At 41.0% G+C, this 144,179-nt stretch overlaps 1 protein-coding gene across 1 annotated transcript; it reads left to right on the plus strand.

The window, feature by feature from the left end:
• Positions 1 to 724: 724 nt before the first annotated feature.
• Positions 725 to 97,253, plus strand: LOC148509562 (vomeronasal type-2 receptor 26-like). The gene is made up of 3 exons (XM_088442963.1): positions 725 to 1,006; positions 52,973 to 53,096; positions 96,349 to 97,253. Exons 1-3 carry the CDS (start codon positions 818 to 820, stop codon positions 97,251 to 97,253), a joined length of 1,218 nt encoding a protein of 405 aa, XP_088299089.1. The 5' UTR covers positions 725 to 817.
• Positions 97,254 to 144,179: the final 46,926 nt, after the last annotated feature.

The following is a 144,179-nucleotide window of genomic DNA, read 5'->3' on the forward strand; positions in this document are numbered from 1 at the left end:
GTGATTTTTGCAGTTTTTATAAATTTTTGAAAAAAAAAAGATCCAAAACCAAAATGTGCAAGGGCAGTTTTGCAAAATCAAATCCAGATCCAAAACATTGAAGGAGATACAGATCCAAATCCAAAACAAGGAGTTTGGCCCCATTCTTAATAGTAATGCACTTACACAACGTGCAAAAATATAAGCCTATCATTAATAATCTTTAAAAGGTATGTCTTTGTCCCCCATGTCTAGAATCTATTCAATGTAGCCATAAACATAAAGTATTAATAGTGTAATACTATTTATTATAATGCACATAAACAATTAAAACACAGGAACAGTAGACATACATGTGTGTAATCCAGAATTAACAAGGTTCAAATTGTATCACCTGACAGATGAAAGAAGGAGTTGGATACATCACAAGTGTTTAGAGAATCCAAGGGGTCCACCTGATGCCGCTGGATAAATTAGCCAGATGGATCGAAGCAGCCGATGTCTGTCAGCTCTTTGGGATAATTTAACTCTAATTTATACTGATACAAAAAATAACTTTTTTGCGAATATTTCACCGACATGAGTTATGCTGATTTGCTTGTTCTTTCAACATTTCAGTGTTTGCTAACTTTTGTATGTTTGTTTATACTGTTCATTTATGAACCTTCTGTGCATTACATATATGCATATTGACAATATAATAATTTTTAATATGATGAAATACATTTTTCATAGTGCTTATAACAGAGAATATCAGCAGCTTCGAGCTTTTATATTTGCAATTGATGAAGTTAATAAGAACCCGGACATTCTGCCCAATGTTACTCTGGGATATCATATGTATGATTCTTGTGGATTTATAATGAAAGTTCTAAAAGATGTTTTACAGATACTGTCTGGGCCAAAGAAAACAGCTCCTAATTATTCATGCATGGAGCATGGTAAGCTGGCCGGTTTTATTGGAGATCTGCATTCTTTCACTACTTTTTCAATGGCACAATTCTTAAATCTCTATGGATATACACAGGTATTTGCTGTCTAAATTGTTTCAATAAAATACAGGAAATTAAAATAATATTTATATATTTAAGGAACTGAAATATTGGGGGACAAAAGGCTCATACAAAACCTCTAATCACAAAGGTAGTGTATATACAAGTCAGTGTTGGCCTAATAGTTTATTTTTAGAGGTACCAATGTATCTTCCTGTACACCCTGGTGACAGAGACATTGAAGCATCTGATAGAACCTGGGTGATACTAAAGGGGATGTGACAAAATTTGAAAGGCAAGGCCACGCTCCCTAAAAATCCACATGAAATACTATGTGTGCCTTTACAAAATAGCACAAGTCACTGCAATGTGAACCTGAGCCACCACTGAGCCCTTCCAACAGGCAAATACCCAGGTTATAGTACCAGTTCTCCCTCCTCTTGGTGCCCATGTCTGGCTCCGATGAAGACCACAAATGGGTAATTAAAAGGGGGAATTCTCTGAGTTGCTCATGTGCTATCTACAATGTGTTAGTGTTAGTAATGTCAGTAGTGACATATTGAAATTAGAAGCAGTAATCATCTGCCTACCACTCTACTGTTATCTTCATCTGTCATTTTCCATAAATATTAATTTTTAATTGACAAGTAAGTGTGATAATATCTGTTGTTTTAAACAAGTATTAACTAATTTTATGAAATATTCATCAGATTGTGCCAAATAGAAATTGTGTTTGACTTTAACTTATAAAAAAAATAAACTCACCAATAACTGGTACAATCACACTCCAAAGATTGAGCAGTTGCCTAGAGCTAATAAAAAGAGTTTAAAAGTTAAAAAGGAATGTTTTGGTGGTTTTAAAAATTTCTCAAATCTTTTAAATCAATTTACAGTAGATATTTCAAGAGAAGATTCTGTTTTTTAGAGGGAGTATGTATTACTATACTTGCTGGGTGTTGTGGCCTTGTCAGCTGAGCCACAAATCATGAAAGTTAAAAAATATATATTTTCTTATGATTAAGAAATAAATACCTAGGTTTTTAATTTAATTTAGATATTTCATAGAAATTTTGTGTGATTTTAAGTGGCATCATATAATATTACTGCACTTTCTGGCTTCAGTGGTCTCCTCATCTGCACCCCAAAATAAAATCTGAAGAAAGGAAATTTTGTGAGTCTAAAAAAAAATTCTCAATAGTTATAAAAGGAAAATTGTGAGCTTTTGAGATTCAGCCTACCTTACTATTCTTACTTGGTGTGGTGGTTTGGTCATCTGTTAAAAAAATGAATTTTTCATTAAATTTAGATATTCAATTCAAGTTAGATATTTGAAGCAGATATTGTATTTTTGAGAGGCAACATATATTACTAAAAGGTGGTGAACCGCGCTCACTAGTGTGTCTGTGGGGGTGGATTGAGGCAGGAGGGAGAGGGAAAGAACAATAGGGGGGGAGGGATTGTGGGGGGGGAGGGGAGGTGGGGGGAGGGGATGTGCGTGTATCTGGAGGTGGGGGGGAGGGGAGGTGGGGGGAGGGGATGTGCATGTATCTGGAGGTACGGGGGTAGGGGGTGTAAGAGTGCTGCGCCTGTGGTAGGAGTACCTGCTCCTACCTAGTTTGGAGACTGGAAAAAGCTGGGTAAGGCGCACTCTCTATTTGGTGGGGCAGTGTGTAAAGTGCTTTGGTATGGGTGAACTGTATGACAGAGAGACGTAGATGGTGGTGTTGGGTCAAGGTATTTTATTAGTTTAAATAGGCACAATGTTACTAGAGGGTGATTGACCCAGGGGCAATGGGGGGAAGAGCAGGATGGGTGCACGGGGGGGAAGGTGGGTAGACCCTTTTAGGGGGCTCCTTTTCCGTGCAGTTCTGGACCAGCACGTTGTCCCTGCTGGACCTTTGGTCGACAGTCTTAACGCCCGGCACAGTGTAGGTGGAAGTCTGGTAAGGATGGATGATGAGGCGGCGTCCCGCAATTGGTACAACTTACCTACCGGTAGGTGCCTGTGTAGGCATTGCGATTTGGGGGTGGTGGTCGGCAGTCTCTGATGGTATATGGCGGCAGGTTAGATGGCCGTTCTTGTTGTGCTGCAGCAGCTGGTGCGGCTGTGCCCCGTGGTGGTGGCACCGATGGTCTTGTTTGTGCTGGCAGAGTGGGTCAGTGTGGTGGATGGAGCCTGGCTGGATGAGCAGGCTGCGGCAGGCCGGCGTCTCCGTGTTGTGGGATGCGGGCCGGTACCTGCACGTGTGTAACGTCGTGCAGCGGGACAGCCGGGTGAGGCTGTTCAGATGAGGGATGCCGTGTGTGTGCAGTGAACGCCGGCTCCTCGTGGTTCCTGCGGCTGTTGGCGCCCAATGGGGTGGGGAGGCTGTGAGCCGGGCGTGTCGCGGTCACAAGGCGGGGCTGCCACTCGCCGGAGGTGCTGGCGGCTCCTTGTGATCAGGGGTCGCTGGGACGGCAAGGGGGGGTTGTTCTTCGGTGGGAAAGAAGGTTTCCAGGACGTGATGGTAGGTGTGTGTCTCCAACGCATTTCGGCTGTGCCTTAATCATGAGTGCTCACAAGCGGGTCGATGGTGCCCAAGTGCGCATGCGCGAGACTCGAATAACGACAGCCAAGCCGTTGCTATGGGTCTCGCACCAAAAGGGGCGTGCTGTCGATGGTGAGTGACAGCACGCCCCCTTTGGTGGGCGTGCCGGGGGCGTGGCTGCCCAGACGGAGGCGTTCCCATGGGAACGCCTACCATCTGGGTCCGGCTCCACTGACATCACTAGTGATGTCAATGGGAGTGTTTTTGCTCTGATAGAGCCAAAAGCACTCCGGGCTTGTGGCAGATGAGACCCTACCCCTACCACAAATGTCTCGTCGCAAGCCCAATGGTCACGATGGTCTTGACCATCATGACCATCTTTTTGGACGCTCGCATAAGCTGTGGGTGGTCACCCATAGCTATGCGAGCGGCCAGGAGGCCACTCCAATTTCAGCTAGGACGGCCCTGATTCAGAGTGAGCGCTCTTGTCAGAGCATCCGGCTCTGAATCAGGCCCAGAGTTCACAGGCTGGGTTCACCATCACAACCATCAGTGGTTGATGTTTGCAAAAATGGTTAGAACTGGGCCTCTGGTCAGCTAAGAAAGCCTAAGCTTACTCAGGCTGACCAGCTTGCAAGCCCTGGACCCATGTGACCATTGTCGCAGTCACTGGGCTTGCCAGACCCAGAAAATGGGGCGGACAAGTCCCCATTTCCGGGAACGGCACCTGAGCCTGCCCTGCACCACCCCTTAAATGTCTCTGCCTGTCAATAAATTAGGGGCTCTAATGGGTCTGCATGCGACTACATAGGACACATTCTGCACACTCACAGAATGGATCCTGCACATGCGCAGATACCCTATAGTCTGGAGTCAAAGTCAGCACTGCCTACAGCTGCAGTAATTTTGTGTCCCCCTCCACCCTCAGCATACCTCTCCTCCAACCCTGTAGTTACTGCCCGCTGCATCGCCTCCAGTTCCAGTGGCTGCTCTGACACGTGGTCTCCCAGCAGAACACAGTACAGTTTAGAAATAAAAACCATTTTTTTTCTAAACTCTATTGTGTTCTGCTGGAAGAACATGTGTCAGTCCAGCCATCGGAGCAAGAAGATGGACCAGAGCACTCGAGGAAGACACTGGGGGACCTGTCCATTGTGACACAGGTAAGTCTCACCTACTATTCGCCACCTCACTGTGGCGAATAGTAACTCAATCAAATTCCAAAATACATAAGTTTCGGAATTTGATGAATACCATAATTTCCATATCCCCATACTAATGTACTAATGTACTTATGTATGGGGAGTGTGGAAATTAACAAAGGCGGAATTAACCAGGAAATATCAGTGATATCTCCTGTGTTAAGTCTCTTCATGAATACTAAAATAACGTTAATTAAGGAAAATGTCCTTAAAAACTTTATTTTAGTGTTGATGAATAGGCCAGTTAGTGAAAGTAAGGGTAAATTAAATTAGAGTACAAATAATTATCAAATTATAATGCAACATTATACTGTTCATCCCAGATAATAAATAACTCATGATTACCTTATGACCTTAGTGAATCAGGATATCTCCATGTGGGCACTTAAAGTTGATGTCTTATTCTAAGTGCACAATATAGAGATTAGCAGAGATGGGAGCAAACCTGTTTCCCAAGGTGATTTTCAATGATGGTAACCAATAAGTAGAAACAAAAAGAGAATAATTGTGTGTAAAATAAACAAAATAGCATCCAAAATAATAGAATTGTGCCCATCTGAAATTGCATGCTCTTGAATGAGATACCGTAAATTAACTTTAACTTCCTCTGCAACATATTGGCATATAGAACTTGAATATGGAAGGTGAGGTATTGGCCAACTAATACTTCTGTTGTTTTGTAATATACAGTATGTGTGGTGTCTTAGTTATATGACTTTAGATTGGTGACGTGGCTCTGAAGGAGAGTGTCCACAAAGTGAGACAAGTTCCTGATGTAAAATGCAAACTGAGGATAATGATGGGTGGCTGAGTCTGATAGGCTTAGTACATCTCTATCCCTCCTACTTATACTAAAAATATTATTTGTAGGGCTGCTATGAAGACAATAAGGGGTATAATTACTAAAGTGAGAGTTTTTAGAAGTGGAGATGTTGCCCATAGCAACCAATTAGATTCTAGCTATTATCTTCTAGAAGGTGCTAATTAAATGTTAAGTAGAATCTGATTGGTGTCTATGGGTAATGTCTCCACTTCTAAATACTAGGGGTGTGCACCGGCCACTTTTCGTGTTTTGTGTTTTGGTTTTGGATCTGGATCTTTCTTCGTGTTTTGGATCTGGATTGGTTTTGCCAAAACCACCCTTGCGTGTTTTGGGTTCTGGGTTTTGTGTTTTGGATCTGTATTTTTTTGAAAAAAAGCATAAAAACAGCTAAAATCACAGAATTTGTAGGTTTTTCTGCTCCTATGCTATTATTAACCTCAATAACCTTAATTTCCACTCATTTCCAGTCTATTCTGAATACCTCACACCTCACAATAGTGTTTTTATGTCCAAAAGGTTGCACCGAGGTAGCTGGATGACTATGCTAAGCGACACAAGTGGGCGGCACAAACACGTGACCCATCTAGGCGTGAAACTGCAGTGGCAGACAGGATGGCATTGAAAAACTAGGCCCCAAACTGTACATAATGCAAAGAAAAAAAAGAGGTGCAAGATGGAATTGTCCTTGGGCCCTCCCACCCACCCTTATGTTGTATAAACAGGACATGCACACTTTAACAAACCAATCATTTCAGCGCCAGGGTCTGCCACACAACTGTGGCTGAAATGATTGCTTCGTTTGGGCCCCCACAAAACAAGCTGGCAATTTATCTGTCCCTGCACAAACTGGCTCTACGGAGGCAAGATGTCATCCTCATCCTCCTCATCCACCGATTCCTCACCCTCTTCAGTGTGTACATCCTCATCCTCACAGAGTATTAATTCGTCCCTGCTGGAACCACAGGTCCCTCTGTACGTTCTGGAGGCTGGTCTCCCTGGAAGAGTTGATAATTCATTTTATGAACATCATCTTCTCCACATTTTGTGGAAGCAACCTCCTACGCCTTTCGCTGACAAGGTTCCCGGCTGCACTAAACACTCTTTCGGAGTATACACTGGAGGGGGGGCAACTCAGGTAAAATAGAGCCAGTTTGTACAGGGACCTCCAAATTGCTTCTTTTTCCTGCCAGTACAGGTACGGACTGTCTGACATGCCTACTTGGATGCTGTCACCGATGTAATCCTTTAACAGACAGACGCACGCTTGTCGCTGCTGCTTTGAGGATTCAAGTGCAGCTACAGCCCACACAATTCACAAAGACAGAAAAAAAAAAGAATATTTTTATTGTTTGTGGAGCACACTTTGAGGGTTACACCACCCTTTAACAGACAGACGCACGCTTGTCGCTGCTGCTTTGAGGATGCAAGTGTGGCTACAGCCCACACAATTCACAAAGACAGAAAAAAGAAGAAGAATATTTTAATTGTTTGTGTAGAACACTTTGAGGTGTCACCACCCTTTAACAGACAGACGCACGCTTGTCGCTGCTGCTTTAAGGATGCAGGTGCGGCTACAGCCCACACATTTCACAAAGACAAAAAAAAAAGAACAATATTTTAATTGTTTGTGTAGCACACTTTGAGGGTGTCACCACCCTTTAACAGACAGATGCACGCTTGTCGCTGCTGCTTTAAGGATGCAGGTGCGGCTACAGCCCACACAATTCACAAAGACAGAAAAAAAAAGAACAATATTTTAATTGTTTGTGTAGCACACTTTGAGGGTGTCACCACCCTTTAACAGACAGACGCACGCTTGTCGCTGCTGCTTTAAGGATGCAGGTGCGGCTACAGCCCACACATTTCACAAAGACCAAAAAAAAATGAACAATATTTTAATTGTTTGTGTAGCACACTTTGAGGGTGTCACCACCCTTTAACAGACAGACGCACGCTTGTCGCTGCTGCTTTAAGGATGCAGGTGCGGCTACAGCCCACACAATTCACAAAGACAGAAAAAAATAGAACAATATTTTAATTGTTTGTGTAGCACACTTTGAGGGTGTCACCACCCTTTAACAGACAGACGCACGCTTGTCGCTGCTGCTTTAAGGATGCAGGTGCGGCTACAGCCCACACAATTCACAAAGACAGAAAAAAAAAGAACAATATTTTAATTGTTTGTGTAGCACACTTTGAGGGTGTCACCATCCTTTAACAGACAGACGCACGCTTGTCGCTGCTGCTTTGAGGATGCAGGTGGAATCTAGACAGGATTTGGAACCGAGGACACACTACCTCCATGGAGAGTAGTGCACTTTGTGGGTTACACCACCCTTTAAGAAATGAGCCAGCCGGCTCTTTACTTATGGGACACAGGCGCACGCTTGGCGCTGCTCCTTTGTTGATGCACGTGCAGCCACAGTGCACACAATTCACAAACACAGAAAATAATTTTTTTTTTGGTTTGGACTGGAGTGTACTTTCGGGGGTTACAGCACCCTTAACGGTCAAGCCAGCCGGCCCTTTACTTATGACACAGGCGCACGCTTGGCACTACTTTGTTGATGCACGTGCGGCTACTGCGCACACAATTCACAAACACAGAAAATAATTTTTTTTTTGGTTTGGACTGGAGTGTACTTTCGGGGGTTACAGCACCCTTAACGGTCAAGCCAGCCGGCCCTTTACTTATGACACAGGCGCACGCTTGGCACTACTTTGTTGATGCACGTGCGGCTACTGCACACACAATTCACAAACACAGAAAATAATTTTTTTTTTGGTTTGGACTGGAGTGTACTTTCGGGGGTTACAGCACCCTTAACGGTCAAGCCAGCCGGCCCTTTACTTATGACACAGGCGCACGCTTGGCACTACTTTGTTGATGCACGTGCGGCTACTGCGCACACAATTCACAAACACAGAAAATAATTTTTTTTTTGGTTTGGACTGGAGTGTACTTTCGGGGGTTACAGCACCCTTAACGGTCAAGCCAGCCGGCCCTTTACTTATGACACAGGCGCACGCTTGGCACTACTTTGTTGATGCACGTGCGGCTACTGCGCACACAATTCACAAACACAGAAAATAATTTCTTTTTTGGTTTGGACTGGAGTGTACTTTCGGGGGTTACAGCACCCTTAACGGTCAAGCCAGCCGGCCCTTTACTTATGACACAGGCGCACGCTTGGCACTACTTTGTTGATGCACGTGCGGCTACTGCGCACACAATTCACAAACACAGAAAATATATTATTTTTTTAGCACTTGGGGGGAGCACCCCTGATGGACAGAGCACCCCCTGGACAACACTGCAGCACTCCTTTAGGACTGGGACACTGCACAGGACTTTGGAGTGGACACAGCCCCTATGGAGAACTGACTGCACAACACAGTCCAGCCAGCCCCTATGGACTTTGAAGTAGTGGACACAGCCCCTATTAACAACAGCAGCACAGCACAACACAGCCAGCCCCTATGGACTTTGAAGTAGTGGACAACAGCAGCACTACACTACACTACACTACACAGCCCTAACTCCCACCCTCCCTCTTCACTGTCCACAGCCGAGTGAGAAAATGGCGCCGACGTGGGTACCTTATATAGGATCCAAAACCCGCAAGACTCGGAAGGCGGGATGATGACGTTTTGCCTCGATTTCAGATCCGAGTCAGGCGGGAAAAGTCGAGCCTGATTCGGATCGGACTCGGATCGGGGGGGCTCGGGGGGGTTCGGATTTCAGAAATCCGAACCCGCTCACCCCTACTAAATACTAGTAAATATACCCGTAAATGTTCAAATTTATTTTAACTTAATTAGTAAAAATAGACATTGATAGACTGTAATGTGCATGAGTTATATAATGTAATTTAACATTTACATTTGCCACTGCCAATAAACATGTTAATGAGTAAGTCAGGTGCACTTCTGACTACTCCTGAGCCTATACCATATGCATGTGCTACTCTTGCAAAGTTATGTACACATGTACCATAAATAGGGGCACATTTTATTTTTACAACATAGACACACAGGGCTAGGATTACTAAAGCTTCTAAATCAGACAAGTGGTGGTGTAGCCCATAGCAACCAATCAGATTATGTCTATCATTTTCTAGAATGCAATAGGGAAATGTTAGAGAGAATCTGATTGGCTGCGATGGGTAAAACCTCCACTTTTCATTTTTAGAAGCTTTATTAAAAATTACCTCAAAATTTCAGATTTACCATCAGACAAAGATTCTTTCATGGCTTCTAATAGTCATTCCTAGCGTACAGCAGATTTGCAGAAACTAAGTTACTCATTTTTTGGACAGTATCTCTGGTCGACTTTGTTTGTTGGCTCTTGGATGAATCTCGCTTTACATGAAATGGGCATTTTGTGGTGAGAAATGGGCAATGACCAGGCAATCACACTGAACGGTTTCCTATTTTGTGTCATGAGAGAATTATGGGATTGTTGTGGGCATATAAGTAGAGTTCTGTGTATTATGAGTCATATATAGTATATAGGGAGGGGAAGCCTGATTCTGACATATTTCTTGCACCGAGCATAGGGCTGGTGCATGAGCCAATACTGGGATATAATGATGATTACAGCTGTGGGCAGAAAAACAGTGGGCAGAGTGGCTTCCTGTTTAAAGCCACATGGATCCTCACATTAGCATAGGGTATTAAGAGGGAGATTTAATAAAGCTTGGAGAGAGATAAAATTTTAGATAAATAGCACCAACCAATCAGCTCCTGTCATTTTTCAAACACAGCCTGTAAAGTGACCAGTAGGAGTTGATTGGTTGGTGCTATTTATCTCCAATTTTATCTCTCTCCAAGCTTTATTAAATCTCCCCTTAAATCTGTACATGGCTCATGCAAAATAGAACAACAAACTCCTTCATACTCTGCATGGACCCCTGTATCGTATAACGGCCACTAGTATGCTCTATGTCAGTGTTGGCTAACCTTGACACTCCAGCTGTTATGGAACTACATAACCCAGCATGCACTGCTACAGTTTTGCTATTAGGGCATGCTAAAACTGTGGCAGGGCATGCTGGGATATATAGTTCCACAACAGCTGGAGTGTCAAGGTTAGCCAACACTGCTCTATGTAATGTACTGCTATTACAGAAATGCTTTGTTTTATTAATTCACTTTCTGTTGAACAGTATTTTGACAACTAGAATGCTTTCTATAGTATATTGTATGAAGACCACTAGAATGCTCTCTGTATGGTATTCCATTTTTCATATATTCCTTTGGCTAAAAAGATGCACACACCCATATTAGACAAACCATGTCTACACATTCCAATTATTATGTTGCTGGTACATTGATAGAAGGACTTAGGTCACAATCTATTATTGCCCCTTCTCAAGGATCAAAACTATCAGCTATTCCATAAAAGTCTCCCAAAAATCTCAGATCCGCCCTACAAGCTTACACAAAACGGTCATCAAGTAGCGTTGGACTCTTTTGCATGCCAAACTTATGTAAGAGAAATTGCATGCTATAAAAGTATATTTGCATAAATTTGTTGTTTCAGAAGCATTTCATGATGTATCTACTGTAAATTGAAAACAGTAGTATTTCTATCAGGTGCACATAAGGCATTATGTATTGTATGCCTCACAATAGTATATACAGTATATGCAGCACAACATTATAAAAGCACAACATATTATGAGGGCATAGTCGTGCCCTTATATTATGGCTGAATCTAAAAAATGGATTTCTCCCATAGAGAATTCTCAAGGGGGTCATGGTGTTTAAGGGGCTACACCTCAAAAGCTAATATATGTACTAAGCTGAAATGAAGCATTAGCGGGTAGAATTGTCGCTCAGTGCTCCATGCCAAATTGCAGGGCAAAGCATAAAAAATTAGGATTTGGGAGTAATCTAAAGTTTCAACTGTCAGTTTTTCTGACACTCTCAATTAGGCATCACCCCTTAATTCACATAGAATATTTTTATCACTTCTCTAATTGTTTGTTTATTCTTTATGTGATTTTAATTCTTTCACATTTCATTAATACTTATTGATTTATCCTTACACATATATCCTTTACACTTCAGTATCACCTTTTTTCCCCTTTTTGTGTTATACCCTGGGGATGGTCCTTGGCTGGAATTTTTGGGGAGCCTTGCTTCTTGTACGTGAACCCCTTAATGTTAGGGATGCCAGTATAGAGGAGCCTTGACAATTGGTCTGGCGCTTATTCATATATTTGCAAATGTATGTAACTAATACCTCTGAATCTCTATTATCATGTAGGATTTAAGTATTTTTGATTTTGCTACAGTGTGCTGGGGGTAAATCCCTTTTTTCTGTGCTCAGTGTAAACCCCGCCTTTTACAAGCACCTGTGGTATCATTAAGCTGATTTGAGCAACTACCATATTTTTTGTTTGCACTCTCAATTAGGACCTCTTTTCTGCTGTTCTCTATAGGGGAATTTTGGGAAGGCATAACTCAGGGTAGTGGCAAATTTAGACTTGGATTTTGTTTCATTAGGTATCTATTGTTCCAGGGTAGATGCTTTTGGGGTTCTGGTAACTTAGAAAGTTACAGTTTTTAAACTATTACCTCAAGAATGCACCATTGCAGAGATAGGAAGTTTCAACTTGTTGCACAGCCTCAATTGGTGCCTTCAGCAGGTGTACTCACTGTGACTTCACTTGGGTGCACCAATACGGCTGTCAATTGTGGACTTTTGCGGCACTGTGACCTGGCAATGGCAGCAGGTGATAACAGTGGTGTGGACCCGGCGGCGGTGTGGCCAACAGTGTGGCGGCGGTGCGGCTATTTGCAGTGTGGGTGTCAGCAGCTGCATGGGTGTCAGTGGCTGTGGTTTGGGTAACAGCAGTGGAGGTGTGGGCATCAGCGGGACCTAGCAGCAGTGAGGGAACTGGTGGCAGTGGGGGAACTCTGTGAGAGTGCGGAATCTGTAGTTAACCACAGAGTGTGATGGCATACCATATCTGTACTGCGCAAGGAACATGTCCATTAAGGAATCAGCCTTAATGATCATAATTTAATTGCTTTTTGGCGTTTGAGTGGCAGAAATTCAGTAGGTTTTGTGAAAATTCAGATCATGCCTAAGAAACCTTAATGGGACATGTGAAAGTGCAAGGTTTTTTGTCTATCGAATTTATATTAATACACATGGAAAAAATGTCTTCTCAGTTAAAACTAACAGTGAAAGTCACATATGATATAATAAGATTCAAGCACCTTAGTATCAGTTTTATACTATTTTAGAATCAAAGCTTGCATATAAATTATAATTCCTATCTTCTTTTATTTATTCTATCAGCATTTTCACATATTATTCATCCATCTCTACATGAGGTTTATATTGTGCAGTTAACTACTATTCCAAGGGTTGAGTTTAACGATCACATCATCTGTAATCTAATAACATGGTCAATATTTCAATTAAATAATAATTCATACGGAAGTTCTTACAATTTTTGCAAAATTTTTAATGGTAAACAAATATTTGTTTAACAAAAGATTAGAACTAAATTAATTTTGACCACTACTTATCCATGAAAGTAATTCAGTAACTGTTACTTTTAAGAATTGACACTATTGTCATTTCCAGATCAGCTATGGAGCGAGGGACCCACTGCTGAGTGATCGGATCCTGTATCCAAACTTCTTCCGCACAGTGCAAAACTACCAGATGGAACATGTGGCCACAGCAAAGTTGTTGAGAAGTTTCGGTTGGAACTGGGTCGGAATCATCAGAACAGATGATGATAATGGAGAACGGGAGATGGAGAATCTGAGCAGGGAATTTAATCATTATGGAATTTGTATTGAGAGCACCTTTAAACTTCCGCTATCAATGGGAAAACTTTTTAACGTTGTAATTCCAAAAGCTGATGTTATTGTTATTTGTGGGACAGTTCATTTTTTGTTATCTGAGATATTGCACATATTTACAAAAGATCTGTACAAAAAGACCTTTATTTTTCCATCCTCATGGTCACTTGCAACAGAGCTTCGTCAGATAAGAGAGATAGCTTTATACAGTTTACTATTTTCACCACCATTACATCATATATCTGCCTTACAGGAACATTTATTCAGATCACACAGTCAGAGCCCTATATTTATGGAACATATATTTATTCAGGACATATCAAGCTTGAGAGGACCTTTTACAAAGACTGATTTCTTTTTAGACAGTGCTCCTTTTCTTTGTAATAACTACACTGGGGGGATGAATTTCACGCAGCATTTTTATAATTTATCTGGAGACCCGGCCACCTACCAAGCATATATCGCAGTCCTCAGCATGGCGCAAGCTTTACATGATGTGAATGTAGCTTTAAAAATGCATGGAGAAAATAATGGTTTAAAAACATTTGCATTTGAACCTAAGGTGAGTGGAAATAATAAAATGATGTGGAATAAAAGATAAATTACTGCATTTTCAGCACAAATGAAAATAATTTAGTAGATCTAATTAGTTTCAGCAGTGGCGTAAGTTCATCCCAGATGCCCGGAGGCAAGTTATAATTTGGTGCCCCCCCTTTAAAAAAAAAAAGGAAAAATAAATGGTGCATATCTATCTTATATATATCTAACTGATTCATATCTATCTATCTACCTATCTATCTATCTCATATCTATCTTTCCATCTATTTCATAATACATGGTTATGGTGGCTTCTCAGGTGCCGGGAAGAGGTGTCATGTATTGGGCGGCCGTGACGGTACACTCCGGGTACATAGTTACAGTGCTAAGTGGGATGAATATATTGTGGGCAATGGAGGAGGTACCCCTTCAGTGCTGGAGCCCGGCGGCAGGCGCCTCCATTGTCTCCAAAAGTTCTGCCCCTGAGTTTCAGGTCATCATTGAATTTGAAAGCCAAACTGAACAATCTGTAAATTTTCTATATTTTACTCCCAATACTGGAGCCTACTTACTAGCTTATGCTTATGCCAGTATAACCATATCTAATTGACATTCCATGTGTCTACTAAAGATGTATTTTCTGAAAATGAAACCAATTTCCGAGTGGTTATGACTCGGATCTCTCCGCCATTTTTTGATTCCAAAACGTGGTGAAACGCCATCTAGCTGGCATTAGATCTCACATGTTTTGGATGCATTATAAGTCCCTCCCATGGCGACTCGTGAGCCATTTCACACAGGACAGAAGGAGACAGCTGTGTGCTGCTGACAGTGCTCAGTTCATCTGACCTATTTCACACAAGACCACTAGAGAGAGCTGGTTGCTTACTGAGCTCACCTCATTTAGTTCAGTTAAGATTGAAATATACATTTAGTCATATTCCTCCCTAAAAGGTTTATTTACCACTACCTTTGGGAATCCTCTCTAATTTTAGTTAAATAGTATGTTACTGTACTCCATTTTAAAGTTTTCCCTAGCTAGTGAATAAGTGGACACAGGTTATAAATATAAAAATTCACTCGCTGTGTATGGTGTGTGCAGACAAAAACACACACACACACCTACACAACCTTCCTCCTAAAATAAGACTTTATATCTTCAGCAGGGATATTACATTACTGTATACTGGGCACCACTGTGCCACCATTTTTATAGGGAGCCGCAGCAGTGTGTAAAAAACATAAATATAAACATAAATATAAACATTTTTAAAAAACAAGAAAAATGAAAAAAAAATGTTGTTTGTGTTCAAAAAACTTCAGGCAAACTGTGATACTGTCAGTAAAGAAAATTAAATCAATAAACGCTAATCTCATACAAATATTCTAAATAATTACCAGCTATATGTACAGGGGAAGGCTTGCAGCTTTCACTCTAGGAGCCATCTGTCTCATCACCAAATAAACCAATAGAACAAAAAAGAAAAAGTCAGGTAGCGCAAACCAGCTACTATAAGATTGATGGAGTCAAATGTACATAATTAAAAGATAAAACAACATTTATTGCTTACATACATACAGTACATACATACATATGTACATATTTGCATACATACAGTACATACATACAGCACTACTACAACATTAAAATAACTAGGGTGTTTGCATAACTATACAGAGTCACCATCAGTACTTATCATATTGCATCTTCTAAATCAGTAAAAAATGTTATATCTCCTGTGTTAGTAGCATATTATTGTATAGTCCAGCTGGTCAGATACCAGTAATTATGTGGATTCTGGTTTAAAATAGGATCCAGACTTAAAGATCACCTTTCGTGAAAGGATTAAGTTACTGTCTCTTTTATAATCCCCAATTCCCATATATCTGTACTGGGTCTATCAGGCTGAAAAAATCACCAGCCTGGCACTGTGTAAATCAGCCAGTGGATTTTAATTCATTAATAGCCAAACCTGCTTTCAGTGGTATTATATAGCTCCCACTTACTGAGTGCAAACATATGTTATAGTCTCATGGCAATCCTATGCAGCTCTCACCTGTCAGAGGCCAATTATCTCAGGCACCACATCCAATTAATGGTACATCCAGCAGGAGCACAAACTATATGCTGAGTTTGTGTTTGCTGAATCACTATTTTGTCTGGCTGTAATTCACTTTTGTTGTCAACCAGATTCAGTGGCAGCCCGTGTAAGTATGGTGTTCAGTTCTCTCACCTGCTGTAAGCTAGCCTTAGTGTCAGCAGGTCTAACTAGTATATCCACTAAATGGTCCAATAACTGTAGCCAGTTAGGGTGCTTTGAGGGGATATTTTCTGGAGGTCAGTAATCCAAACAGCTCACAAGTGCTAATGCATTTCTTGAAGTTGTGCAACAGTTCAAAAAACCTAAGGCCATGATACTGTGTTTATAAACACTAATGGTCAGTAGATCAAGGGATACAGACTTAATATCTGTACAGTGTTTGCAGTTAGTAGGTAGCTTTTTTATAAAAAATATATAATTTTTGTATGAGTTAAAAAAACTTCAGGCAGGCCGTGATACTGAATTTAATATCACTGACAGTCAGTAGGTCAAGGGCTGCTGCCTTATTATCTAAATAGCTAAATCCAAGGGTCACTACTCTCTAATCATTCTCCTTGACCTCTCTGCTGCTTTTGACACTGTGGACCACCCTCTACTGCTGCATATCCTTCGCTCCCTTGGTCTACGTGACACTGCTCTCTCCTGGCTGTCCTCCTACCTCTCTGACCGATCTTTCTCTGTTTCCTCCTCTTCTCCCCCACAGCATCTTTCAGTGGGTGTTCCCCAAGGTTCTGTTTTTGGACCTCTCCTTTTCTCACTCTATACGTCCTCACTAGGTGAACTCATCAGCTCTTTTGACCTCCAATATCATCTCTATGCTTATGATACTCAGATCTACCTTTCCTCCCCTGACCTCTCTCCCTCTCTCCTCACTCATGTCTCCAACTGTCTCTCTGCCATCTCTTCCTGATGTCCCAGCGATTTCTTAAACTTAATATGTCTAAGGCTGAGATAATCATCTTCCCACCCCCCTACATAACCACACTTCCCACCATTTTTTTATCTATTGATGGCACAGCTATCTTCTCTAGCCCCAAAGTGCTTGGAGTTATCCTGGACTCCTCCCTCTCCTTCAAACCACATATCCAGAATCTCTCACAGTCCTGTTGTTTTCATCTTAAAAATATTTCCAAGATCAGACCCTTTCTCACCCAGAATGCAACTAAAACCCTCATACACTCATTGGTCATCTCCAGATTGGACTACTGTAACCCCCTTTTATCTGGCCTTCCCAACTCCAGTCTGTCCACAATACTGCTTCTTGGATCATCTTCCTCTCAAAATGCTCTACATCTGCCACCCCTCTCCTACAAGCTCTCCACTGGCTCCCCAAACCTGTTAGAACCCAATTTAAGGTTCTGACACTCACTTACAAAGCCCTCAGCCATTCCTCTCTCATTTACATCTCTGATCTCATCTCCCTTCACTCTCCTGTCCACCCTCTTTGTTCAACAAATGCACGCCGCCTCTCATGCCAATTGGTTACGTCCCCCCACTCCTGCCTCCAAGATTTTGCTCGCGCTGCTCCCCACCTTTGGTACTCTCTCCTGCTTCCCATCAAACTCTCCACCTCTGTTCAATCCTTCAAATGGGCTCTCAAGACCCACTATTTCATTAAAGCCTTCCAGCTCTCATCGTAACGTGCTGCTACATACTCCTTCCTCCCTGCCCACCCCATCTGTGTCACCCCTGTTTGTCTGTCCCTCCCTTTAGAATGTAAGCTCCTATGAGCAGGGCCCTCTACCCTCTTGTGCTTCTCCTTACTCTACCTTCAACTACTTCTTACTCTCTACCAGGGCACCTAACACTTGGTTGCTTTGCATTGTTGCTTAGCTGGGTGTTACGGTCGCAAATGGAGCAATGTATATTATCCATGTCCTGTATTGTATTGTACTGTACTGTACTGTAAGTCACTGTAAATCAACCTATTTGTTTATGTACTTTGTAAGGTGCTGCAGAACACTTGTGATGCCATATAAATAAATAATAATAATAATAATAATAATAATAATAATAATAATAATAATAATAAAAAATAATAATCTTTGGAGTGAGTGTGCACTTGCCTAAATTTGTGTATATTCAGTGAACTTCAGGCAGGCAGTGATACAGTATTTAACAACACAAAGGCCCAGGGTCACAGTGTTAATAATTTCAGTGCAGTGAGTTGAAATGGATCATAACTATTAAATGATAGAATAGCAGGAGCAGCAACTACATACCAGTGCAGTTATCATGATATTAGTTCTTTAATATCTACTAAAGCTGGTGCTCAAGGACATAGTGGGTTTAAGTCAGGGCATCTGAAATCAAAACAATATTTTACATTGATAAAAAAAACCATCACCTCTGATAAAGGGAAAGTTTCCTGCAGAAAAACATAAAATTACCAACATGCCATACACCACACACATTATTTGAGTGGTGGTTCTGCAACTGCTGTCAGTCAGGTATTTTTCTGCCTCACATAATGATGCAAAACCTTCTCACTCAGAGTCTACGGGCTCTATTTACTACAATCCTCATTTGTAACACAGATTGTAGTGTGATATTACCGACTGAATTCGCATTGCAAATTCAGGCAATATCACAGTGATTTACTACAAATCCCATGCAGGGACAGAGCTTGCGATAAAGCTCTGTCCCTGCGAATCCCCTCAGCACACTTATCACGGTATTTTCGCAAAAAATACTGTGACAAGTGCCGATGCATGCGCCGACTGATCGTCGCTAAGCCACGCCCCCAACACTAAGCCCTGCCCCCCAGAAACTCCCCTCCATTAATTACACTTACCTGCAGTCATCGGTGCTCCGGTGATGTCCTCCTTGGCTCTGGTCAGCTGATATCCCATACTGCACAGGGACTCAGTCAGGTTATGACCGGGCAACATTGCAGGCTGGGAGACCAGCTGACCAGAGGGAGCACATCACAGGAGCCCCGATCACTGGTCCATGGACTCTGGTAAGTTTTTTTTTTTTAGCAGTGATCAGTGTGTGGTCTGTTTAGACCACACAGCTGAACACTGGGGCCAGCTCTGGGCTCTGCTCTGCCCATTAGAGTGGAGCAGGAGTCCGGTAACTGGGGGAGACCCTGGATAATGCCACAACCAGGTGGAGTTATTATCACAGGGCTTTCCCTGGTATTTTTTCACATTTTATTTTTAGTAACTTTGGCCAGATCATATATTCCATTACAATTATGGGACATGTGATCTGCTTACGAAAAATAAGTGATAATTAGGGGATGGAGTAGAATTTTATGAATTCTACTCCAACTGCCCTGCAGTAACTTTAGGTGATACTAAAATAATGTGAAAAGGGTGTGAAAACATCCTTTTTCACTTTATTTTAGTAAAAATAATGTTAATAAATAGAGCCCTATAAGAGGTGAAAATGAAAACAGGAAAATCAGTGCTAAAAAAAGCACTAAGGCAGTAGAACAAACTGTGTTCAGAAATTTCACAAATCCATGAGGAGAGTCTAAGAAGAAACTTTGTTAAGAATTGTGTAACCAATAATGGTTATCCCCCTCTCATGGGTACCCAAGGCTTGGGCTGAAGCCCAGGGCTATCCTCCACACACCTGGCTGGTGGGTAATGGTTTGATAAGGGTAATAATGTATGCAAAAATTAATATTGTCTTTTTCAGGGGGGTTGTGGTCTCACCAAGCCTCCTCTGCATGATGGTACATGTGTGAAAAACTACAAGTACCAACATGAAGGGCATTAATGTCCTGCTGGTGCCACTATTGCTCCGGTAAAAAAATAGTAAAAAAAACACACACACCATAGGTTTTAATGCTTCATTGCACATACACACACTGAATCACTCACTCACACCCACCCACACTCATACTACATATTTACCTTGTCCCTAGCACCAGTCTGCCGCCTTGTCCAATAGAAGCCACAATCTGGACCTTTAAAAAAAAATACTTACTTACCCACCCCTTGGGTCAGGTCCTCTTCTTTCCATGTAGGCATCTTTGGTCTTTTCACCGAAAAAAGGAATTTGCCCCCCAGCACACTGCAGCTAAATCAAAAATGCTTGAATCCTACATGATAATAGAAATTCAGAGGTATTGGTTAAATATATGAATAAGCGCTGGTCTGACATCAAGGCTCCTCTATACCAGCGTCCCTAACATTAAGGGGTTCATGTCCAAGAAGCAAGGCACCCCAAAAATTTCCTGCCAAGGACCATCCCCTGGGCATCACACAAAAAGTGGAAAAAAGTTGATAGTTAATTGTAAAAGGATAGATGTGTAAAGATAAACCAATAAGTGTTAATGAAATGTAAAAGAATTAAAATGACATAAATAATATACAAACGAATAGAGAAGTGAAAAAATAATCTATGTGAATTAAGTGGTGATGCCATGAGAAAGGTCCAGCCAGAACAACTCCGGGGGCCCCACTCCCAAACGCTCACCCCAAAATAATCATTGCAACATAATAGTAGCACCCACTCTTGGTCATATAATGACAAATTGGTGTACTGCATGATAACAGTTCATGTATGAGCTGAGAGCTAACTTACCTTGGAGGTACCCCAAAAAACCTCCACATGGCACTATAAGGATCCTTTCTCATGGCATAACCACTTAATTCACATAGAATATTTTTCACTTCTATCCTGTGCTGGTGGCAAATTCCTTTTTTCTGTGTTCAGTGTAAACCCCACCCTTTACAAGCACCTGTAGTATATCATTAAGCTGATTGAGCAACTACCATATTTTTTGCTTGATCTTTGGTCTTTTGTAAATAAAAAAACAAGAATGCAGACCCACCAGACAGAGTACCATCCGCTAAGGACAGTACTTCCTGAATGCTGCTCCAGCCACTGCATTTTCCATAAAAATGCATCATATGAATGTGTGTTGGCTGGAAGAGGCTAGCCCCCACATTTTCCCACCATTACTAACAATATTAGTTTTACATTCATTATTAACCCTATCAACTCTACACCCACTGGCCAGGGGTGCAGAGTTTATTCCCAGGCTTTAGCCTGGGGCACCCAGAATAGAATAGGGGGATTCCACTTTTCCTGGGATCCCCAGCTTGGGCTTACTAGTGTAGGGTAAAAATGCTATGGCCAGGGGACCCCATGAAGTAGGTTCACTGACTGTGACATTACAGGGGGCCCTATGCCATTTTCCCTGTATTTTTTTCAACCAGTGATGGGACCATGAGCCACTGTTGGTTCTTTGAATACAGAAGACCTCTACATTATTTGCCACCATATTTTTTGAACTGTCACTGACCTAAAGAGTCCAATGCTGGTTATGCTTGGTAGAGGGGACCCCACACTATTTTTTTTTATTTTAACCATGTATTTTCTTTCAAACAGGCAGAAACATATATGGATCACACTGGACTGTCTGTCCTTCTGAAGAGCATGCTGCTCAGGAGGAAAATTGTTATGATACTCCCGAATAATTTATAAAAATATCTGCCTATAATAACTGCCCGTTGTTCCCTTAGACTTAGATGCTTTCACCAGTACTTAGGATGCCAACAGGTCTTAACCTTCTGGACACTAGGGGCTTATATAAATGGTTATTGGAAGATCATAGGATAGGCTGCATAGGATAAATATAGGAAAATTATTCATGCAAAACCGAGACTTTAATAGTAAATAGTGGTAGTATGGCCACAGGGATTCATGACAAGGCCAGTCAAAGGTAAAATATAGCAAAATGTATGGTAATTGTAACATCCACTGAGCAGGGAAAAGCTGGAGTAGCCAGCAGTTGGTATATACAGCAGATGTGAATGGATTAGAGGCAGCTCAGACTGAAAAACTTGCATAATTACTATCTTTGACAAAGGCCTGTACAGGCTGAAACATGTTGGAGAGAGACAACACCAACACCCATTAACCTAACATCTTATTACCCAAGAACTCTAAGTCTACTTGGTGTCAGATAGAGTGGAGCCGCTGCTACTTTATTCTGAGCCCAGATGCTGCATGATCTCATGGGATTGTGACACCCAAAAGTCTTGCATTCAGGCAGCGTTGCTGACATCCCAGCCAGCGTGGCAGTGGAGGCACAGACGCCGGACATAATGGAGGACACCGGACACCAGGAGGGAACAGGAGGATGACACAGCACACCAGGAGGTGTGCACAGAAGATGTGGAGGGTAAGTTGGAGCACCTGGGGACACGGGATGCCACCTCACCAGAACACTGCTTGCATACCTCTTGCACAGGACACCACTCATTTACTTCAGCTTAGAGACAATTGATTCCCAGAGAGATGTTCATATGCCCACATTAACTATTAGCCACACATTCCCCAAATCCAGCTTTCTTCCCTTATATTTTCCCCATACCTATTATCAATGCACACACAAGAGGTATTACAACCGTGCACTAACTAATTCCAACAATATACACAAGAGGATATAACCTCTGTTTAAGACCTCAGGGTACTGACCCACAGTAATTTTTAAACCACTCTTTTCATATTGGAGCACTGTGACTCCGATTGTAATAATAAACATGCATTTATAAGAGTTATTCAATCTCAGTGTTTCACTTGCTTCATAACACATTGCCTATACTTGTTCTACAGGAGAAACCACCTATTGAAAGTAGAGATGAGCGATTCCGTGGAATCCAAACCACTCTGAACATTGGGGATCCGAGTCCACATGAATGCTGTTCGGGTGTTCCCCACCTGACTCAGATCCCACTTCAAGGCCGAACAGCGGCCTCCTGATGTCGGATTCTGGCAAGAATCTGTGTGGCTGAATTCCTATTAACAGGAGACTGTATGAATAGAATACATGCAGAGGAACCAGCCCCTAATTGTAAAGTTTGACAAAAGCTGTAGGACTGCATCATAGTTGCTTCTTCAGCCAGGTGGCCATAGGTAGGGTGGTGCTTCCTAATGCACTGGAATCCTCCAGTGTCACCAGTTACGAACTGCCCGACTTTGGAGGTCTGCAGGAAGAGACCTCCTGCAGTGCTGCATTGTACTCTAGTAACACCAAAGAAGATCCCCGCCCTCCAACCACTCCTTGGAGGAAAAGGTATGCACTCAGGAGGGGGGTGGGGGGGGAGTGAGAGGGGCAACATTGCAGTACAGGGTGCACTGCCATCCTGATACAGCACTGTCAGCTGGGACTAAAATTCCCTGTTGCCACCTGTAGTTCCAGTTGCCTACCAACCAGGAAACCATGCACCAGTGTGGCTGAGGAGACAGGGTGTACTGACCACCTAGCAATGGCCAGGATGAGCATGAGGGATGAGCAGTGATGGTGCCTCATAAAATCTATTTTAAACTTCTTTTTTGGACCAGGTTTGCTCAATTCTTAACTGTCATTGCAATCATGATTCTTTCTAAATTCCCATGATGTAGTTTTGTCTATAGAAAGAACTTATATGAAAGAAAAAAAAAAAAAGTTGGTCCCAGCACTAGATTGCAAATTGTATATGGAATAGTTTCCACCCCAAACACTAGTGGGTTTGCATGTTTTGGAAAGGTACTGCCAAAAGCAAAACATGGATTAAAAAAGGCAAAAAGCAAAAAGTACTTCCCTATTGGGCACACTAAATTCAGAAGCTATAAAAGGATCTTACCTAAATATAATTTATGGCTGGACTTACTTCCACAAATCACAAAAAAACACAAAGGGCATGTAAACCTAATTGGTTATGTATAATTTATATTTGAACCAGATTCAATTCTTCTTTTGATCAATTAGGGTCCATAATACCATATACAAGGAATTTAAAAAGCAAAAACATGGGGGTGTGGCCTAGCTACCAAATGATGAGGATGTGCACCCTGGGGGCTCCGCTATTACACTGCCTAGCTTTCAAGTTTTAAGGGTCTCTAAAAACTCACTGCTGTCCCAGGATTACCCCTTTTCCTCATCTGCACCAGGGGACCCCTCTGATGTGCTCCCTGACTGTCCCAGTGACTGCCCGAGGTTGAGGCCTAGAAAAGTCCCAGAAACCACGGCCTCAATTTTGACGCGAATGACATCACAGCCCAGTCTGTCACAGCCCGACTCCTTCTGCCTCCTGCTAACTGTGCCTGCACTCCCTGCTCAGCCGCTGACTCAGGGAACTGGGTGCTCTGCCTGTCTGGAGGAGCCTTTTGTTCCCTTGGGGGCCTGGAATTCCAGATAATTAATGGCTGCCATCTTGGATCAGGAGCCCCTCTCTGACTCAAAGGCTGTGGCTGCTGCAAATCCAGGGGAGGTCAGCTTCTGTTCTCATTGGGCTCCCATTCCCTATTTGGATACTTCTACAGTCAGGATCCCTCCCCACCTTGCATCCTCCTGCACACAGAATTGTAGCTTTTATTACTGCTAGCAGGGTATCTTTACAGACCTGCTGGTGACTGCAGAATAGGATATCCTACTGTGAGCGGCAATTATCTGGCAGTTTCACATTTTAGTACTGGATCTCTCTAATTTTTGCCCCATCTGGACTCTTACTGTTGTGCCTTCTTCAGATGTAGTACTTGTCCTTTCTGCACGCACTTGGGCTCTAAGTTTCAGATTATAATGTTGCAGTAAGGGTTGCATGCTACTCCTACTACCTTGCTTTGCCTAACTACCTTCATCCAAAGTTATATTCCTACATCTCTTTCTGCGCTATCATGCCTAAGGGTGGCCGGAAAAATAGTGGAATGGACTTGTCCCAAAGTCTCAAGAAGTTTGTCCCGTTGCTCTATTATCAGAACAGGCAATCTACTCCTTCCTACAACACTCACTCTAACTTGAAGGACTCTGACCACTCTCCTCTAACCTGCTAACATCTACAGTCTCTCTTTCATGTAAGCCAGGAAACAAGACAGTTTAAGTGGTCCAAGCTGAGGTTCACAATGTGGTTAATTCTCTCCAAGCAGAGATTAACGACCTTGGAGACATGACCGATCACCTGGAATCTGAGGTGGACGAGATGGTGACTTCCCAACAGGCAGCTACGAGGAGCTCCATCATTTGAGGTGGGATGTTCTTCTTCTTCAGTACCAACAAGAAGACCAGGAAAAAAGAGCTAAGCATAATAACCTGCACATTAGAGGCATCCCTGAGGAGGTCAAAATGTCTTCTTTGGATGAGTACCAAAAGCAGCTCTTTACCCACCTATCTCCTGCAACCCCTGAAGAAATTTTTTTCCTGGACAGGGCACATAGGGCCATTTGTCCTCGATCTCCGGACTCGTCCCAACCCAGAGATGTTATCCTTCAGTGCCACTACTATGCCGCTAAATAGGATATCTTGCAGGAGGCTAGAAAACTACCCACTGTGTCATTCAGAGGAGCTTCTCTACAGATCTAGCAAAATATTGCTCATGCTATGCTTCTAAAGAGGAAGGACTTTAAACCTATCACATCTCTATTCAGAGATAAAAACATACAGTATCAGTGCGGTTTTCCATTCGGTATTCTGATATGGCACCAAAACAGATTCCATCCTGCCAAGATCCCGAAGGAGGCTAACAGTCTACTTGAAACCTTGGGTTTTCCCTTACCAATCCCCTTGCTGAGCAATACGCCCTTAGATTATGCTGCTTGCCCTTCAGATGCCACCTCAATGCCTCGTTGAGCATTGGATTGGGACTGATCAAGGGTGTCTTTCTCAAAGAAATCTGCCACACCTGGCACTGTAACCTGATTCTATACCAGAAATTTAAGCCTACCGTCTGCTCAACATTTGAATTGGTTTCTCAGGAAAATGGTGACTATATCTTTGGTGTTTAATTATACTGTTGGGTATCTCCATCTTTATTGATTCAGTACCATATTATATGTTTATACTAGTTAGGAAATTTTGGTGCACCTGGTTTACTTTATATGTTTTTTTGTGTGATTTACTGTATATATTTGCTGTTTTATTCTTCTTTTTGAGAAGTAATTCCTTTCAACTCCCCTCCTGTATTACAATTGTATCTCCCATTTTTTTGCCTTGGGCCTTAGTTGGGGGAAACTTATTTTTTCCCCCACAACCTACAGTAACTTATGTTATTTAGTCCTGTTGGCAATGTCCCCCTAAGAGGTATAATTCCCCAGTCTGGCATTCGTCACTATCCTTTTCTTTCCTCAGACAAGATTTTGTATTTTATTCTGGTCTTTTTTTTGCCCTGTTTCCCTTCCTTCTACTTTTTTATTTTATGCCCCTTTCAGGTACCTAGTGATGTTTAGAACATTTATTGTATTCATTGTAATGCTTTGTTTTTATTTTGCTCCTTTATAGTTTCTGTATACCTCATAGGAGGACCCAAAGTGGCTCTTGTTGACATTCTCTATGACTCTTAGGATCATCTCGCAAAATGTCAAAGGTTTGACCAGGCCCCCCAAAGCACATCAAACTATTTCTGACACTTAAACAACATAGGGTAGACATCATATTCCTCCAGGAAACCCACTTAAAGAAACCTATTCCCCCAGAATTGAAATCTAGGTTATACCCCCTCACTTTCCATGCCTGCAATTCTAAGCAGAAAAAATGGGGGTTGCTATTCTTATAGCAACTCATTTGACTTTTGATATACTGGATTCCCATGCTGATAAGGAGGGCAGGTGACTGATCTTGATCTGTAAACTTAATAATACTCTATGTACTCTAGTAAATGTCTATGCCCCCAACCAAAACCAACATTTTTTTTTTAAACTGGACTCTCTTCTTTCCCAAGTTCATATAGGGGAATTAATTATGGCAGGAGATTTTAATGGAGTTGAGAATACCTCTTTAGTACCAAAGCATCCTCTGTACTCCGCTCATCCGCAGTCCTACTGACTTTTTTAAACACCACCTTCTATTTGAACTCTTTTTGGATGACCCTACAGCGAGGGACTACACTTTCTATTTAGCCTTTCATAAAACCTACTCATTTACATGATTCTACTCAGCTGGGATATGACTCTCAAACTTCAGGACGCATGTATACATCAATTGATTTGGTCAGACCACAGTCTGATCACTTCCAACCTTTTGACCCTTGCATCTTGCACCCCTCCGTCTAGTTGGGGGATAAATTAGTCTATTTTACATAATCCAGAATTTATCCAGCAAATTAAGAATCTCTTGACCGAATATTTTCAATTAAATAGTCATCCTGATGTTTCCCCTATGACCTTGTGGGAAGCCCATAAGGCTGTTTTATATGGGGTTATCTTATCATTATGGCCTTCCATCATAAGAAGTTTAGTGAGTCCCACTATCGCACCTTAACTATCAAACTTCAGGACCTAAAGCAGCAACACAAACTTTGTCCTGTTCAGGCGATTTTAAACCAACTTAACAAGGTCAAATCTGATTTGTCTCTACTCCTCTCTGAGCATATGGCTAGGGCACTGCAATGCTTGAAGCAGATGTTCTATGAGAAGGGTGAGAAGGCAGACAGACTTCTGACTTCTAAACTGAGAGAGACATGTTCACAAAATAATATGTTAGTAATTAAAACTCTATCGGGCACCCTTAATTTTACTCCTAAGATTATTAGTAGGGAATTCGACTTCTTCTATTCCAAGCTATATAATTTGAACAGCTCAGAAGGAGACCCTCACCCCTCAGTGGATACAATTGTTGAGTTTCTCCAATGTGCCCAGCTTCCTAAGCTTACCCAACAGGCAGCTGCTCAATGGAATTTAGATATAATGGACAAGGAAATCATTGAGGTCCTTAAGGCCCAGAAATTTTCTAAATACCCTGGTCCTGATGGATTCTTTGCAATGTATTAATAGAAATTGTCCGCTGTTCTGGTTCCCCACCTCCGATCTTTATTTAATGCTATCATACATGGGGCTTCTTTCCCTAAAACAATGTTGGAATTGAGAATCATAGTAATACATAAAGTGGGGAAGACTTAAATGATTGTGCCAGTTATAGCCCAATCTCACTGCTTAATTTTGATATTAAACCTTACCGCTAAGATTTTAGCAGCATGGCTGAATGGTGTCCTCCCTTACCTGAAACATTATGACCAGGTGGGTTTTATTCTAAGCTGACAGGCCAGATTGATCCCATCCAAATTATTAACCGTAGGCAGGCTCCCTCGCTTATGTTGTCAATAGATGCCGAAAAGGCATTCAACCGCAACTCATGATCTTTTTTACTTAATGCACTGAAGGCCTTTGGGCATTTAGCTGAATTTCTCATAAGTGTCTCTGGTTTATATTCATCTCCTATGGCCAGAGTTCATACTAACAGGTTCCTCTCTGAACCTATACCATTATCTAATGGTACTAGACAGGGGTGTCCATTGTCACCCATGGTTTTTGCCATAGTAATTGAACCATTAGCCGCTATGATACATAAGTCTACCTCTGTATGTTGAGTAGAAGTGGGATCTCATGAATTTAAGATCTCATTATTTGCAGACGATGTTCTGTTCTCCCTCATGCATCCTAAAACCTCTCTTCCGGCCCTCTTTAGTCCCATGTAAGAATATGGTATCCTCTCAGGTTACAAAATCATTTTTTCCAAGTCAGAAACTATGTTGCTACATGTCCCTTTCCAGGCGAAAGCTCTCCTAATTTCCACTTACACTTTTAAATGGCAGGACCACAGAATTAAGTAACTTGGAGTATACATCATGATTTCCTATACCTTGAAAATTTCCGACAGTTTCTGCCCAAGATTAATTGAGACCTTGTGGTTTGGCGGAGGGTTCTCATATGCTGGCTTGGGTGGATTATTGCTATCAAGATGAACCTGGTCCCTAGACTCCTTAATCTATTTCAAACACTTCCTGTCAAAATCCCAAACAGGATTTTTAGAGGCCTTCAATCCTCTTTTCTATGGTTTGTCTGGAGTGATAGGCCTCCTCGAGTTGCTCAGAATATTCTTGTTTCAAATCTGTTTTATTGAAATTATCACATAATAACAAAAATCAAAAGAGGGAGAATCACACGCAGGTCTTGTCATACATATGGTGTATAATATGAAAGACCTGGGAGCATCTCAGAATATTTACTAGGAAGTGTATAAAGGTAAGAATATACCCAAATCAGCAAATCTATCCAATTCAAGACAAAAAGATGTACAAACAATAACAGTTAGTAGAAACCTGACCAGTTAGACTTGACAAAACATACAAAACCAACATACAAACACACATATATACATATTTTAGGGAAAAGCACATGAGGGAAGAAATGGTGGGATTGGGGAAGTGGATATGAAGCAAGTATGTAATCCAAATATGTTCAGGTGAAGACTGTAGTAAAGGACATAGAAACAAGAGATCACATCCAAAGCCAGATTAATCAGGCGCCAATGTTTACCTCTAGACTTTTAATATCAAGCATTGAGTGAAATTTGTTTGTGGAGATACCATTCTGTGTTACTAAACAATCAAAAAATTTGCATTTGTTCTTCTGAAGGTAATACTTTTTTATATAAACCCCATTTCCTATAGAATTTATCAACACCATTATCTAAATCAGGGAGAGTAGCTATCCTATCAAAATACATAAGTTGTGTCATTTTCAATTTGACTTCATTCAATGAAGGGAAAGTTTTGGAGGTCCAGTGGATAAGAATTATTTTTTTTGATATAGTGACTATTGTAGTTAATAAAGGAATTCTAGATTTTTTTTCCCTTACCTAAAGACCAATTAGAAAAATTGGAACATAAACATGCTAGCAGGTCAGGAGAGAGTTGGATTAAAAAAATGTAGTTAATGAGATAATTTTATTCCAGAATCTTCTAATTTTCCATCAATCCCAGAAGCAATGGAAAAAACTTGGCATTAGAGACATGGCATTTGCAACAATTGCCCAATTCTGTAGCAACTAATTTTTTTCTTTGCGCAGGGGTAACATATGCTCTATGTATCATTCATATATATATATATATATATATATATATATATATATATCCAATTCTTTATTCCACACCAACTTCATAGTAAAACACTATCTTTATGTAAGCGATCACACCACCCGATGACATCATCGGGTGGTGTGATCGCTTTCATAAAGATCGTGTTTGCTATGAAGTTGGTGTCTTGGAGAAAGTCCTTTGGGAATAAAACGTCAACATTATATTTACCAGTGATGATTAAAATAGCGTGAACTTTTACCTCTGGTGAGTGCCCACTGTTATCTCCCATGTGTGGAAGAAACAATTGGATATACATTTGACCATTTTCAATGGTTTGAGGATTATAACCCGAATGTTGAACTTAAAAGTTATGATGAGAGTGCGGGCTATGGATTGATTTATATATATATATATATATATATATATATATATATTGTAAATATAGCCATGTTCAATCGGGTTATTCAGAAATGCATGTCACAGTTGTAGTATATGAAAAATACTTAACAATGCCTGGTGACCACATGTTAATCAGGAATCATCAGCCCCATATGCCCACAGCTGTTTCTTCATCAATCATGAGTATATATATATATTCTTCCTGTAGATAAGTGGACTGCAAAATTTTTAAGGTAGAACCATAATGTGTGATTAGGACTGAGGAATTTTGAATTGTGGGGATATCTTTTCGCCAGGCCACTACAAGTTTGTCAATTGTCAAAGAAGGCAATGTGTTCATGAGACCGGTATAAAGATGTCTTGTTTTATAGAGCAAGGAGGGAGAAAGTTTCAATAAAGATCCTATAAGATCTGGTGTAGAAGTATCTCGAAATGGGGTTGGAATGGAAATTTTAAAATGTCTAGCTTTTAGGAATATATAGAACTCATTATTAGGGAAGTGGTATTTTTGTTGCAATAAAGAAAAAGTTAACATTAAACCCCCCAGATTGAAGACCTTGGATGCCAAATGAAGTCCCCTTTCCCTCCAGGTGAGAAATTTTCTGTCGTCTTGTGACAGATGAAAGGATGGAGGGGACATAAGGAGTGTTAGAAGAAGATATAGAAAATTGTTTATTAAGTGTGACCCATGAAGCATATGTAGCTTTGAACATAATATGTTCTTCTAGATGAGAGGGGATATCAGAGGGTTTAGCATGCAATAGAGCCCCTGGAGAAAAAGGAGTGAATGAAGAGCAATCCAGAGTCCAGTCAGTATAAGAATACGTTTCAAGTAACCAATTTCTAATATAGCGAAAGAAAACAGGGAATAAGTTTTCAAGTCCTATACTCCTAAACCCACCTCCCCATGCACCACCAACAATCTAGAAAAAGCATTCTTAGTTTTTTTTGTTTTTCCATAAAAATGTAGATATCTTGTTAGTGAGATGTTTAATGTCTGAGTTGGATAGGGTAATAGGCAGCATCTGCATAAAGTAGAAGATTTTGGGGAAAATTATACTTTTAATTACTGCATTCCTGCCTAGTAATGAAAGGGGTAGATGCATCCAAACATCTAATAAAGAAATCATCTTATCAATAGTAGGGGAAAAGTTGAGATTGTAAAGTTGTGTAAGGTTGGAAGGTATATTGATCACTAAGTATTTAATGTGAGATGGGTCTAAAGCGAGTGAAGAAGGTAGCAGAGCAGTATCAGAATTAAGATTAGACAAGTGACCATCTACAGCTAAAAATTCGGACTTGTCAAAGTTGAACATATAACCAGAAAATTATCCAAAATCATTGATAATGGAGAAAATTTTTGTCAACAAAGAATGAGGATTAGATACAAATAGCAGCATATTGTCTGCAAAAAGGGTGACTTTAAGGTCAACTTTGTCAATGCAAATTCCGGTGACTACAGGGGAAGACCGTAAAACAATGGCCAGCGTCTCCAATGCTATTGCAAATAGAAGTGGGGATAATGGGCATCCCTGTCTGGTTCCCCTCTGTATTTCAAATGGATTAGATAAAATGCCATTACACAAGACTTGAGTGTTAGAATGATAATAAAGCATCTTCAAGATGTCAATAAAGAGCTCAGGTATTTCAAAACACAATAATGTTTTAAAGAGATGTTGCCACAAAATCATGTCAAATGCCTTTTCGGCATCAAACGTTATCACTATATTGGTGCTAAGAGACCTTGAGTCCATGACATGTTGAATTGCCAAAATCACATGTCAAACATTTACCATCAGAGCGCCTACCTTTTATGAAGCCCATTTGGTCTGGGTGGATGATATATGGCAAAACATTCTTCAGTTGCTCAGCTAGAATTTTTGTGAAATCTTGTAATCGAGGTTAAGTAGGGATATAGGTCGGTAGGACCCCGGTTTAGACAAATCTCTATCGGGTTTTGGTAAGACCTTAATGACAGCCGCATTAAAATAGAGAGGAATGGACCTGGTGGTTATAATAATATTATAGAGAACAACAAGTGTATCTCCTATTTGACTTTGACTTTGAACAATTTTGTAGAAATCACCACTCAGACCATCCTGGCCAGGGGCTTTTCCATTCTTTAAATGCTTTATTTCCTGTAAAACTTCATGTAAAGTTATAGGAGTGTGTAAAGCTGAGGACATGTCTAGAGACACAGTAGGGAATGGGAGAGAATCCCAAGCAACAAAGGAAGATGTAGAGGGGGAGCACCAAATACCTGTGTCCCCGGATGAGGTAGAAGGAGTGGAAAAGGCACCAGATATGTCACTAGAAAAGTTGGAGTCTGCATGAGTGTATAGCTTTGAATAAAATTTGTTCATAATCTTGGCAATCTGGGCAATAGATGAGGTAAGGGACCCATCCTGGGTAGTTAAGGGATGAACCAACATCGGACTGCGAGTGCCATTTAGAAGATTGGACAGTAGTCTACCCATCTTATTTCCAAACAAATGGAAATTAAAATTAATATTAAAAGACTGTCTATCTCCAATGCTTTGAAGAAACTCATCAAAGTGAGTCTTTTTGGATAAATAAACCTGTTTATAACTACGATTGGGGGCCTCCTTATACTTTTGGAAGGCTTCAGTTAGAGCAGTTTGCATGTCTATATAAGAGTTGGAATTTTTTTTGTTTTGAGCCAAAACATAAGAAAGTATGACACCACACAACACCACACTGGCTGTTTGCCAGGATATGGCAGGATCAGTTTCCAAATGATCAATGTTGTCATTCTTGAATTCCTCCCAACAAGACTCCAAGCTATTCCTGAATTTCAAAGATTGAGCGAGATGTGATGGAAATCACCACTGTTTAGGGCCACTCCTCTCTATCTGTATGTGGAGTGATAACCATATCAAAGTGTGGTCTGAAATTAGTATGGATTCAATACCAATTTTGGAGACATTAGGGAGCAAGCTAATTGAGGAAAGTAAGTAATCGATCCTAGATAGCATTTGATGAGCTTTTGAAAGGCATGTACTGTATAATCCCTCTCCAAGGGGTCCAATGCATGCCAAATGTCCACCATTTGTAAAGACTTAGCAAAGTGAGGAACTCCTAACTTAGGTAATGGAGGGGAGGAAGGGGAGGGTGAGGATCTATCTAGAATCTATGATGAGACTAGATTAAAATCTCCATTCACTATAAGCATTTCATTACCATAAATACTGATTTTGGCTATGAGACATTGAAAAAAGATCTAGAGTAGATGTTGGGAGCATAGACATTACATAATACAAACTTTATACCACATATATATACAGATTCTATAACATATCTCCCATCCTGATCAGTCACTTATGAACTGACTTCAATTCTAAATTGTTTCTGTGCTAGGATTACCACACCTTCAATTTTGAATTATAGGTGCAAGTTGCTATCATAGACCAATTCAACATTTGGAGTTTGGCGACTTCCATTGCAATGCAATATATCTCTCGCATAGAACACTAAATCCAACCCTTGCTTTTTGAAATAAAGAAGGACCTATCACCTTTTAGCTGGTGAATGAAAACCGACCACATTAAGTGAACCTATCATAATGTCCATCATAATCCCAGACGGATAAATAATAGAACATACATTGTAACTACAATCTTCTTTAGCAATGATGTGGCCATACAGATGCTATTAAGAGAGGGGGGATAGGCACAAGAGGAAAGTGACAAAACAGGGGTAAACAAACAAGCAAAGGATGGTGAGAAAAACACATCACATAAGTGAAAATCGAGGAAATGTGTTATAGGATCACCCGTTTGTGATGTAATGAGAAAATAAAAACAAAGAAAAAAATACATGAATCAAAATAACATGTAAATGAACATTCAATATAAACAACCAGTATTAGTTTCCAGAGAATTATATCGTATAACATAGATAACTTAATAAGGAACCAAATTGGACCCATGCTAACATGTTGCCCCTTCTAATGTAAGTAAAGCTAAATAGAGAATAATGAAACTAAGGTTCATAAACATTTTCATAATCTTGCAACCTATCTAGGCACAAACAAAATAAGCATTGTGTTCATGAAATGCACAAGACTATACTATGCATTCACATATCAAATTAAATGTCATGCTCTTAAAAGACATTAATCAATCATGAAAGATGGTTAGTAAAGCAATAATAACTTGAATTATTGAAAACCACATAAATGCGACCTCAGACCATAGATCAGTGTGCGTCAGCCAATATAATATATGTGGTATTAAGCAGGAGAGGAGAAGATTAATTACATCAATATCATAGCCAGAGCAGATGTGAAGTACAAATAAGTCTCAGTCAGCAATGTCTGTTGAATGTGATTGCGATTCTTCATGAAAGTATCCCGCAGCATCTGCTGGGTTACTGAAATCAACATGAGATGATCACACATAAAGCCGTAAGGTCGCCGGATACATCATGCTAAACTTTCACATGTTTATCACCAGCTAGGCTCATATATTAGAGAATGGTTTGCGCGCCCTTGATAATTTGATGGAATAATCTTGAAATAAGAATATTTTGTATTCTTCCCATGTTAGGTTCCGCACCTTATGAGAAGCTGCATATTTATACAAAAAAATGAGGCACTTGAAGAGTGGCACACGTGGGGTAGAAGGAGATGAGGTAGGTTGTGGACCTAACCTATGAACCCTTTCGATGACAAGGTCACGGCAAATATCCTCAATGCCTAATAAGGAGGGTAGGGTCTGCCTTACAAAGTGCGCCAGTGCAGCGCCTTTAACCATTTCTGGTAATCCCACTAACCGCAGATTATTCCGGTGAGACCAGTTTTCTAAATCATCCACTTTATTTAGTAAATACACGTGATCTTTGTGAAGACGTTTAACTTCATGTCTTACATCTGCAATATCATGATATGTGACCTTGAACTGAAGTTCCGTATCATTCACTCGCTGCGTTAACCCCTGGATCTGCATGGATATGTCTGCTACAGCCTATAGCAGGGCCATAGTAGATTTTATAGCCTCCACCAAGTCCCTGTTTGTTGCAGTGGAGTCAGGGGAAAGTCCTACCTGAGAAACAGAAGGTAGTGAGTCGGCTCCTGCTTTCTTGGGAGCTGGAGAAGGAGAATCTTTATAAGAGGCGGGCGCCATATTGGATTTGGTGCACCTCTTCTCCTGTCATGGCTGCAGGGATTTAGCCAGAATCTGTGATGGGAAATATTTATTCATCTCCTGCCAGGTAAGTGAGGGGGTAGAGTGGGTGGCAGGGAGCTCAATTGGATGCTTTGAAAAGCCAAGAGAAAGTGCAATAGGAGGCCAAATGTAGCAGAGCTCAGAGCACAGGTCCTCACGCCATTCAACTGGTACCAGAACGCTGCCCAGAGTATTCTTAAGCAGTCTAGATCTAAAGGTGGTAGTGGTTACCCACACATTAAATTCTATTATTTAGCTAGTCATCTAAGCCAGATAGTGGCTACCTTTGCCTCATCTAGTTCTATAGCTTGCGTAGATCTGGAGGCAAGTTATCTGGGTCTGCATTGTTTGGCATCTTTCTGGGATCTCGTAGTCATAGACCTTTTTCTCTAAGTTTTTTCCCTCCCTAAAATTATGTATGTCCAAATTGTCAACTCCCTATTGACCCTTAATGGAACAACCCTGATTTTCCTCCTGGGGTCTTCTTACACCATTTTAAACTATGGAAAAGGGCAGGGATTTGATTTGTATATGACCTTATTGTTTGTAAAATTTGGGGCTCTTTGGACAGTATTAAGCAGCGATTCCTATCCCTCCATTCTCCTATTTTCGAATTTTTCCAGATCCGTCATTTTCTTCTGCCTCTGCCCCAGTCAGATGTTTTGCAAGCCCCAACCCCTTTGGAGGTCCTCTGCCTTTCCTGCCCACTTTGTAGAGGATTGATTTCTTCTATCTATATTTTGCTGATTGATGTTACTTCTGCTAATCAGGGATGACATGAGCGGGAGTGTGAGGTCTAGGACCACCTCCAGATGACTTGCTGGGAGGTGAGTGAGGGGATAACTATGAGTTATATCTCCATGCAAATTAAGGAAACTGCATATAAACTTTACTATAGGTGGTAATATACTCCGGACAGATTTTCTAAAATGTTTCCTACCTCCGCTCCGGGTTGATGGCGGAACTGTGGCCACAAAGGAACTCTCCTCCACATTTGGTGGACATGCACTCATATTGTCACATTTTGGAAGGAGGTTCTCTCACTTATCAATTCCCACTCTGGACTCTCGCTCTCCTTGGATCGATGGGTATTTCTGTGCTCACGACCTTTTCGAGATCTAGATTTTTTCCTGAATAAATTGTTAGCCCATATTTTTGCCACATCTAAATCTTTAATAGCTTGAAATTGGAAGTCCCTTGACCCACCTGCCGTCTCTGCTCTTGGGAATTACATTTGTACATCACTAGCATGGAAAAGATTGCCTATTACTTACATAATTGCCCTCATAAATTTACCAAATTTGGGGCCCCTGGATATTGAGAGGGAACCATAGCTGGCCTACTTCCTCTGGTTTGGTGCTATCTTTGTGTGTCCAGGAATCTTAGTTTGACTGTCTGCCTCACCTTCCTTTGGTCCTCCTCATTGGTCTATTTGTTTGTGTTTTGGTAACCTGTATAACTTTACATTTGTGTATTTTGGAAATATGTCTTGTTTGATATGTTCCTGATTTATTTTGTTTTCCCCACTTGTCCCCCCTCTACCATAGGCTTTAAATTTTTGTTTTTGAAATCTAGAAAAAAACCTACAGAAACATTCCTGATATATATTTTCTATTTTTATTGAATGTCAATTTATCTTGTTTCCTCAAAAAACGAAAAAAATTAAAAAACCACCAACAAATACTAGACTAATAAGAAAAGTGCAAAATATGTGATATACATAAAAAATATGAAAAAAGACAACATATAAAGACAAAAATAAAATGAAACCACACCTCCTGAATAAATATATATTGGTCTATTGGTCAAATTGCATGTGTAGTATTCCTGTCGCTCCATATAATTACTTCACAATAGGGATACTGCAAGGTATAATGAGTAAGGAATAACATATTTCTATACATATAGCCTCTCCTCTTGATCCTAAAGGTCTGTTGGTCACTTAAAGTGTGTTTAGCAAAAAAATCATGTTGTCTAGCAGCTCTATATAGTCCTGCCTATTATTCAGTAATGAAAGATCAGCTCCTAATGTATATATGCTGTAAGCAGTAAAATCACAAGGTAATAAAAATATAAATGAGATGCATGCAAACATCTATAGTGTAACTTATAAAGAAAGAGGTCATTAATGACAATCAACTGTTTGCAATGATACCTCACAATTGGCAGTCCTTGTGAGGTAGGGGACCAAAAAGACTACTACAATGTAGAAGTAGTTTTAAAAAAAACCATTTGACTGTTAAACAATCCTTTGCAAGAGGAAGCAAGTATGACAGCTGTCAGCCAGCCCCCTGGACACATTGCCCCCTCCCCCTGGAGTGGAAGTAGGATAGTACTCCTGTAGATGTGGACAGATCACAGTGACAGCAGTGCACACCTCTGTATTGTACAATGTCCCCCTGAACACACTGTACCCCCCTGGAGTGGATGGAGCACAACACACCCCTGGATAGGGACAGAACACAGTGAAATCAGTGCACATACCTTTACTGGACAATAGCCCCTTGGACAGTGGACACACAGTCGCACCCTGACCAATGGATACACAGCCATCCCCTGTACAGTTGACACACAGCTGCCCCCTGGAGTGGATGGAGCAAAGCACAACACAGCATAACACAACCATACAACCAAGGACTCAGCAAAGAAATGGTGCATAAGAAATCAGACAGACCCTATCACATAATTGTCTATAGGAGACAGGGGGCTTGAAGCAGGGTGTATAGGGATTTAGAAACCAGTCAGCAGGTAACACAACATACATTCCTGCCATTGTCCATCCTAAAGGATATATATCCCATTGCCTGGCTTGTCCAGGTCTGACCATCTGAAAATTAAGGATTCATCTCTCCCCAAACTTTATGGCCTGTATAAAAAAGATATTGTTATCTGGAGATCTGGTTCCAGGAAGACAGAAATGTCTCCTTCTACCCCAAGCCTTGTAGGACTACAGGTCAAGTACAGGACACAGACTAGAAACCATTTTGACACACAGATTTATATATACAGGTTTACATGAAATCATTTCTAGTGATTATTCTTGAGATTAAACGCCACAGGAAGGTTGTTTGCGGAACTGGGTTCAGTGATGATGGAGTCATTGCTGAACACTGAGATGGACTCAGCGGTGCTGGAACTTAGACAAGGAAACAATGAAATATACACACAGGAATATATGCCTGCTTGTAGGAGATGGGGTTAATTGCATGCCAGGATACAGGAACACTGAAACATAATGAGGAGTGCACTAATCCAGCAACTGGTTAACAAATCTGAGATGAATTTAGTGCAGTTTGGAAATAGCAGGCAAAATACTCAGGTGAAACTCACAGGTGGATGATAAATCTGGAAAGAGACAGCAAACTGAGAAGCAGACACTTGTACAAGGTAACTGCTGACTATTGGAGGGTAACACAGTCTGATATTTGATGATATGAACGATAACGAGGGAAAAACTCATTACATCGTTCATATCATTGACATGTTTGGCATGCATCGACCAACGATGTGCGTGCCCGCATGTCATATAATGATATCTGAAGCCGTCTGTGTTTGCAGTCCAACTTGGATTACTTCATAATTTAAATACTGTCAGAAATCGTTCATTGATAGATAATGAGATCGTTGGTAAAATCATTTAAATCATTCATCATTGATCTAGCAAGTCTGTGTGTATGCACCATGTGAACTTAAATACACTGAATAGTTTATGAAATCAGTGGAATGAAGCTAAAGTCTGCACAGAGCAGAGAGGTTGGTGTCAGATATGTTGTAGCTTGAATTACAGGAATTTAGCTGACCAGAGACAAGGAAAAGGCTGTGGCTAGGAATTAGCAGACAGGAAATCCTCAAAGCAAAAATTGTGGAGAACTAAGAACTGTAGTATCACTAATAACTAGAGCCAGGAATAGTAGCAATGTGGCTTTCTGCAATCAGGAGCCTGAAAATTAAGGATGTGACTAATTGTTCTGGGAATGGATTAATGGAATGGTATAAATCCCCTTCATTAGCCGTACCCGGAAGTGACATAAGAGAGGGCGGAAGTGCATTTTTCTGCCCACACTTTCCATGAAAAAAAGAAAGTTGTCCCCTTGCTAGCCCACTTCGCTCACCACAAGAATATATTCCCCCTCTATGCCAACTTGGAAGGCAGGGAATGATGTTGGACACTGGCTGATGAAATCATTGTACAGAAACTGAAGGGGATCTAGCTCTTCCCATGGATTAATGGCCAGAGATGGCTAACATATGCTGGGCATACACTATATACAATTATCTGTCAGATATCTGTCCAATCTGGCTGGATGTAATGAAAATCTGGTAATGTATGGGAGAAAATGGCAATCAACCATTTGCTCACTAACACTGGAAAACACAAAAATGGTGGTTCAGATAAATTGATTAAACCACACAAATTAAACCAATTTGAACAATTATTTTTGTCTGTTTTCCAGTGCTTAAAACCATATGATTGACTGTCATTTGCTCCCATACATTACCATGTTTTCATTCCAACCAAAGAGATTGGAAAGATATCTGACAGATAATTGTATAGTGTATGCCCAGCATTAGGCATTTCAGGTCTCTGATTGGTTGTCAGCTGGGACAAGGTGCACTCTGACTTGAGGAATGAAAGCAGCTGACATGCGTCAACATTTTGATGTCTGTGCATCTGTACTCAAACAAGACCAGCAGAAACCCTGACCTGCGGGACTAGGTGGTGAATGTAAGTGACATGACAAGTTATTTAGAACATGAGTGTAATATGCTTAATAAGCATTTATTTCTAATTATACATCCTGATGAAGACACGACTATTCCCCAAAATGTAATTGCAGCTTACTGTACGATGATAATGTCATTAAAGCTTTAAATTCATATTTACAGAAATGTAGATAACACAAAGAGTTCAGCGGTTCCTTACCTTATAGGGCTCCCTATATATATTTCACTGTACAGCTTTGTTGCTATATGTATTATAGTACTATAATGCAAGATGCTTGTTAAACCTAAGTAACAATTTACACTATTTTGCAAATCAGAACAAATATACATAACTTTTGCAGTTGTTTAAAAAAACAATAATTCTGACATTTTATCTTTTTTAAGTTAAAATACTTTGTAAGGAAAGTCAATTACATCAGTCCATTTAATGAACAAATATTTTTTGATGAGAAAGGAGAATTACCTGAAACATTAGAAATTATTCATTGTATAAAGAATGATTCTGTATCTAAGGAGGTCCCCACTCGGATTTACGTGGGGAAATTTGATGTATCACTTCCAGAAGATCAGCAGCTGACCATGTTATCTTGGAAAGTAACATGGAGAGACGGAAAGGTACATTTTATAAATATATATTATATATATGTATATATATATATATATATATATATATATATATATATGTATATATATATATATATATATATATATATCCAGCAATAGAATGGCACTCCTACTAATAAAAGTTAAAGTCTCGGGTGCCCTCTGCAGCATGCTACCACGTAGCAGCATATATATATATTAGGGCTATTTTTCTGGAAAAATAAATTCAGGAACAAAGGGCGGAGCTATAGAAAAACAATTATATTTGAATGTTACAGATACACACATATATATATATATATATATATAGATATAGATATAGATATATATAGTATTTAAAAAAGAAGGCACTTTCAAGGATCTTTAAATTATCTAATGGCCCACGTCATTACATCATAGTTAATAAAGGTTCAAAAACTGAGTTCCTGCATGTTCCTGCTGTAAAATAGCACTGTATATATATATATATATATATATATATACTATATATCTACACAGATACCAAATAGTAGGCACTCACAAGACTTTTCAGCAATAGTTAAAACGGTCCTTTATTCCTACATTTCGGGTGCTTCAAACCATCATCAGGGACATACAGCAACAAATGAACAGACATAACCCACATATAAATACCCATATCACTTACCCAATCAACCTTGTAATGTAGCACACCCGGTGAGAGCTAGCTGGAATAATCCCAGATGACGCTGTCAGACAGCGCGTTGCCATCCGATGATGTCACCTGCACTCCTCTCCCCCATGTGAGCGCAACTAAGAGTTACTAGGTAACCCAAAAAAACAAATATTTAAAAATGAACAGCACATTAATATATAGGATATAATAGGCTGCACACAATCCAGTGCAGTCCCAGCAATACAAACACATCATCCTATAGTTAGAAGTTTAAACTTTAAAACAGAAATGACACAAAAATAAATATAAATGTGCATAACGATACCCCCTATATATACCCCCTGTATGCTGGCTTATAATAAACTATGTATAGTATGTTATGCGAACTGCTGCAAGCTATATCATATTCCTCACACCATTTAAGGATAAAATGTACTAGACAGTCCCTTATGATGTTCCAGAATGACCCGTTATTACACAATAGATCCACAACAAAATAATTTATATATTCTATATACCCCAACATTGTATTAAATATTTAGCAGCAACACAAATAAATAGAAAAACTTTTTCCCATGCATATACAGTCTATAACCAATTCTAACATGAACAGGCAGGGCGCAATTAGAGAAAACATCTCTAAACTAAAGTCTCATTAAGAACTTTAGGGACCATAGTTCCCAACATATAAATCCACTTTGATTCCTTCTGCAGCAACCTCTTTCCTCTATCACCCCCACGTCTGGATACTGGCTCATGATCAATTATAATGGCCATCAAACAGGCTACCCCATGCTTAGCCTGCACGAAGTGCCTGGCTACTGGCTGGTCACTATATCCAGACTCTAGGGCCTGATGGATAGCACTTCTGTGCAGAACCAGTCTCTCCTTAAATTTCCTCTCTGTCTTGCCCACGTAGTTTAACCCACATGGGCAAGACAAGAGATACACAAAATATGTTTTTAGTACAGGTTAGTGCATAACGAATATCATATTTCTTTCCTGTATGGGGATACAAAAATGTGCTGCCTACAGAAAGAGTCCTGCAGGTAACATACCCCATACATCGGAAGCATCCGGCTTTTTGACTGAGAAAGTGAGAGGTATTTACTTTATTCATGTCAGCAATGTCCAATTTTACCACTTTGTCTCTTAAATTCTGACCTCTCGTCTGACACGGCATCAGTCTAGATCCATAGAGTGCCAGTAAGACCTTGTCAGAGTTGACGATTGGCCACCTGTTTTTTGCTCTATTATTAATTCTCTGGCTACTAGTTGTAAATCTATTAACCCATGGGATTATCTGTTTTAAACTATTCACCCCTGGTGTTTTTGGAGTTAGGGTTACTTCCCTCAGAACTGGGCGTAAGGCAAACCCCTACGTAGAGATTTAGGGTGAAAACTATCAAATTTAAGCAGGGTATTCCTATCCGTCTTCTTAGAAAATAGCGTAGTGACTATCATGTTGTTCTGAAAAGAGTTATTGACATCCAAGAATTGGATATTTGCCCGACTAATGTTGTACGTGAATTTCACTGCACTGGAGGACTGGTTAAGTTGGTCTAATAAAGCTCTTAAGCCCTCTTCTGTACCCTGCCAAAGAATGAGCAAGTTGTCTATGTACCTATAGTACAAGGCTATGTCTTTAAATATGCTGCCCTCACTGAAAAATAGATGATGTTCCATATTATGCATATAGGCATTGGTGTACGATGGGGCCACATTTGACCCCATCGCATAGCCTGCCCCCTGCAGGTAGTATTTACCTTCAAAAAGAAAGGAGTTTCTCTCAAAAGTAAGTTGCAACAGTTGTAAAAACAGCTCTATGGGTGGACCCTCATAGTGCACATTATCAGTAATTAGTTGTCTAATTGCCTCCACACCTGCATTATTTGGTATGCAGGTGTAGAGGCTCATGTATCAGCACTACACAAGATTAAGTTAGGTGGCATAACCCCCAAGTCCCTAATGATACAAAGAGTGTTGTGGTATCCTTCAAATATGAAGGTATTGATTGTATCACAGGGTTCAATAAAGAGTCTAGGTATACCGATACAGGTTGGTAAAGGGACCCCCGGTCGGATATAATTGGCCACCCTGGTGGGTCCCTTAGCCGCTTTTGTGGCAAAGTGTAATATAGGGGGTCCCTAGGATGTGCCACAGTTAAAGCCACTTGCAATTCTTTTGTAATGGTTTTGATGTAACCCTGGTTAGGATTATGGAGATATATTACATATAAATATAATTCATATATACAGTTGAAACAGGTATATATTTTCATTCATCTATTTACAGCAAAATGCCATTTATGAGGTAAATGGTAAATATACTGTAGGGATATATGTGATGTGATGTAAATATGTGGAAATGTATGTACCCTGTGCATGTTAGATATCTATGATGTCAGTGGACTTTAGTGCTTAATGCTGCAGATATACATTTCACAGACATTGGTGATAGTTGCAGAAGGGGGTGGAGTAATATAGATGGGAGCGAATCAGTTCCTGTCAGGAAAATAGGATCCAGTGAGAGGGAGGAGATATCACAGCTGTTAGCAGCAGTTGAGAGGCAGTCTGCTGATCCATCCCTCCAGTGCCTGCCCTCCTGTGACCCGGGCAGCCAGTGAGCGGCTATATGCTGCCGGGCGCAGGGGGCAGAGCTGGAGATGGGGCCCAGCTGGAGCTTTGGAAGAAGGTGGGACAGTGGCACCCACCCTGTCTACCTGATGATGCCAGAGAGGCAGCATCGTGGGAGGTGGACCTGGCAGCGTGAGTGGAAGTGGCTAGGAGCAGCGCAGGAAGTCCCAGCGTCAGCCGCCATGTCAGTGGTGAGGCAGCTCCGGAAGTTCTGGCTACTGTCCAGTGACAGTAGGGCTGCCTGCTTGGTGGCAGGCTATGACAGAGCCGAGGGAGAGGGAGACACTGCAGCGGCGGGGGTGAGGCTATCTGCAGTCATCCCTGCACAAGCAGCTGGAGAGCCTGTGTACACACAGCCCCTGTCAGTGAAGCAGACTAGTGTCCTGCTGGGGCAGGCACTGAACGCTGACATGTGGTCATAAAGCCGTCTATCTCCCTGGAAAGCACCAGTCATCTGCTGTGAGTAAACATAACTTGTGCACTTACAGGACACAGGACAGCTGATAGGCAGGCCAGTGTTAACTTGATATAAGTGGGGGAAGGAGCCAGGTAGTGTATTTACAACAGCAAGACATCAGTTTAGGAGGAATCAGAAGTAATTGAAAGAGAGAGTAGCTGTACCTTGTATTAATTACCCAGGGATGCATACTGTATCCTTCTACATAAACTTGTGTCTGGAATAAAAAGTAACTAAAACAGCATATACCAAGTCCTACTCTGGATTCTGCTGTGTGAATTGGCTGTAAAATATTAACCCATGAAGTACTTAAAGTGACAGCTTACATGCAAGTTTTGTTAGAAATGATATTGCCTTGGCAAACTCTAGGCTAAAAGTTACCTCTGATATCCAAATATCTATTTATTGGTAATAACCTGCATTGAAGGAAATATCAGACCAGGAGATACTTCTAAAAAGTGGTATACAACTCTAATTATAATACAAACTGGAGGTCACCACTGGACAGCAACTAATAAACTTTATATCAGCCTGAAGGCATAGGAACTTGGACATTTCATCTTAGGACATACTACTTTCAGTAGGTGATATATAGTAGCATATATAAGAACAGGTTATACCAGTTAATTGCATTATTTCATGTACATGTATGTAATGCATTGTATTGTGTGATCTGTAAGTGTTATGTATGTAATTTAACTGCAACTTTGCAGGATAAAATAAGAAAATATATGTGTACTGTATGTGACTTGACTTTACTTATCAGGAGGAATGTCAATAGAAATCCTGAGCTGACTGGACCTGTGGAGAGGAGGAAAGTTGGTATACCATTATAAGGTGTATAGTAGATATGTATGCATTGGGAGTTGAGTTGTAAAACAATTAAATCATACATACCACCTATTTTAGAAACCGCACTAATTTTAGGATTACCCAAGCAAGCCTACCTACACAATAGCATAATTCATCATAATATAAGCTTGGGTGGAGGCACTGACAATGGAAAGGTACACCACCAAGAGAGGTTAAGGTTGGGTACATTAGGAGTAACAAAGGAGTTAGTAACCTGGTGACCCTTTAGTGGTAAAAAGGGGGGTTACATTGAGTTGGACTGCTTCCAATAGTATAAGATCTAACCCTCGTTTATACAACATGGTAGGATCTCTATGCAACAATGTATAAACCGTAGTGTCCTGTAATTGGCGTAGACATTCATTTTTATAATCCAAAAAGTTCTACACCACCACAGCACCCCCTTATCTGACAAATGAATAATGATATCCTCCCTTTTGGCTAAGCCATTTAATGCAGTTCTCTCTTCCCTGGACAAGTTCCCTTTAATTAAATGTCCAGTTTACTTGCAACCACTCTCTTCCTCCAATAAGCGAGTGTAAGTTATGATAGAGGCATTTTGTGTGATGCAGGAGATGCTGCAGAAATCAGTGGTGCGTGGGTACAAAAGACATGATCTGGAAAAAATAAAAAGTATGGTGATGGGTATTCCGAGGGAAATAACCCTAACTCCAAAAACACCAGGGCTGAATAGTTTAAAACAGATAATCCCATGGGTTAATAGATTTACAACTAGTAGCCAGTGAATTAATAATAGAGCAAAAAACTGGTGGCCAAACGTCAACTCTGACAAAGACTTACCGGCACCCTATGGATCTAGACTGATGCCGTGTCGGACGAGAGGTCGGAATTTAAGAGACAAAGTGGTAAAATTGGACATTGCTGACATGAATAAAGTAAATACCTCTCACTTTCTCAGTCAAAAAGCCGGATGCTTCCGATGTATGGGGTATGTTACCTGCAGGTCTCTTTCTGTAGGCAGCACATTTTTGCATCCCCATACAGGAAAGAAATATGATATTCATTATGCACTAACCTGTACTAAAAACATATGTTGTGTATCTCCTATCTTACCCATGTGGGTTAAACTACGTGGGCAAGACAGAAAGGAAATTTAAGGAGAGACTGGCTCTGCACAGAAGTGCTATCCATCAGCCCCTAGAGTCTGGATATAGTGACCAGCCAGTAGCCAGGCACTTCGTGCAGGCTAAGCATGGGGTAGCCTATTTGAGGGCCATTATAAATGATCATGAGCCAGTATCCAGACGTGGGGGTGATAGAGGAAAGAGGTTGTTGCAGAAGGAATCAAAGTGGATTTAAATGTTGGGAACTATGGTCCCTAAAGTTCTCAATGAGACTTTTCGTTAGAGATGTTTTCTCTAAAGGTGCCCAGCCTGTTCATGTTAGAATCGGTTATAGACTGTACATGCATGGGAAAAAGGTTTCCTATTATTTGTGTTGCTGCTTAATATTTAATACAAGGTTGGGGTATATAGAATATATAAATTATTTTGTTGTGGATCTATTGTGTAATAACGGGTCGTTCTGGAACATCATATGGGACTGTCTAGTATATTTGTATCCTTAAATGGTGCGAGGATTATGATATAGCTTGCAGCTGTTTGCATAACATACTATACATAGTTTATTATAAACTAGCATACAGGGGGTATATATAGGGGGTATCGTTATGCACATTTATATTTATTTTTGTGTAATTTCTGTTTTAAAGTTTAAACTTCTAACTATAGCGTGGTGTGTTTGTACTGCTGGGACTGCACTGGATTGAGTGCAGCCTATTATATCCTATATATTAATGTGCTGTTCATTTTAAAATATTTGTTTTTATGGGTTACATAGTAACTCTTAGTTGCGCTCACATGGGGGAGAGGAGAGCAGGTGGCGTCGTCGGACGGCGACGCGCTGTCTGACAGCGTCATCCGGGATTATTTCAGCTAGCTCTCACCGGGTGTGCTACATTACAAGGTTGATTGGGTAAGTGATGTGGGTATTTATATGTGGGTTATATCTGTTCATTTGTTGTTCTATGTCCCTGATGATGGGTTGAAGTTCCCGAAATGTAGGAATAAAGGACCGTTTTAACTATTGCTGAAAAGTCTTGTGAGTGCCTCCTATTTGGTATCTGTGTGAATTGGGCTGCTTAAACCCTGGAGGGCACTGGAGCCATTGCATTTAGATATCTGGAGTGCTGGGCGTGTGGCTATATATATATATATATATATATATATATATAAACGACAGGCTTAATCCACGGCACTCAACCATCTGGGGTGCCCTTGGCATGTGACCACACCATCTACATAAAAAATATCCCTATGTTCAAAGGAGTTGCAGTTTGAAAAGCATGTGAGTGCCGAGTTTGTATGATATTTTTTATATAAATATATATATATATATATATATATATATATATATATATAATATATATATATATATATATTATATATAACCCCCTTGATTTAGATTCTGGTTCTAGCAACATAATGATAAAGTAAATTGTTTGAGAAAAACAATAAATAGAAAAGACTTTATTAAGTTCAGATTCTGCTACCAGCAATGTATAGATAATTAATTACTATGTATTAGGTAAAAAATATATACTGTATATTGTCTTTCCTTCATTTAGCTCAGAGTCTGGTGATTGTAATCTAATGATAATTGCAAAACAGTAGTCTTGAATTTTCAGAAGTGCCTAATTTCCATTGAGTTTATGGCAAAATTTTATTTGTCCTATGCAAACTTACCACAATTGTGCTGCAAAAAATTTCAGTGTGAAACAACATTCTATCCAGATGTTTTTAACATTGAACATACAATTACACAGAAATAGGGAATGCCCATCGATTTGTAGAATCTAGCCAGAATAATTTGCTAAAAAAGATCTTTGCCAGATGACAGTACGATAACTTCTAGCAACTGTCTCCATGTGCTCCGCCTTTTTATTACAGGTTGAGTCTCCCATATCCAAAATGTTTGGGACAAGGGGTATTTTAGATATAGGAATATTCCGCATTTTGGAATATTTGCTTACCATAATGAAATTTCTTGGGAATGGAACCCAAATCTAAAAACAGAATGCGTTTATGTTTTATATATACCTTATACAAACAACCTGCAGGTCATTTTATACAATCTTTTTAAATAATTTTGTGCATCAAAAGATGTTTGTGTACATACATGAAATTAATTTATGTTTCATATACACCTTATACACACAGCCTGAAGGTTACTTTATACTATATTTGTAATAACTGTGTTCCATAAACAAAGTTTGTGTACATTGAACCATCAGAAAGCAAAGGTTTCACTATCTCAGTCATGCTAAAAATATTCCGTATTTTGGAATATTCCATATTTCGGAATATTTGGATATGGGAGACTCAACCTGCATAATTTTTTTATTTAAGCAATATTTAATCTTAGTTTACTCCTGTCTAAACATACATAGCAAAAGGGTGCTGGGGATAGCCATGGCAACTTAGCCTAGGCCTGGGTTGCCCTGGAGAGGGGAACCTGTTTATTGGGGTGGTCATTAGCTCCCCAGCGATCCCCAGCCTGGGCTGACTAGCAGTCATGGTAATGCCTTGGCTGGGGATCCAGTGAAAAAGTTTGGTGCTGGCTCTGGAATTTATTGGGAAACCCTACGCATTTTTATTCCCCTGTATTTCCAGGACTGGATCAGAGCCCAGTGCAGGTTGTGCTAAATACAGGGATTCCCTACGTTTTTTGTCCCCTGTATTTTGGCAACCAGGGCTGGTTCTGAATGTGCTGGTTGTGCTTAATACAACCAGAATGTGCTGGTTGTGCCCCTTTATCATTTGTCCCCTGTATGTAGCACAACCAGTACTGGGTCTCCAAAGCCCGGGGCTGGTTGTTCTTTTGTGGGAGGCACACCATTTTTTTTTTTTTACAATTTTTACAATATTATGTTTTTTTTAATTACACACAGATGCATGTACAGTACTACAGATCTCCCTGATCTGTGCATGCATCTGTGATTATTTTACACACAGATGCATGTATCATGGATCTCCCTGATCTGTGTATGCATCTGTTTGCTCGAGTTAATCAAAGTAAATTTACCTCTTAGTGTTTCCAGTGCCAGTCTGGCTAGACTTGTAATGGAATCTTTAATTGTAAAAATAGTGTGTATCCTCTCAATTTTTCCATTACCAGCACAAAAATATACCAGCAAGGGCTAGTGGCAACATAGAGGGGAAACATGCAGTGTGGGGTCCACCAATTACAGTCCAGTTGCACTAGAAATAATGTGTGGGCCCTTCCTTGTGGATACAACCATCCCTAGTGACAATAGCACTAGGGCTTATGGGTAATATGTATTATAAATAATATTTTTTATAGGTAAATTACTGCTCTCAGCAAGGCTGCTAGGACATTGTGTATTTAGAATAAACCAAAATAATAATTTAATAACCCCCCACCTTGGTTTCTCTTATTATCCTTTAGTATTTCTATGTGATTTAACTTCAGATTCCTTTCTCCTTTTCTTTGTCTTAAATGATTGGCAGGTCCATTGGAGATCAAACTGTTCCCCACACATTTTTTTCATCTAGAATTACCTTCGAACTTAGAGTTTCCCAAATTCTGCCATTATAGTACATGTTTTAAGGATATCCATTGCATTATCACAGGTGACTTAATAAGTACCTATGTCAATTTAATTTAACCATCTGGACTCAAGAATGTACAGTACATCCTTAAAACTTTGACTGTTATGGCACAGTTTGGGTACCTCAACTCTAACCCATTAGTGACATATACAACTCCACAAAACAGTACTTTGCTTATATATACAGTGTACTAGCTGTTCCCTGCGGCTTTGCCCACGATTAAATAATTTCTGATCTATTTAAGGTGTTCTAGTTGTATTTCTTTGTATAGGGAGTTACCCAAGGGACCAGCAGTGCTATACAGACTGGTGGCACAGTGCTTTCACCAACCACTCACACCAATGTTACTGTAGCCCTGTGCACAGACTGTTATGTAGTCTATTCATGTGATGACATGCCGAAAACATATATACAATATGAATGGTCCACAAGCACAAAGTCCCTGTAAAAGCTCCGGTCCTTAGTCTTGATATTCCTCTTGTCTGGGATCTCTCACCATCTCAGAAAGAAGAAAAAGAGCAAGGCAATCTATTATATTCATATATCACCATAATGTATTCAGTTTATGAAGGTATCTTCTTCCCTCTGAACTCACCTCACACCAATGAGATGAGTACCTATAAAGGATTCTTTTGTATTCTCTCTGGTCTGATAAATATGGGTATTTACTGTAAACACCAATAACCCTCTTATACAAAGGCTCACCTGGGAACAGGTTCATGTTAATGTTAAAGACACAGGCACCTAGGGGCTTGAATGTAGATTTCGAAATGAAATGGTTTAGTGATCAGTGGTATTATTTATAAACGTAATATAAAGGTAAGTTTTACCTTATGTATACCTTTGTATTATTATTAAAGTTGTATGGTTTATTAATTACACCTATTGGGATATATGGATTTATAGTAACTGGATATAAGATTTGTTTTATAGGGTATGATATAGCTGTATATACTAACTGATTGGTTTTTTATATTTTTTCACATAATATACCTCATGGCATGGGGAATAATGTTGATGGAGCTATATCCGAAAAAGGAATGACCAAGAACTGACTCTCTGGGATTGCACTATCTATATGAATATATCCTGTGTGGAGGTTCCTGTGATTTCCTGATATGCGTTCCACCTCGGAGTAATCCATTTCCGGCTTGCATTCCACATACCGGAAGTTGTCGTCATCTCACTTCCGGTCAACGGGGTCGGAGCGGAGACCGCAGGGAACACTAAGAATAGGACACACTGGGCTTCCTATCTGGAGAATGGGGGCCAAACAAGCATCCAGAGACACAAGGAGATAGAACAAATATGGACTGGATCACATATATATGCCTCTTTTATCTTCAATGTTTTATGTATTTTATGTATTGGTATGTCCTTATTACTATTTGCTGGTGGGATATTGAATATATTTATATGTTAGGGAGTATATATATATATTTATATTTGTTATTAATTATATTTATAATTGGTGTATTTTTATTGTCTACCAGAGTTTATGGTATACTCGATAATGACGATTGGAAAGTTTATTTGTTGTCATTAGTTAGGGTATATAAAGTAGGGGTGAGTGGGTTCAGTTTTACTCGATTTACTCGGATCTTTAAACGGCATTTTATTGGCTATCGCCTATCATGTGTTTTGGATTGCCAATATAATAAATCCGAATTTGCGGTAAAGTGGCGATAAGAACCGAGTAAATCCGAGTAAAACCGAACCCGCTCACCCCTAATATAAAGCCCAACTAGAGTTACCCCAGACACACCCTGAGGAAGGACCATTGTCAGAAATGCATTGGTGTATACAGAGGACCCTTATGCAGCTATAGAATTTTGACATTTACATCTACTTTGGAAAACTTTACCCCACTCAGACCAGGTGAGAGGTGGCACTCTTTGTCATAGTTCTAATCTGCAGACAGGCTCTCTGTGGGGAAGGATTCTCTGTCATTATAGTGGAAAATCCTTTTTTTTTGCTACATTGGATGTTTTTATATTTTTTATCTGTACCATTGGATTTTGTTTTACTGCTGACTTGGAATAAATATCCCTTTGGGATAAGTGGTTCCTTGGACATCTTTTGTGTTTCACTATAGTGGATTAAGGAGGATGTAACTCGATCTGATATAAAGATACCTTTATGTGAACATTCATACCTGTTCCCAGGTGAGCCTTTGTATAAGAGGGTTATTGGTGTTTGAAGTAAATACCCATGTTGATCAGACCAGAGAGAATACAAAAGAAACCTTTATAGGTACTCATCTCATTGGTGTGAGGTGAGTTCAGAGGGAAGAAGATACCTTCATAAACTGAATACATTATCGTGATATATTAATATAATAGGTTGCCTTGACATTTTCTTCTTTCTGAGATGGTGAGAGATCCCAGACAAGAGGAATATCAAGACTAATGACCGGAGCTTTTACAGGGTCTTTGCGCTTGTGGACCACTCATATTGTATATATGTGATTGTAAAGGATTGGTGACCTAGAGTGTGGACAAAGCAGCAGTCCAGTGTGACACATTTTTTGATTTACATGCCCAAAACACCTCTTCCCCAACCCTTTACAAGCCACCTGCAGGGTGCTCAGCTTTAACTTGGCAGATGGAGATGAAACAAAGTGCATGTTATGTCTAGTAGTTTCCATTACACAATGATACAGTTTTTATGAAAATCGGTTCAGTACTTACTGCACCAAAAACAGACGTACACAACATTTTTATAATATTTATATACTGTATATTATCTATATTTTGTTCACTTTATTATTATGTTTTGAGCCTTTTAAAATGTATACTTACAGATGCAGCTTTGTGGACAATATTTCCCTTTTTGTGTGACACTGTGGCAACTCATATATGTTTTTGTATACACATATTCATGTTGATAGATCTTAGGCAATATAGTTCTTATGGTTTTTATTTTGTAATGTGTTTTTTATTTGTATGCATTGTCAGAAATAAAGTTATTTGGAAAACATACTAATGGCATCTCCACATATTTGAAGAGCATGTGTGTAATAACTCTAATATCTGTATTTCCTAGGCTCCACAAGGTTTGTGTTCTCCACACTGTCTTCCAGGAACCAGAAAAGCACTAAAGAAAGGTCATCCCATCTGCTGCCATGACTGTATTCCATGTTCAGAAGGAGAGATTTCCAATACAACAAGTACTGCATCTTATTCTTTGCCACTTTCAACTCCCTCCTCTGCCTTTCCCCTCCTCACCTCCACTACTAGCTCTCTGCCCATCCCCTCATCACCTCCCCTAATCCCTCCACTGCCCTTCCCCTCCTCACCTCCCCTACTGACTCTCTGCACTTCCCCTCCTCACCTCCCCTCCTTGCTCTCTGCCCTTCCCCTCCTCACCTCCCCTCCTCCCTCCTCTGCCCTTCCCCTGCTCACCACCCTCCTCCATCCTCTGCCCTTCCCCTCCTCACCTCCCCTCCTCACTCTCTGCCCTTTCCCTCCTCACCTCCCCTCCTCCCTCCTCTGCCCTTCCCCTGCTCTCCACCCTCCTCCCTCTCTGCCCTTCCCCTCCTCACCTCCCCTCCTCCCTCCTCTGCCCTTCCCCTGCTCACCACCCTCCTCCATCCTCTGCCCTTCCCCTACTCACCTCCCCTCCTCCCTCTCTGCCCTTTCCATCCTCATCTCCCCTCCTCCCTCTCTGCCCTTTCCCTCCTCTCCTCCCTCTCTGCCCTTCCCCTCCTCACCTCCCCACCTTGCACTCTGCCCTTCCCCTCCACACCTCCCCTCCTCCCTCCTCTGCCCTTCCCCTGCTCATCCCACTCCTCCCTACTCTGCCTTTCCCCTCCTCACCTCCCCTGCTCGCTCTCTGCCCCTCCTCCCTCCTCTGCCCTTCCCCTCCTCACCTCCCCCTCTCACTCTCTGCCCTTCCCCTCCTCACCTCCATCCTCTGCCTTTCCCCTCCTCACCTCCCTTCCTCGCTCTCTGCCATTCCCCTCCTCACCTCCCCTCCTCACTCTCTGCCTTTCCCCTCCTCACCTTCCCTCCTCACTCTCTGCCCTTCCCATCCTCACCTCCCTCCTCACTCTGCATTTCCCCTCCTCCCCTCCCCTCCTCAATCTCTGTCCTTGACTTTGCCACCTACATTATATCTAAAACTGATTCAGTATGTGTGGACATCTTATCCCATAAGACCCTCAGCACTCCTGCCCCTCCTTTCCCTGACCACTCCTCCCCATCTGTCTCACCAACTCTGACATCCTTCTCCCCTGTTTCTGTAAAGGAAGTCATGGCCCTCATTATGTTCTCCCCTAATTCTACACCCCAGTTGACCATATAGCTTCCCGTCTCCTCTGCTACCTGCCTCCTTCTGCCTATTCCCATCTTGCCCACCTCCTAAATCTCTCCCTATCATCTGGCCCTGTCCCTTCTGCATTCAAACATGCCCTTGTCTCCCCTATTTTTAAATACCTACTCCAACTACCGACCCATCATTCTACTTCCTTTTGTCTCCAAGCTCCTTGAGCATATTACTTACAACCGCCTTTCTTTCTTCTCACTCCCTACTTGATCCATTTTAGTCTGGCTTATACACTATCTACTTCACTGAAACTCTCCTCACAAAACTCAGCAATGCCAAAACCAAAAGACCACTACTCTATGCTCATTCTACTTTCCCTTTGACTTTATGGTACTGCCCTCTCTTGGCTGTCCACCTCCCTCTATTACTGTTCCTTCTCTGTCACCTCTAATGACTCTTCTTCCCCCTCACTTTCACTAATGGTAGGAGTCAGGACTGTTCTTGGATGGCTTCTATTCATTTTCACACTCTAAGCACCCATTAACATCCCACCACCTGGAACCCATTTATCCATTCACAGCCAGCACTCATTAATCTATTTGCCCAACACCCTGTACCCATTTCCTTTAAGAACCCAATAAATTATTCACCTACTCAGCACTCATTGGGCAAAATTTACTAAGCGGCGGGTTCTATTCTATTCTAAACCCCAGGGGTTTGGTGGCGGTTTTGCAGCAGTTTCTAAATGACAGCCCTGTTCTATTATTAATTTTGCCCTGTGTTTCCATAACGTGTGTGAGAAAAGAGACAGAAGACTCTTTGGGCAAAATTTACTAAGCATTGGGTTCTACTCCCCGGCGGTTTGGTGGCGGTTTGACGGCGGGTTCTAAACCTTCTAAACCCCATGGGTTTGGCAGCGATTTTGCGGTGGGTTCTAAATGACAGCCCTGTTCTATTCTATTCTAAAATGTGTTTTGATGGCAGTTTTGTGGTGGTTTTGCAGCGGTTTTGGCCTTAGTAAACCTGCGGGTATCAAAACCGCAACCAAACTGCCAGGGTTTAGAACCCACCACTTAGTAAATTTTAACCCTTGAGTCAATTGTTCACTTTGCAGCAACTTAATGACCCAAAATATACATCCAGGAAATTGCAAAAGTACCTTAGAGAAAAAGAACAAGATGAAAAGCTTCAATACATGAAATGTAAACCATGATTTCCAGAATGAAGGCTCTTTTTATTAATCTTTATATAATAAAATAATGTGCAAAAGGGTGTTTGCACAAAAATTTCTCATTATTTTACTTTATTGAAATGCATTAAAGGGCATTTGGAGATGTCCAATTAGTCTACTCTAAGCCCTTTAATTCACATTTCTTTAGCAAGCAGATCACATTTCCAATACTTGTAATGGGAAATGCAATCTTCTTGAAATTTACTAAGGGGGACTTGTGAAAAAATACCAGGGGGGAAGCCCTGCAAAAACATTGCCATCTGGAGATGGTGTTATGCAGGGTTCCCCGACTCCTGCTTTGCTCCGACAGACAGAACAGAGCCAGGAGCCTGCCCCTAAATAGGCCACAATCTGATTACTGTAAAAAAATAGTTAAATTAAAAACCAAAGCAAACACTTACCTACAGCCGGGGATCTGCTGATTGGTGAGCTCTCTCCTCTTGTCAACTGGTGGCCCGGGTATCTGCACTGTGACCCCAAAATGCTGTGTTTTAAACCAGCATCTCATTTTACAGCACAGCTGACCAGGGTCACAGACCAGGTATCCCAGCGACCACCTGACTGGATGAGAGAGCTCACCAATCACTGAAGTAAGTGTCAGTTGGGGAGGGGGGGTCGTGCGGGAGCATGATCACATGGGGCACAAATGTGCAGTGGGCAGCCATAGGGGGAGTGGGGTTGTAGCACTTGCCAGCTTTGGTGCATGCACAGAGACACTCTCACAGTATTTTTTGCGAATAATACAGTGAGTATTCATAGGAACAGATCTTTCTCACACGCTCGGTAACTGCTTGAGAATGTTGATACATTCTCATGAAATTATCACACTACAATCTGCATTTAAAATGTGTATTGTAGTAAATAGGGACCTTAAACTCTGTTGAGGTGGTTTGGTATCAATTGGACAGAAGGGTAAAATCAAAGCAACTTACAGTACAAGTGCTATACATTTGTGGGAATAGTTGAATTAAAAAATGCTGGGAAGAACTTTCAAACAATATGTGATTTCCATTGTAAAAAGAATGCCTCAAGTATGTACACAAACATAGTAACAATTTGTTTAAAAAAAACATCTAAAATAATTTTGATTAACTAATCACAACCAAAGTGCTATGGTGGCCCTCAATGACTTCAGTGACGTTTCAGTAATGGAATGTCACTTTCATCAGAGTATATTATATATACTGTGTAAAGTCCAAAACAAAAGGGCCAATCACCAATCCAATAGTAGGATGCATGTGATGTACAGTACTTGTCTTTATAAAGGTTCACTAATAATAATTATAATGTTTCTGTTGAACACTATTTGAAATGCTGTTGGGGTTATACATTTTCCTTCACACTTTTATGGGATTGGCAAGTGCCCTTCTTTTTCTGGACAATACATGTTCAGGAAGCATTTTTTCCCCACATTCAATAAATGAACAGTGTATGGCAGCAACCAAGCAGCGATTATCCAAAACACGAAAACAAAACACGGAGGTGAGATTTTGGAAAAACAAATCCAGATCCAAAACCATGGGAGATCCAGGTCCAAAACCAAAACCAAAACACGAGGGTCGGCGCACATCTCTAGTTAATAGGTGCTGATAGTGAATGAATAGGTGCTGGGTTGGGAAGGTTAATGGTTGCTGAGAGTGAATGTATTAATAGTCGCTGGGTGAGAGGGAAGTTATTGAGTGCTGGGGGGTGAATGGCTTAATGGGTGGTGTGTGAGGAAGTTTATATGGTGCTGTGAGGGGAATAAACAATATCTGGGGATGAACGGGTGCTGTCTGTGGACAAATGTGTTAATGACTGCTATGAAGGTGGATTGATAAATGGATTCTTAAAGAAAAATAGGTTGATGGGCAAAATTTGCTAAGCAGTAAATTCTAAAGCACTGCGGTTTGATGGCGGGTTCTATTCTGTTCTAAACCCCGGGGGTTTGGTGGTGCTTTTGAAGCGATTTCTAAATGACAGCCCTGTTCTATTCTATTCTAAAATGTGTGGTTTGGCCTTAGTAAATCTGCAGATAGCAAAAACCACCACCAAACTGCCGTGGTTTAGAACCAGCCACTTAGTAAATTTTACCCTTAGGATCCATCCTTTCGCCTTCTCTATTGCATATAAATACCCTGCATAATGAACCAAAGTTTTACATTTGTTATCCATTCATCCATAAGCCCTTGTTCCCGTCTTTAGTATTCCACTGAAGGTAATTTGTGATCCAGGCAAGCCTCTTATGTTGCCATTTTGGGGAGAGAGTGTACATTATGTACAGCAATGAGCTTAAACGTCTAGGTAATTTGGAGCACAGACAGGATTCAGTGTAGTAGACTTGATTGGGTTAAAAAAGATTTTTGTTTTATGTTAGCCTATTAGAATCAAGTGGGTCATATCTGGTGGGAAGAGTTTGTTTTACTTAGTCCAGGGTTAGGAAGGCCTCTGCCTCTCTTTTTCTTGGACTTTGTTCAGCCAAGTACGAGACTATTTTGTGTGCTCTATGCTACTCATTCTTCCCCATTTATACATACCTGTCTTCCTATCTTACTCACTCTCATTCTTTTTACTGTTCATTTCTACTTTCTATTTACCCTGCATTTTTTACTATGTCCAGGCCCCAGCAGTCAGCCTTATGCCAGGACAATACACCAAGTCCCTGGGTGCCTTCCCCCACAGACATGCCTCTTCCTGTCTGATGGGGGAGAGGGCTAGTAGAGTGTCCTTTGACCTCCCCCTGGCCATTGTTGTGTTTTCTTCCCCGCCGGGCGCACTTCTTCATGACTCAGCATCTGTTACTGATACCGTGGTTTTTGGCAGACACCGGTGTGCTCTTGCCTCCTCCCAAGACAGTAACAGGAGTCTAGGTGTGGTGGTTCATGGGCACGGGAGGCACAGGCATGCTTAGGCCTCCTCGCCCAAAAGTATGTGTGAGTTTAGCAACCGGGGGGAACCGGCAACCCATGGGACTGCGTTTGCGGGTGCCTAGGAATACCAGGCAGGCCTATGGGATGGCACAGGGGTCCATCAGAAATTCTAGTGCTATCTTGGATACGGGTGGCCGTGGGTATTTTGATTCCCCAGTTATATCTAAAGGATCTCCTGATCCTCCTAGGTAAATGGGGATAGTGATTCCCACACTGCACCTATTCTGCATAGGGGTGGTGGGTCATCTCAGGCATCTGCTAGGTCTGCCTGTCGACAGGGTGCTATATGCCCATGTACTGCGGGGGATTGGGGGTCTCCCTGTCCCCATGCCAGGCCCGCATAGTGCCAGGCCTCCTGCTGTCACTTGCCTGCAGAGAAGATAGTGAAGCTTTGGGACACTATCAGACTTGATTTGTCGCTGGGTAAGGTTACCTTGTGTCAAAGGCAATCATTATTAGGGATTTTCAATTTTGCATGCAAAGTCATACCAATGGGCCATATTGTTTACGTAAGCTGGAGAGCGATGACAGGTGTTCGCAAACCACATAATTTCATAAGGTTGTCATCGGTACATAGGAGGGACCTCTGGGTTTGGGATTCCTTTCTGTAAGACTATAATGGTTTTAGCTTTTGAATGGGCCCCCATCGGCAACTGTGCAGCTATAGCTCTTCACTGGAGCTTACTACGAGGGTTCTTGGTCTGCTTCATTTGTCCTTCTTCCTGGGTTATGGGAGGTGTGACCAATAATGTTCTGTTGCTGGAACTTTTTCCCATAGTTGTTGTTCTAGAGTTGTGGGGTGATCAGCTTAGTAACCAGCATGTCATTTTTTGTGTGATAACTTGGGGGTAGTTCTTGCCATTAACTGGGAGCAATCTACTTCATTGCCGGTCCTTAGGCTCCTTGTGCAGCTGGTTATGCACTGTCTAGCATGCAATATTCGCTTCGAGGAGCGGCATGTCCCAGGGGGGGATAAATCTATAATGGATGCGCTCTCTCTTTTTCAGTGGGATAGATTTAGAGAGCTTGCACTGTCTGCTGATCTTTGCCCCCTCACTGTTGGCAGGTTATTAGTCTGGATTGGAGGGCTCCTGGTATATTGAGATCTTACCGGTCTGCGTGGAACCAGTGGGATTCTTTTTTGTCACGTAAGCATGACAGAGGTATGCATGATTACCAGATGTTTGTCCTTCATCCGGGGTGTCTATTTCTCTGGTAAGTCCAGGGCAGTTGTGTCTCAAGTTATTTTAGGCATTTTATTTTTCTAGCGCTTGCACGGTTGTCAGGATTTTGGCAGGGGTTTCTTGGTCCAAAGGGCTGTTAAAGTCTGCACCCCTGCTCTGGATTACCACTTACAATTTCAATGCTTGTTAAGTTTGTTTTTGTTTTGTCTTGTGATTCTCATTATTAAACTGTCCGATTCTGGCTCGCTTTTGCAATCACCTTTCATGGGGATTTTTCGCATCATGGAGTTGGCATCAGCATCTTATCGCATGCCTCTTCACTGCTTTTGGCACACATTATTATTTCTTGGTCACTACTCTGTAAGCTTCAGCGATCCAAAATGGAGCATCTGGGTTGGGGTAGTTGGATGTCGTTAGCATCCTGTGCTGATGTACATATTTGGCCAGTAGTGTTGTCCAGAGAGTACATGGGCCTGAGACCAAAGGTCCCCAATGCTTGGTTGATGCATGGTGATGGTTCTCCACTGACCATGCATCAATTCTGGGCCTTGCTGTAGAGTTGCATTCATTCCCTGTTTGCCTCGCAGCATTTATGATTCATATTCCTTCAGGATTGGGGCTGCTACTGCCTCAGCTCATGACATATGGTCAATGTCAGAGATTAAAGCTCTGGGGCACTGGATATCCAATGCTTATAAGCGCTCCCTCCAGTATTAGATGTTTATTATTTTAAATTTATGCACTTTATACAATTTCTTGTTATGTCTATTATTTCTTTAACTTGGATTTTTCTTTTTCCCACTCGTCACCATTATTGTTGGGGGCCCTGAGGGATTTTGCCCTGAACCTGGGTAACTGGCTATTGATATACGGGCAGGTTTTTTCAGGTTTTCACCTTGGGCCAAGTTAGTCCCCCCTCCTTTTTCTTCTTTTCTCATTTTCATTCTTTCTGCTTCAATTAACCATGTTGATGTTGGTTCTACTAGTGATAGGTTTTTTATTTGGTTTAATGCTTATATATTTAGTTTTTTCAGAAGTCCATTTGGATCCTAGCCTTATATGGATTGTGGGTCACTCCTATAACCATTGGGCATCTAAATCACCATTTGTTAGTGACCCCCATTTATTTATATAAGTGGACAACATTAGGTGGCTGGGTAGGAGGGCATGTTATTGGGTTCCCTTTTGAGTTTGCTGGTAGATGTGGCTTCATGTTTTGGGGCTCCTGGAGTTTTATTTTTGCACTTAGAGGTTCAACCAAAAACTCCCAGTGAACTGCGCAAAAAAACATATATTGCATGTATAAATATGTTGGATTGACACAAGGCTTCCTTTATATAAAAGATTTATTAAATAAATAAATAGATATGACACATACACATACAATATCTCAATGGCTAATTCACCCTAAATAGCATATTCCTCTGGAAAATTGGTATTTGCTTGGCCGCTAGCATGTCCCGATTGTCTCCTCCCGTCAGAGTGGGGAGAGATGTACACGCTGTGGTGGCTGGTTTTACACGTGCAGCTCAAGTTGTTTAAGCTCGTACAGCCGGAAGAAGCTCCCCCGTGTGTAGTATGGGAACTCACGTGCTTACACGCTGGAAAAGAATCCCCATAAATTGGGACAAAAGCACAGTGTTGCTTAAGCAATTGGGAAGTGCCACATCTGTAGGTAACAGGAATAGACAGTCCTTAATCGACGCATTTCGCTCTCATCCAATGGCTTTTTCAAGATAGAGGATACCCCTTCCAGATCTTCTTTTAAAGCTCAGCCATCATTGTTTAATTGATTGATTAATTGTTTTATAAATCACAGTTGTTAACATTCATTCTAAAAAAGGAAGCCTTTCAAATTAACTCTACCTGGCAGTATCAGACCTGAAGTAAATGATTCATATAGTCTAAGTACTAACTAAAGTTATATGCGGAGCATAATGAAATGCTTTAAGTCTCCAATAATTACTCAACACAAGTATATATATATTACAAAACCACAACATAAATTCCTATCAAATATATCCACATATTAAAATAAATAAAATATATAGCACAGTAAATATATAACAAATAACTTCAAATACATGAGTAAGAATAAAATTGTGTATAAACCAATCATCATAAATGTGTTAGCCAATACACACATAGGTACACACACATATATATATAAACATACATATCTACACATATATATGAATAATGTTATCCATATTCATACTACCTTAAGTTGAAATCTAAACATACAATTCTACAAATACATATCATCCACACAAAGATAAATATATAAACGTATGTTGATATATGTGCTGAGATACATGTACACAGATTGGGAAACATAGATACATGCCCACATATGTACACACAGATACCATATCTGTGCAGATACTATCTAATCTTACATTGATCTAACTACATAATTATCTAATATTAAAGTACTGGAATTCATGTTATAAAAAGGATAGAATTCATAAATGGACAGGGGAGATGGATAGCTGATAGAAAATGGGTATTAATAAATAAATCTCCTCTTATTTTAAACCCCAATAACCCATAATGATCTGTATCTTTATTCATCACTACAAACTAGTGTTACAGCCTTATATTTGTATGACTTTTTCATTAATAATATAGATATTACAATCTACTGGTATATCTTCTGAGTTTTTATAAGTTTTTATAAGTTTTTTTTATATATAAACCTCTGATATATGTTTCATCCAGAGGCATTAAGGCGAGATCTAACATCAGGACATATAACAGAACAGAGGGGAGGAAAGGGATAAGACCAAAATAAGAAAAATAATAAAAAAAATAGTAATAAAAAATAAAAATAATAATTAAAAAATTAAAATAGAATTGATAAAAGTTATTATATATAGAGTAAACCATAATAAATGAACAATAAACCAATATAAATTGTATTATCGTATGAGGCTAGGGGGCAACCATAGACCAATAGCAGGGAAGAAGATAATTATTGGCTAAATGAAAATACTAGTGCCACTAAGTGGATGAAATTGGTATAAGCAGCAATGGACCTCAACTTACCTAAACCTCAAAAATCCACCCAATGTGTCAAGGTTTGTGGCCATACCTACTAGGTTTCAGTTTCTAGTTTTTACTTGAAGCTGTTCTTTCTTTGTGTTGGTATATCCATGTACTCTTATCCTGTAGTTGCTAAGAAATTGGATTAGTGTTGTATTGAACAACCTTATGATATATGTTGGATTGATTTAATTATAGAAGATAATTAATACCTTGAAAATATACTAATTATTGGTTAATTGCTTGATATTTTAGGTACTGATTTATCCATATCTGTCTATTAAGAATACTATGCAGAAAGCGATATTTTGCTAGTAAATCTTTAAGGCATACTGATAATCAGTTTCCTATCATACTAGATGGAGATGACTGTGTTAGTCTAATTGCTTTAAAATAATTGCAATCTGAAACGGAAGGAGCTGTGTTAAGTGAAACACTTATTTTTGATATTCAAAACAGTTTTGAAGAAAATAAAAGAAGACGCACTAATGTATTAAAAAATAAATCACAGTTTTTCCCACTGGAGCATAAGAGCGCCGCTATCACTGTATTTTATAACAAAACTTTGGATGACCTAAAAAGTTTGTGCCATGAAAATGATACAAAACAAAAATTAAAAAAGGAATTAACTGAAAAATGTAATTCTACTCTGGATTCTTGCTCTGTATCTCTTATGAGATTACTGATAGACTATAGAAACACCAAGGTCAAGGAGATCACAAAAGAAATAGAAAAAACTAATGAGGAACTTTTAAAGTTCACTGATAAGGGGTACTTTAGAAAGAAGGACTCCCATACTAATGAAAAAGTAATCAAATATGAGAAAGAATTGTTGAACATGAAATATCATAAAAAATAAAAGAAGACGCACTAATGTATTAAAAAATAAATCACAGTTTTTCCCACTGGAGCATAAGAGCACTGCTATCACTGTATTTTTTAACAAAACTTTGGATGACCTAAAAAGTTTGTGCCATGAAAATGATACAAAACAAAAATTAAAAAAGGAATTAACTGAAAAATGTAATTCTACTCTGGATTCTTGCTCTGTATCTCTTATGAGATTACTGATAGACTATAGAAACACCAAGGTCAAGGAGATCACAAAAGAAATAGAAAAAACTAAAGAGGAACTTTTAAAGTTCACTGATAAGGGGTACTTTAGAAAGAAGGACTCCCATACTAATGAAAAAGTAATCAAATATGAGAAAGAATTGTTGAACATGAAATATCATAAAATCTCACAAGATGTAAAGGATTACGAGAATGACAGATTTAGGACCTATAATAGAAAAAATAGGGATATTCCATACAAACCCAAAAGGGATCTAACACCTTTAACATCAGAATATAGAGATACTAAAAGAACATATATACCAGGAAAATCCAATTACAATGGAAGAAATAGATTAAGATCTACTAATTATGGGAGCGAACTATCTGCTCAAAGAAATCCCAGACCCATAACTAGATCATCTCCTACTAAAAGCAAAAGGGATTTTTTATTAAGAGAAGAGGTACTGAAACAGTATTATCACATCAATCCATTCAGTCCCCTGAACTCACACACTCCAAAAGGACAAAGAGACAAAGAGGGAGAAGAGAAAAGGGGAAGACCAATAGAAGGGAGAAGGAGGATATGAAAACTAATAAAGAAGGCATCTTCAATCTGTCCGATAGGAAACTAACTGAGAAAGAGGAAGAGGTTTTACAAAAGGGTTTAAGCTATGCACCCAATAGAGAACCAAATAATTTCGAACTTTTTTTGGATCTAAATAAATATATTATAACACTATGCAGAAAGCGATATTTTGCTAGTAAATCTTTAAGGCATACTGATAATCAATTTCCTATCATACTAGATGGAGATGACTGGGTTAGTCTAATTGCTTTAGAATAATTGCAATCTGAAAGGAAAGGAGCTGTGTTAAGTGAAACACTTATTTTTGATATTCAAAATAGTTTTGAAGAAAATAAAAGAAGACGCACTAATGTATTAAAAAATAAATCACAGTTTTCCCACTGGAGCATAAGAGCGCCGCTATCACTGTACTTTGGATGACCTAAAAAGTTTGTGCCATGAAAATGATACAAAACAAAAATTAAAAAAGGAAATTTAAGCAAATGGGAGTATAAAGCTTTGATGGATCTGAAAGATGACCTATCAATAGTTATCAAGTCTGCTGACAAGGGTGGTGGGATTGTCATTCAGAACAGGGCAGACTACGTTAAAGAGGCCCACAGACAACTGCAGGATGAGGAGTTTTATGTTGTTCTGGATGGCAATCCCACCTCCACATATCAGCTTCAACTTAAGACAATTTTGGATGAGGCAGTAGAAGAGGGAGGCATCATGAAGGAGGAGGCCTTATTTTTATTTTCATCACACCCGGTCACACCCATTTTTTATCACCTTCCTAAAATTCATAAATCACTTATTGCACCTCCTTGGAGACCTATTATTTCTGGTATAGGGTCACTCACATCTAGTCTTTCACACTTTGTAGACATTCATTTACAGGATCACGTCATGAAGTTGAAATCTCATATCAGGAATACTACGCATATTTTACAGAAGATGTTTGGGATGCAATGGACTCCAGGGTGGGGATTCCTCACCCTGGATGTCCAATCCCTATATACAAATATTCCACACTCAGGAAATGTGGAGGCAATACACTTTTATCTAAATCAAGATGCTAAATTATCAATGGAATGACATGATGCTGTTTTGAATGCTATACTATTTATCTTAACGCACAATTATTTTCTTTTTGAATAGACTAATTATTTACAGACACTTCGGATGGCCATGGGGACAAGGTTTGTACCTAGTTATGCTAATCTCTATATGGGCCGCTTCAAAGATGAATACATCTGGGGCGGCCCGTATAGAGATAACCTGGTCCTCTATGGCCATTATATCGATGATTTATTTATTATTTGGAATGGGGGTTATGATATAGCACTTCAATTTGTTGAATTTTTGAATCAAAACACACATATAATTTAAAATTCACTCACAAGTTTAATTTTGAACACATTGACTTTTTAGATGTCTCCTTTTTCGTTGATGAATGTGGTACAGTGAGGGCGGCAAATTATGTCAAACCAGTTGGAGTAGGAAACTATTTACATTTCAAAGTGGACACCATCGTCCTTGGGTAAATAATATACCCAAAAACCAACTCATCTACTTGAGATGCAACTGTGAGTTAGATGGGGAATTTAATAGACAAATGTATCTGATGCTTATAGATTTTAGAAGACAAGGCTATTCTGAAACCTTATTAGAAGAAGCAAAATCTTATGCTATGTCATTGTCTAGATCAAAACTATTAAAAGTACAAGGCCCAGAATTATAAGATGATGCAAATCTTGATGAAATAAAAAGACCTGTATATAGTAAGGGTGAATTTATTCCCTTTAAATCAAAATTCAATTGGAAGTCAAGACAAATTAAAAGGATAATCAAATCCAATTATGATATAATGAAACAGGATCCTATTTTATCAAGGTGCCTTCAAGACAGTCCTAATATCATCTTTAAGAAAAATTTGAATATTAAGAACATATTGGCCCCAAGTGAACTAAGACAACCGAAAGTACTCACTACTGATTCTAATAGGTGGTTGGCTCCAAGACCATTTGGGTGTTACAAATGTAACAAAAAAGTATGCCTAACATGTCAATTTATTTGAAATAAACAAATGAATATTATCTCGTCTTCTACTGGTCTCTCATTCCCCATTAAACAATTTGTGAACTGTGACTCCAAATACTGTGCTTATGTTTTGGAATGTCCGTGTTTACTACAATATGTGGAAAGAACAATTAGACCAGTAAAGACAAGATTTAGAGAGCATAGAACGAACATCAAGAAAAAGTTACACAACCACAGTGTTTCTAGACACTTTTCTTTAGTTCATAATGGGGACCCCAAAGGATTGTCTCTGACAATAGTAGAACATTTTGAGGGAACAAGAAGAGCTGGAGATAGGTTCCAAAGACTATTTAGATCATGGATTTTTACATTCGATACCTTACATCCTAAAGGCCTAAATATAGCGCTTGATTAAACATGTATGGAATGACAGAACTGATAGTTAGTTTAGGGAGAACCAGCCTAATATATATTTCTGGAACATCAGCTACCTAGTAGGTATGGCTACAAACCTTGACACATTGGGTGGATTTTTGAGGTTTAGGTAAGTTGAGGTCCATCGCTGCTTATACCAATTTCATCTGCTTAGTGGCACTAGTATTTTCATTTAGCCAAGAATTATTTTCTTCCTTGCTATCGGTCTATGGTTGCCCCCTAGCCTCATACGATAATACAAGTTTTGTTGGTTTATTGTTCATTTATTATGGTTTACTCTATATATAATAACTTTTATCAATTCTATTTTTATTTTTTAATTATTATTTTTAGTTTTTATTATTTTTTTATTAATTTTATTATTTTGGTCTTATCCCTTTCCTCCCCTCTGTTCCGTTATATGTCCTGATATTAGATCTCCACTTAATGCCTCTGGATGAAACATATATCAGAGGTTTATATATAAAAAACGTATAAAAACTTATAAAAACTCAGAAGATATACCAGTAGATTGTAATATCTATTTTTATTAATGATAAAGTCATACAAATATAAGGCTGTAACACTAGTTTGTAGTGATGAATAAAGATACAGATCATTATGGGTTATTGGGGTTTAAAATAGATTTATTTATTTAATACCCATTTTCTACCAGCTATCCATCTCCCCTGTCAATGTGTGAATTCTCTCCTTTTGATAACATGAATTCCAGTACATTAATATTAGATAATTATGTAGTTAGATCAATGTAAGATTAGATAGTATCTGCACAGATATGGTATCCATGTGTACATATGTGGGCATGTATCTATGTTTCCCACTGTGCGCACATGTATCTGAGCACATATATCTATACGTTAATATATTTATCTTTGTGTGGATGAATTGTATTTGTAGAATTGTATGTTTAGATTTCAACTTAAGGTAGTATGAATATGGATAATCTTATGCATATATATGTGTAGATATGTATGTTTATATATATATGTGTGTGTACCTATGTGAGTATCGGCTAACACATTTATGATGATTGGTTTATACACAATTTTATTCTTACTCATGTATTTGAAGTTATTTGTTATATATTTACTGTGCTATATATTTTATTTATTTTAATATGTGGATATATTTGATAGGAATTTATGTTGTGGTTTTGTAATATATATATACTTGTGTTGAGTAATTATTGGAGACTATAAAGCATTTCATTATGCTCCGCATATAACTTTAGTTAGTACTTAGACTATATGAATCATTTACTTCAGGTCTGATACTGCCAGGTAGAGTTAATTTGAAAGGCTTCCTTTGTTAGAATGAATGTTAACAACTGTGATTTATAAAACAATTAATCAATCAATTAAACAATGATGGTTGAGCTTTAAAAGAAGATCTGGAAGGGGTATCCTCTATCTTGAAAAAGCCATTGGATGAGAGCGAAATGCATCGATTTAAGGACTGTCTATTCCTGTTACCTACAGAGGCGGCACTTCCCAATTGCTTCCACAACACTGTGCTTTTGTCCCAATTTATGGGGATTCTTTTCCAGCGTGTAAGCACGTGAGTTCCCATACTACACACGGGGGAGCTCCTTCCGGCTATACGAGCTTAAACAACTTGAGCTGCACGTGTAAAACCAGCCACCACAGCGTGTACATCTCTCCCCACTCTGATGGGAGGAGACAAGCGGGACACACTAGCGGCCGAGCATATACCGGAGGTACGAGTGGGTGCAGATCCAGCGTGTACACCAACTCTGTGATGGACAGTACTGAGAGGAACACGGGTAGTGTGAGTACTGGATGCCAATTTATGCTACACAGAGTACTACACATTCCCGTAATTGTCCACTTGGACCCACAGAGGTAAGAGGTACTGCAGGCCTCTTACATAACAGCATGTTTAGCACTCTGATTGTTACGAGTATACAAAGATACTAAATTGCTATTGGGAACTCTGTGTTCTATTTACATCAAGCCGGTGAACATAAGTTATTAAATCTGCCTATGGAAGACATTTAAAGAGACATTGTTTCACTTACAATTGTAATTAATCAGCTGGTGAACAATAGTATTATTTCTGTTACCGTGGATGCAATCATTCTTATTCCCCAGGTGACACTGGCTGGATATTGTTGAAGCTGGATAATTGCCTGAGACAAGATCAGCTTAAAATTAGTTCGTAACAATGCCATCTTGCGATTGGCCGCAAGACGCCATTTTAAAAAATGAGATCGCAAGACGCCATTTTGCGAATGGCCGCCCAAGCACCATTTTAGATAAACTCACACTTAAGTACTTATGATGATGTTACTATTAGCATCATGCGACTGCATCTTTCACCATTTCTCATTCACACAAAAATATGCACAATTGCTCTGTTAACTAGTCGCATATTAGCGAATGCATAAGATCCTGTATGAAAACGCTGTTTATTAGCTTCATGCGCACACATCTGCCCCAAGTTAACTAGCGTCTTTATATCAAACCCCAAATACCTACTCATTACATACTCACATAAAAGGTTCCATAAGCTTTAAAGTATAAGATTCAAGTTTGTTAATTTATTATAATTGCTGTGAAATAAAGGTTATTGGTAGCTAAGGTTTAATACATGATAATTAAGCCATGTTTGGTATTATACTGATCTGCACTCGACCAACAGCATTCCGGTATCATCGGTGTGAAGATCGCAACATGCATTCTCAACTTATGGACCGCAGAGACTTAAAGCACCGAAATGTACACTGTATGACCAACTGTTTGCATGAGGGGAAACCAGAGACAACCAGTTGTTAGAGGCTGGACTGTGTCTATTTGAATCAACCTGTTAAATGCTCTGCAACAGAAGCATCCTCCTTGGGAACCAGTGGCATCAGCAACAAGCCTTTCTATTGTGTTGTCTGTTTCTGTGAGAGTATAAATGTGTGTTGTGACCCCAGTCTGGAGTCTTCTTTCTGAATGCTGATTGACAGAGGTTTTCTTTCTGAATGCCGGGATCTGGTCCAGAGCGCTTGCGTATGTATAACTGTACTTGGGTCTGTATAATTTCTTTACGCTGAATTGTACTTAGATCATAGCATGTAACTGACTGTACTTTTACCTGAATAATACTTTGTGCTTTGGAAACACATGTTCCAGGTCTAAGGTTTTTATTTACTGTATGACTGCGTACGCAAATAAGCATAAATCTTAGAGGTTTATAGGCTGTCTTTAGAAGGTATAGGTAGGGGCGTATAGAGGTTCAAATTCAGTATCGTTAGTTGGGGGCTCATAGTGTGAGGTCACTTACCTACTCACACGGTAAATACGGTTATTGATATCTCACCAAAGGGTGGAGTGGCCACATGCAGGGTTTACCTGCAATCGCTCGGTGCTGAGAGATTGCTACCCGTTATCGTGTGAGCAAGGGACGCTGACTAGAATCCAGGGACAAGAGAGGAAAAAGTTTGTTTTCCTTTGTTGATAGAACCTTACGTTTAAAGGGGTGCCGCAGTATTGCGCACGTGGCTGAGTCGCAATTTTGCGCGCATAATAAAGATGCACTCTTGCGTATGCAGGTAAAGGTTAAGTCATACGGTTGTGTGGTAGTCGCATTATTGTGTATGCGACTAGTCGCACAATAGCGTATACGTACTTCCGGTTGTGCAGCCACGTGTTTAAACAAAGCCATTGAGGTTTACATTCTTTTCAATAATTTCCAATAACTGGGTTAACATGTATTTTTCTGCACAGGAAAAAAGTGTGTAACTGTGAGTGTTCGTTTAGGGCGTAACTCGGGACCTAAATGTTGAGGGTATCGTAAGATCCTTAAGTGCTAGGTGCAGGAAGTCAGCCTAGTGAGTCGGTAGCAGCTTACCGTTTACTTTTACACAGAGCAGGTGTATGGTTTGTTATTTTTGTTAGGGTTTGGCTCCCAGCATGATTATAGTGTTCAGTAATCAATATGTGTTATCTATTAGGCTTATTTGAACATTATAATTGAACTGCATAGTCTTGGTTAGATTGTGATTGTGAGCTGGTGAGAGGGTGGACGAAATCAACTGGAACAAAAAGGGTACTTTGCTGCCCCCTAGCAGTTGAAACGTAGTCAAAAAGGGATATATTGTATGGGAGCATCTTCCTTCCATAGGTGAGTGAAGGCACCTAGAGGTCCTTCATAGGGTTTGTGGACACACCCTTTTTCAAAGTCATCCGCAGGTAAGTGAAAGTATCTTGACTATCTTTCACCAGTTTAAATTTTTATTGAAAAATGTAGGAGTTGTCTCAAGATGTGAGCCACGCAAACAATAGAGATGTTAGACAATGATGTGCTGCTAATGGAAGCGCCGTTTGGATCGGCCCATCATATTATGCATACTAAGTACGGTACTTATGCAATAAGGTATTGTGATGTATGGTTTAAAATTACGATGAAGAGTGTCAGACCGTTTCCCAGGATTGGTAGTTTTGATAAAGATCTATTGGTTAATGTCAGGGATCACATCAGTCTGATGCGCTCCCGAGAGAAAAAGGTAAATTATTATGAATGTTTAAAATTGTGGCAGCATGGAGGGGATGCGTGGTTTAAAAATGTGCAAGCGATGCAAACTAGCGTTGCGAATGCATTGCCAGAAAATACACCCGCGGCGCTAAATTTCAATGAGTGCGAGCCCCAAAATGGCGCGCACGTGCGGCAAGGTAGTATTGTGGAAGGTATTGCCAGCAGTTCACGCGCACCACCTCCTCCTTATGTGGATGGGAATGCAAGTACAGTTATCAAAAATACCCATAAAAATGTAACAAGCAATTTGTACCCTCTCTTAAGCAACCATAAAGAAAATGTTTATGATGTGGATGATGAGCCTATTGTAATGTCTGCCATTTCCCATGCTGTACAGATGATAGATGCTGCACCACAACAATCACAAGTGGTGCCACCATCTCCATTGGTAACAGCAAGGGAAGTGATAACATCCTCTGCACCCATAGAGGAAGTTGTTAATACCATACGTAGCAGCAACAGATTAAACCCCCAGCCAGGTAACAAGGTCAAAGGTAGCAGCGCTGCCGATCAGCATGCCATTCAGACAATAACTGTTCCAAATGGAAATGCAGATGCGAATGGTGTAGTGCCCACAAGGGAAGTGGTAATGCATTGTCCTTGGACAAGAGCAGAACTAAATTCCATCATAAATGATTTCCCTGATCCCAAAAAGGAACAAGCCAAATGTCAAAAAGATTTTTGAGGAATTTGGGTAGTTCTCATGAGCCAACTAATAAAGATTGGCGGGTGGTGTTAAGGGCCTGTCTACCACACAAGATCGCAACATGCATTCTCAACTTATGGACCGCAGAGACTTGAAGCACCGAAATGTACACTGTATGACCAACTGTTTGCATGAGGGGAAACTAGAAACAACCAGTTGTTAGAGGCTGGACTGTGTCTATTTGAATCAACCTGTTAAATGCTCTGCAACAGATGCATCCTCCTTGGGAACCAGTGGCATCAGCAACAAGCCTTTCTATTGTGTTGTTTCTGTGAGAGTATAAATGTGTGTTGTGACCCCAGTCTGGAGTCTTCTTGCTGAATGCTAATTGACGGAGGTTTTCTCTCTGAATGTCGGGATCTGGTCCAGAGCACTTGCGTATGTATAACTGTACTTGGGTCTGTATAATTTCTTTGCGCTGAATTGTACTTAGATCATAGCGTGTAACTGACTGTACTTTTACTTGAATAATACTTTGTGCTTTGGAAACACATGTTCCAGGTCTAAGGTTTTTATTTACTGTATGACTGCGTACGCAAATAAGTGTCAATCTTAGAGGTTTATAGGCAGGCTTTAGAAGGTATAGGTAGGAGCATATAGAGGTTCAAATTCAGTATCGTTAATATTCACTCAATTTTCCAGAGGAGTATGCTATTTATGGTGAATTAGCCATTTAGATATTGTATGGGTATGTGTCATATCTATGTATTTATTTAATAAATCTTTTATATAAAGATAGCCTTGTGTCAATCCAACATATTTATACATGCAATACATGTTTTTTTGCATAATTCACTGGGAGTTTTTGTTTGAATCGATATTGTTGCCAGAAGAGTACTGGCTATATGAACTTGCAGCATTACTATAACCATTATATATCTATATATATATATATGTATATATATATATATAAATATATATATATATATAAATATATATCACAATTTGTATCCAAATAGGATTTCAGTTTTTAGTTTTTACTTGAAGCTGTTCTTTCTCTGTGTTTGCACTTAGAGGGCAATGACTTGGGCTCTAATCATCTCTGGAGCTGAGGTATGAGATGGTGAGGGACATTGAGACTATCTGTACTTGGTATCCCTGGTGCAATGTGGTGTGGTCATCTATCATTCCCTGGCAGTATTGAAGGAGTGTAATGCCGGGGGTGGTAAGGTGAGGCATAAGGTCAATTCCCTTGTGGCTAAACGTGTGTTAGATTTAAGTGGTTTGGTTGTAGTTCACCCTTTGATAAGGTTTAGAGAAGCTCACCTGTTTCATTCTGATAGGGTTCACCTTATAGAGGAAGGGATTTATCTTTCTTAGCATTTTTATGGGTTTGGTCAGTCATTGGGTGTGGCGGGAAAGAGCGTCAGGGCAGTGGTTATTTTCACTGCAATTAATTATGGTGCAAACTGCATCAATACATGGCTGATTTTCTGATTTTATCCTACTGGTGTCATCTGCACTGGCTACTGGATGGCCTTTTTCGAGTGTATGGAGCAAGATTTGGAGAGACTAAAATGTTACTTGCTTAAAGGGCAATTGGCCCTGCAAGTATGGTGGAGGATAGTGGAATTACTTTAAGTGGATTTGGCCATTTGTCTGATGCCGCTCTTTCTTTCCAAAACCAGCATTTTGAGATTTTGAATTTTAAATTATTTTTTATTAAAAATAAAGTTGTGTGTGTCTTTATTTTAGATAACTTAAAGCAAATGGTTGTTGTTATGCTACACTGGGTTAAGGTTCGGGCTCACATATACCGATAGGGCATTTATTGCTTATATCCTTATTGATTTCATTCTGCTACTGATCCTGTGAAAATTGCCTCTTGAAATCTCATTTTTCCAGTTAAGCTGTGCTTGAAGTTGTTGTCCTTTAGGACACCTATCACACAACCTACTGACTCTCAAAAAATTGTTTTCTGATTCTGTTCTGGCATTAAGGGGCTTATTTACTAAACAGTGTTTGGAGACAGAGTGAAAAGTGATAAAGTGCCAGTCAATCAGCTCCTTACTGCCATCTCATAGGCTGTGTTTGAAAAAGGACAGTTGGGAGCTGATTAAGTTGCACCTTATCACTCTGTCTCCTAACTCTGCTTAGTAAATAGAGCCCTAAGGCTCCAAGTGACTGAATGTCATCCAGTTTCCAAGTGATGGTGCAGAAAACTATACACATTGACATCTTAGCTTTATTTGTAATGTCTCTACTTTAAAGGTTATAATGATATGTATGTAATAATTTGTTTGTTGCCCTTTTATCTCAGTTATGATAGCAATACAATGCATAATGTTGCTCTCAGGAAGTAATGAATGAATCAGATGGTACAATAAATCTGGTCAGACATTGTTATTATACAGATAGGGCTTCATTCAGAGCCGCTCGTAAGCGGCCGCTCGTTCATTCCGAGCGATGTTCGCACATCTGCGCATGCGTACAGGTTGTAATACGCATGCGCGAACCAGTCAGTGCGGCCAAAAATCGTGTGCTCGCAAAATAGCGAATGCCTGCTAATTTGAGTGACAGGATGAGGCGTTTAAGGTGGTAACAGGGGAAGGTGCTTGAAAACGGGGAGTGGAGATTAGAACGCAGGCGTGCCTAAAGGTCAAAACGGGCGTTTTAAGGGTGTGCATAATTAACAAAGCAGCGTCATCGACCACGTCACTTGGTTGTTTTTTAGCCAGAACTGTTCGCATGATTGCGGTAGGAAAAACCAACCACAAGAATAGCGAGCAGTTCATACGCTGTTCGATGTACTCAATTAATCTAATAAATAGCGGACATGACGTATGATGCGAGCGGCCAGGGGGCGTATTTTACAAAATAACGACAGCATGTTTTGTTCGCTCGTTCAGACATAGAGGCGTCAACAGACCGCAAAGAGCGAACGGTTAATTTAAATATCCGGCCCTTTTTCTAAACGAGCGAGCGCAAATAGCGTCCGGCTCTGAATCAGGCCCATAGTTTGTAATCAAATTACAGTGGGAGCTGATGGGGTATATGTCCTGTGTTCGACTGCATGTACATTGAGGAGATGGGATAGACCTTCTGCAATGTTATATAAGTACAGTATTAGAGATGAGCAGTGCGGTTTTGCAGAGAACTGAACATATCCAAACTTGGGCTTTTTGAGCAGAACTCAAGCTTGTGTCTTCCTGATGAGTTTGGATCTCAAACATAATTTTCCTTGCAATCGCAGCTCTAGCGCATTTTTTATCAAATATACATCATCTCAAGATTACATTTTGCACAGCTGAGTGTATGGAGAGAGTGTGCACTGTAGTTGTGCTTCAAATAGACACCATTAGATTGCCACTAAAATGCCAATAAATTAAGTTGTAGTAGGTAGATACAGTGAGATATAGTCAGCATCCCAAAGTCCAGGATGCTGATGGTCTAAATACCGGTACCGAAATCCCAACAGGTTGGTAAGTATCAGGGTGCAGGGGGTGGGTAGCATTAGCTAGTGGGGTTAGGGTTATGCACCAGGGAGGGAGGGTTAGGATTAGGGTGCGGGGAGGGGGAGGTTAGGCTTAGGCAATACAGAGGTTAGGGTTTTGCACCGGGAAGGGGGAGATAGGTTTAGGGTGCATGTAAGGCAAGGTTAATCTTAGGTACTAAGTGGGGAGGTTTGGGTTAGGCACTAGGGGGGAGGTTAGGGTTAGGCACTGGGTATGGAGGGTTAGAATAAGGCATGACAAAATACTTACCATGCATTCCTAAGGGTATCGGGATTCTGGCTGTCGGTATTCTGATCAGTGGCATCCCGTCAGCTGGGATTCCATACCCAAACCAGATGCAGTAGGTGGGAAGGGTGGCTGCAGACATCTTTGTCACTGTATGTGTGTTTGCAGGTCAGTCAGTTATGAAACCCCTCTATATGTAGACGACCCCTAGAGCCTCCTACTGAGATCTTCTGTCGATATAAGCAACCAGTTATTCTCATAGGGTTGAACACACTCATCTGTACTTATGTGCCTGCCAGTTCTTAAGCTCAGGCAGTTAGGGGGCTTATACCAGAGATTCCCAAACTCAGGACCTGATTCAGACCCATTCGCTAAGGCACGATCACTCACTGTCGGGCAATTTTTGCTCAGTGCGCATGAGAATAATTTGCAGTGTGTGTGCGTAAGCCAGTCTCAGCGATGGGAAATTATGCACTCGTAGTACACAGACTGCCCGTTACTTTGAGTGACAGATAGTGCCGTTTGTGGGTGGTAACAGGGGAAGGTGCTTGTAAACGGGGGAGTGGTGTTGCACATGCAGGCTTGTCAGGCCAACAAAACGCTGTTTAAAGGGCGTACATAATTAGCAAAGTAGCGTCATTGTACACATCACCTGCATGTATTTCAGCCAGCACTGATCGCAGTGCTTGCGGCAGGGTAAGGTTACCTCAAGGGCTGCGAGCAGCTCCAATGGCTCTCGATGTTACTGATTAATCCAATAATTCCAAGAGATGACGTGTGTTGTGAGGGGAAAGGGGGCGTCTTTATACACTTGAGAGCGCTCAGTGCCATAGCTCGCTAAGACATAGATTACATCCTTACGCCATGCAGGGTGAGCATGGAATTTAAATATCCGGCCTCTTTTTGCCAGCGAGTGACCGCATCTTGCGAGCAGCTCTAAAAGAGCTCCTCAGTCCTCAAGGCACCCTATCAGTCCAGGTTTTATGGATATCCATGCTTGACCACAGGTGACTTAATTAGTACCTCAGTCAATTTGATTACCATCTGTGCTCAACCACGGATATCTCTAAAACCTGAACTGTTGGGGTGCCTTGAGGACTGCGTTTGGAAACCTCTGCCTTATACAATACAAGGGTGATTGCAGGTTATTGGCTGGAGTAGATACAGAAATATTAAAGGGTTAGGGTAATTCCAGAACCAGCATCAACATGATTAATTGAAGGACAGATTGTTTGGATAGCAAGCAGATGAATAGCAGACAGCAACAGTTATCCAAAACAGCAAGACTTGCAGGTGTAAATGCAACACAGAATGCAACACCTTATATATAATGTATGGCATGTAGATATAGCAGCAGCACAGAATCAAACACAACATATATATTGATTGGCAAAAGTACTACAGCTCAAAGTTAGTAATTAGCAGAGTAGCATTCACTGAGGCTTTGTACTTGCAGAGATAAGCAGTGTGATTATATTTACCCTTGTGTACGGCAGATATTTGTATTTGCAGAAACACAACAGCAGAGATGATAGTCACTGTGTGGGTATACTGTAGGTATATATAACTTGCAGATGGAAAACAGCAGAGATTGGGGACCCGGTTGCTAAGATGTATTAGTTCGTAGCTAGCCGATGTTCGCATTCTGCGCATGCATATACATCACTGTGCGCGAACCAGAGCTAGAGATCGGGAAGCGATCGCTCATTGCACATAGACTTCCCAGTAGAGTGAGTGACAGGAGAGGCCATTTCTGGGTGGTGATGGGGCAGACTACTATAAACGGGGGAGTGAAGATGTGTACGCAGACGTGTCTCAGCATCTCTATGTCATTTAAGGGGCATGCGTAAATAAATGGAAGCGTCACTTTACATGTCACCTGGCTGTTTTTTACACACAAGTGATTGCAGTGCTTGAGATAGGGTATAGTGTACCTCAAGCGCTTCATTGGCTTCAGATGCCACCCGATGTACCGATGCTTGATACTCTAATGGGAGGTGATGTGCACTAGTGAACGTCTTAAGACTGGCTGGTGGGCGTCTGCATATACAAAGTGATCGCATGCAAAGACATAGTGGGCAGACTTATCGCTTGCCGTGCGATTGCCTGCAATGCCATCACTTTGCCAAATTTGCATACTCTGGGTGCAAGCATACGCATCTAGCGATTGGGTTTGAATGAGCTCCTAAATTCACTTTGTAGATTTGGTAGTACTTGCAGTTGGTAGAAACAATAATTAAAGTTCCACAAGAAGGTAGAAAACTGGAAACAGACACGGCTGGGCATATGCAGAGCAGGAGACCAGTACAACAATACACATAGAATGGACCAGGTAGTAACACTGAGGTATAAGCTATCAGCTGCATGGAAGTACAGCACTATCTGGGTAATAACGAGAGTAAGAACCAATTGCCAGCTGAGGAGAGGACCAGCACCTCTAATGATATGTCAATAGCATCTGTGCAAAGGCACATACAGCCAGGCCCTGGCTATCAAGTTTATTCAGACCCAGAGTGCCCTGCGGCCTCCCTATGTCCCAGTCACTCGGCAACTGGCGGGACCAGCGGCCCAAGCAGCCGCGTGATGTGGCAAACCGGTTGCCCAGCCAGAACCCACTGAAGTGTTGAGTCATTCTGGTGACTCATAACATAGATACACCAGCTAGCAACAACTAAATACAGGCTACTGAGTGTTTCTTTGTCAGACATTGTAGCACCTGCAATTTAGTGCTGCAAACAGGCTATTGTATATGTTTGTTAAAGAAATTTCTTGCACTTCTAACTTATGTACACTGCAGAATACATTATATTGCCACTTGTGTATGAGGGCAGACAGTGTCATTTCAATATTTTTTAGCCAAAAAATAGTATAATGTACTGTATTGTGTCAGATTGAGCTGCACCTCAAAGAAAACCTTTTACTGTAATAAAATAACAATAATTGCAAAAAATATTAGTTTTTCTCCAGTCAAGAGTGATTGTCTTGGTGACAATCATTTATTACAGTACTTTTTGGGTGTTGTCATGTAATCGTTAAATGCTCCTCAAACTAATTAAAGTGGAAATGCAAAACATTGTTTATGTTGTCAAAAAATCTGCAGTCTTGGTAAATGTAACAATCCCTCATTTCCTTATTTCTGTGTACAATCACCTGGTGTGGTGGGCGTTAAGTTCAACTGCAATAACTAGCTTTACTTCTATCCTGGTGTAAAAATTAAAATCAATCATTTGATAGAAGAAGAGCAACCTGGTACTAGTGCTGGCAGTCATAGTACTTCAACATCTAATTATAAAGGTGGTCAAGGGGAATGAAGGTGGAAAAAAGGGCATCTCAAATCTAAGAAGTATTTTCAAATCTTAGACAACATCAAAACTATTTATGAAGGGTAAAGTTATAGGCAAAAATGATTTAATTGCCAACATGCTATACACCAGAGGTCACCAAACGCAGTCCTCAAAGCACCCTAATACAGTCAAAGTTTTTAAGATGTCAATGCTTAAGATGTTAAATAGTAACTCAGCCAATTTGATTAATCCACCTGTGCTCAAACATGGATATCTCTAAAACCTGTTCTGTTGAAGTGCCTTCAGGACTGCATTCAGACCATGGTAAGTGGTGGTCCTGCTACTGCACTTTCATGCATTAGAATACCTATTGCCAAAGCCAGGGCCAACACAGTGAGGCAATTTCTCGATCTGAGTTTACAGTAGATGTTCCAATTCTAAAACAAGCAAATCAGTGCACAAAAAGAACACTAAGTCTCAAGGACAAATTATGTCTTTACCAATTTCACAGAACCCTTAGGAGAGTCTAAGGAGTATATTTACTAAAGTGAGAGTTTTTACAAGTGGAGATGTTGCCCATAGCATCCAATCAGATTCGACTTAGCATTTAACTAGCACATTCTAGAAGAAAATAGTTAGAATCTGACTGGTTGTTATGGGCAACACCTCCATTTCTAAAAACTCTCACTTTAGTACATTCACCTTTAAGGGTGTCATTGAGTGCTATTTGTGAGGCTGACATTCCTGTTTCGGAAACTTTAATCTTAGAGAAGCCTCCTTCCACCATTTTTGCACCCTCTGCAAATGTAAGGATGGGTATTAGTAACAATGATAATGATGATGGTTTAGACATAAACATTAAGGATGTTACATTGGAAGTGCAACATGATGAGGGTGATAAATGTCTATCTAACACTAATGAGTTTGTTGATAAAATTCATGTTGTTTGATTTCAAAGTAAGTCAGACACCAACGTCAGTGAAAAGAAGAAGGCCATTGTCATGCCTGGGCAAAAGACCAAAAAATCCACCTATTCCATGTGGAATATTTTTTACTGAAATCCTAACAACATTGAACAAGGCACCTGCATCATTTGTAGTGCCAAAGTTAGTTGAGGTAGGAACATTAACCATAAAGACCCCTCTTCCATGTTACATCTTTTGTAGTGAGATCATGCAAATTCCAAAAAATAATTTATAAAAATCTGGAAAATCATATAAATTAATAACATGAAATCCAGCATCAGCTATTAGCAGCATGAATAGATTCCAGCAGATCCAATCTCCAGCCAGCACCTTCATTATCAACCTTCTCATTAATTATCGGAGGTAGTCTTGCATTTAATTTGCAAAATAAAACTGACTCATCACCTATCCTGGATTCAACACCAACCAACCCTCATGCAATACACATCAATGCAAGAGATAGGAAGAGGAGGGTCATGTTACCTTTTTCTAAGGTTTCTACTCCTCGGTCAGAGTTGTATGCTTAGTAGATGTTTCAGGAACCTGTCACATCCTGCATCTGTGATCCCGCTCTAATAATACAGGACTTTGGCATAACCATTACAGCGGCCAATCTGAGTGACTATAGACTCACAATGTTTGCCTGATCTGCATCCCATGCCACATTGTGTGTGTAGTTGAGGACAGCTATGGTGGGCATCTCAGTACAACTTTCGGGGACTGTTCTATCATCATGTTTATTTAACTCCTCATCTTATTACAGCTGCAGCAGCAATAGCGTACATGTCTGAATCAGGACTGATGTTCATGAAAATTAAAACAAATTCTTTGAGGCCACCAAGAAAACAGATTCTTTTATAATGGTGGATTCCAGTGGGGATGAGCCTGAATTGTGTTGTGATGATGACACTAACAACAGTGATGAGAGTGATGATGAGGATTAAGACATCCTTCAACTGTGAGGATGATTAGCAACACTTATAGATGCTTTAAGCACATTGGTTGTTTGGGTTAATCAAACCACCAGGAGGTAGAAAAAAAATTCCCACCAATTCCAATACAACTTATGTTTTTCTTCCCTGATCAAAGAGAAATAAAACAAACAAAACAATTTGGTCTAAATGAACAGACTGATGAGAGATACAGTGGTCTACACTTTCCAAACAGTAGATGCAACTGGTCAAACATTACCAATTATACAGGGCTCTCAGGGTGAGGAACTGGATGGTCTAAGTAATTAAAGGTGATTATATGTCTAATAACTATAGAATTCTGGGTCTGTTTCAGTATAGATCGCAAGTGCTAAAGTGGAAGCCATCACGCATGCAGCTCTGCTATGAAATTATACAAATGACTGTGAATACAATGCCGCCATAGAACAATATAAAGATGTCCCTTTACACACATCCGTAATACCTTGCAAGACTGCAAAAACATTGGTATCATCGATACCATTGGAACCTCACCCACAGTTACACAAGGTCAGAAATTGCTAAACTTCGTGCACGCAGCTAAAGTTCAGGCTGTGTACGCCATCGCAGTGGCTAAATTATGCATGCCCCTGTAATGGCATCAGAACGTACAGGCACACCTGCATTTCATCGACCACCCCCCATCACCACCAACAAACGGTCACTTCCTGTCAATCAAACAGTGATGACACTGCGCGGTGTCTGTGATCCCTTTGTGACCATTGAGCTGCCTTGGCGCACGACCACTGCAATGCATATGTATTCACAGAAAGCAACAATCGGCCGACTGCATGCGCAGTGATCCATGCTGAACCAGACCCTCTGTTCTTTTTTCTTACTATTTTCTACAATTATAAATTTTTATTGGCTTGTGATTTGCTGGTTGGATTCAGTGTTTTTGTAAATTCACATTTGGATGCTTGTTTTTTCATATTTTCTTCCATGCCTCTGATGCATTTTTCTTTATAATAATCAATAATCAATCAAAGCTTTACCTGGAATCCACTAAATATTAATACTCAACTTCCATTTACCTGTATTGGTGTGTTGCATTATGTCAGATTTTTCATTCTCTAGGGCACAGGTTCTCAAACTCAGTCCTCAGGACCCCAAACAGTGGATGTTTTCCAGGTCTCCTCACAGAATCACAAATAAAATAATTAGCTCCACCTGTAGATCTTTTAAAATATATTAGTGATTAATGAGTACAACTGTGCAGCTGATAGGTGACATGGAAAACTTGAACTGTGTGGGGTCCTGAGGACCGAGTTTGAGAACCACTGCTCTAAAGGCATGTCTGATGCTCCCAAGATGCTAGGCTGCCCCCAGGCTCTCCCCCCGCACTATTTAGATTGTGCATATCTCTGGTAAAAATTTGAATTTTAATACACTATATTGTTGGATGAACCTCCTGCATTAGATTATTTCTTGACAAGAGTGCTTCTACTTTGTTGATTTATTTATTTGCACTTTTGGGGCTTTGGAAAAAAATGAGCACAATATTTTTATAGTATAGCCGAGAGTGCTTCCTAAAACAGTGATAACAATGATTAAATCACTTTGGAATTTAATGACAGTTAATCTGAACTTTGACCTCTCCAACCTATGTCAGCAATGTCAGTTTAGCCTAACACACATCCAGTTTCCAAACACTTATGTTATTCTCCATACTTTTTCATCATTTTCCATCTCATGATGAAAATGAAGAAACAACTGTAAAATAACCAATACCAGCATCACAACATTAACAACTACCAAAAATGTTTATCAGTATACAGTAGTAGATAGTAAAGAGACACTCACGTATACACAGGTTACATACAGAAAGAAAAAAATATTATGCTGGGGGTGAAATCATCCCAAAAACTACAATAGTAAAGATGAAAATCAGTATAGTTAAGGATAATCTTTATATGAAAAGCAAATGCTGATACCAGTATAAGATAGATAAGAAGGACAAGAGAGATAGACCAAGAAGTGGAGAAAAAATAGGAGAAATAGTGAGGGAGCACAGAAATGAAAAAGGGGGAAGGAGAGAGAGCGAGAAAGACCCAGGTAGTATCCAGTATGTATGTGCAATTGGTCAGGGCCAGCTCCAGGGAGTCCTGGCCAGTGATGTTTGGCAGCATTTAGGGTGGCAGTTGTGGCTCCCCTATTTGAATTTTAGAACTTGCTTCAACCCCACCTCTGGAGCTACCACTCTATATAACATACATACTTAGATATATAAATACATACATACAGATATATTTAAGATACATTAGCATTGATCCATTGCAATCTACCACTATGTGGTGCAAGATAATTGTTTTAACAAAAGAATCATAGAAACTCTCAGTTTTGTTATATTAGATTGATAGTTACCAGGTTAACATGAAATTGTTGACCTGGTGATAATGTTGACAGACAACATGTTTGCATATTTAACATTTCTATATATAGCATATCATCACCAATGAAATTTATAACAATGTCAGTAGTCCATTTTTAAGGTAATGCTAACCATAATGCTAATGTAATTTTATTCATTCAAGTCAACACTTTCCAGAAGTCAACATGTTAAATGAAGGGATGTGTGGACCCCTGTGTTTTGGTTTTGCCAAAACCACTATGAAATGTTTTGGTTTTGCCAAACCACTGTCAAGTTTTTGATCTGGATTTCTTTAACAATTTAATAAAACCACATAATTTCAGCCTGTTCTTGTTCCTATAGTATTATTAGCCCCCATGACATTAATTTCCAATAGCCACCTCACAGCTCACCATATTGTTTTCAGTTTTCATCCATATTGACCAAAGGTCAAAGTTGACTTGTTAAACTAAGTGACAAACACATGGCAGTTTAAAAAGTAATTTTTAAAGAACATTTAGAAAACATAGTGGTGATGCAGTGGCAGAGAGGATGACAGTTTAATATAAACTATATTATGTTATAGAAAGTTTTCATTTATCAAAAAGGACTATAGATCAGAGGCCAGCACAGGTAAATAGAGGTGGAATACTATTTATTGGAAGCCAAGTAAAACATTGATTGATTAATTGATTGATTTATTCATTGCTGTTCTCGGTGGAACAAAATAAGGTTCTTGGATACAGAAGGTTAATTAAGCCACACAAACCAGTATCTTGAAGAAAGATTAAATTTATTACAACAAATAACAAGATATAAAAGAATAATAGTTACTTAGCTTCGGAATATAAATGTTTACACGATCCAGGAGCCTCAACTCTCAGAATAGAGCTGGAACAAACAATTTCCTGGCCACCAACTGCAGTCTGGTCCAAGCACAGGGCAGGCCACTGGAATCTCCTTTGTCTCCTTTTTATATAGTATCCTACTTGTCATACCCATCTAACTCTACTAATACGGACATAAACCTACTTCAAACTACTTTATTGGTTAACTACTGATAAGAACTTTCCAAAACTTAATGTAGGCATAAATTGCAGTAGACATCACCTAAAGGATTTATGGCTTGTCTGCCTACCACATTCCTGTACCACTTCATGCCTGATACCACTTTATGTCTGATACACACATAAGAACCATGAATAGAAATGGCTGTCAGTAGCCATTTTGCTATCCAAGTACAATTGCTTAGTGTTAATAATGTAACTATAAAACTTTAATAAGAGAAATGGAAAGCACTATTACAAAACAAGCATCCAAAATCCCAATGAGGTTGATTGATTAATTGATTTATTATAGAAAATAACATTAAATAAAAAAATAATTTGATAAATGGAACACATCATTAAAAATCAAGAATCCATTATAGATCAATTAAATGCTTACAGAATATAACTGAAAATAAATAAAAATAAATACAACCATTAAGAAATAACAATACAGGGGGGATGGCCTGGCAGCCATTCAATGAGGTTGTGTGGTATCAGTGCTCTTGGCCTTTCTGAATTATATCCTCTATATTCCTCCCTTGCCGGGCCCCTGAGACTTTTCCAGTGCCCTCCCTGAGTTTCTCATCAGGCACATAGTAGAAAGTAGTGGTTACAGGGACTGTGGCCTACTGTCCTCATTGGAGCCAAGACCTGGATTTTTGCAGAGACCCCTGTACCCTTTGCTGTGATTCCTGGCTCCCCAGCTTCCTGGAGTCACTCAGGAGTGAAAACCCTGCATTTACCTTGCAGCTACTGGCACTGTCGCTCCTCTGGATCCTGTGTCCTGATTCTAGAGGTGCCAATCTCTGGAGACAGTGGGCATGACCATCTTTAAATTATTCACTGCACTTCATGCTGCAGCAGAGTCCTAACAGTACTTGTTTTTGTCACTTGAGAGACCTCTTGAGGATTTTTGCTGTAATTGCGGGACATATTAAAAACCTTAGCGCCCTTGCTGATCTCTCTTAGGAACTGAGGACAGTTACATGGTATGAGAGCAATCAGGGTCCTCTGATTTACCCCAAGAAGAGGATAGCTCTTATGCTCTAACACTGGCCAGGGAAATGGTGGCCTTAGCCACTTTTCACTGGGGAATGTGACCAGCAGTCGCATCACCACTGTCTAAGCAAACTTCTCCTCATTTTAAGGAAAGTGTATTTTTTTTTGTCCTAACATTTAATTTTCTGTGAGCTATGGGAAGATTAAAAAGTAAAATGCCAAAAAGGACACCTGTCCTCCTTCTACTCCTTCTAGAACAGACATGTAACAATTCCTTAAGCTGACAGTCCTGTAACCACTTAGTGATGACTCCTGCTCCTTGCCTTCACCAATTCATGAACCTGCAACTGAATTTGACCCTCCTGCTGCTTCCTCCCAATCCATCCAGACCTCTGATAAAAGTGATCTTTCACAAATACTCTGACTCTTGCAATCTATGCCTACCTGTCAAGAATTTACCTCTCTATAGCATAATCTTTGTGCCACTATCTGTTCAGAACTAGCAAAAATTAAAGTGGAAATTTCACACCTAGGTGAGAGGGTCTCTCAATGTGAGGATTTTCAGGACACCTCAATAGATGTTTATAATGGCTAATGAAGATATCCCTGTGAATAGTCTAACTGACTATCTCACCAGAAACTTTAACAATATACTGGGTAGGTATGCAGAATCTTCAATTGCCTTTGATAGGGCTCATAGGGTGCTAAGGCCCCGAAGTGCAGTGAGTGACCAGCCTAGAGACATAGGCCCTCATTCAGAGCCGGACGCTCTGAGCAGAGCGCTCGCTGTGAATGAGGGCCGTCCTCCTTAAAAATGGAGCGTCCTCTTGGACGCTCGTATAGCTGTGGGTCACCACCCACAGCACATACGAGCGTGCAGGATGATTGTCGCGATGGTCTTGACCATCGCGACCATCGCCAGTGTGACCAGAAGCCTGTGGTCGGGGTTTTCGACCACAAGCCCAGGAGTGATTTTGGCTCTATCAGAGCCAAAATCACTCCCACTGACATCACTAGTGATGTCAGTGGGGCCGGCTTCTGACGGTAGGCGTTCCCTTGGGAATGCCTCCGTCTGGCTTGCACGCCCCCGGCACGCCCACCGAAGGGGGCATGCTATCAATCAACATCGACAGCACGCCCCCTTTGATAAGACACAGCGAGCAAAGGAAAGTCCTTCGCTCATCGCGTCTGGCGCATGCGCACGAAGGAGCTCTCTCCATCGTGCGCATGCGCAGTGCACACCATCGACCAACTTGCGAGCGGACAGCCGCTTGCGAGTGGGTCTGAATGAGGCCCATTATATGTAGCCTACACTATTTTCAACAGGAGAAGATTGTATGCAAGGTAATCAAGACTCCATCGTGATAGATGTACAGAGGATCAATATTTTCCAAGATCTGTCATGGTCTACTCTCCAGAACTGCAGAGCCCTTAGACCTCTTATGGTGGAACTATGTAATCTCTATTTTCGCTATAGATGGGGCTTCCCTTTTAGCCTATGTGTAATGCATCAGGGGAAACAGCTTGTCCTTAAAGATCCTTCGGAATTGTCTTTCGTTTGTGCCGCTTTGGGTATTACTCCTCCCCTGTTCCCAGATTGGCAAGATTGCACAATGGGCCCTTTTTCACCAGCCCTTAAGATGGATGATGACAGATGGCAAGTTGTTGAATACCCAGCAAAAAGTCCTAAGAATCGTAGAAGACCATCCAATAGTCAGGTGGCATGAACTTCTTTTGGTCTGCTTTGCCTTGTTAATCCCATGGCCCTTGGTTTAGCCAGGTGTGGTATAAGAGGAAGACAGTAATTAGTTAGACAATGTCTAGATAGACACCAGATGTTAGACAGTAAATAGTTGGATAGGGAAAAAAGTTAGACACAAACAAAAGTCAGACACACTAAAGTTCAACATGTAAAAAGTTCGACAGGTACAAAAGGTCGACGGGTCAAAAGTTTGACATGAAAATGGTCGAGACACAAAAATGGTTGACAATTATTATTTTTTTTCTAGCCCTAATCTTCACCCTAACTCTCCCCTTGGTGCCTAACCCTAACCCTCCCTCCCTCCTGGTGCCTAACCATTACCGTCTGGGTAAGTGCCTAACCCTAACTGTGGGGATAAGTACCTAACCCTAACCCTAAACCTAACACTAATCCTTAAAAAAAAAAAATGTGTCAACCATTTTTTTGTCTGACTTTTTCATATTGAACTTTTGTCCCTGACGATCTTTTGTACCTGTCAAACTTTTACATGTATTACTTTAGTGTGTCTGACTTTTGTCTGTGTTGAACTTTTATCCTTGTCTAACTAATAACTGTCTAACATCTGTTGTCTATCTAGACACTGTCTAACTAATTACTGTCTGTCTATAGTCCGGAACCTGGTTTAGCCGGCCTACATATTACAGGGCCTTTTTTTTCTTTTTGGATAGTCATCTGTTTCTCGGAATTATCATACTGTTTGCAATTTATTATTATTTATTTATTAACAGTTTCTTATATAGTGCAGCATATTCTGTTGCGCTTTATAATTTGAATCAACATTAACAGAACAAGACTGGGTTGTAAAAGACAGACATAAAGGTAAGAGGGCCCTGCTTGCAATCTTACAATCTATAGATCTGCCTTCTTTCCGGTTGGAGATTGTTATATGTCCCCTTTCAACTGTCAACTTTTTGCCTAGACTCGTGCTATCCCAGAGGTTTTGTGAGTTTGGCTCACTTTTGTGCCTTACATGTTTGATATGTTTTCCCCATGTTCTCTCAGTCTATATATTTTGACGGATTCTCTGCACTCATTTTATTTTCAATGTTTTGATGTTTTATTGACGTGTTTTTGGAAGTACTATGAATTAGATCTACCTTAGATTTTATGATGTTTTGAGACTGTGAATGTAGAAGTAGATTTGTGCACTGTTATTTTACTGTGTTTTTATTTGTTTTGGTGGCTGCTGTCACTAACCCCCTGTGTCATCCCACACCCCATATGCTTGTCCTTAGGCAAGGTTGTGTATGTCACACCCGTGCAGCTAAGGAGTGGTTTTTCAATGTTCTCCATTATTGTGGTTACCTGTATGTGTTTTTTTTTTTTTTCCCTTTTCTTTCTTTTGTTTTCCCTTCTTCTTTCTTTTCCCTTCCTATGCACCTTCCCCCCACCTGAGATCATTATTAGCATCTGATGGTGGACAGTTCTAAGAATACACCCCTTAGGGTTGTTTCAATAAATGCAAAAGGGCTATATATCCCTGAAAAACGATCCAGGGCACTGTATAAATTATATCCCCTTAATGCTGATGTGGCATTTATTCAGGATACACATTTTAAAGCTGGTGCTGCTCCTTCTTTGAATGGATGCAATTTTCCTAATACTTTTTATAGTAACAATAGGGTCGGTAAACCCCTAGGAGTAGCAATTTTATTCTCTCATAATCTCCCTTTCACAGCCCAAGAAAGCTATTCCATGGTTGATGGTCAGGCTTTATTAGTTAAGGGCACTCTCCATGGTCAGATTTATACTCTTGCATGTCTCTACATGCTTAATGCCAACCAGCCATCATTCCTAAAAAAGTGTTAGACAGTATTGATGCCTTGACAGAGGGGATCCTCATTCTAGGGGGTGATTTAAATTGGACACTCCATCCTGATGTGGATACTTCCATTTCCTCCCGTAGCTGCCCCTCAAAACCATAGACATAAGCTACATGAACAACAGATGATTGATGATTGATGCATGGCGTTTACAATACCCTACTGACCAATACTATACATTTTTCTCTTCTCCCCACAACTCTTTTTCTAGACTGGACTATTTTTTTTGCCCCATAGGTTTTACATCTCTTACAACATTCCTCTATTGAACCAATGAGACCTGGTCTGACCATGCCCTTATCACTCTCATACTCTACCAGTCTTCTTTCTCCTATACCTTGCACTTGAATGAAAGCTTTTCTTTCGGATGCTTATAGCAAACCTCAGTTGGACCAAACTCTCAGTTTTGAACTAAATGACTGAGGTTTCCAACCTTACTATCTTTGAGCCACACAAATGTGTATTGAGAGGGAAATGATCCAACTGGGTTCTTATCTTAAAAAAATAACAAGAGGGTTGTAAACTACATTTCCTCCAGAAAATTAGATTATCTGAATTGAAACACAAAGCATCTTTGTCAGCGGCAGACTGGACAGCTGTATCATGATCTGAACTCAATAAATTATTGAATGAAGGGGTGGAAATAGATTTTTGTTTATGTAAAAATCATTATTTTTAATGGGGCAATAAACCAGGTAAATTATGGTATGGGCCTTGCAGGCTCAGAGATAAGAATCTTTTATAGAGGAGGTCAAGGATGAGACTGGTGAGACTGGTAGAGATTGTAGATTGAAACCTGATATTGCCTCAGCATTTCATTCTTACTATTCAAAGCTGTATATCCTTTCATCCTTGGGCTTTCTCTCAGAGGTTGCTGCTTTTCAGGAGACTTTATCTAATTAACTCTGGAAGGTTAGTTTCCCCTCTATTTTTGACAAGGACAGGGACTGGTTGGACAGCCCATTAACATTAGAGGAAGTGGAAGAAGCTCTAAAAACACCCGTCCTGGTAAGAGCCCAGGCACTGATGGCTATATGTTTTTGTATTATAAAATGTTTAAGACCACTCTTTTACCCAATATGTTATTGACTTTTAACTCTGTATCCGATAAGATAGGTTTTTAATCCCAGTCCCTTGAAGCTCATGTTGCAGTTATCCATAAGGATGGTAAGGACCCAGTCCTATGCTCCAGCTATATGCCTATCTCCCTACTAAACAGAGATATTAAAATATTTGCCAAACGTATTGCAAACAGACTTAAGATTCTTCTTCCTGCATTACTGTAGTTCATTCAGACTAGGTTGGTTTTGTCATGGGCCAGGAGGCATGAGACAACACCGCCAAGGTAATTGACCTGATGTATCTTCCTGAATCGGGAGAGTCCACAGCTCTTCTGTTACCCAATGATGCAAAGAAGGCCTTCGATGGGATAAATTGGCTGTTCATGAGTGGTTTGTTGACACACATGGGGTTGGGTCCTGCCTCCTTGCATAGGATCCTGGCTTTATATTCCACACCTAAGGCATGTATTAAGATAAACAGTTCCCTTTCCAACCCAGTGCAGATTTTTAATGGCACTAGACAGGGATGTCGCCTATTCCCCATTATTTTTGTATTGTGTATGGAGGCATTGGCTAGGGCTAACAGGTTAAACCCCAACATATCTAGGTTATTTGTAGATGGGTATGAATATACACTGACCTTGTTTGTTGACAACCTTCTGGCTGTCCTTACCAACCCCACTATTTTGGTACTTAATTTAGTTTAGGAGTTCTGGGACTTTGGTGCTCTCTCTAATTTCAAAATAAACTACTCTAAATCTATAGCAGTTAACCTTACACTCCCCCACAGTGGTGGAAGGTTTACAAGCCTCTTTCCCCTTCTCCTGACATCCTTCAAAACTTGGAGATTTGTTTGAACCGTGACCTGTCCAGGTTGTATTCAGAAAACTTTTTACTGCTTTTGACAAAGGTCAGAATTGAACTTTGGGACTGGCATCAAGGAACATTCTTGTGGATGGGTAGGGCAAGTATAATCAAAATTAATATACTTCCTATAATAATTTATCTGCTACAGACCCTACCGATTTATGTCCCTAAGAGCTGGCTTCTAAACATTCACCACTTGGTGAGAGACTTTGTGTGGGCTGGAAGATAGCCTTGCTTCAGAAATGACATTCTTTTCAGACATAGACACTTGGGGGGGTTTCATTTGCCCAATTTCTTACTTACTATGAAGCGGTGGCCCTCAGTAGAGTCATCGAGTGGATCCATCCAGATTCTGACAGACAGTGAGTGAGGCTTGAGAGTCACGGTCTCCCAGCATGCATTGGACTGACAGCATGGCTACCGGCCCTTCCCTCTGTTACCCACCCCACTGTAGGCCCGACTCTTACTCTGTGGAAATCATTAAGGAAAGGACCATGTGTTTCCTCCACAATCTCTCCTTTGACCCCACACCATGTGTTTCCTCCACAATCTCTCCTTTGACCCCACTTTTCATAATCTACAATTCCCCCAGGGATGATTTTCTCCACCTATCAATTTGGATACAGGTTGGGGTAATGCATGTCAGTCAGCTAGTGTCCTCATCTGGTGTGCTTTCTTTTAACCAAGTTCAGGAGACTTGAGATGTACCAGCCTCCGAGATTTGGAGATATCTCCCTATTCAAAAAATTTTTTCTAGTAAATCAATCAGAGAAGTTGCCCGTAGACTCCCGACTTTTTTTGAATCGGTGTGTCTGTCTCAATCTCATCCTCAACATTTTCTCTCTACTGGACAGAAATTACTTATTGAAGACACACTTTCCATATTGCCATGCTTCACAGTTTATGGGAAAGGGAAATGGGAATACAATTAAACCATAAAAATTGGGACAAGATTTTTCAGACCACTTCTTATAAATTTAAATTTAATGTGTTGGCCCGCTGGTACAGATGTCCCTCTGTTCTCGCTAAAATGTACCCTGGTACTTCCGGTTTGTGTTGGAGATGTGCCTTAGCTGTTGGTTTCCTTCTCCTTATATGGTGGGAATGTACTTCTTTACACCCTTTCTGGAACGCTGTGATATCTTTATCTAAATAAATTGTAGGCCAGAACGTTAGCTCAGAACCTAATTTTTGGCTCCTTATTAAGATTGAGGGCCCTGTGTCTTTGTATAAAAAAATGATTATGAAACACCTCAACAGTGCAGCCAAGGCTATAATTCCAGTCCACTGGAGATCTCTGAACCCCCGTACCATAGTAGAGTGGCTCTCCAGGTTGGATTTCTATATTTCAGTGTATGATTTTATGATGTCTGACACTACTAGATATAGAGAGTTCAATGACATATGGGGAGCTCGGTTTCTGTTTAAAGATTATCATTCCTATTCAGGCCATATTAGTGGACCTTGATGACTCACGTCATATTTAAATTTTTTATTTAGGATATTATCTTGGGTGGTCCCCCTCTCATTCCCCCCTCCCCTCTTTCTCCCTTCTCACTCTCTGTTTATGTTCTGTTAAAGGTTTTGTAGTATATTTTTTATTTGTTTTATTTTATCTGATTTATTTTATGTTGCATTAAAAATTTGATTTTGTAAAATACTGTGGATATTTTTATCATTTTTTATTGATTTAAATAAAAACCTTTACTGCAAAAAATATTAACAATCCAAAATGAGATTAATTGATTAATCAGTGTTAATATTTTAATTCTAAAACAAATACATTGAAAAAAGGAAAATAAACCACTACCAAAATACAAACCAAAATCCCAAATGAGGTTGGTTGATTGATTGATTAATTAAATTATTTATTATAGAATATAACTATAAATTTAAATAATTTGATAAATGGTACAAACTATTAAAAAACAAGAATCCAAATGAGTTTGATTGATTTATTGATTGATTAGCAATAATAATTTCACTATAAAAAAAATTGAAGAAATTGAAAAGAAAACACGACCAAAAAACAAGCATTCAAAATAAAAAAGACTGATTTCTTAGGTTTTATGGCAGCCTAGTCAAATTAAAAAAATAATATATGAAATTGATTATACAAGTCTGTATCTGCTTAGAAGATGCAAAAAAATGGCCTGGATGAGAAGTTGGTGATAAGTGGTATTGCAAGATACAGTAGAACATGAATGCCAAAGTAAAGTACATTACAGTTCACTGCCTGTCAAACACACATCTTGTCAAAGCCTAAAATGAAAAGTGGTGCACTTTGGAATTGTCCTTGTGCCGTCCCATCCACCCTTATGTTGTATATTAAAAAGGGACATGCACAGTTTAACAAACCAAGCAATTCATTGACATTTACAGCCACTTTTGTGGCTGAAGTGCTTGGTTTGTTTGGAGCTCCACAAAACAAGCTATCAATGGTCTTAAGATTGGTAACAGTGTGGTTATTAATCAAGTCTACAGCAGGAAGATGTCATTATCATCCTCATACTCATGCTCACACTCATCCCTGATGTTAATATCAGCAGACAATATTTGCTAATCCCCACTGGAAACCAGAGTTTTAGAAGTCTCTGTACATTTTTGTGATAGGTAACAAGAGTATTCGTCATAGAATTTGTAGTTCATTTTTATAAATATATTTTTTTCCAAATTTTTAGAACATAACTTCCTACACTTTTTGCTCTCAAGGTTTCATGCTGCTATAAACACTAGGGGGTGGGCAGCTTAAGTAATGTAAAGCTAGATTGTATAAGGCTCTCCAAATTGCATGTTTTTCCTCCCAGTATTCAAAAGAACCATGTAACATGCTAATTTGTATATTGTCATTAAAATAATCATCCACCATGCTTTTTATTGTTACAAAATCAGATTTAGTCATTTTCCAGAGAAAGTTAAGCAGGAGACATTGTCATGTCAGCTGTGTGAGAAATGTTTTGAGGTGCAGATGATGGGATGACACCACCGGACATAACATCTCTTACACTGGAAGCAAAACATACTATACCAGAGGTTTCCAAAAAGAGTCATCAAGGCACCCTAGCAGTCCAGGTTTAAGGATATTCATGTGACTTAGGTGACTAAATTAGTATTTCAGTCAATTTGATTTAACCACCTGTATTCAACCATGGATATCTCCTGAACTACAAACAAATACTGGGTGACAATCAGAGTGCTTCAAAAGGTGGGCAATGCTACAAAGGGTTATGATGTACACTCTGTGAGAAACACCAAATTATAAACTGGAGAAACAAAGAAAAAACCCTGAGCTAAACCTTTGGTTGGGGGTACAGTCTTAGTACAGTCAATAATTATGTCCACTTATACAAAATACAGGGACTAGGTCAATCCACTGTTCTTAAATGTGATGTAAAAAAAGAACCTTCAAAAATTCCAAAATATGGGTAAATAGATGAATAGATAAAAATTCTGATAGTCCAGTCTGCCCAATGAAATTGCCACTTTCTCCTCTTCACACCTCACGCATTTCTGCTTTAGAAAGCCTTTGTCAAGGTGTATCACACCTTGACAAATGCTTTCTAAAGCAGAAACGCGTTGGTGGACTTGTGAAGGGGTGGCCATTCAGACTAGGATGGAGCAGGTGGATTCTTCGTCCCAGGAGGTACCCTGTTAATGTAATACTCTATGCTTGATGGTGTTTGTATACACCTGGTCTTCTGGTATGCAGCCTCACAATTGTTTTTAAACAGAATTCTGTCACTAATAAAGATTGTACCACACTATTTGCGACCTGTTTTGTTCCCTTCTATCATTTGAGGAACAAGATATGTTACTCTGGTGTGTGAAAAGGAGAAAGTGGCAATTTCATTGGGCAGACTGTCTGGACTCTGAGAAGTTTTATCTATTCATCTATTTACCCATATTTTGGAATTTTTGAAGGTTCTTTTTTACATCACATTTAAGAACAGTGGATTGATGTAGTCCCTGTATTTTGTAAGTGGACACAATTATCTCCTGAACTGTTGGGTTGGCTTGAGGTCTGCATTTGGGAATCTCTGCACTATGCTAATATTTTTGCAATAATGGCTTTGTTTTCTAGACACAGAGAACACTGGCAATTGTGACTTCATGCACTTGGAAGAAAACATTTATGTGAGAATTGTTTTGGGGTGCAGACTAAGGGTGGGACACCACTGCACACTGTCTTTTAAATTTTAAAAATAGCACAATGTGCAATTTTTTGGGAAATAATGTCTTTGTTTTTTTTAGACACAGACAACACTGGGAGTCTTTTTACACACACTTGGAGGAACAAGACTTCATGAGAATTATTTTGAGGGGCAATGATGGGGTCACACCACTGTACACATGCAATTAATATATGTTGTGTCACTCATCTGAACAAACTTCTCAAAATACACAATATAATTGTTACATTTTATTAGAAAATATTTGAGGAATATGTTTTTGAAACAGGAAAATATATTATATTATAACTTAGAAAAAATCAAAAGAAAGAGGTCTTTTTTATGGGCAGCAGCCTCAAACACAGTAGAATATTTTTTGGACAGATACACAATATAGTATACTGCAGAAAAAAGTTGCAGGTTCACTTTAAGAAACAATAAACAAACAATGAACAGCAACACAAATAATGTCCTGTTTGTTATCACTGCATCATGTGTTAGTGTGCAGTGTGTGACAAACACAAATACACTTAGTGACAAATGACCATGGTGTCTGCACTATAGTCATAGTTCCCCAACACCTATTTATGTCTCCTGATCTACCTAACACTGTTTAATGTACATTTAACTAACTCCTCCTAACTTAATGTTGCCTGGATTGCTTGCTAAAGCATTTTTAATACAGTGCCTCAAGGTGTTCCAGCCCATAGTACCACACCCTCTCCCTCTGCTATCTTGTGTGAAATGGTGCCCAATCACGAGGAAGGGTCTATTATATATGCAATCCAAAATATGCAAGGTCTGACTCCAGGAATATGACATTTTGCCTCCTTTTGGGATATGATAATGGTGGGAAGAGTCAAACCAGGATTTGGATCTATTTGTTTTCTCTGAGTTTGAGAGTATTCAGTTTCTAGGAATACCAAACCGCTCATCTCTATTTAGAAGTAGTCATTTTAAGAATGTAACAATCATAACTGTCATAAAGTTAAGAATTTATTGGTTTAATGAATTCAACAATTTTTTCCACTTATTAAGTAAACTATTGTCATTCCAAGTACTATTGTATTAAATAGGGAATGTTAGTTCTACATATTGCTTTATGTTTTCAGCCGACCAACTATTCCAAAAGTATTTCTACTCCGGCTAATCTCACACTATCATTCAGACGTTTGAACATGCAATTGCTATAGATGACCTATGCTTTCTTCTGTGATACGTGTCTGTAAACAGGCTTTTAAACTCAAACCTACTTAAAGCACAGCAGATTATATTAATTTAAGGAATAACCTTCTACATGTTAGATTAAATAAGCTAAAATTGGGGTGCTAGAAAAATGTTCACACAAAATATAATCTTACTCAAAATCATTCTATGATGTTTACTAGATAATACAATTACATTGTAAGATGTGGCAATATTACGTAATAACATAACATTTTTTGATAATTCCCTTCTTTAGACAGTGAAAACTGCCAGAAATGTCCTGATGATGAATGGCCTAATTCAAGAAAAGATGCATGTATTCCAAGAATAGTAGAATTTCTATCATACAAGGATGACACAATTGCTATAGTTTTTTCTGCAATATCTGGGCTATATTTTATCTTAACTGTTTCTATTATGGGGATTTTTATTTTATTCCGGGATACTCCCATAGTAAAAGCCAATAACAGAAACCTGAGCTTCATTCTTCTCACATCACTCAAACTCAGTTTACTCTGTGTGTATATGTTCATCGGTCGTCCAGTGGACATCACCTGCATGCTACGCCAAGTTTCCTTTGGAATACTTTTCACTGTAACTTTATCTTCTATCCTGGGCAAGACTGTCATGGTTTGCATCGCTTTCAAAGCCACCAGACCTGGAAGTTCCTGGAGAAAATGGCTGGGTGTCAAATTACCGAATTCTTTACTGTTAATCTGCTCATCTGTTCAAGTCCTCAACATTTCTATTTGGTTGTCAGTTTCTCCTCCTTTTCAACAGTTTGACACAGAAACTTATCCTGGATTGAAAATCATCCAATGTAATGAGGGTTCTGACTCTGCCTTTTATTTCATGTTGGGTTATATGGGGTTTCTGGTGGCTCTGAGCTTTGGTCTAGCTTTCATGGTGAGGAAATTACCTGACATCTTTAATGAAGCAAAATACATCACCTTCAGCATGCTGGTGTTCTGCAGTGTTTGGGTATGTGCCATCCCAGCCTATCTGAGCAGTAAGGGGAAAACTATGGTCACTGTAGAAATTTTTGCAATTTTGGCCTCAGTTATTGTAATACTGAGCTGTATATATTTTCCTAAATGCTACAATATTCTCCTGAGACCTGAAATGAATAGAAAAAGGTACTTGCTAGAGAAAACTTTATGAACTTTCATTGGAAAACCATTTACTGTTTTAGAAAATACATAATTGCCTGCAATAGAGAATGTAAAACAAAGCATAATAAGTACATGGTTTTGTATTTTCATGTTACTAACACTACATTTAGTGTTAAATTGCATTTTAAATTAATATTTTTTACTTTTCTTTTTCATGCTCTATTACTGTTGGTCATGCTCTATTACTGTTAGTCCTAAATAATCATTCTACTGGTTGTTTGATTTTATAGAAATGTAAATGTTTCCAGATAGGGGGAAATATTAAGTATTAAAAAGTTTATCAAATTGCTTCTTTGAGACGGAAATTTTGTTATTATTCACTTAACTTGTGTGGTCGCAGCATTTGTGACTGTGCCAGGCTGTGCATTATATGACTGGTCATAAACAATGTGGGCAGTCAGGAACACACAGTTGGCAGCCACCAGAAGATAATCTTAAAGCAGTCACCAGTGGCAGAGGGACTGATCAGCACCTCTGCAACCCCACTCCCTCCCCCAGTGTCTGCCTTGCTGCTGTTCACTGTAGGGTGAAGCAGCCTCCAGTGAAATACAAGTGAGCACCCTTCAGCCCTCCAGTGTGTATGCCTGGTAGCTGCTCAGAGCAGAAATCAAAATTGTGATGGTCATCATGTTCCGATAATTGATAGTACAATATTTTGATGACCAATAAAAGAATGTAAGTAAATGAGTATGTGTGTGTGTATATATATATGAGAAAATCATGTTAGATAAATACATGTTCTTGACTAATACAATAATAAAACCTCCAAAAATGTCTTAGATTTTTTTGGAAAAAGATAACCACTGACATGTTTAAGGAAAAGAAAGGTTAAGGTTTATTGTGGTACATTGTTTAACAAACTATAGTGGCAAAATTGTTTTATTCTTCATAAACATTGTTATTCTTTTGAAAAAAATTTCCATATTAGTATACACTTTCCATATGACACTGCTCACAGGACAAGCCCTTGCTTGTACATCACCAGTATGGGAAAGGTCTGATCCCATATTAATGGACTATCCTCATTTTGGGATCTATTTACTACAATCTGCATTTGTAATGCAGATTGTGGTGTGATATTATTGACTGAATTTGCATTGCAAATTCAGTCAATATCCCAGGGATTTGCTACAAATCCCTTGCAGGGACAGAGCTTGCGATAAAGCTCTGTCCCTGCAAATCCCCTCCGCACACTAGTGATCAAAGTGATCGCGCATGCGCCGACCGGCCACCGCTGCTACCCCCCGGCTCTAGGCCCCGCCCCATCATTAACCTCCACCTGCCATGATTGCGGACCCCCCCCATGACCCCCCCTCCTTTAATAGTACTTATCTGCATCATCAGTGCTCCGGTGATGTCTTCCATGCCTCCGGTCAGCTGATATCCCATACTGCACTGGGACCCGATCACCTGATGACCGGGCCCCAGTGCACCATGGGAGACCAGCTGACTGGAGGGGAGTCATCACCGGAGCCCCAAACACCGGTCCATGGAGTCAGATAAGTAATTTTTTTATTTATTTTTTTTAGCAGAGATCAGCTTGCGGTCTGTTTAGACTACACAGCTGATCACTGTGACTGGCTCCAGGCTCTGCTCTCCCTGTTAGAGCAGGGCAAGAGTCTGGTAACCGGGGGAGACCCTGGATAACGCCACCTCCAGGTGGCGTTATTATCACAGGGCTTTCCCCGATATTTTTTTCACATTTATTTTTAGTAACTTTGGTCGGATTACATTTCCCATTACAATTATGGGAAATGCGATCTGCTTTACTAAAAATAAGTGATAATTAGGGGTTGGAGTAGAATTTTACAAATTCTACTCCAATTGCCCTATAGTAACTATAGGTGATACTAAAATAATGTGAAAAGGGTGTGAAAACACCCTTTTTCACTTTATTTTAGTAAAAATAATGTTGATAAATAGAGCCCACAGTCACAAAATAATCATACCAATGTTGGATTGAAAATATACTAATACAGATTATATAAGTAAACACATCTAAAAGGAATCACCACTCGAATGTATATTATTAGACTATGTGTTCTGGCCGGTGACAGAAAGGATTTTTAATTCACATATTTCTATACAGTATATCTGCACTATTTCTGTCTAATAAGACTATACTTTATTTTATTCAATATTTCGCCTGATGTTACTGGACAATAAGTTTTAATGATAAAGAAATAAATAATTTATTTTATTATTTTTCCAGAGTTTCATACTGAATAAATATTTATTGACCTCCACGAAAAAAAAAAAACAGATAAAAATCTCCTCTTTCCCTCTGTTGTTTGAAGAAGTTTTAAAACTCGTTGCGTATGATAAAACTGAGCCCCAATATCTGTGCCGGATTCTTGATTTCTGTCCTGCTCAACCCTCCGCTCTGGCCTGACCCACCCCATCGCTGCTGCTCTGTCAACCCCCCCTGCTCCATCCTGTTCTGCCCCACCCCCCACTCAATCCCTACTCCATCCTATCTGTCCCAGCACTCTGTCCCGGGGTCCTGTTAGGTCTTCCTCTACTCCGGTTATGCCTGTCCCATCTTCCTCACAGTGGTAGCCGTGTGTGTGTTTCCACATAGTAACCAGCTCTCTAGCACAGGAGATGCTGTAGACATGTGTTAGTGGCACAATCGGAGCACCCCGCCGTCGCCAACACAATGCGAGTGAATGTTGCGATTGTGTTATTTATATAAGCATTCGGGAACTTGTCCCCAGTAGCTAATGGCATCTTCAGATGGCCTCAGCAGTGTCTTTTGAACGTAGTGGGAGGAGGGATGTCAATGGATCCCACCGGCTCTTTATGTGCTCACGCCATCAGCGGTGTAGGAGCAGCCTTTGACATTTGCTGGAACATGTGTTTATTGGAGGAGCTGAGCCAGCATGAAAACACTGATAAATTGCCCCTGAAGCAATAAATATAGTAGCAGTGTGGGGCAATAAGGAGTGATGGTTTTGAGGCCCCACTGCCAGGCCCACCAAGAGCCTTGGCTGGCCCGGGAAACAGGGGGCATGGCCTAATCATGGGAGGCATGGCCACACCCCCTTCAAAAAAAAAACAAGATTTACAGTGCCACGCGCTGGTGAGGGGGGCGCTCTGAGCCCCTTCAGCTCGGCGCAAAGCCAGGGTGGGCGCGATCAGTGTGATCGCTCCCACCCACAAGCATAGGACTGCTGCTCAGCAGCCACTCGTAGTCTCCCACTGCAGCTCAGCACACGCTGTGTGCTGGGCTTCTGTGAGGGAGGGGGGGTGGCATCAGACCCAGGCCCCACCGGGCCCCTCAGGAAGCCTGGGCCCAGGTAATTTGTACCCGCTCGGCCCCCCTCTCTCGGCGACCCTGCCCACTGCTACCAACAGTGGTGTCCCTCTCTGAGGTGACACCCGGTGTGGGGAGGGATGATGTGCGCGCAGCAAATCTGCACTCCGGCAACAGGGAGTGTGACCTCACTGTAGAGGGCGTGGCCTTGTGGCACAAACTCCTGTTTTAGTCACTCCAGGGATCCGGGCTGCCCCCAGGGACAAGTCTGTTTCAGCGTGCCGGCTCCCTCTCTGTGTCAGGAGCTGAGTGCTCCACGTAACGTTACAGTGCACCACCCGGCTCCTGTCACTGAGGAAGAAATGGAACATTGGTATCACCCGGGAGCAGCCCACACCCCGCTAGTGATGCCACTGGCTACCAATGGTAAACAAGCACTTAGGAAGAAATGCGCAGTGATATCTTTGACTGTTTTAGCAAGACATCAACTGGCCAAGGACAGAGACTTATAATATAAGTCAATACTTAATATACTTCAAGTCTCTGTCTTATAACTATAACTTAATATATGATATCCAAAGTGTATGATATCATAAATAATATTGTATAAGCTATGACTATCAGGGGACTGTGGATATTTAGAACATTATCAATCTGGTTATAAACAACTTTTCATGTAACAACCAAGGTGACACATGAACTAAATAATGATATGTTATAACCATATCCATTTATCTCCTTTTTACTTCACAATATGATTTCAATACTATTTTCCACCTCTTCTTCGACTAGGATGATAGATATTTATATATGCAAAAATGTTTAATCATCATCGAATTAGTGCTTCTTGGAAGGATAATTTGCACATCCTGGCTAATGCTGACTAGAGAACACACATGATTTAAATAAATAAATAACTTTTAGTTGTGTATCTCCTCACCCGTAACCAATCCTCACTTTTAGTGAAAAGATAGGATTCTAATGTTATCATAATAACAACTATTACTATGCCCCTTTGTGATCATCAGCCAGCACAATATTAAGCACACCAGCACCTTAGGAGTTAACCCTGACTGAATATGAGACTGACACTCTGTTGAATGGATATCCATCACACTCGTGATGAACAGAGAATACTAGTTGTTGAATGGCTCTGTGGATGCATGTGACCGGGACAGGTGGTCACGTGCGCTACAGAGCCAATGAGAATTGATGTCCCACGATCATGTGATTGGAACACTTTACCATGGATTGTGCACAAAAGGCAAGAGCGGAGCTGCTGCATTACATGCGATGGTGAACAAGCCTGCAATGGGCGAAACGCGCGTCCATGGACTTTGATTTATCCTGGTCGGGCTAGTGCACTAGCCTTCTACCTCCACTCTGACTCATCTGAAGGGTAACTGTATCATATTATGCAGACCTCCGTGCCTGCACTCCAGACTGTCAAAGCTCTGCTATCATATTTTTACATGGACAAGCATAGAATCCACATACTGTGGGTGTTCATTAATGATAAGGACATATTATCCTGTACATATATTTTAATATGCATGAACCAATCCCTGCACATTGCACCATTACTTGCTTCTACTCCCCCCTTTTTTGATGGGCTCTAAGCATAGATAATTGTAGGCAGTCTGTGGATGTGAAAGACAGCTGTACATGTGGGTGAATACATAAACTGTACACACTGTGGAAATATTTTCATGATAATTGGTACTGCTGAGTATGTACATATCCCATGTCAGAAATATATATTGGAGGTTTATGATTGTTTTGAACAAATTGTTCTAAAAACGACTTATTATTTTCGCTCCTTGCTGTACTATTTATGATGTTGCATATGTGTCCTAACGGTGATTAACTTAACCAATAGAAGGTAGTTAGGTGGATCCAACACTTCTACTGTTTACCAGACAATACAATTTTGTCTAAATTGACTGGGATTCTGAATATATTTATATCCTAGGACACAATATCAGTATATTGCGACACAAGATTTTATATTTCATTTTACTCGTATTGTGGTGTTTTGTATTGTCCATATATACCTTATAGTTCAAATTTTAATGGAACACATTAAAAGTTATATTTTATGTCAATAAATCATTTATAAAAGGAGTGCCCCCAAAAAAGAGCCTTCTTTTTTACTTTTTCATCATCTATATATATGCAATTGGGCTCTGGGGAGCACCACCAACAGGAGCTATTTGTGAGACCCAACTTCTCTGGGTACATACTGTTGTCAATGTTGGAAAACATCATATTGTATTACTATTATATATTTTCTGTGCTGATACAAACATTTTCCTTCTAGAAGATTCTAGCAAAGACAGGAAAATAAATCATGAAATAATATATAATGTCACATGACAAATGACATTATTAAAGGCTGACGACATACTTTATTTTATTATTTATTATAAAATGCTTTTTTCAAATTTTATAATTTACCTTTCCATGTCTATATTTTATTTTCAAAGGTAAAAGAATGAGTTCTTTATCTTCTGGATGTAATGGATTAAATTCAACCACGTAAATCTGACAGACAATATTTCCATGTTGATTGTTTGTACTTACCCAATTAGTAATTTCTAGTGTTTCAGACATTTTTAATTTCACATTAAAAAATATTGAGTCAATATAACTTATAAGGGGCATTGTAGTAAATAATTTTTACAAAGTTTTGTACCTTAAAAAATGTATATAATGTCAGAAATCATAATTGGCGTGCGCCTGTGTCCCATAAGTAAAGGGCCGGCTGGCTTGTCCATTAAAGGGTGCTGTAACCCCCAAAGTACACTCCAAACAAAAAAAAATATATATTTTCTGTGTTTGTGAATTGTGTGCACTGTGGCTGCACGTGCATCAACAAAGGAGCAGCGCCAAGCGTGCACCTGTGTCCCATAAGTAAAGGGCCGGCTGGCTTGTACGTTAAAAGTGCTGTAACCCCCAAAGTGCACTCCAAATAAAATAAAAATATATATTTTTTTGTGTTTGTGAATTGTGTGGGCAGTAGCCGCACGTGCATCAACAAAGTAGCACCAAGCATGTGCCTGTGTCATAAGTAAAGGGCCAGCTGGCTTGACCGTTAAAGGGTGCTGTATCCCCAAAAGTGCACTCCAAACAAAATAAAAAAATATTTTCTCTTTGTGAATTGTGTGCACTGTGGCTGCACATGCATCAACAAAGGAGCAGCGCCAAGCGTGCACCTGTGTCATAAGTAAAGGGCCGGCTGTCTTGTCCGTTAAAGGGTGGTATAACCCTCAAAGTGCTCTCCACAAAAAATAAAAAATTCTCCTTTTTTTTCTGTCTTTGTGAATTGTGTGGGCTGTAGTCGCACCTGCATCCTCAAAGCAGCAGCAACAAGCATGCATCTGTCTGTTAAAGGGTGGTGTAACCCCCAAAGTGTGCTCCAACCAAAATAAAATAATCTTTTTTTCTGTGTTTGTGTGTGAAATGTATGTGCAGTAGCCGCACCTGCATCCTCAAAGCAGCAGTGACAAGTGTACATCTGTCTGTTAAAGGGTGGTGTAACCCCCAAAGTGCACTCCAACAAAAATAAAATATTTTCTTCTGTGTTTGTGAATTGTGTGCACTGTACGTGCATCCTCAAAGCAGCAGCGCCAAGCATACATTTCTCTGTTTGTTAAAGGGTGGTGTAACCCCCAAAGTGCACTCCAACAAAAATAAAACATTTTCTTCAGTGTTTGTGAATTGTCTTCACTGTACGTGCATCCTCAAAGCTGCAGCACCAAGCGTGCATCTGTCTGTTAAAGGGTGGTGTAACCCTCAAAGTGCACTCCACAAAAAATAAAAAAATATTTTTTTACTGTCTTTGTGGATTGTGTGCACTGTAGCTGCTCGTGCATCAACAAAGGAGCAGCGCCAAGTGTGCGCCTGTGTCCCATAAATAAAGAGCCAGCTGGCTCATTTCTTAAAGGGTGGTGTAACCCACAAAGTGCACTAGTCTCCAACAAAAATAACAAATTATTTTCTGTGTTTGTGTGCGCCTTAGCCGCACGTATATATCAATATAACATAATTGGAGGACCAAACTTTCTCCAATAAAAATAAAATAGGGAAAGATCAAGAACCACTTCCTCCTAGTGCTGAAGCTGCTGCCACAAGTCATGACATAGATGATAACATGCCATCAACGTCGTCTGCCAATGCCGATGCCCAATGTCATAGTAAAGGGCACATACAATCCCAAATGACAAAGTTCAGGAAAATGACCTTAAAAAAAACTTTTAAATCATCTGAGGAGAAAAGTAAACTTGCCAATATGCCATTTACGACATGGAGTGTCAAGGAACGGCTAAGGTCTTTCCCTATGTTCATGACTAGTGGTTCAGCTTCACATGACGATGGAAGCCCTCCTGCTAAAAAAATTAAATGAGTTCAGCTGGCAAAAGCACAGTGAAGAACTGTGCATTCTAAGAAGATATCACAAATCCCCAAGGAGAGTCCAAGTGTGGTGGCGGTTGCGATGCCTTACCTTCCCAGCACTGGACGGGAAAAGGTGGCTCTTTCCAACATTTGCATAACCCCTGCAAGTGCTGAAAGGAGCACCCTCAGTCCACTTGCTGATATGCAAATTGAAGATTTCACTGTTGAAGTACAACAGGATGAGGATACTGGTGTAGCTGGTGCTGTGGAGGAAGTTGGCGAGGAGGATTCTGATGGTGATGTGGTTTGTTTAAATCAGGCTCCGGGGGAGACAGTTCTTGTCTGTGGGATGAAAAAGCCCATCACGGTCATGCCTGGGCAGAAGACCAAACATTCCACCTCTTTGGTCTGGCAATATTTCTATCCAAATCCAGACAACAACTGTCTTGCCTTATGTACCATATGTAAAGGTGAAATAAGTAAGGGTAGGGACATTAACCACCTTGGAACATCCACCATTATACGGCACCTGCAGCACGTTCATAAAAAGTTACTGTCAAGTTCAGAAACTTTGGCTAAGACCATAAGCAGTCCAGGGACACCTAAATCCCGTTGTCCTGTTGTATCCAAGTGCCTGCAAACCACACCATCAACTCCCTCCTCGTCAATTTCCTCCGTAGTCAGGATCGGAAGTAGTCCTGCAGGCCATGTCACTGGCATGACTGACTCTCCTATCCGGGATTCCTCTGGAGGATCCTGCATTGCTACACCTACTGCTGCCACTGCTGCTGTTGCTGCTGGGAGTCGTTCATCATCCCAGAGAGGAAGTAGGAACACCACTACTTTTACTAAACAATTGACCCTTCAACAGTCCTTAGCGAGGAGGATGAAGTACGACAGCAGTCATCCTGAAGCAAAATGTATAAATGAGGCCTTGACTGCTTTGTTGGTGTTAGCCGTGTATCCGGTATCCGCCATTAGTGCAGTGGGATTTAGACAATTGATGGAGGTAGTTTGTCCACGGTTCCAAATCCCATCTAGATTCCACTTCACTAGGCAGGTGATACCGAGACTGTACAGAAACGTCAGAAAAAGTGTCCTCAGTGTCCTGAAAAATGCCGTTGTACACAATGTCCACTTAACCACGGACATGTGGACAAGTGGAACAGGGCAGACTAAGGACTATATGACTGTGACAGCCCACTGGGTAGATGTATCACCTTAAGCAGCAACAACAGCAGAATCACCAGTAGCAGCATCTCAGAAACACCAGCTTGTTCCAAGGCAGGCTACGCTGTGTATCACCAGTTTCAGTTAGAGGCACACCGCCGACAACCTCTTAGAGAAACTGAGGGAAATCATCACCCAGTGGCTTACCCCACTTAGACTCTCCTGGGGATTTGTGATATCTGACAACACCACCAATATTGTGCGGGCATTACATCTGCGCAAATTCCAGCACGTCCCATGTTTTGCTCACACAACTTGGTGGTGCAGAATTTTCTGAAAAGCGTCAGTGGTGTGAAGGAGACGCTTTGGGTGGCCCAAAAAATTTCTGGCCACTTTTGCCATTCAGTGACTGCGTGCCGAAGAATGGAGCACCAGCAAACACTCTTGAACATGCCCCGAGATCACCTGATGCAAGAGGTTGCGACGCATTGGAACTCAACCCTCTATATGCTTCAGAGGATGGAGGAGCAGCAAAAGGCCATTAATGCCTATACATCCACCTATGACATAGGCAAAGGAGGGGGTATGCACCTGACTCAAGCACAGTGGAGAATGATTTCCGTGTTGTTCAAGGTTCTCCAGCCCTTCGAACTTGCTCGGCATGTGGGACTTGTGGATGAAGCCCTTCATTCACTTTACCAGGATTCCAGTGTGGTCAATCTGTTGAAAGCAGACCACTACATATTGGCCACTGTGCTCGATCCTAGGTTTAAAGCCTATGTGTTGTCTCTCTTTCCGGCAGAAACAAGCCTGAAGAGGTGCAAAGACCTGCTGGTGAAAACACTGTCAGCTGAAGTGGAACGTGACACGACAACAGCTCCATCTTCAATTTCTCCTGCAACTGGGGCAGCCAGGAAGAAAACTCAGGTATCCTAAGCAACCCACTGGCGGTGATGCTGGGCAGGCAGGATGAAGTTTGGACATCTGGTCTGGACTGAAGGACCTGGCAACAATTTCTGACATGTCTACTGTCACTGCATATGATACTGTCACCATTGACAGAATGGTGGAGGATTACATCGGTGACAGCATCCAAGTAGGCATTTCAGACAGTCCGTACCTGTACTGGCAGGAAAAAGAGGCAATTTGGAGGCCCCTGTACAAACTGGCTCTATTTTACCTGAGTTGCCCCCCCTCCAGTGTGTTCTCCGAAAGAGTGTTTAGTGCAGCCGGGAACCATGTCAGCGAAAGGCGTAGGAGGTTGCTTCCACAAAATGTGGAGAAGATGATGTTCATAAAAATGAATGATCAACTCTTCCAGAGAGACCAGCCTCCAGAATGTACAGAGGGACCTGTGATGGTGGATTCAGGTGGGGACGAATTAATACTCTGTGAGGATGTACACAACACTGAAGAGGGTGAGGAATCGGTGGATGAGGAGGATGAGGATGACATCTTGCCTCCATAGAGCCAGTTTGTGCAGGGACAGATTAATTGCCAGTTTGTTTTGTGGGGGCCCAAATGAACCAATCATTTCAGCCACAGTCGTGTGGCAGACCCTGGCGCTGAAATGATTGGTTTGTTAAAGTGTGCATATCCTGTTTATACAACATAAGGGTGGGTGGGAGGGCCCAAGGACAATTCCATCTTGCACCTCCTTTTTTTCTTTGCATTATGTACTGTTTGGAGTCTAGTTTTTCAAACTGCCATCCTGTCTGCCACTGCAGTATCACTCCTAGATGGGCCACGTGTTTGTGCCGCCCACTCGTATCTCTTAGCATAGTCATCCAGCTACCTCGGTGCAACCTTTTGGACATAAAAACACTATTGTGAGGTGTTCAGTGTTCAGAATAGACTGGAAATTAGTGGAAATTAAGGTTATTGAGGTTAATGATAGCATAGGAGCAGAAAAACCCACAAATTCTGTGATTTTAGCTGTTTTTATGCTTTTTTTCCAAAAAATACAGATCCAAAACTTAAAACCCATAACCCAAAACTTGGAAGAGTGGTTTTGGCAAAACCAATCCAGATCCAAAACACAAAAAAAGATCCAGATCCAAAACCAAAACACAAAACACGAAAAGTGGCCGATGCACACCCCTATTCACTAGTGGTAAGTGATGGGTTAATGCAGTGGCGGGCTGGGCTGGGGGGCAGGGTGCCATGTGCAGTGTCATGCGGGCCGTGGGCAGTCTGTGTCACAAGTGACAAACACACAGCCGCCGGCTCCGGCAGCTGTGTGTGTGTTTTGATCAGCAGCCAATGAGAGTCTGTCAGACTCTCATTAGCTGCTGCTGCACCCACTGTGGGAGCCGATCCATCTTCCGGCTCCTGCAGTGGGCAATGGGAGAGGTGTAATGACGGCATATGACGTCTCTCCCATAATGCAGAGCAGCCCGGCCCAAAAAGGACAGATGGAGGAGCGGATGGCGACGGCGGGAGCGGGGATTGAGGTAAGTGTTTTGGTTTTTCTTTACTACATGTGTCTACTGGTGGGGGGGACACTGGCACTACAAGGGGGATACCACTACTGGGGGCACCACTACAGGGGGAACCACTACTGGAGGCACTGCAAGGGGGAGACTACTACTAATGGGGGCAATACAAGGGGGCAACTACTACTACTGGGGGCACTACAAGTGGGGGACTATTGGGGGCACTACAAAGGGGGAACCACTACTGGGGGCATTACAAGAGGGAGCGACTACTACTGGCAGTACTACAAGGGGGAGATCACTACTGGGGGAACTACAGGGGGGGCACTACAAGGGGGGACCACTACTGGGGATTACAACTGGAGGCACTTCAAGGGGGGGACTACAACTGGGGGGACTACTACTGGGGGCACTACAAGGGGGGGACTACTACTACTATGGGCACTACAAGGGGAGGGGACAACTACTAGGGGCATTGCCTAGGGGGGTGGGGACTACTACTAGGGACACTACATAAGGGGGAGAGGACTACCACTGGGGGCTCTGCATCGAGGGACCACTGCTGGGGGCTCTATAAAAAGGGCAATACCAGGGGTACTGCTTAGTGGGATACTACAACTGTGGCCACTATTTAAGGGGCACTGCATAAGGGTTACCACTATTGGGGTCACTGCATGGGGTGTGGACTGCTACTTGGGGCACTATATAGGGAGCACTGCATAGGGGGTACCACTACTGGGGGCACGATATAAGGGGCTTACTACTGGGGGCACCACTACTGAGGACACTGTATATGGGGCACTGCATAGGGGGATCACTACAGTGGGCACTCCTGGAGGCCTGCATAAGGGGGTCCTCTCCTGGGGCACAGGGGGGCACTGCATAAGGGCACCACGATGGGGCTGTCCCTAATCTTTATTTTTACTTTACATTAATCCCATATAGACCCGCCTCCTCCCTGGCTCACTTGATGGGGCACCCTGGCTACACGCTACTCATCTGCCAGGGCTGCCTGCATGCATTTGCCCCCCAAGCAAAAAGTTGCCAGCCAGGCCCTGGGTTAAAGATATAGCTGGTGGGCATCACTGTACTCAGTACAGAGTCTGAGTCATAAGCATAACTTGCTGCATTGCTCCATACAAAGTTGCAGCTATGATGGGGTTAATGTCCACCTCTGTATCAGGTCCACAATCAGTGTCTGAGTGAATGTAAGCCATGGTGACAGCATAGTTAGATGTGTTATTATTATACAAGTGTTAATAGCATAAATCTGAGGTAACAGGAGAACACTGGATCTGATACTATTGCAACAGGAGGACAAAATGCATCACACATCAGTGAGTTCTACTGCAAATACCCTAATGTACACAGGGCTGATTGTGAGATATACACTAATGCAATTGCTAATGCATTCTCTTACATATCATAGTTGTTAAAATATGCTACTTCCTTCCAAAGCATAACTGAGCATAGCCTCCAAGAGTGCGGCTCTCCCAACATGCAGAGAATCTCCTGCTGCAAAAGAGATAGCAATGGGTCATTATAAATTATGCATGTCCATGTAATAAAGTCTAAACGGTCCAGGTAAGTCTGCATTTGCTTAGTCACCCATTGATACCTCCCCCAAATGCTGACATCCTGTCACTCACAGGCAATAACACGGTACAATTGCTGCACATGCGCAGTGCGGGATTCACGCATGCACAATGGCAGACAGCTTCATCAGCATAATTATTGGCATCATGTAAATCTTGGAATCAGGCCCACTGTCTGGATGCTCCTTGCTGTACTGCTGCTGCTTACAAACCTTCTGGTAAATTTGCTAAGCATCAGTTTTTCTGTCAGTCACAAACCAATGGGCATTGACTGCAGTTCAAAGTGTAAAAACTCAGGGCCTGATTCAGAGCCGGATGCTATTTGCACTCGCTCGTCCAGAAAAAGGGGCTGGCTATTTAAATTAACCGTTCGCTCTTTGCGGTCTGTTCATGCCTCTATGTCTGAATGAGCAAACAAAACATGCGAACGTAATTTTGTAAAAAACGCCCCCTGGCCGCTCGCATCATACGTCATGTCCGCTATTTATTAGATTAATCGAGTACATCGGACGGCGTATGAACTGCTCGCTATTCTTGTGGTTGGTTTTTCCTACCACAATAATGCGAGCAGTTCAGGCTAAAAGACAACCAAGTGACGTGGTGGATGACGCTGCTTTGTTAATTATGCACACTCTTAAAACGCCCGTTTTGACCGTTTGGCACGCCTGCGTTCGGATCTCCACTCCCCGTTTTCAAGCACCTTTCCCTGTTACCACCCACAAACGCCTCATCCTGTCACTCAAAATAGCAGGCATTCACTATTTAGCGAACACACGATTTTCGGCCGCACTGACTGGTTCGCGCATGCGTATTAAAATCTGTACAAATGCGCAGTTGTGTGTACATCGGTCGGAACGAACAAGTGGCCGCTTATGAGCGGCTCTGAATCAGGCCCTCAGTCTTTACAAAGCATCGGATGACCATTAAATGTAATCAGACACTGATGCCTATCAGTTTTTGTAATCAAAAATGTCCTTTAGCTTTATCTTTTCTGATGTAAATTACCGTCAAATGCACCTATAAATCAGCTGGATATACATGTAATTCTTACTGTACTGTCCAAGAACCTACAGTATGTATACTTCCTGTACTTTCCTACTGGTTTGAACATACTACATGATATTATGATTTCCATAAACCCTTTACAATTTTTTTTCAAAACAGACAAAAATCATTGATAGGTTGCAGTGAGGTAGCTGGTGGTAGTAGGAAGTGGTGTTTGGTGTTTGTTGGAAATTGTTGTGGTTTCTATCCTGATTGGTGCTTTAATTTGTCTTTTTTGTTTTTATTTTGCTGTTGTCTTGTACAGTGGTATTATCCAAGTATAAAGGGGTGTGGCAGACCACCAGAGGTGGACTTGGCTAACCATTAGAGAGGACATACAAAGAACGGGGCCATTTAATAAAGAATGGGCCAATGGTACGTCAGGAACACCAATTTTGATTGGCTGGTGGGCAAATTGTTTTGTAGTCTCCATAGAAACAAAGTTCATCCATGATCTTGTTCTAACAATTTACTTACCCCTAGAAGAGGCAGTGGTGCCTCTGTATACCTGTGGGCCTGTCCAACCCTGAAGACAGGGAGCCCGTGTTTCCTGTTTCTCTGTCTGGCACAGGCCCAACAACAGTTGCACATATATTGGATTTAACTGTAGGATCTGTGGTAGAACTAGTGAGCCCAGGTGCAACTATATTATTTACCCCACACACACTTCAAGCAAGGGACTATCTGCACACGATGACTGAAAAAGGAATGTGGTCTCGTGGGGAATGGGGTGTGATCTCAAAACACATAAGGTATCAGAATATAATGCAGAGAGTGTTGTAGTAAGCACTATTTAATACATAGAGTGTCATAGAGAGTGCCATATTATGCAGAGAGCATCATAGAGAGTGCCATATAATGCAGACAGCGTCATAGAGAGTGCCATATAATGCAGGGAGCGTCATAGAGAGTGCCATATAATGCAGAGAGAATCATAAAGAGTGCCATATAATGCAGACAGCATCATAGAGAGTGCCATATAATGCAGACAGTGTCATAGAGAGTGCCATATAATACATACAGCATCATAGAGAGTGCCATATGATGCAGACAGCATCACACAGAGTGCCATATAATGCAGACAGTGTCATAGAGATTGCCATTTAATGCAGACAGTGTCATAGAGAGTGCCATATAATGCAGACAGCATCATAGAGAGTGCCATATAATGCAGAGAGCATCAGTGAGAGTGCCATATAATGCAGACAGTGTCATAGAGATTGCCATATAATGCAGACAGTGTCATAGAGAGTGCCATATAATGCAGAGAGCATCATAGAGATTGCCATATAATGCAGAGAGTGCCATATAATGCAGACAGTGTCATAGAGAATGCCATATAATGCAGAGAGTGTCACAGAGAGCACCATATAATGCAGAGAGTGTCATAGAGAGCATCATATAATACAGAGAGTGTCACAGAGACACCATATAATGCACAGAGTGTCATTGAGAGCATCATATAATACAGAGAGTGTCACAGGGACACCATATAATGCAGAGAGTGTAATAGAGAGCATCATATAATGCAAAGTGTGTCACAGAGAGCACCATATAATGCAGAGAGTGTCACAGAGAGCACAATATAATACAGAGAGTGTCGCAGAGAGCACCATGTAATACAGTGAGTGTCATAGAGAGCACTGTATAATGCAGAGAGTGTCATAGAGAGCATCATATAATACAGAGAAAGTCACAGAGAGCACCGTAAAATACAGAGAGTGTCACAGAGAGCACCATATAATACAGAGAGTGTCACAGAGAGCACCGTATAATACAGAGAGTGTCACAGAGAGCACCGTATAATACAGAGAGTGTCACAGAGAGCACCGTATAATACAGAGAGTGTCACAGAGAGAAGCATATAATACAGAGAGTGTCACAGAGCGCACCATATAATACAGAGAGTGTCACAGAGAGCACCATATAATGCAGAGAGTGTCACAGAGAGCACCATATAATGCAGATAGCATCATAGTAAAAGACATATAAAGTAGAGAGCATCAATGACCCACATGAAAGTCATAACACTGGCTGCTTTTACAATGTAGCCCACAAATACTGCACAGCTTTATTATTACTCTACAATTTAGATGTCAGTTTGGAAACACTCCTCCCAAATCTAAACCTCTCTGCACATATAAATCTGCCCCACCTGCAGTGCAACATGGTGTCACCAAGATGATCAATTGAGCGAGATATCTCTCTCTGGACCTCATTCAGAGGCACACGCAAGTGGCTGTTCGTTCTTAGTCAGCAGATGTTGTCCAACCACGCATGCGTCGGTGTAACAGTGCGCATGTGCATACGTCTGATTCCGGTGATTTTTCAGTCGATCTTATACACAGCGAACAGAAAGTGACATGTGAAAGGTGATTGACAGAACTGTCCATTATGGGGTCGTGATGGGGGTGGAGATGGGAAAAGGCAGGCGTGTCGAGGCGTTTTTTGTGCATACATAAATTATCTTATGCGAGAGCCAAATGTGAATGGAACAAGTGATACGTCACTGTCTGATCCAATTTCCATTAAGACTGCTAACTCAGCTTGTGGTCTGGTATAGTCTACCGCAATGACGATGGTCTCTTCGTACTTCCCTGGGCTCATCGATGGTGTAGCGATTTATCAATTGGGGCCACAAAAACAATCATCTTTTAATTGCTAAACTGCTTGTAAGTTGTTTAGCAAATAGACCTTTTTTAGTAGCTAAAAACCGAACGCAGGTGAACTACTCAGCTGCTAATTTCTGGGTCATACAATCAATTAGCTAACAAATGGATTTTTTTTTGTGGGCTTTTAAAATATTTGTAAGTGTTTCTTTTTTAGGGAAACAATATTGTACGCATGTTTGTTTTTTTTCATATTTTTTTTTGGCCAAGAAACTAATCATCCTTTTGATTTTTGCTAAGTGTTAATTAAAACTCATAAATTGTTTTTAACCCTTGGGTTTTTTAAAAAAAATTAAATGTTTCTATTTCCATTGTATTGTTTGTAAGTTTGTTTGAGGGATTACCTTTTAACCAGTTTTTGATTAAATCAACAATAGAAATTTGCAGATTTTGAACATAATTTTATTAAATGATTGTGTTCATTTTTTTTTTATTCATAAACATATTTATTTTAAGGTAAAACAATTTACAAATGATTTTGGCCACACACACAAACAAAATAAGTGGCATTTGAACTAAAAAATAAATAAATAAAAACAATTCACAAGAAAGGAGAAGGAGGTTTTTGGCATGAAGGATATGGGGCAAACACAGATATGGATTGTGGGGAAATTAGCCAGTGCTGTCATCTCCTTTTAGGCCATTTGGCCAGGGGTTGGAGGGAGCCTGAACGGGTCCAGGATCTCCTTTGGCTGGCCTGGCCAGAGGCAGATGTTGTGGCCTCTGGAGTAGGCATAGGGCTGGCACATTTGGAGGGATGGCTGTTGTTGTGCCAGAGGTGGAGGGCCCTGATGTTCCAGCAGGAAGGGAGGCCAGCTCCAACATGTGCTGTCGAACTGCTCAAGGGCATTTGCAATTCTCACGTTGGCACCAGCAGTTTCCTCTAGGGCATCCGCCACCCGTAGCAGATTGGTGTCCATCCTCAGCAGAATCTCGGTGTGCTGATCCATTTAACATTGAGATCAGTGAGGAGGGCCACTGCCTGCGAGGGGGAATGCCCTGGACTGTCTGCCACAGGGTCCCCAGCCGGATCTACTGCTTCTTCCCCTGCAGAGCCAGAAGAAATTCTGCGGCCAAAGCTCACCTCTGGAGCAGACTCATCCGCCTGTGTCTCTGTGAGAAAAAAGAGAAAAGAGTAAAATTATAATCTAGATATTTTCAAAAACACATTTCTGAGTTGTTAACATTACAACATTTACCGGGGGCAACATGAGGAGCGGCAAAGTCTGCCATGTTGGTATCCATGTTCGACACGCCAAACACCTCCTCATCCTGCACACACCCCTGTGCCAGGTCCTCCAAATCCGTGAGCTCAAGTGACACAGGGGTGGGACTCCCACCTGTCCCCCCTACATGCTTAGCCCTATCAGACAGTTTTTGTTTAAGCCGATATTTGAAGTCGCTCCATCTGTTGGTTAAAAAGTTGGCATTATTGCTGCAGTATTTGGACCTGTAAACACTTTTTAGTCAAATGTAGTTTTTACATACCGGCGTTTGACCTCCCGGGTTGAATGTTCAAACTCACCCACCCCATTGACAGCACTGGCTATGTCGTCCCACAGTTTCCATCTCTGGGTTGCACCCATATACCTTGGTGCCTGTGCCAGGTTGTCGTTGCACATTTGCACCAAAACCTCCATCTCCTTCCTTGTGAATTGTGGCTGCCTTTTTTTTTTGGCCCTAGTTTGCCTACTAGGCCCAGCAGCCTCTTCCATGGCATCCTCCACACCATTTTTATAAATGGTTTAAAATTTTTTAATGTAAAATGTTTCAAAATGTAATGTTAAACATAAGCATTTTCCCATAAAAAACAAAATACTTACATGGCGCCTCTTGGCTAGTACTTTGCTGCTCTGTTCTCATTCTGTTTTTTCTCAATGCAGCAGACCGATTTGGGCCTTCAGTGACGTTTTTACACATGCGTCAGCATTATTCGGCCGCATCATTCATTGTGCGCTCCTATTGTCCGTCCTTAATTTGAGCGGGAAAATGTAGACTATTTATGGCTTGGTGTGACTAAATTCGAGGTGGCATTTTTGGATTGTTGGAGGTATTTTGGTGTAGAGTGGTTTTTTGTTTGGTTGGTGGAATGTGAAGGATTTTTTTTTTTTTTTGAAGTAGCATTTTTTTTTATTACTTTCTTTGTTTAAGTTAGCATTTTTGCGTATTTTTATTTGCTATTTTTATTTATATGTTTGAGTAAGTATTTCAATAATTCCCATAAACCTTTATTAATTAATTGTGGCAAAATTTTAATATTCTTTTTTTTTTTTATTTAAAGTTATTTTGCCTGGAACCCAAGTGACCTTTTATAACTTTTGATATTTGTCTGTTTTTGGTAAGTGTTTTTGGTTTTATTAATTAACAAATTATATGTGTTGGTCTTTGCATATGTTTTGCTAAGTAATGTGTGCTTGTTCTGTAAAATCATGTCTTAAGTGTAAATGTAGCGTACTATTTTGCGAACTAATATGGTCTTGTTCTGTGTAAAATCATGTCTTAAGTCTAAATGTAGCGTACTATTTTGCAAAATAATGTGTGCTTGTTCTGTGTAAAATCATGTCTTAAGTCTAAATGTAGCGTACTATTTTGCGAACTAATGTGTGCTTGTTCTGTGTAAAATCATGTCTTAAGTCTAAATGTAGCGTACTATTTTGCGAAATAATGTGTGCTCCCTTCTTTAAATTTTAGAAAACTATATTTGGTTTAATTGCTAGTTTATAAAATTAATATTAAAAATATTTTCTCCTTTTGAAATGTAGGTGGATTTTCACATGACACTACCCAGGCCTGTAAGATTGTTTGGTTTTCTTTGAAAAGATAAGTATATTTTTCTTAACACATTTGTCTAAAACAATAACTACCTTGCTTAACATTTCAGGTTGATGTTGGTCGAATTCTCTTGGCCATGGTTCCAGAACCCGACCAACCTCAACTTCGTCCCAGGCATAGGCCTCATAGGCATGCAAGGCCCCAGATATATAGAACACATGTCACCCTTATTGGAATGCCAGATGATGAGGTGTTAAGGCGCTACCGTCTGCCTACAAAAATCATCATAGACAATCCCTCATTAATAGAGAGTGATCTTGAACGGCAAATTGACAGTCCTACAGCAATACCACCACTTACGCAATTAATGTCGGTGTTACATTTTTGTGCCTCAGGATCCTTTCAAACCACCATGGGAATAGTCGCAGGAATCTCCCAATCCTCCTTTTCAAGGATCCTGAGGGCAGTGATGGATGCACTATTTAAACACCTCCATCATTTTATTAAAATGCCATTGGATATGGGTTCCCTTAATGTGGTGAAAGATAAATTTTACCAAATTGCTGGCTTCCCACACATCATAGGGGTTGTGGATGGCACTCACATACCACTTCAGCCTCCAGCAATGCTGGAGGCAATATTTAGGAACCGAAAACACTTTCATTCGATGAATGTAATGGTGGTATGTGATGCCTCCCTCCAGATCCTGTCCCTGAATGCCAAATTCCCAGGCAGTGCGCATGATTCCTTCATCATCCGGCAATCAGGGATTTGGCACAATTTAAACAATCTACAAGCTGGTGATGAGTGGCTTATGGGTAAGTTGACACCTTCTGTTGAAACCAATGCAAAGCTTGGTACACAATGGTCCTGATATTGTTTTTTATATTTTCACAGGAGACAGTGGTTACCCTTGCATGCCCTGGCTGCTGACTCCTTATTTGGTTTCCACACCAGGGCCACAAAGTCAGTATAATTCCGCACTTACAGCAACCAGACAGGTGGTGGAGTGCTGTATCGGCCTTTTAAAAGGCCGATTCAGATGCCTCCACCGCTCTGGTGGCGACCTCATGTATTTGCCGGCTATGGTTTCCAAAATTGTGGTCCTGTGTGGGATATTTCACAACATTGCCATAAGGAGTGGTGTCCCAATGCAGCCAGAGGATGCCTTGCCTGAGGACGCCTCCCCCCGAGGTTGGTCAGAGGTCAGAATGTGGGGGGGCCATATGCGATCAAATTGTTGCCAGATTTTTTAGGTAATTATTTCCACAAAGTTATTTAATTGACACAATGTAGACATGTATTATTTTAATGTACACATAACTTTTTTTAAATTTTGTTTTTGTTATATTCCCTAAAATGACCATAAAAATCCATGCGTACTACCTGATCAACACAAATGACTTTATTTGGACACACTGGATATAACTTCGGGAACAATGCTTTCTTCTCCTCATTTGTGGATTCATGTTGGCATGCTACTTCTTCAAACAGTTCTTGATGTTTTTCTGGGGGGGGATTTTGGAATTTTTTTGTCTTTTGTGTGTGTTTTAACTGTGTGATTTTGTGTTGACAATTCACTTGGTGTTTATTATTTGTGTGCAATAAATTGATTTTTTTCATTAAACAATCATTTCCTTTGTAAATTACAAACAAGTGAAACCTGCTCCAAAAAATGCAAATATGCTTAATGCCTAATACTGTAATTTCTTAATTTGTAACTTTTGAACCCTGCTTTGTGGCTAAAAACAAACACCAAAGGTATTATGGTGAATCAGTATGTTTACAATTCTAGGCCTAAGCAGGTTGCTTTAATTTTTACATTACCACCAAAAATATTTAATCTATTTTTGACATAAAGTCTAAAAACCTATTGGTATTGTTATGTGTTTAATGTGCAAGCTTACATACTTACTTGACCTTTCTACAAACAAATTGACATTACTTAAAAACACAGGGACAAATAGTAGACTTATGTAAGGTTCAACAATCTAAGATTTACAGACAAGGAATGAGACTTAAATAAATCAAAATAAACTATTTTTTTGTTTTTTAATTTTTTATCAAAATACAATAATTTATTGGCGCAGGATCGCCAAAAGGTGGTCCAAGGCAACCAGCATGCCAATTACAAGGCCCCGGAGTTCCACCAATCCTCCTGAAATGGCTTCGTTAAGTCTCTGGGCCTCTGAATGTTCAAACCCACAAAAAATTCAGGTTATAGCAAAAAAAAACATGCACACACAATGTCTCTCACTGCTGTGATCCTGCACACACAATGTATGTCACTGCTGTCATCCTGTACACACAATGTCTGTCACTGCTGTGATCCTGTACACACAATGTCTGTCACTGCTGTGATCCTGCACACACAATGTCTGTCACTGCTGTGATCCTGCACACACAATGTCTGTCACTGCTGTCATCCTGTACACACAATGTCTGTCACTGCTGTGATCCTGTACACACAATGTCTGTCACTGCTGTGATCCTGCACACACAATGTCTCTCACTGCTGTGATCCTGCACACACAATGTCTGTCACTGCTGTGATCCTGTACACACAATGTCTGTCACTGCTGTGATCCTGTACACACAATGCCTGTCACTGCTGTCATCCTGCACACACAATGCCTGTCACTGCTGTCATCCTGCACACACAATGTCTGTCACTGCTGTGATCCTGTACACACAATGTCTGTCACTGCTGTGATCCTGTACACACAATGTCTGTCACTGCTGTGATCATGCACACACAATGTCTGTCACTGCTGTGATCCTGCACACACAATGTCTGTCACTGCTGTCATCCTGTACACACAATGTCTGTCACTGCTGTGATCCTGTACACACAATGTCTGTCACTGCTGTGATCCTGCACACACAATGTCTGTCACTGCTGTGATCCTGTACACACAATGTCTGTCACTGCTGTGATCCTGTACACACAAAGTCTGTCACTGCTGTGATCCTGTACACACAATGTCTGTCACTGCTGTGATCCTCTACACACAATGTCTGTCACTGCTCTGATCCTGTACACACAATGTCTGTCACTGCTGTGATCCTGCACACACAATGTCTGTCACTGCTGTGATCCAGTACACACTATGTCTGTCACTGCTGTGATCCTGCACACACAATGTCTGTCACTGCTGTGATCCTGCACACACAATGTCTGTCACTGCTGTGATCCAGTACACACTATGTCTGTCACTGCGGTCATCCTGCACACACAATGTCTGTCACTGCTGTGATCCTGTACACACAATGTCTGTCACTGCTGTCATCCTGTACACACTATGTCTGTCACTGCTGTCATCCTGCACACACAATGTCTGTCACTGCTGTGATCCTGCACACACAATGTCTGTCACTGCTGTCATCCTGCACACACAATGTCTGTCACTGCTGTGATCCTGCACACACTATGTCTGTCACGGCTGTGATCCTGCACACACAATGTCTGTCACTGCTGTGATCCTGCACACACTATGTCTTTCACTGCTGTGATCCTGCACACACTATGTCTGTCACTGCTGTCATCCTGCACACACAATGTCTGTCACTGCTGTGAACCTGCACACACAATGTCTGTCACTGCTGTCATCCTGTACACACAATGTCTGTCACTGCTGTGATCCTGTACACACAATGTCTGTCACTGCTGTCATCCTGTACACACAGTGTCTGTCACTGCTGTCATCCTGCACACACAGTGTCTGTCACTGCTGTGATCCTGCACACACAGTGTCTGTCACTGCTGTGATCCTGTACACACAATGTCTGTCACTGCTGTGATCCTGTACACACAATGTCTGTCACTGCTGTGATCCTGTACACACAATATCTGTCACTGCTGTGATCCTGTACACACAATGTCTGTCACTGCTGTGATCCTGCACACACAATGTCTGTCACTGCTGTGATCCTGCACACACAATGTCTGTCACTGCTGTGATCCTGCACACACAATGTCTGTCACTGCTGTGATCCTGCACACACAATGTCTGTCACTGCTGTGATCCTGTACACACAATGTCTGTCACTGCTGTGATCCTGTACACACAATGTCTGTCACTGCTGTGATCCTGCACACACAATGTCTGTCACTGCTGTGATCCTGTACACACAATGTCTGTCACTGCTGTGATCCTGCACACACAATGTCTGTCACTGCTGTGATCCTGTACACACAATGTCTGTCACTGCTGTGATCCTGCACACACAATGTCTGTCACTGCTCTGATCCTGCACACACAATGCCTGTCACTGCTCTGATCCTGCACACACAATGCCTGTCACTGCTCTGATCCTGCACACACAATGCCTGTCACTGCTCTGATCCTGCACACACTTTGCCTGTCACTGCTCTGATCCTGTACACACAATGTCTGTCACTGCTGTGATCCTGCACACACAATGTCTGTCACTGCTCTGATCCTGTACACACAATGTCTGTCACTGCTCTGATCCTGCACACACAATGTCTGTCACTGCTCTGATCCTCTACACACAATGTCTGTCACTGCTGTGATCCTGTACACACAATGTCTGTCACTGCTCTTACCCTGCACACACAATGTCTGTCACTGCTGTCATCCTGCACACACAATGTCTGTCACTGCTGTCATCCTGTACACACAATGTCTGTCACTGCTCTGATCCTGCACACACAATGTCTGTCACTGCTCTGATCCTCTACACAAAATGTCTGTCACTGCTCTGATCCTGCACACACAATGTCTGTCACTGCTGTCATCCTGCACACACAATGTCTGTCACTGCTCTGATCCTCTACACACAATGTCTGTCACTGCTGTCATCCTGCACACACAATGTCTGTCACTGCTGTGATCCTCTACACACAATGTCTGTCACTGCTGTGATCCTGCACACACAATGTCTGTCACTGCTCTGATCCTGCACACACAATGTCTGTCACTGCTGTGATCCTGCACACACTATGTCTGTCACTGCTGTGATCCTGCACACACAATGTCTGTCACTGCTGTGATCCTGCACACACAATGTCTGTCACTGCTGTGATCCTGCACACACAATGTCTGTCACTGCTCTGATCCTGCACACACAATGTCTGTCACTGCTGTGATCCTGTACACACAATGTCTGTCACTGCTGTCATCCTGCACACACAATGTCTGTCACTCCTGTGATCCTGTACACACAATGTCTGTCACTGCTGTGATCCTGTACACACAATGCCGGTCACTGCTGTGATCCTGTACACACAATGTCTGTCACTGCTGTGATCCTGCACACAATGTCTGTCACTGCTGTGATCCTGCACACACAATGTCTGTCACTCCTGTGATCCTGCACACACAATGTCTGTCACTGCTGTGATCCTGTACACACAATGTCTGTCACTGCTGTGATCCTGTACACACAATGTCTGTCACTGCTGTGATCCTGTACACACAATGTCTGTCACTGCTGTGATCCTGCACACACAATGTCTGTCACTGCTGTGATCCTGCACACACAATGTCTGTCACTGCTGTCATCCTGCACACACAATGTCTGTCACTGCTGTGACCCTGCACACACAATGTCTGTCACTGCTGTCATCCTGCACACACAATGTCTGTCACTGCTGTCATCCTGCACACACAATGTCTGTCACTGCTGTGATCCTGCACACACAATGTCTGTCACTGCTGTCATCCTGCACACACAATGTCTGTCACTGCTGTGATCCTGCACACACAATGTCTGTCACTGCTGTGATCCTGTACACACAATGTCTGTCACTGCTGTGATCCTGCACACACAATGTCTGTCACTGCTGTGATCCTGCACACACAATGCCTGTCACTGCTCTGATCCTGCACACACAATGCCTGTCACTGCTGTGATCCTGCACACACAATGTCTGTCACTGCTGTGATCCTGCACACACAATGTCTGTCACTGCTCTGATCCTGCACACACAATGCCTGTCACTGCTCTGATCCTGCACACACAATGTCTGTCACTGCTCTGATCCAGCACACACAATGTCTGTCACTGCTGTGATCCTGTACACACAATGTCTGTCACTGCTGTGATCCTGTACACACAATGTCTGTCACTGCTGTGATCCTGCACACACAATGTCTGTCACTGCTGTGATCCTGCACACACAATGTCTGTCACTGCTGTGATCCTGCACACACAATGTCTGTCACTGCTGTCATCCTGCACACACAATGTCTGTCACTCCTGTTATCCTGCACACACAATGTCTGTCACTGCTGTGATCCTGTACACACAATGTCTGTCACTGCTGTGATCCTGTACACACAATGTCTGTCACTGCTGTGATCCTGTACACACAATGTCTGTCACTGCTCTGATCCTGTACACACAATGTCTGTCACTGCTCTGATCCTGTACACACAATGTCTGTCACTGCTGTGATCCTGTACACACAATTTCTGTCACTGCTGTGATCCTGTACACACAATGTCTGTCACTGCTGTGATCCTGCACACACAATGTCTGTCACTGCTGTGATCCTGCACACACAATGTCTGTCACTGCTGTGATCCTGCACACACAATGTCTGTCACTGCTGTGATCCTGCACACACAATGTCTGTCACTGCTCTGATCCTGTACACACAATGTCTGTCAATGCTCTGATCCTGCACACACAATGCCTGTCACTGCTGTGATCCTGCACACACAATGTCTGTCACTCCTGTTATCCTGCACACACAATGTCTGTCACTGCTCTGATCCTGCACACACAATGTCTGTCACTGCTGTGATCCTGCGCACACAATGTCTGTCACTGCTGTCATCCTGCACACACAATGTCTGTCACTGCTCTGATCCTGCACACACAATGCCTGTCACTGCTCTGATCCTGCACACACAATGCCTGTCACTGCTCTGATCCTGCACACACAATGTCTGTCACTGCTGTGATCTTGTACACACAATGTCTGTCACTGCTCTGATCCTGCACACACAATGCCTGTCACTGCTCTGATCCTGCACACACAATGCCTGTCACTGCTCTGATCCTGCACACACAATGCCTGTCACTGCTGTGATCCTGCACACACAATGTCTGTCACTGCTGTGATCCTGTACACACAATGTCTGTCACTGCTCTGATCCTGCACACACAATGCCTGTCACTGCTCTGATCCTGCACACACAATGTCTGTCACTGCATAATTTAAAGTAGCAAAAGTGAAGTTAAAAGAAAAGTGAAACTCGCACCTACAATCCTAAAAACACCTCACCTATACCTGCAGACCCCCAAAAAGTCTATTTCACTACTTTAATGCTTGTACCCCCAATTTGTTTTTTCGCCCAAAACAATGAAAGTACTTTTATGGGGTGTTCCTCAATTTTTTTTAGGGATTTTTTTTACACAGCTACTGTATCCATGGGGGCTCCCCCAAGGGTTCTGAGTGGTTTCCCACCTTTGCACCCCAAAATAAAAAATGCACTTTTCTCCTGCTATTCAGAGGCGAATCTTTTTCGCCTGTCACAGTGCATTGATTTTCCGCGTACACAAAAAGTTTTTGGAATTGAATACGGAGATAAGTTTCCGACAGGCGAAAAGCTGCGATTGGTGATACTTTTTTGTGGATCTCGGCTTTTCGCATCTAATTGAATACAGGCCATAGTATGTGAGGCTTACAGGTAGGTAACAGTATGGTTAATAAATCTAGTTGTTATCTAGTGTCATCATCTGTATAATTATACTGCAGGGGCTGATTATCCTACAGAATCTACTTTACATTATATAAGTGATATGCTGAAGTATCAGTTTTTAGTCTTAAGTAACAAGCCAGGCAACAAGAATGTCTTTTATATTCGGAAATAAACAGTTAAACATTATTCAAAGACTTTTTTTAATTACATATCAACACCTAATATACATATCAACACCTAATACACATATCAACACCTAATATACATATCAACACCTAATATACATATCAACACCTAATACACATATCAACACCTAATATACATATCAACACCTAATATACATATCAACACCTAATACACATATCAACACCTAATATACATATCAACACCTAATATACATATCAACACCTAATACATCTGCCTCCAGACATTGCTTTTACATCGCAAATTTCCCATTTAAACTGTATTATTCACAGCTTTAACAGTGAAGCAAAGAGGGAATTCAGATGACTGTTGGATTATGTTACTAATATAATATGTGTCTAATCATGAACATCAGGGGCTATTATGTCACTTATTGTGTAAATATTGTGTCTAGAGAAATCATCAACTTTGTCTGATATCACATTTCATACAGACCCAGAACACCTCAATATGCTTCTAAATGTAGATATAGAGCATCAAATGAAACCTGATCTGACATCATTGAGTGAGGAAAACAGAAGGAGCCTGGGACAAGTAATTAAGTAATGATGTAATTACATGCACGGTATAACTTTGTGAACACCTGCTCATTGTGAATACAATTCTCCGTCAGATGAATTTTAATTCAAAACCTCTTGTTTTGGTGCTTTTTTCATGAGTGCGTTTTTAGGCTGATTTAGTTGGTACATGGCATAGAAAGCATAATAACTGTTAAAAGTGAATAAAAATGTTATATGTGCAATATTTTGCTATAGTGATTTCTATTTGCTTGTGCAGCATGTGATATTTTATGACAAGGAAAAAATTCAAAGGTTTAAAAAATCTTCTCTTTTGAAATATTACATACCTGGAAAAAAAAGTATATCTGTGTTTATTATAAGCGCACAGTGATGTATATACATAGGCACAGTCATGCCCTTATATTAAGTCTGCATCTAAAAAACTGCAATTCTCCCATAGAGGGGGGGGACATGGTGTTTAAGGGACTAAAGATATTGTAGGTACCGAGCTGAAATTTGGCATGGACGGGTAGAACTGTCGCTTGGTGCTGCATGACAAATTTCAGGGAATACACACAAAAAAGAATTACAGATGCACAACTCCAGCATTACTCATTATATGTAATAATATATTTTGCTATATAATTTAGCAAATAATAAAAGAGGTTTTGGCATAATCATGGCCATGGTTATGGGCCTACCCACAGCACCAAGGTAACCTCTGAGGGTAGGTCCCTAACACACTGGGGTTGAAATCCAGAGTGCAGGACACCCCCAAACCAGCCCAGCTGAGCCACCCAAGGGCATCACTCCAATAAGGAAAGGTGAAGTGTAAAAAGGTGAAGGATATATATATAATGAGTAATGTTCGAGTTGTGCATCTGTAATTCTTTTTTGTGTGTTTGCAACAATAGTCTCCACAGGTAGCACCTCCCTTTAGATATATTTTCAAGGTGTGCAGTCTAGGGCGCCCTTTCCACATACTCTATTTAGTGTGCTCCTATGCACACCTGAAAGTATGAGACACCTTCAATCTAGGCTAGCACCCCTTCCCACCTGTCCCTTATTGGTTTTAAGAAGGGATCAGGCAGTTTTACTGCACTTTAACAAGAGGCATAATCTAGGTAAGTCCTAAAAAATTATACTGTAGTGCAGATATGTGTTGATTTTTGGGGCGTTGGTCCCCTGGATTGTTTATTATTTGTCCTAGCAGATGGGGGATGGTGTCCTTGGCAATGGTCACCATTCATAGGCTTTCCAGGACACAAGGGCAGAGCTGACTACTTATAGTAAATGGCTAACAGAGTGTCCTTTATTATGGTAATGAGAGGCTCTTGTTTACTTTGGGGGAAGGGAACTGATGCACTGTGTGTAATTCCTGATTCACTGGGCATGCGCATAACTACAGTATGAGCCTCCTTACACCACAGCTACAGAGCGGCTCCACTGGGCATGAGCATTATTACTGTATGAGCCTCCTTACACCAGAGCTACAGAGCGGCTCCACTGGGCATGAGCATTACTACTGTATGAGCCTCCTTACACCACAGCTACAGAGCGGCTCCACTGGGCATGCACCAGAGATCCCAATTGTAACCCCTCAGCTGACCTGCTGATATTGACGCAAGATTGCACTTTAAATGCACAATCAGTGTGTAATACAGAAACCTGTCTCTCAAGCAGAGCCCACTACCAGTTACTGGTTATGAGAAATCACTATAGTGTCCTAGTCTTTGACAACGCCGACATTGATGCAAGTTTGTGCTTTAAAGTATGTACCATAATACAGACATCCCACTTTTGCTGTTTTTGACTCCCGACCTACTGGTTATGAAGAGTGTTGTGATCTTCCATATGCCATGGCATACTGTAGTGCTACAAGGTGTACTGTATGGCTTGGCTCCACTGGGCATGCGCCAGAAATCCCATTGCAACCCCTCCACTGGTCATGTGCCAGAGATCCAATTTGTAACCCCTTGGAGCTGGCTGACAGTCACCACAGACCATCTGTGCTGACATTGACGCAAGTTTGTGCTTTAAATGCAGAGACAGTTTGTAATACAGAGAGCCTTCTCTCAAAAACAGCCCTCTACCAGTTACTGGTCATGAGAAATCACTATAGTGTCCAAGTCTGTAACAGTGCCCACAGTTTGTGCTTTAAAGTATGTACTGTAATACAGACATCCCACTTTTGCTGTGTTTGACTCCCGACCCACTGGGCATGCGCAGTGCTGTGATCTTCCATGTGCCATGGCATACTGTAGTGCTAACAGAAATCCCATTGCAACCCCTCCAATTTGTAACCCCTTGGAGCTAGCTGACAGCCACCATAGCTCCAACCATGCAAACATTGAGGCAAGTTTCTGATTTAAATGCACAGTCAGTTTGTAGTACAGAGACCTCTCTCTCAAACAGAAGGCCTGATTCAGACCCACTAGCAAGCACTATGCGCTTGCAAGTGGGTCGATGGTGGCCCAGTGCACATGTCGATGTTGAGTGACAGCACGCCCCCTTTGGTGGGTGGGCCGGGGGAGTGGCTGCCCAAATAGAGGTGTTCCCATGTGATCACCTCCATTTGGGGGAGGCCCCACTGACATCAGTGATGTCAATGGGAGAGATTTCAGCTCTGTGAGAGCCGAAATCTCTCTGGGGCTTGCGGCAGATGAGACCCTACCACAAGGGTCTGATTGCAAGCCAGATGGTCGCAATGACCATAGCGACCATCTTCCTGGCCGCTCAGTATAGCTGTGGGTGGTCACCCACAGCTATGCGAGCGGCCAGGAGCCCGCTCTAAAAAACAAGAAGGCCGGCCCTGATTCAGAGCAAGCGCTCTGTCAGAGTATCCGGCTCTGAATCAGGGCCAGAGCCCACTAACAGTTACTGAAGTCATGAGACATCTCCATAGTGTAAAAGTCTGAGACAGTGCTGCAATTTTGCGTTTGTAATGCCTTACTTTCAAACAGCCCACTACTACACTAGCTTCACTTTAGTGTCGAGAGCCGACAGTGCCAAAAATCTATTATGCTTTTCCTGGGCTCAAACCCGGGACCAGCATTGGTGCAAAGCGATCACCTAACCACTAGCCCACAAGCCAGCTATATTAAGAACCACACGTAGCGGACTCATCCTTGTGCACTCCACCCACCCGCTGCTATTTTTAATTTTAAAAAAATTGTGTTCCTTTCCAAATATTATACAGTACTACTACATACTGTACTGTATATCTACAGTACCCTACCATTAGAGAGTCATTCATCCCATCTCAGTGAAAGCTGTGCATGCATCTCATTAATCTACAGTATCGGTTATACCGTGATAACAACTCGGGTAACTTCACTACTGTACAGTTATGTACACTATGTGTACTAATTTGTGTCCCGTTCTAAGAGCTTACTGTACAGTATGAATGTGATATTAAAAATATTGGTTGTGCGAACATGCAAATACTATACAGTGCATGATTGTGATATCCATCCAATTTAACAGTATGGTATTCAGTACAAATTACAGCAGTGGAGCACTAGCCACCCAGCAGTTAAGTGCTGTATTACATACCATAGCGTATCCTTCATTGAAGAATACCATGGTACGCTACAAGTCCAGCCATTACGTAACGTTCCATGGCGTGAAACAGAGCCCTGAATGGCGCACCATGAACAACAAACTAGCTGGGCATATCTGTATGGATACACTGGGGAACATTCTGCAGTGTCACAATTCTTATAAGGATACAATGAGATACAGACTGTAGTATCACAGTACTTGTGTGTTAGGGATACAAACTCAGGTAAGGTCTGCAGCATCACAGTACTTATATGGATACACTGGGGTATGGCCTGCAGTGTCATACTACTTTTCTATTAGGGATAAACTCTGGGGTACGGCCTGCAGCATCACAGTACTTATATGGATACACTGAGGTACATTCTGCAGTGTCAAAATTCTTATAAGGATTCAATGGGGTACAGCCTGCAACATCAAATTACTTGTGTTTTAGGGATACAAACTCAGGTAAAGTCTACAGTATCACAGTAAGGATATGGATACAATGGGGTACAGCTAGTAGCATCACAATACTTATATGGATACTCTGGTGTATGGCCTGCAGTGTCATAATACTTGTATGTTAGGGATACACAATGGGGTATGGCCTGCAGCATCACAGTACTTTTATAGATATACTGAGGTATGGCCTGCAGTGTCATATCACTTGTGTGTTAAAAATAAACACTGGGGTATGGCATCAAAGTACTTATATGGATACACTGAGAGTCATCTCTTCACTGTAGACATTGGCACTGGCGTTTTGCGGGTACCATTTAATGAAGCTGCCAGTTGAGGACTTGTGAGGCATCTATTTCTCAAACTGGAGACTCTGATGTACTTGTCTTCTTGCACAGTTGTGCAATGGGGTCTCCCACTTATCTTTCTGCTCTGGTTAGAGCCTGTTTGTGCTGTTCTCTGAAGGGATTAGTACACACCGTTGTAGGAAATGTTCAGTTTCTTGGCAATTTCTCACATGGAATAACCTTCATTTCTAAGAACAAGAATATATTGTTGAGTTTCACATGAAAGTTCTCTTTTTCTGGCCATTTGGAGAGTATAATCGAACCCACAAATGTGATGCTCCAGGTACTCAACTAGCTCATAGAAAGGACAGTTTTATAGCTTCTCTAACATGCAAACCCATTTTCAGCTGTGCTAACATAATTGCACAAGGGTTTTCAAGGATTTTCAAATCATCCATTAGTCTTCTAACGCACTTAGCAAACACAATGTACCATTAGAACACTGGAGTGAAGGTTGCAGGAAATGGACCTCTATACACCTATGTAGATATTCCTTTAAAAATCAGATGTTTGCAGGTAGTATAGTCATTAACCACATTAACAATGTATAGAGTGTATTTCTGTTTAATTTAATGATACCTTAATTAAAAAAATAGTGCTTTTCATTCAAAAATAAGGACATTTCTAAGTGACACAATACTTTTGAAATGTAGTGTGTATATATATATATATATATATATATATATATATATATAGTAGAAAAAGAGGGGCACTCAACAGAGCAACATATTATCAAAGATAGGTTTTTTAATGCTTACACAGCAAATCCAGTAAACATGTCTGTCAACATTTCCATCAATAATGACTTTTCTCAAAATCTCCAACCAAGCATCTGTGCAGCAAATGCAACATATAATATCTGGAGATAACAGCACAAACCTCCTTACCTGAGCCTTCCTTAAATAGCCACCATTCCCACGTCTCTCACGGCCACATGAGTCTGGACCAGAAGTGAAGTGCATTCCTTAGTGTGGAGCGCATCCTACCAGAACCAGAAGTGTTCCCATGGTGTAGTAGCAACTTCGTATGCATTCCAGTGCCATCAAGTGTACCTCATTGCAGGCTAACTTAACCTGTAAATCCAAATGATGGTGAGGCGAATTACACTGCTGTATGTGGTATGTGCCTCACTGAAACCGGAAGTGCACCTGTAAAAGGGCAATTACCCCAAAAGGTGCAAGGAAACCATCTAACAATCCATCCCTACTACAACCTGAGCAGGTACCTTAAACAAACCTGCAAAACATTGTAATATTAAAGTAAACAAATAGTGTATAAATGAACAGCAAATGTACAAGCTACTAGACCTGGTTCTTCATGGCCAGTTTCTCTCTGAATATCACAGGTCTAAAAAGATTCCTCGATGTTTCAGGGTCAGCAACGTCCCCACTATTGGCAGGACTAGTGCACATGTTGCACCAAGTGGTGTAGAGTTTTAAATAAATGCTCGTGGGGTTTGATCCTGCTGATGTGGAGGAGGTTGAACTTGAGTTGGTTAAAATTTGTGCTGATATACGGAAACTGGAGGCGACCAGTCTTTCCTGGGTCAAATTGAAGTATATAAGAGAGAGCTGATAGCATTTAGGAAAAAAACTGAATACAGTTAACAGTGACTATTCAAATCACCAAGATTATAAGTGGCTTTCTGGTAGTAATACTAGTGGTCCTTCCAGACAGCAGAGGACATATTGACATAGGGCAACATTTTAGGCAGATACCACTTTGTCACAATCCACTTCTGATAGGGAACCCTCTACCTCTTTACCTCCAAGAGGTTTTTTAGGATCAACCCATAAAGTCTCCAGGGCACTAGAGGTCCAGGGCGAAGGCCACACCCAAGGAGGGGTGGGCATAAGGATAAGAGGCAGACATAGGTATTGTAAACTTAATTTTCAACTTATCTAGCAGCCCACTAACTCAGGTGGAGACATCACTTTATTAATATACATTTGGTCATAAATTTAGACTATGAGAATTCCTTCATGATAAAGATATGACACTGGGGGAGCTGAAGAAACACCTTTTTTTTGAAAACCATGTCCCCAATCTACTATATTCTAGAATCTGCACATTTCAGTGGCTTATGACTCAAGGTATCATTGGGGCAGTGCTTGTGCATCAATACAACAATTTATCTAAGGAGCAGAGGTAGGCTTTGTGGTCCATAAAAAATGATACCTCAATAAAGATACACCACACAGACAAGGGTGGGGCTAACGTGGTTCAAGATTGGGAGGATAATGATCATGAGATCAGGTGCCAAGTCTCTGATATCTTGACTTATAGAAGGTTGTCTGAAAATCCCATGCCTGTGATACAAAGATTGATTGAGTCTGTGGTTACAAATGCTGTACATTGTGGGTGGCTGGATGAAAGAATCTACAATTTTCTACTGGTGGAATCACCTATGTCTGCCCAATTTTTTTATACCTTGCCAAAAGTGCATAAATCACTTATTGACCCATCTGGCCATCCGATTATTTCAGCCTGTGGTTCTCTTCTCCAGCCTCTCGCCCAATTTGTTGAAAACTATTTGCAAGAGGTTGAACCCTCAATACCAAGTTATGTGAAGGACACTGGGGATTTCATGGACAAGTTAAAGTATATCTTAGATCTATCAGAGGATACACTATAGGTATCCTTAGATGTATCTTCACTTTATACCATCATCCCTCATGAGAAAGTTGTTACAAGCCAAACCTATCCAGGGTCCACAGATTAAATTTATCTTGGACCTGTTGGGTTTGGTCCTTATATAATCACTTCATATATGATGACGAGTATTTCCTACAAACCTCCGGGACTGCGATTGGCTCAAACCTCATGCCAGCATATGCCATAATATTAATGTATGACTATGAGGAGAGCAACATCTTGCCTATGTTTAGGGGAAAATATCCACTATTGTAAGAGGTATATTGATGACAAATTCCTGATTTGGTCCAGTATGCTACAGAACTTGGAACACGGTTAATTTTTTGAATAATCCAGTTTGTTTTACTTTTAAAGCAGATGTGGGCTCTCTAGATTTTTTTAGATATCACAATTTTCAAAAAAGGACCCTTATAGGGGACTACCCTCTTTCGCAAAAATACAGACCAGAACTTGTTGCTTTTTGCAACTTTTAATCACCTGCCAGGACTACTTTCTTTGTGTCTTTCAAAATAACACTGAGGTGGAGACTGCAGAGGCACAAATTCACAGTTCAAACAAAGTGGTTACTCTAACAACATCATTGAAAGCTGTTTGATCAGAGCAAGGAAGAGGCTGACCAACAAATAAAAAGCTATTGGCAACAACCGGATGACCTTTGTAAGTCAATTTGACTATACAGTATGTCTAGAAACGTGAAGAGATCGGTGAAAAAAAACTGGCATGTGGTGGCCTCAGATCCTGTCAGATCCCCATTGATAGATTTTTGCAATGGACGCAATTGGAAAGATTTACTTATGGAACTGATGAGTTGCCCCACATGAATCGATAAGCTAAGGTGCTTTAAATGTAGGAGTTGTGTGATGTGCATGTCCCTATTGGCTGGCCCTACATTCTCACACCCTCAAGGTGGGTAACCTATCAAAATTAAGAACAATCTTCATTGTTTACTAGACCATGTCATCTATTTACTCACTTGACCATGAGGTTTAGTGTATGTGGGCCTGACAACCTGTGAGAGAATGGAAAACCATCATTGCTTTATCAGACAAGCCATCAACTCGGGTACCTCTGATAAGCCAGAAGTGGTACACTTCCTACAAGCGGATCATCAGGTAGCATCATTGAAATCTTGTATATTACCTAGAGAAGGAAACCGTGAATTAAGCCTCCAGAAATTAGGGGCAAAGTGTTTTTTTTTCCCTTGGACACATTAGCCCCTAGGGGTAATAATGAATACAACCCCCTAAATGTTTTTTTGAGATGAGTTACCTGCATTGGTTATTTTATTATATATTATGTGGTGGATTTTTCTTTTTTGGATAATTTTTTCTTCTGTCTTTTGTATTTTTTTTTTAATAGATGGTGGATAGTGTGAGGTTATGGGATACTAATATTTTTTTCTTGGGATCCATTTTAAGGATATACTAGTGTTTTGAAAAAACCTTATTAAACAATATGAAAAGATGCAAAATGTTTGTAACATATATGTATATGGTTACTATGCCCCTGTGATGTCTTGTAGATTATAAATATGTATAGTGGGTATCAGAGCCTCTCTTGATAGCCTACATTCCTTACATTCACTTTGTGGGAAATCTGATAGCTAGTAGCTTGTACATTTGCTGTTCATTATACACTTTTTGTTTACTTTAATATTACAATGTGCAGGTTTGTTTAAGGTACCTGCTTAGGTTGTGTTTACTTAGTAGGAACAAATTGTAAGATGGTTTCCTTGCACCTTCAGGGGTATTTGCCCTTTTACAGGTGCACTTCCAGTTTCAGTGAGATGCATACCACATAGTTGAACGCGCCTCACTGTCGTTTGGATTTACAGGTTTAGTTAGCCTGCAATGAGGTACACTTGATGGTACTGGGTTGCATACGAAGTTGCTACTACACTGCGCAAATTCTTCTGGTTCCAGTAAAATATGCTCCACACTATGGAATGCACTTCACTTCCGGTCTGGATGGATGCGGCAGTGAGAGATGTGAGAATGGTGACTATTTAAGGAAGTCTCAGGTAAGGTGGTTTGTGCTTTTATCTCCAGATTTTATATGCTGCTTTTGCTGCAATAATGCTTAGTTGGAGGTCTTGGGAAAGGTCATGACTGAAATGTTGACAGACATGTTTTCTGGATTTGCTGTGTAAGCATTAAAAAAACTATATTTGCTAATATGTTGCTCTGGTGAGTGCCCCCATTTTCTACTATTGACTGCATGATTCTGGACCAGGTTCCATTCCAGGGGGAACACCCTGAATGTTGACAGCTGTTGAAGATGCAAGTGCAAATACTCTGCAAATATATATATATATATATATATATATAATGATTGGTACAAACAGGCAGTGACACTCGGAGAATTACTATATGTAAAATTGTATAAAATATACATCTGTGACACCACCAATGTTTCAGGATGCACCTGTCCCTTTGTGAAGGTATAAACATAATGTAAAATACACCACTCACCTGTGTAAATAAAGACAATGCCCGCCAGGCATGACTGTGGTGCCTACAAAGTGTTATTTCAGGAACTCTTTATTTGCTCTGAAGACCAAACATTGTGCTTGAAGTTAATGTATCATTCGGGTGTTTTTATATATAGAAATATATATAGAAATATATATACATATATATATATATATATATATATATATTAAATAGGCAAAAAGTCTTATGGTTTCATATATCCCATTAGGGCAGCTTAGACATGATCTGAAAATTCACAAAACCTATTGAGTTTCTGCCACTCAAACTTCAAAAAGCAATGACGCCTTAATGGACATGTTCCTTGTGCAATACAGATATGGTATACCATCATACCCTGTGGGTAACTACAGATTCAGCACTCTCACAGAATGAGATTGCTGTCACTCACAAAGTGGTGGAGCTGTTACTTCACAGAATTGTGTGCTCTTTGGAATACACATATGCAGTCTATGCAACTGCAGTCTATGCAACTGAGGTCAAAGCAGAAAATAGAGCTTTACAGATGGGATAAAACGGGTGTGGATGGGGGGAGTAGACACAGCATTGTGGATAGGTGAGACACAAAGGCATGTAGAGGAGGGAAGGTTAAGCAGTACATAGGGGGGTAGCCAAAGTAATGCAGATGAGTGGAAAACAGTGGTGCAGATGGGGGGAAACAGAGTGGTACAGTTTGGGAGGATAGCAATGTAGATGGAGGAAGAGAGTGACATGGACATGGGAAGACAGAGAAGTGCAGATGGGTAAAGATAGATTGGTGCTGATAAGGGAATACAGACTAGCACAAATAGGAGAACATGCAACAGTAGGGATTTGGGAAGACAGATTAGTGTGGATGGGTAGGAAGAAAGAGTAGTGCAGGTGGGGGGAGGAGACACGAGTTGCACAGTTGGGGGGGACAGAGTGGTGCAGAGGGAGGAAGAAAGAATGCCACAGATGAAAGGAAGACAGCGGCGTGACTTAGGAGAAGGCAGTTGTGCAGAAGGAAACAGAGTGGCACAGATGCAGGGTAGTGCAGATGGAGAAAGACAGATTGGTGTGGATGAGAGAACACAGACTACCATAGTTCGTAGACCACACATCAGTAGGGACTGGGGAAGACAGATTGTTGTGGATGGGGATTAAGACACAGTGGCGTGGGTGGTGGGGGGAGACAGAGTTGCACGGTTGAGGGACCAGAGTAGTGCAGATGGAGGAAGAAAGCATGCCACAGATGAGAGAAAGACAGCAACGTGGCTGTGGAGAAGGCACAGATGCAGGGCGGTGCGGCTGGGGGAAAAACATTGGTGCAGATGAGAGAACACAGCCTATCACAGTTGGGAGACCACACAGCAGTAGGGATTGGGGAATATATGGCAGCATGGAGGCATATAGGGGAAGAAATTGTACATGAATAGACAGAATATTATATTTTTTTTAAAATAAGGGACCTGAAGGTGTATTCCAAATGAGATAAATGTGTGCAGTGAGAAAGATGTTGGAAGCCAGTGAGATTGTTTTGGTGATCAAATGGGAAGATTGTGGGCACTGAGTGGGATGTGGGAGCCACATAACTGCTCAAACCTCAATTGCATAGACTGCATGTGTGTATTCCAATGAGCACACAATTCTGTGAATTATCAGCTCCACCATTTTGTGAGTGACAGCAATCTCATTCTGTGAGAGTGCTGAATCTGCAGTTAACCACAGGGTGTGATGGCATACCATATCTGTATTGCACAAGGAACACGTCCATTAAGGCACCAGCCTTAATGATTGTAATTTCATTGCTTTTGAAGTTTGAGTGGCAGAAAATCAATAGTTTTGTGAATTTTCAGATCATGTCTAACCAGCCTTAATGGGACATATGAAACGGTAAGATTTTTTGTATATGGAATTTCATAGCTTTTTTTAAAATGTATTAACTATCAGGGTTTGGATGAGCTAACCGGGCCACCTGCAGGGGAGAAGGGAAATAAAATGGTACTCTAACGCAGGTGGAAGAGGGGACAGCACACAGAAGGTTGGTTTGGGTGGTGCAGAGTGTGAGATGGCTGTGGGTATGTGGGGTAGCGGCAGCAGCAGTGGTGCACAGCAGTTGCAGTGGTGCTGTGCAAAGGGGGCATCAGTGGGTGACAGAGTGCTCACTGGTAGTGCGCATACACCTGAGAAAATCAAATCAATAAGTCACAGATGGACTAATGCAGTAGTGAGATCTATGCATCTATGTTAAAACTTGAATGTGTAAAAAAAACAAATAAAATGTAGCCCCACCCCCTCCAGAAAACAACCAGCTCCTGGCTTTGGAGCCCCAGTACTGGTTGTGCTAAATACAGGGGACAAATGACATAGGGGTCCCCTGTATTTAGCACAACCAGCACCAGGCTTTCTGAACCTGTCCTGGTTGCCAAAATATGGGGGACAAATGACATAGGGGTCCCCCGTATTTAGCGCAACCAGCAAAGAGCTCTGAGCCAGTCCTGGTTCTGGAAATACAGAGGGGGAAATGCATAGGGCCCCCCCTGGATTTCCCAGAACCAGCACTAGACTCCGTCTAGTGGGGGGGTGATGCCACAGCCAGGGGAGACCTTTCACCAGGCCCCCCAGCTGAAGCATCACCCCTGACTGCTAGTCAGCCCAGGCCAGGGATCAATGGGGAGCTGGGGACACCCCCAAATAGAGGTATCCCTCCTCAGGGCACCCCAGGCCCAGGCAGATAGCCCAGGGCTATCCCCGGCACCCCTGGGTGGTGGGTGCCAGGTTGATGATGTAAAGTTGGTGCATAAGGAAATATAAATATTATCTTTTGCAGTAGTACTACAAGTCCCAGGAGGCATCCCTGCATACTGGTACTTGGAGAACCATAAGTTCCAGCAGGTGGGGCATTACGGTCCTGGTGGCACCTGTAGTACCCCAGCATAAGAAATATTAAAATAAAACAAACATACACCATTTTTAAAAATGGTTTATTATGCCACACCTTCACCTAAGGGGCGGCAGCCTTTAAGCTCTTTTACATGGCTGCCGCTTCCCCAAGGACTTCTATGGCATCTTCCTGTGGAGTGCGGCAGCAATTAAGCTCTTTTGCATGGCCGCCGCCCATCCAGGGCTTCCCGGCATCTTCATGATTCAGCTGGTCTCTCCAGCTCCCCGTCTGTTGACTGAATGTATGGGGATCGCGCTGGCTGTAATTAAGCCAGCTGAGGGGGCGGGGCGATTACGTTGCGAGCCATGATTGGCTCACAGCACCCATCTTTGAATTTCAAAAATGGCGCTGAGGTGCCATTTTTGAAAAGGGCACACTCGGTTCTCACCATTGAATTCAATGGTGAGAACCGCTCATTGGCTAAGAGGTGGAAGGCTTGCCCCTCTTAGCCAATGACCGCTCTGCACCGGGATTTCTGTACTGAAATCCCGGGCGGAGCTGTCATTTGGGTTGTAGTGCTCTTATACAACACTACTAATGTCCGTGGGTCTGGGTGTCTCGGTTTTTTTATTTTGCCAAGACCCTGGATTGTTTGCAGAGGACCTTATCCAGGAGGAGGTGAGTCTGACATTTTTTTTAAAGGTAATCCATAGGATAATTTACTGGAGAAGAGGACAGAATGGCTTCAGGGATACTAGGTGAGTATGTGAGATAGTGTGTGCATGTTTATTTTAATAAAATTATACTTTTCTACGGTTGTGATGAATATGCCCTCACAAATTATGATATTGTATAATGTGTGATGTTCTGTCATTTTATATTCTGTATAAACAATTGTTATTCTGTGTGCAGGTCAGGAAGGACTAGGTTTATCAAAAGGTGAATTGTAAATAAAGTGAATGGCTTTCAGATAACAAAGTGATGTATATCCCTCAAAGTGTGAGGTCATGTGTGAATAACTCTCCCTTTTTATGACCCCTGAAGGCAGTGTCCTAGATCATAATCCCAGAACCAGACCTCCTGTTACTTCAGTGCCCTACTTCTAAAGACTCTTGTTATGTTATAGAGGCTGAGATAATTATTCTGGTATTTACTATAGGACTAGAAGGGGAAACATGGACTCAAACTTTGCTGACGTGATAGGGAGACCCTGTTAATTATGATGAACAAAGAATTAGGGATGTATAAAAAAGGAATACCATCCATCATTCAATGTTCACTCCTTGGGGTTCAGACAGTCAGTTCTGGGAGTGCATCAGGATATTCCTTTGGGTGAGATCCCCCATCCCATCAGCAGTGCTAAGAACTTTAGTGTAAGTTGTCTTAGGTACTCTGAATTATTTCTCTCTTTTATTTTTTAAGAAAATATTTGCATTATAATCTATTTGTAATTTTATTAATATTTTTGTAACTAAGCCTTGGAGATTTTTTTTGGATTAAACACATTTAATCTAGCATATTATCTGTGATTCTTATTGAACATGCGTGCCTGGATAGGCCCATCCAACAATTTGTGTGTCATTTGAATGTGATTTATTATTAATCTATTGGGAGATTGCAGACCTCCGGAGAACAGTCTGCGTGGTTGCAGAAGAACTGTGTATTTTGGTAAGTGACCGTGGTGCACCGGCATACCAACCAGCTGATCCAGATTGTTGTATCTGTGAGTCAGCCCGGGTTAATGACAAATTGGTGGCAAGTGGTGGGATAATCATTTTTATTTTTATAAGATCTTAAGTCAATTAGTTGTGTGATTCTGGATAGGATCAGCATTCTAATTGACCGGAGAGTACGTTCAAGGCTTATAATATTTTAAAAGACATACAGTGGCAAATACTTTCTGTCCCCTCCTTCTCTTGGTTTTTTTTTTCTATTTTTATTTGGCAAGAAGTGAGATCCATGATGACCGCTGGGTACAAGCATCTAAAAAAGGATGAGCTTTGTGACCTATGTAAAGACAGAGAGATTGTCGGCACCAACAAAAGCAAAGATCAGCTGATCCAAGCACTCCTCGAGGCAGATAAGGGCCAGGATGCTCGAAAGGATAATGCTAAAGCAAACTTTGTTGGGAGAAATCCTCTGACACTGGACATTACAACCAATACTAGGGAAAGTTCGGATACCTTTGCTAATTCCACTGCAGTTATGGCCTTGGATAAATGCTTGCAAAACGCCCTCAAAGATTTTGGGGAAAAGGACTTTGTGTTGCTCCTGCAGCTATCACAGACAGTCCTAGCCAGGGAAGTGGTGGAATGTGTGGCAGACAAGGAAGCTGTCCGGGAGGTTGCAGAATGTGAAGCTGCAGAATGCCAAGCAGAACGCTTATACCAGCTGGACCAGGCTAGGCTACAGTATCAGCCTGCAGCTAGAGACTTACATGTCACTCACCCAGAGAATTTCCTTGTGCTGGAGCCTGAGCTGAGAACCCCATCAGCACCACGGGATAAGAGTGAGCATGTTGTACCAGATCCAGATGATACATTGCCCATGATGGGTATAGCAGAGCTCTTTGAAGAATGTCAGCTGCAAGGTGTCTCCTTCCACAGCAATAATCGCAGTAAGATAATCAAGCAGCTAATCTCTGCACAATAATACCCAGCAAAAGCTTTTAGCTATTATCGCATGTGTATTCTTCCTCCAGGACCAACGATGAGTCTTGTATACCAGCTGTGGTGTCTAGAGGAGTGTTTTGAATGCACTTTTCAAGGAGCATGTGATTGGGGGAAACTCCATACCCCATTTTGGCAAGACCAGTGTCGCCGGGTGGATGCTGAAAGGCCCTGCCAGCAACAGCTTATTTCACAAGCTAGAGAAGAAGCCACCCAGCCTACAGAGGTGGCCCGCAAGGAAAAGATGCCCTCACCAGCTACAGTCAACGTGGAGTATGCTGCTGAGATATTGCATCTGGAGTCCCAGTTCACGCTGCTGAGGAAAGCTGATGGTACTAGCTGCGTACCACCACAAGACGCCCAGGGGGAGGCCAATTTTGCACAGGACTTAATTGTTTAGAATCCTATTTCTATGATAGAGGTGGGAATGTCTGCGAATAATCCCACAAATGTGTTAGTGGACACTGAAGTTGGACGATTCTTATCCCAATATGTTCCTGCAAATGTTGTTCCTGCTATCTCTATTGCTTCTATTGCACCATGTGACTCATCTCAGGTAGTATGTGTTCCTGCTATCTCTATTGCTTCTATTACACCGTGTGACACATCTCAGGTAGTATGTGTTCCTGCTATCTCTATTGCTTCTATTGCACTTTGTGACTCATCTCAGGTAGTATGTGTTCCTGCTATCTCTATTGCTTCTATTACACCGTGTGACACATCTCAGGTAGTATGTGTTCCTGCTATCTCTATTGCTTTTATTAAACCGTATGACTCAACTCAGGTAGTATGTGTTCCTGCTATCTCTATTGCTTCTATTACACCGTGTGACTCATCTCAGGTAGTATGTGTTCCTGCTATCTCTATTGCTTCTATTACACCGTGTGACTCATCTCAGGTAGTATGTGTTCCTGCTATCTCTATTGCTTCTATTACACCGTGTGACACATCTCAGGTAGTATGTGTTCCTGCTATCTCTATTGCTTCTATTACACCATGTGACTCATCTCAGGTAGTATGTGTTCCTGCAATCTCTATTGCTTCTATTACACCGTGTGACACATCTCAGGTAGTATGTGCTCCTGCTATCTCTATTGCTTCTATTACACCGTGTGACACATCTCAGGTAGTATGTGTTCCTGCTATCTCTACTGATTCTATTACACCGTGTGACACATCTCAGGTAGTATGTGTTCCTGCTATCTCTACTGCTTCTATTACACCGTATGACTCATCTCAGGTAGTATGTGTTCCTGATATCTCTACTGCTTCTATTACACCGTGCGACTCATCTCAGGTAGTATGTGTTCCTGCTATCTCTACTGCTTCTATTACACCGTGTGACTAATATCAGGTAGTATGTGTTCCTGCTATCTCTATTGCTTCTATTACACCATGTGCCTCACCTCAGGTAGTATGTGTTCCTGCTATCTCTATTGCTTCTATTACACTGTGTGACTCATCTCAGGTAGTATGTGTTCCTGCTATCTCTATTGCTTCTATTACACCGTGTGACACATCTCAGGTAGTGTGTGTTCCTGCTATCTCTATTGCTTCTATTACACCGTGTGACACATCTCAGGTAGTATGTGTTCCTGCAATCTCTATTGCTTCTATTACACTGTGTAACACATCTCAGGTAGTATGTGTTCCTGCTATCTCTATTGCTTCTATTACACCGTGTGACACATCTCAGGTAGTGTGTGTTCCTGCTATCTCTATTGCTTCTATTACACCGTGTGACACATCTCAGGTAGTATGTGTTCCTGCAATCTCTATTGCTTCTATTACACAGTGTGACACATCTCAGGTAGTATGTGTTCCTGCTATCTCTATTGCTTCTATTACACCATGTGTCTCACCTCAGGTAGTATGTGTTCCTGCTATCTCTATTGCTTCTATTACACCGTGTGACTCATCTCAGGTAGTATGTGTTGCTGCTATCTCTATTGCTTCTATTACACCGTGTGACTCATCTCAGGTAGTATGTGTTCCTGCTATCTCTATTGCTTCTATTACACCATGTGTCTCACCTCAGGTAGTATGTGCTCCTGCTATCTCTATTGCTTCTATTACACCATGTGTCTCACCTCAGGTAGTATGTGCTCCTGCTATCTCTATTGCTTCTATTACACCATGTGTCTCACCTCAGGTAGTATGTGTTCCTGCTATCTCTATTGCTTCTATTACACCATGTGTCTCACCTCAGGTAGTATGTGTTCCTGCTATCTCTATTGCTTCTATTACACTGTGTGACTCATCTCAGGTAGTATGTGTTCCTGCTATCTCTATTGCTTCTATTACACCGTGTGACACATCTCAGGTAGTGTGTGTTCCTGCTATCTCTATTGCTTCTATTACACCGTGTGACACATCTCAGGTAGTATGTGTTCCTGCAATCTCTATTGCTTCTATTACACCGTGTGACACATCTCAGGTAGTATGTGTTCCTGCTATCTCTATTGCTTCTATTACACCATGTGTCTCACCTCAGGTAGTATGTGTTCCTGCTATCTCTATTGCTTCTATTACACCGTGTGACTCATCTCAGGTAGTATGTGTTGCTGCTATCTCTATTGCTTCTATTACACCGTGTGACTCATCTCAGGTAGTATGTGTTCCTGCTATCTCTATTGCTTCTATTACACCGTGTGACACATCTCAGGTATTCTCAGGTAGTATGTGTTCCTGCTATCTCTATTGCTTCTATTACACCATGTGTCTCACCTCAGGTAGTATGTGCTCCTGCTATCTCTATTGCTTCTATTGCACCTTGTGACTCATCTCAGGTAGTATGTGTTCCTGCTATCTCTATTGCTTCTATTACATCGTGTAACACATCTCAGGTAGTATGTGTTCCTGCTATCTCTATTGCTTCTATTGCACCATGTGACACTTCTCAGGTAGTATGTGTTCCTGCAATCTCTATTGCTTCTATTGCACCATGTGACACATCTCAGGTAGTATGTGTTCCTGCAATCTCTATTGCTTCTATTGCACCATGTGACTCATCTCTAGTAGTATGTGTTCCTGCAATCTATATTGCTTCTATTGCACCATGTGACACATCTCAGGTAGTATGTGTTCCTGCAATCTCTATTGCTTCTATTGCACCATGTGACTCATCTCAGGTAGTATGTGCTCCTGCTATCTCTATTGCTTCTATTACACCATGTGACACATCTCAGGTAGTATGTGTTCCTGCAATCTCTATTGCTTCTATTGCACCGTGTGACTCTTCTCAGGTAGTATTTGTTCCTGCTATCTCTATTGCTTCTATTACACTGTGTGACTCATCTCAGGTAGTATGTGTTCCTGCTATCTCTATTGCTTCTATTACACCGTGTGACTCATCTCAGGTAGTATGTGTTCCTGCTATCTCTATTGCTTCTATTACACCGTGTGACACATCTCAGGTAGTATGTGTTCCTGCTATCTCTATTGCTTCTATTACACTGTGTGACTCATCTCAGGTAGTATGTGTTCCTGCTATCTCTATTGCTTCTATTACACCGTGTGACACATCTCAGGTAGTATGTGTTCCTGCTATCTCTATTGCTTCTATTACACTGTGTGACTCATCTCAGGTAGTATGTGTTCCTGCTATCTCTATTGCTTCTATTACACCATGTGACACATCTCAGGTAGTATGTGTTCCTGCTATCTCTATTGCTTCTATTGCACCATATGACTCATCTCAGGTAGTATGTGTTCCTGCTATCTCTATTGCTTCTATTACACCATGTGACACATCTCAGGTAGTATGTGTTCCTGCTATCTCTATTGCTTCTATTAAACCGTATGACTCATCTCAGGTAGTATGTGTTCCTGCTATCTCTATTGCTTCTATTAAACCGTATGACTCATCTCAGGTAGTGTGTGTTCCTGCTATCTCTATTGCTTCTATTACACCGTGTGACACATCTCAGATAGTATGTGTTCCTGCTATCTCTATTGCTTCTATTAAACCATATGACTCATCTCAGGTAGTATGTGTTCCTGCTATCTCTATTGCTTCTATTACACCGTGTGACTCATCTCAGGTAGTATGTGTTCCTGCTATCTCTATTGCTTCTATTACACCGTGTGACTCATCTCAGGTAGTATGTGTTCCTGCTATCTCTATTGCTTCTATTGCACTTTGTGACTCATCTCAGGTAGTATGTGTTCCTGCTATCTCTATTGCTTCTAT

The sequence above is a fragment of the Taudactylus pleione genome, unplaced genomic scaffold (genome assembly GCF_031769625.1).
Source record: "Taudactylus pleione unplaced genomic scaffold, aTauple2 ptg000319l, whole genome shotgun sequence".
Taxonomy (NCBI): Eukaryota; Metazoa; Chordata; class Amphibia; order Anura; family Myobatrachidae; genus Taudactylus; species Taudactylus pleione.

Coding starts and splice junctions, on each gene's coding strand:
- LOC148509562 (XM_088442963.1), top strand. CDS start 818: ATGTATGATTCTTGTGGATTTATAATGAAAGTTCTAAAAGATGTTTTA. Junction 1,007..52,972: donor ATCTCTATGGATATACACAG/GTATTTGCTGTC, acceptor TGTATTTCCTAG/GCTCCACAAGGTTTGTGTTC. Junction 53,097..96,348: donor AGAGATTTCCAATACAACAA/GTACTGCATCTT, acceptor TCCCTTCTTTAG/ACAGTGAAAACTGCCAGAAA.